General features: G+C 41.0%; 3 protein-coding genes across 3 annotated transcripts; 2 read left to right on the forward strand and 1 right to left on the reverse strand.

Moving 5' to 3' along the window:
* Window positions 1-34,635: 34,635 nt before the first annotated feature.
* Window positions 34,636-36,379, reverse strand: ASCL1 (achaete-scute family bHLH transcription factor 1). Its single transcript, XM_065741321.1, has 2 exons — window positions 35,702-36,379; window positions 34,636-35,586 (listed from the first exon to the last, which is right to left on the reverse strand). Exon 1 carries the CDS (start codon window positions 36,377-36,379, stop codon window positions 35,717-35,719), a length of 663 nt encoding a protein of 220 aa, XP_065597393.1. The 3' UTR covers window positions 34,636-35,586; window positions 35,702-35,716.
* Window positions 36,380-44,746: 8,367 nt separating this feature from the next.
* PAH (phenylalanine hydroxylase) lies at window positions 44,747-79,966 on the forward strand. Its single transcript, XM_065743125.1, has 13 exons — window positions 44,747-44,863; window positions 47,658-47,765; window positions 58,497-58,680; window positions 65,213-65,301; window positions 66,928-66,995; window positions 69,788-69,984; window positions 70,399-70,534; window positions 71,504-71,573; window positions 73,831-73,887; window positions 74,856-74,951; window positions 75,301-75,434; window positions 78,791-78,906; window positions 79,533-79,966. Exons 1-13 carry the CDS (start codon window positions 44,822-44,824, stop codon window positions 79,574-79,576), a joined length of 1,341 nt encoding a protein of 446 aa, XP_065599197.1. The 5' UTR covers window positions 44,747-44,821; the 3' UTR covers window positions 79,577-79,966.
* A 7,888-nt stretch (window positions 79,967-87,854) lies between these two features.
* LOC136051455 (tyrosine 3-monooxygenase-like) lies at window positions 87,855-115,129 on the forward strand. Its single transcript, XM_065740894.1, has 12 exons — window positions 87,855-87,992; window positions 88,885-89,059; window positions 91,242-91,330; window positions 95,039-95,106; window positions 96,341-96,391; window positions 98,753-98,898; window positions 104,330-104,465; window positions 105,165-105,234; window positions 106,844-106,900; window positions 109,016-109,111; window positions 113,287-113,420; window positions 114,970-115,129. The coding sequence occupies exons 1-12, from the start codon at window positions 87,855-87,857 to the stop codon at window positions 115,127-115,129; spliced, it is 1,320 nt and encodes a 439-aa protein (XP_065596966.1).
* Window positions 115,130-144,179: the final 29,050 nt, after the last annotated feature.

Genomic DNA, 144,179 nt, shown 5'->3' on the forward strand with positions numbered 1-144,179 from the left:
TGGCAGCCCTGCCCATGGAACGGGGTTGGAAGTGGGTGATCTTTGAGGTCCCTTCCAACCCAAGTAATTCTATGGTTACATTCTGTGATTCTATGAAAATGCAATTTGTTATCAAACTGAGATCATTCATAGTCTTCCCCATAGTATATATTTATATATATATATATATATAATTAGAAAAAGGAAAAACAAACCCAAACACATTATATCTCATTTTCTGTGAGCTAGATTGCCAGGCTACACAAATCAGTGGTTCTCCTTAGACAACCCAAATTTTCCACCAGTAATAAATCTGGCCTAGAGAACTTGCCAGTTTTGAGAGTTTGTATGTTCAGAGGACTGATTAAATAAAGCTAGAAGAGCAAAGACTATTTAGGTAAGTTTTTCAAAGATAAACCCACCACATTTATTGAGCACTCAATTTGTTTTTGAGGCTTGGACATGCTGATCACATAATGACCAGTTCAGAGCAAGGAGATTTACCCCTCAGTGAATTAAGATCACTTGTTCAAGTAAGCTGAGAGCTGCCCCTTAAAAGGCATGTAAAAATATCTGATAAATTAATCTTTATCAGTGCTCTATGACAGAAATAGGTATGATGTGCAGAGCACAGTGCTAATCATAATAGTAAAGTAGAAATCTGTCCTGTGAGGCATGTTCAGGGAATGTCCTGTGAGCCCATGGGGTTTGGATTTCAAACATCTGAGTAAAACAGTTTTCACTCTTCCATTCCAAGGGAGGAAGGTTACAAAGGACACAGCCTTGTTATAGCTTTGCTTTGATTTGCTGAGTATTTGCTTGTGGGTTGGTTATTTTTTCTTTCGTTTGTTTGTTTTTAACAATTATCTATGTCTTGAATTTTTTATTTTTTATTTTTTTACCTAGAATCATTGAAAAGAATTGTACAATTTGTTGCCACTGCATTTATTTTAAAAGAGATAAAATCTAGACAAACCTGTACTCTCAACGTGGTCCTCCTTCACCTCTTACATCTGGCTGGAGCTGAGATCTGCTTGATCTTTAGAGATCTGAAAGTTCAGAATCACCCTTCCCCTGGCCTAGTGAGATCTTTATGCCCTCACAGTCAGGGTATATTGGCTTTCCAATAAAAAGCTTTTTGAAATGGGTAAAAGCACTCCAGCATACCCCTGTTTATCACACATCTCCCTGTTCATTTATGGTTACAGAGTTTCAGCAGGAGAGACTTTGAAGCAAAAATGGTAAGCGAAACACAATTTTTTCTCTTTTTTATTCCTTTATTTTTTCTCTCATCTATCCCAAATAGTACTTCCTCCTCCAGTCCCATTAGTGAACCTCAGTCTTAATTTGGAGGGGAGAGGTCAGCTCAAGTACTCCTTAAGCTCATCCCCACTTAGCTATGAGATGTCATGCAATTTTTGAGCTTAATAGTCTCCTAAGTTTCAGACCCCTGCTGGCACACAAAACTGGAGATGGTAGGGAAGCAGAGGATGATACAGCGTGTACCCATGTGTTAGCTTACTCTCAAATCTTAGCTTCCTTGCTTGGTTTTGAATTGGTCATTCATCTTGGCGCAAAAGCTGGATGGTGAATATAGAAACATAACAGAAGGTGGGTTTTTTGAAGGTGATCTTAGAAAAGATGTTGTTAGCACATGATTTTGTCGGGTTATACAGAGGATCAGGAGAACATTAAGAAGACAGCCACTGGACCTTGAGCAAGTTCAGCCCTCTGAAATTGTTGGCCAAAAACCTGTGCTTATAAATTGAGTAGCTGGGATACAGGGCAAGTGGATTTTCTTGAACAAATGGTTTGCTCATTTGCAAAGGTAAAGTTTAGTTAAAACACACACACGTGCATGTGCTCTGCATATTTGCAGTGAGAATTAAGCAGCTGAAGTTTCTTGAACTCTGGCACCTCAGCAATACTTAAACCTTCTGCTAATAATATGTTGTCCAGACATAGTTACAATTCTATGGTGCAGAGAAGATACTCCCAAACTAGCTTCAGCCATGGGAGTATGTTTTAAAGAAAAGACCTTGCTCCTTAGCTGCCTTCTACTACTGCTCATCAGATCTCTAATACTTGTATATCCTCAGCAGGTATCTTTAAAGTTCGCTCTGTGTTAAGGACAATAGCAAAGTATGTGGCTAAGAATAAGCTGTCACGTTGTACATGATACATGTTAGAGAATGGAAGAAGATGCAGAACTGTAACTCAGAGACTGGAGGATGGGGACAAACTGGAGGGGCTCTGAGCACCCTGATTGAGCTGTAAGTTCATAGCAGGGAAGTTAGACCAGATGGCCTCCAGGAGTCTCTTCCAACTCAAACGGTTTCTATGATTCTTTGAACCCCCATGGACTTCTATGAGTGTGTTTTGTATGTAAGTGATATGCTTGCTTATCTATTTTTCAGCCTTGTTAGTATGCCCCTATCATCTTCCTGTGTTAACTGTGTGGATAAATGTCCTACTGAAAGCTCGGTAGCTATCTACCCATTATCTTTACCTCCTGTAGATGTCAGGACAGTCTATGGTCCCCAGAAGCATCTTCCTGTAACTTTTCCTTCTGCATATTTTGGTACTAGCCAAAATTGCTGCCTTCCTCCATGACACGCACTCCCCCTTATGTCCAGAGAAACAAAGTTATTCTTTTTATGTTACTTGAAATTTGAATGGTGAAAGGTGTTTGTTTCTATGCCTCTTTGGTGAAAGCAGGAAACTTAACCCTTACTGCAGCCTGATACAGAGTTTTCATCCTATCGCATCCTGCTGTGAACAGTTTGCTTCACCAAAGAAAAAATTACAACAGCCATGTGGCTTCTGTGCAGAGGGACCATCTCACCCTTGGCTGCCCGCAGCACTGAAGGGATCAAAGTGGCCCTACCATGCTCTAGCTTGCTGGGTGTGAGCTGTGACTTTCACCAGGACAGCCTCTCAAAAACTGACATGGTTAATGGAAATTGCAAACTCAGAAGTGGCTAAAGCTGAGCACAAACTGCTAAACAAGAATGAAATCCTCATTGACTTCCAGCAATTGTTTCTTTGAAATATTGATTCCTGGAGCAGTTTTGAGAATAGGGTGCAGGAGGGACAAGAGGAAGACAAGTGACAGCCACAAGAGACCAGAACCTCTTAAAGACTTCAGAGGTAAGACACTTTAAGATGCACTTATTTCATGGCATGCAGGTTGCAAGGACCCAAAGCTAATAGGCAGCTCTTGTTGTAGCGTCCTCTTGGGAGCACAACCATGAGAGGCTGGGATCTGGGATAACACTGACTCCATGTGAACATACATTCTGAGAGAAAAGTTGTCCCTAGAGGAAGGAGCTGTGCAGTGGTACTTTTGAAAAGATGCCCAGGCTTTAAATGTGCCAGGCATTGAACAGATACCAAATTAAAAAAAAAAAAAAAAGAGAGAGAGAGAGAGAGAGAGAGAATTTTTTATAATCCAGTGGAGATTTCTAAAAATGCTTTACAACCACAATTGTCCTTGGTCTTTCTATTCTATTTACACAACTTCACGGAAACATCCTAGGCTCCGGGGGAGAAAAAAAAATAAAAATGCATTATCTGCCATTATCATATATATTCAAACAAACAAACAAACAAACAGCTATTGCACAGGAGGACGATAATGCCAGGAACTGACATCTTCCTTCTTCTCCATTTATCTCAGTAATGCACTCTTAGTCTGGTGACTGTGATATTGAGCATTGTCAGGTTGGGTTTCCACTAATTAATGAAAAACAGGCTGAAAGCACAAAGGATTAATTTGTCCTATTCACTCTGATCACAAACATTTTGAGAATCTGTTTAGATTTTTTTTCTGAAGGGTGCAAAGTAAACTGAGATAAACAACATCTTCTTGCAGCTAGTCAGCCACAAAAGAAATGTGGATTTACCTAATAGAGTCAAAGCTAAGAAAAGCAAAGCATTGTTCCCAGGAGCCAAGCAAGGCTGTTATCTTATGGAGAAAGCTGATACAGGGGCTCTAACAACTTCAGAGCGACTAAATATCCCCATGGACTTTGGAAGAAAGCTTTGCTCTGCATTGGGAGGGAGTTTTGCATTATCAGTCTCAGGTGCATCTAATGATGCCTCCTGTGTTTCTGGCAGCCACAGGTCCTTTACAAGCCTTTTGCTTTCAGTTTAATATGAAGCATCTGAGTCAGGTTCTCAGCTGGTGAAATCAATGTACTCGGCCAATGAAGAGAGTGGCAATCCATATTCAGGTCCTGCATGTGTAGTATTGAGTGTCTTTGATTAAACTATAATCAGAAACCAGCAAAGAGATAATTGGCATATATATTACTGCAAAACATGTGTAAAACCCAGTTCTCCTAGGCAGAGGCTGTAAATATATAGCTAGGCTGGTGTGCTTGCTTGCTCTGAGGAAAGGTGCACACTGGCTTAATTACATGTTATCCTCATCAATAAAAAGTCAAAACAATTGAATCAATATTTTATGATGCTGTTGTAAACCGTATTTACAGCATATTAGATTATGAATGGCTGACAGATTTAAAAGCACATAACTGAATAAAAGTCTGAGTAACTGTTATGTGTGCAATTTAGAAACAGTTATACCTTCCAATTGAGAGGATTTGTTTCTAATTAATATAAAAGCTGTTTATTTGAATTCTAGGCAGGCAGTATTTAAATACAACAACAAGTCACCTGGGAGTTTCATCTAAAGCACTTTGTGGGAAGCTGTTATGCTTCTCTGCAATAAATCCCTCAAGAAGGAGCACTATTTGCTTCATTCTAAGAACAGAGCTATTCTCTGCATGCTCTTTTTCTTTTTTTTTTTTTTTTGTTATTTCTTCTTTTTCCTGAATATACTAAAATATTCTTGTCCTAATTCCTGATGAAGGAACAGTACAAGATACAGCACTGCTGCATCTATGTTTTAATGCCTGTGTATCTTCAACCATCCATTGGCAGCTCCCACTGGGGAGAGGTGTCATGTAAGCACCAAATGAAAAGGGAGCCATAGCATATATGCTCCATAAAAGGGAGCATGTTGTTCCAATAAGGCAGAGTGGTGCCCAGGGACAAGCAGTGTGCTGCTGAGCAACATTTTCAGACTTAATAGTTCCTGGTTCATAGAGTTTCTGGAATTTTTGAGACCATGGCTCTGTTTTTTCTAGGAACATTTGAAATGGATTTGTTGAGATCTTTCTAAATGTAATTGTGAGATTTGTTGTGGTTACAGAAGTTCTTAAAACCCTGTCCCTAGAATAGTCGTAGACCTGTTGAAGCACTGTACTGCTTAGGTAGAAAGGGATCTTAAACATCATCGAGTTCCAACTTTCTGCCTTGGGGTGTCACTGATTTTTTCTTTGCTTAATAGCATGGTGTGGGAAAAATAACATCCTGATGATTTTTTGTTGTTGTTGTTAAATTAAAAATATATTCAATATTTTTTGAATGATCTATAGTGAAAGGGTATGGAAAAACTTAATCTCACATGAATCCACCTTTTACCAGCAGCATATTCCTCAGATTATTTTCCATCAAACCTCATTTTTCTCCCTCCTCTTTTTTTTTCCCCAATTTCTTCTGATCTCCTTGTTCCCTGTCTGTATGCATTGTGGTGACAACCAGACATACAGCCCATCCTGGATCATTTCTTCAACCTAAGCTGAAGAAGAACCAGGCATGCTGGTGAGAGTTGGCACTGGTAATTCTCTCTCTGTTTGTAATTCCCTTGGTAGGTTGCAAATCTTCACTAAGTTTCCAATGAAACCAAAACAAAACAAGACATGAAAAACACAACTGCTCTTTGCCACCTGATGGTCTGAGCTTGATTTGTCATTGAGACTCAGGAAGGGTTTGTCTAATGAGTCTGAGTAAGGAGTCAGCAATTATCAGTTCCCATAACTCTCCTTTTTAGTGTGTAGTTGATAGACAAATTAGCTCCTTGCAAACTAAGGGAAGCCAATGCCTTTATTTCATTTTCCCCTGGCTTAGCTGTAAAGTTAGCCTCACATAAGTCTCCCTGCTTCCCAGCTGCATACTAATGAGGTGCTTACTGACTATTTCTTCCTTTCCTGAAGGAAGTGAAGGACCCAGAACTGCTCACAGCAGCTGGTACTTGTCCATTTCGCCTTTTCTTAGCCCAGGTACAGGGTCTAGCTGGAGGCTGCTGCATAGCCCATAGCAAAATCCCCAGAAATAGCATGAAGCAGAATGTGAAGTTGGGAGCTCTTTCTCCTTGGTGTGTTTTGTGGCACTTCCATCATGTTTCACATCGACCAAACCTGAGTCTAGAGAAGAATGGCTTTGTATCAGAACAAGGGAGCAAGGAATGTTATGGTCCTGGCTCATGGAAGTGTTTGCCATACAGCCTATTCCTATTTACAGGGAATAAATGAAGCAATTTAGATAACAGAAGAATGAGACCAAGCCTCATTTGATGGTTTTTTGTTTTTTTTTTTCTTACATAAGGGTAGTTCCACTGCCTCCTAATAAACTTATTTCTCTGTATTTTCCTGTTGTGCTTCTCAGCAGACATTTCACACTGTGCATTTTTAGATCTGTTGTTAAGCAAGGGGAAGACAGTTTCCCATAAAAACAATAAATCCCATGGTAAATTGAGGCCCACACTCTGGGTGAAAACCTTTTGGACTTTGACTACTGACTGAAATATATGCACAAAAGCTTGCCAGCTTTTAGGATGCCTGGGCTCTAATACATTGAGTAGGCAGTGGTGCTGGAGTTATTGACAAGTTATGTGCTGCCTTCAGCAGCACATGGAACAGGTCCTCCATAAGCCACAGTTGCACTAAATTGGGTGAGGCCATTTCAGGTTGAACTACATGCCTTGAGGTGAATCCAAAAGGAATCACTGTCAGTGATCAAACACTGATATATTGACATACCCCCTGATCTTGCTGTAATTTGAGTCATTTATGAGTCTTTACTTAGCAGAGACTTAGAACCCAGCTCACTTCAAGCCTGAATTATCTTTTTGCCTGAAGAGCAGGTGGCCAGTCAGTGCTCAGGTGGGGATTATTGCCGCTGACCGTGTTAGAAAGCTTGCTCTGCACCTGCCTCCTCCTCATAACAAGCACACAGATAAAGAGAATCCGGTTCCCTGGCACTGCCAACCAACCCCTCCAATCTTTCAAAAACAAATACTCAGCCTTGACTGTAAAATAAAACAGAAAATAAGAGTTACAACTACCTTCTATTGACTGTTGATTGACCTGAGCACTCTCCAACAGTGAACATAAAAGATTAGATATCACTTTCCGTACAGGTGTTTAAGCAAATGATTTTTCTTCTTACCAGGAGGCTGAATTGTTCAAATTCTGGAAAATGTCTGTGTGCAGCTTTACAAGTGTACTTAGCAACAGGGAGGTATTGCCTAATGCTTTCAAAGGTGGTGATTTACAGAGCCCTATGCAGTGTTTCCAAAATCAAGAGTTTTGTTAAAGCTTAGCAGTATGCACTAAAAGGACATTTTTGACATTGTGCATGTATTTACAGGTCAAATTCAGGAATGGGCTTTTTAGAAATGAATTACTCAAAGTGATCTCACATAGGAAAAAGACAGCACTTTCAATGGAAGAAAAGTCAGATACTTCTCCTTAAGGACTGGAACAAGTCAAGAGAAACTCCGACACATTTTTAAGTTCCATGTGGTAAAACAAGCCTGAGGAGATGAGTGAATACAGTTTCTGCTCGCAGCAAATGTACAGAATTTCTTCTTTATTAGAAGAAAACAGCATTTGCTCTCATGTGTGGTTTTGAAGCCCAAATTCAATAATGATCTTCGTTAAAAGCTATGAAAATAACAACTAAATAAATTATATGGAGAAGGAGTGTCTCTTTCTGGCAAGAGAAATTTCCTGAAACACCAAAATGGTTGAAGCTACTATAAAAAAATGTTAAAAGACCAATTTTCAACAAGCACTGGTCATTCCATTCAGTAAAGTCTGTTTTATATTCTTCATATCAAAGTCCAACAGCAATTTCTGGCTTCTTTCTTTAATGGCTTGCTGTTCTTCAAAATAAGCAGCATCTCAATTTTCCCTTCTGTGCTACTGAAAACAATTCTTGGCAAGATTTAGGGACAGAATTTATGTCCTGTAGTGATAGATCACCATTGAACAGATAGTACTGCAGGTGAATCACAATGCTAAACAAATATTCCTTGAACAAATAAGGATTTCTAAACTGGCACTTTAGAACTAAAGTGAGGGAAAAAAAGGAAAGGAAAGGAAAGGAAAGGAAAGGAAAGGAAAGGAAAAGGAAAAGGAAAAGGAAAAGGAAAAGGAAAAGGAAAAGGAAAAGGAAAAGGAAAAGGAAAAGGAAAAGGAAAAGGAAAAGGAAAAGGAAAAGGAAAAGGAAAAGGAAAAGGAAAAGGAAAAGGAAAAGGAAAAGGAAAAGGAAAAAAGGAAAAGGAAAAAAGGAAAAGGAAAAGATGGGCTCAGCTTCAGTTTTCAGCATCAAAGGGCATGAAGATGGTTTCATAATAAGTAGTAATCCTTCTATGAAAGACTCATCTTTGCTGGTATACATCAATAAAGAGGAAGAACAAATCTGTCCCTTTCCTTCTTGCTGCAAGAAAGTGTTATTTCAGAGGCTAACTGTCCTAATTTGAAAGCATTTGTTTATCAAATAGTTGAAAGAAATATGCTGTGTAGAGATTGCTACCTGGACAAAGACAGCATATTTTCCTAATTGAGACAGTCTGTCAGTAGGATGCTGCTGCTGTTATCTAGATCCTTGTGGCTACTTTACATCAATAAGAAAGTTACCCTTTACTTCACCATTGTGTTCCCATAGTGCCCATTGATACAAAGCAGCTAATGAGGAGACAATTGTGCTTTTGTTGTTTCAGGGCACAGCCTTGCAATGGTCAGCCTGCACTGGGAAGCTATTAAATGCATTGTGATGAACACAAGTGTAGGTCCATGCTGCCTGTTGATGTTCTCAACAAGGTTGTACTTGAGGCCTGCTGGGCCTGCATGAACAGATGTGGGATGGGCCTGGGCTAGGTGTGAGCTAGGAAGAGTTAGTCCCTGTGCTCCTGCTTGTGTGTAGCTCTGTGCAGTTTCCACGCATGCATGTGGGGTTGAGATTGAGTGGGCACACACACCACCATCATGGCTAGTATGACAAACAATATGCAGTATAAAGATAGCAGTGTTATCTGGTACTTTTTTCAGATTCATTTCAGACAGCTATATATAAAACTATATTGTTTCCTCTCCTTCATGCAGTCACCTTCTATCTTACTTTGGGGAAAAATTTTCCTAGTTCTTAATTAGAATTTTTCATAAAATGATTAACCTTTTTCTCAGTTATTTTGAAAATGCTTTTCTATGAATTTTCTTTCTGTCACCAGTTTCTAAGCTAATTGTTTGGTCTGGGAGATGATCATTTAAGTCTTCACACCTCTTGGTTTCAGTATTTCTTTTCTAGCAGGCTCTACAAATCACAACCACTCATCAACCCTAAAGAGGAAAAGATTAAAGTCTTCTCTGGAGTTTGCTGCAGGATGTGTATCCATACAACACAAAATGTTTTTATTATTATCTGTTTTATCAAAACAAACATTTTAATTATTACATGAGGACCAGATGTGGCCTTTGGCCCATGATAATGTGGTACTGACTTTTACTTTGTACATGACACCTGTACTGTAGGCCTCTGTTAGCACCAGTCTGTATTTTTGTGATTATGGTGTTTTAATTGCCAGTGATTTATCTAAGTAGGAATAGATTGGCTGGAATTGCTGTTGAAATTTTCCACGCTTCAGGCTGTAATATTCAGGATGATTGGTCCCATCCAGGATCACAAGTTTGAACCTGGAGAAGCAAGCTGTAACTCAATGCCCTATGTGTTGGGCAGATGGGACGTCTGTTCTTGTTTTTTGGACGTCACTCTCTGTACCACTAGCCAGATCTTCACTAGAGTGAGTTTGTTTGTGCACCTTCTTCCTTCCAATAAGGCAAAGTAGAGATCTGCCTCCTCAGTTTCTCATATTTCTGCCAACCATCATAACCTTAGGCTAGTCCAAGGTGGCTCTGCATCAGTGGACAGGGGCTGCAGGCTCAACTGCACTATACACCCATGTGCTGTGGTGGAGAGGAGATAAGCTACTTAAGGGATTGGGCTCCTGCAAACTTGCTTCCTCTCTGAGCTAAGGCCAGATTGGGTTTTCCAAGCTCACACTGCATCTCTTGCTGCCCAGCTCTGTGCTGCCTGCATTCAGACATGGTGGGATTGTCACAAATTAGACTCAAATGTTAGGTGATAGTCACACGCCTCAAAACAAAAATGTAGTTAAAAAGTTAGTGCCTCTCTGGTACTGTCTTTTTCATGTAGGACTATTGCAGAGAAATCCAAACAGCTTAAATCAGTGCTAAATGATAGGAAAAAATGAAGTGTCCTTTCCTGCTTCAAACTACCTCAAAAATCAAATGAAAAGCAAGAAGGGGAAAGAACAGTTGAGAGAGCCTTATAATCTGCATGTTTGGCTAAACTTCAGACAGGGTGAGAGAGATCATGGCTGTATTGTCAGGGAGTTCAGTGAAAAGACACCCTGTTGGCTCTGAACTTGCTGGTCCAACCCTATGTGTCTACTGACAGAGTTCTGAGCACAAGCAAATATGCCTGGCTGAGAGGAAAACCCTGTGTGTGTGTCAGACTGATAAAACTGCTGATCCTGCTGCAAGTGTGTCTGCACGGCAGCGTGCTCCACCATGCAGGTGGGTAGCCCCTCTGTCTGCATGACTGGCTGGGAGAATGGGCAGTGCGTCATACAGAACTTCTTTTCTCCCACCTTGTGTCTGTTTAAACTGCTATATCTGTTGCAGATGTAAAAAGGTTTTATCTGGCATTATCTATGCTTATTTCCCATAAGTATTACTAATTCAAGTGCTTCTTGAGGTGTTTGTGGATGGAAAAAAACACAGAACACCACAAAACATCGTATGCCTGTGGAAAAATCCATGCACTGCACAGTTCCCTCACAGAGGCCCCAAATACCATTTCTCTTTGACATCCTGCAAAATTCTCAGAGGAGTGACCAAACATAACATGTGAGAGCCACAGCATAACTCTACATTCAGGTCTGCATCCATTGTCCTACACAGCTCAGGTGCTGGCCAGGTGAGTACTGCAGCCTAGAATCCAAAATCTGTAGCTTCTGGTGCTAGGAAAGGTGCTGCTGAGATAGAAGAAAGCATCAGTATAGCTGATCAATAACTATATTGACTAAGAGAGCTTTTCGTGTGGGAGATATTAGATAAAATCTTGCATCTGAAATCTGTGAACCTTGCCCTACCTTTAGACCTGTGTAATGTTAGTCTAGCATACAGCCACTCTCTATGGATTGATGTCTTGCAGGTCTGCCTGACAGCTATGGAGCTAATATCTGCATGTGACCTGGTGTCATCCTCCCTACACTTAAGAATTTGTCTTTATAGCCATCACCAGAAGTTCTTCTCATTGACTCTTGCTACTGAAGCAGCCTCTTCCATAGCCAAGAATTGAGCACTGCAATTTGGTGAACTTCAGCTATCATGTCCAGACAACATGGAGTGCTTTTCCACCATTACCATTACCATCAAGAATTTCAACCACATTCATGTGACAGGTAGGAATACAGTATCATAACAGCCAGGCCATCACTTTTGCAATCCTCAGTGGCTAAGGAGGCAGCAATTCTGAGACTTCATGCTAGGGCACAATAAAACACTCTTTCTGTGGCTTGTTTGCCCTACTAAACTTGACAAACTGGACATAAGAAGGCATTATCATTATTGGGTGAATGCATATGTCTTTGCTGTCCATTGACACAGTGTGGAAATAAAGCTTCTCTTGACATGCTTAGGAATAAGCATGATTGCGAGGTAGGAAAGTGTTCTGAAGTTTTGAAGCCGGGTGATTTTTAAAACGCTCCCTTTCAAACAAAAGGACCTCGGCAGAGATTTTGGCTCATGCACTTGTGAGGCAAAGGGAAATATTTCAACGTGACGCAGCCTCTGGCTCCCGGGGAGGGTTCCACGCGTGGGAAACGCGGCTACGAGAGCATTGTCCAAAGCGCGGTGATGCGGGTGCTGTCCGTGGTGCTGCCCCTCCGGCCGTGCGGGGAGGGTGCGGGTGGGTGTGGGCTAGGGATGCCGGCGTGGGTTGTGCAGGGCTGTGTGTGTGTGGACTCACATCTGCAAAATAACATGCATGCTCACACAGAAAGGTGGAGAAGTTACAGATTTTTCCAATTAATAGACATTTTGAAGGCACTTAATTCCTTATCAGCAAATTAGTCACACTCAAAAGGATCTATCTCTGCGACAAAAAAGAGAGTAACTAAAATTGCAACCAGCACAAAAATGTCATCACATTTGTTTATAATAATAGGAACCTTTTGAAAAAGTGAAAACACTTAGTTCTATTATTCATGTTTAAAAGTTTTATCATTTTGATATCATCATAAATAAAAAGCAAAACTGTCACTGCAAATTTGAAGTTCCTTCCAGATCTGAAGTTTCTGAACCTAGCACAAGGCTGAGAAGCCAGTGTGAGCTGCAAGAAAAATTACAAGTTACAGTTGCCTTTATATGCACCTATTTCCCTGGTTAGAAATACTATACAGAACATAAATGTGAAAGACTATTTTGACGCAAATTGAAATATTTTAGAAATCTTCCAGCTATTCTGGTGAACACTTTTTTCCCTGCTTGATCCTGGTAGAAAACGAAACTTGCCCCATTAGTTAAGGTATTTCAGTCGTATACTAGAAATGCTTCTAGTTGTTAAACACCTTGTTGGGAAAAACAACAACTCCCACAAGCACAGATTTCATTATTTGCTGCCAAGTTTTATTCATTCCTGTGAGTGTCATTCACTTGTGTCATCGGCAGTCTAGGTACAGGACTGAATATTTAAAACTTCTGGGATTTCAAAGAAACCAGCCACCAAGAGGAGCTTGGCAAAGATGTTTAGCAAAACTTTTTGAGGTGAGTCTCGTTGCTGCACTCCAACTCTTGGTAGCACTACTTCTGTTGTTCACCATTTAGAATTTGGACTGGACAGATGTGGCCCTCTCCCTGATGTGTGCTGTTGGTGGCAGGCACTTTTTGACACCCCTGGTGCTGCTCTGTTGTAACCAGATAACCTGGGAATAAGCTTTATCATAGGAACCATTTCACTGACTGCAGAATAACCCCCCCCCCCCCCTTGTATGAATGTGCTCTCTTTGGTCTTGAATTCCATTGCTCCTTGAGGTGATGGGAGGGTTCTTCATGGAGAACTCATATTTCATGACATTCATTTGAAAGCTGCCCTACACCCTAGAATTACACAAATGCAATCATGGCTAAATCACAGTGTGGAGCCATAACCCTTCTGCTGTACCTCCCCTTGTATTTTTTGATGGTGTGCTATGAGACATCAAATCATTTCACAGTATCCCAATGCAGAGAACATGACAGGACTGTTTTGGTTTGCAGGATGTCAACAGCAGCTGTTCCAGCTCTGGGGCACCATGGAGGCATCTGTTGGTGGGCTTTGTGCTCACTGAAGACTTGGGGATGCTGTGCTCATTGGCTTGTTGTTCTCTTGGTTTGAACCCTTCAGTGTCTGTTTGCTGACCTCTGTGTACTTATCATCCTCTTACCTCAGTGAAAGGGACGAGTAGTTCTTGCTCCTTTGTTTCAGAAAGCACTTCACTTTCTACCAAGTTTTCTAACTCAAAATAGATAAGGAAATCATTTCATCATTATTTGTTAGTTTGGCTTGTTGTTAATAGGGACCTAGGGCAGCTGCAGACAGTTCTTAGATTCCTTAGAAAATCTTGGGCCTTAAATACTGAAGTATTGTCTCAGAGAGGGCAGAAATGAGGATGCATTTTTCTCTCTGTGACTGGTGAGATTAACAAGTGAATGCATAATGTGTTGCCTAATGACAAGAAAATCTATCCAATGATCAATTATCCTTCAGTTTCATCACTTTACTAATATGTCATGCTGGATTAATGGCACCATCAGACTGGGGATTTGATCTCTTAGGGAATGGGACCCATGCCTACACTCATGCTCTCAGGAGTGGAAGTGTTTGAGGAGATGTTTTAACTCCTTAGTAGATGCATGCTGCTAGACTGGAAATAAATATAAGGTATGAGGGGTATTATACACCACTAAAAAAATCTATTCTAATTTACAGGGTTTCTTTACCTTTTTTCAAGTTAGAAATAAGAAAAACAAAACAAAGCCCTTCTAAGAGTCATGAATGCAGGAAAGGTATTGATTTTAGCTACTAATCTGGCATATTGCCTAGAAACCTTCCAGTCTAATACTTTCTTCTCTGCCACCCCTAGGACGCAAAATGGGTGTTTATCCTCACTTTACTTTTTTATCCTTCCTTACAGGCGGAATCTGAAATACAAGGAGGCCAAATGGTGAGCCAACGTAGGGCCAAATGGTGAGCCAAGAACCCAGCCACTTGGCTTTTCCAGCTTTCCTGTCACTGTATTGCACCTCTGCACATGCAGGCAAGGTGCCCAGCTTTGCCTTTACCCAATCTAGAAGCAGCTCGCATCAAAGGTTGATGATCGGGATATGGGAGGTGAATAGCACTTTCCACAAAAGTATCTTTGTCGAGATAAATACCTCTCTGTGAATCAGACTGACAGCAGGAAAACAGCCGAAGATACGGTCTGAAGCCTCAGCCCTGCAGGACTGTTACGAATATTACTGTCCCGACCTAATGAGCTACCACTGATCCTAAACAATGTCTGGGACAAAAGACAGAGGGGGATTGGCTGCCCTCACCCTGCTGCTAGCAGACTTCTGACAACCCATTAAGGTTATAGCTATTCAGGCCTGTTCAGACAGCCCCTTATTTGTCTATTTTTTTTTCCTTCTTCCTAATAACTCCCAGTTAATGAGCAGACAGCTCTATTTTTATTTTGCACAAGGAATGTGAAGATAAATAGGAGTATGTGCAGGCTCTGGAATTGAAGTGAGGTGGCCGTGAAGCCCTCCTTGCAGAGAGATATGAGGTGCATCGTGCTGGCCGAGGGAGAGCAGTCCTGCCCTCTGCTTCCCCAGCTTTGCAGAAATGAGCAAGGGAGAGGAGATGAAGCCAAGACACAGCTTGGCATGTGCCTTGGGCTGCCGCTGTGCCTCGGCCACTGCCCTCGCCGTGTGCCTCCCTCCCGTCCCACCGCCAGCATCGCAGAAGGCGCCTGTCTCCAGCCCTGTGCCCCCCTTCACTCATGCTTTACTAAGTGATTGGAGTTGCCCTCTTCCTTTTGCACCTTCCCACCTCCTTCAAGCTCCCTCTTCAGCGACAAGCAGCATCACTAATTGCTTTTTAGGGTCTCTTTTCTGCTCTCTGTTCAAAATTCACGAGGCATCCCCTGGCCCCATTATGCTTCTTTCTGAACCTTTTCAGCCTCTTTTACAAACTTAGCACTTTCTGTGCTTCTCTTAGCCTTCGCAAAAACAAAAAACCACAAAACTTCGGTGGTTTTTTTTGGTTTTTTTTTTGGCAAGAAGACCTCCTCCCTCCCTCCACACCCCCCTCCCCACCAGAAAAGCACACGCACGGGCCCGCCTCCCATTGAATGGGGGGCTTTGTGCAGGGAATTTCCGGAACACAGCCCAGGGCTGGAGGCGCGGTGTGAGTGGAGGGGCTTTGGGCATGGAGCCTCCCTTAAGCCCACCCCATTACCACGGTCACTGTTTGCCCTGGGCTCTCTAAAAGGACTATTGTTGCCTGTTGCCAGGTATTCCCTAGCAACACTTAAGCCAAGCTGCCTCCTCTATTTATGGCAGAAACTTTTCAATGGTCTCCAAAACACGTGCTTGTCAACTCGGGAGAATACCTTCAAATAGACACAGAAGGGAAAAAATAATCCCAAGCGCTTGCTTTGATTGAAATATGTGTGTTGGGGGTGTTTTTTCGATTTCTTGTCATTTACCTTGGATCAGAAACCCAAGCAATTACAATTTGAAAAAAATAAAATAAAATAAAATAAATCCCTCTCCATCACCCCTCCCAGCCCCAGTCCCCCACACCCACCAGCCCTCCTACTGGCAGGTGGGTTGAGGGGCTGTTGTTGGACTGCTGAGCTTTTGCTACATTTGGAAACTTTTTGCACAAAAGGTTCCTTCACTGTTTTAAGACAGATTTTGGTTTCTTTGTGCGTACCACAGCCCTTACAAGAACTGCCTTGCTTGTTGTGTTGGCTGCCGGCAAATAGCCTTCTACCAATGGGGGTGTAGGGTCAGAGAGGGGGGCAGTTGTGTTGAGGTGATCACTTAAAGTGAATGTGGAGTTTGAAGATACATCCATGCATTCATTCCATAAATGACATAGTTTCATGCTTGCCTTTCTGCAGTCAGCTTGTCAGCTATAGACAGCAGCCCAGTCGAGTTCAAGGAAGAAAGCAGGTTGCTGCATCCCCATAGGATGCATACACATTTTGTTGACTGGGCATACTGATGTGACCAGAGAGCTCTTTAAGGCAGCTCTCTCTTGGCGTTGTTTTCTGGTGTTTCATCAGCTGGTGTTGTTTTCTGCTACATTTTATTACTTTCTTACATATCACACTCACCAGTAGGGAAAATCTTATCAGAGAACAGGAAAACTGAGAGTATGGGCAGGATTTGCAAAGGCAGCTAAAGCAGCGTGGTACCCAACTAGCAGTGAATTTCAACGATAGTGAGTGTCTCTGAGCTGCCCACCCACATATTCATGCTGGCAGTGGATGTAGTTCTGCTATCATGGAGATCAACACGCTGCTGCAGCATTAGCATCATGTTTGGAGTAATAATCTGAAGACTTTCCATCTGCAAATTTACACTAGTTTTTCTGTTATGTCCTTTAAAGCTTCAGTACCTCAGCATGACATCCTGGTTTTCAAAGCAATTGATTCTAAGTTACTATTACTTCATTTTTGATGGACTTCTGCTGTCCTCTGTGGCAAGTCCCCACCCTTCCTTTCCACCTATTAGATTTCTTTGACTCACTCCCTGCCTCCCTCTTCATCATCAGTCCCTCGTTCATTGAGTTTTGTTTTTGTTTCCGTCCCATCAATCTCTCCTCCCACCTGTTTTTCCCCTCTCTCACTTGACAATGTCTGACATCATTTCATCCCTAAGTAATTCGTCATTTATTTACCTTTGTACTTTTAAGCACTTAGCTTCTTTCCTTTTTGTCTGTTATTGGCTCTCCAGTCCATCAGAATTGCCATTTTGTTACTATGAGTCTCTTCTGTCTCCCATCGACCTCTTCATTCTTTTATCTTGTGAGCTTCATATATCCAAAGCTACCTTTCTGACTATGGCTCAAACCTAGTTTGGGGCATGTCTGCATCTGCTTTGTTGTCATATTTTTACTATTACCACCATAACCTAAGGAATTCACCATTTGTAGAGCAGAAGTTGTGTGATTTTGAAGAAGAACTGGGAGACTTGTTTTTCAGCTGTAGCCTCCAAGCTGTTGAGTCATTCTTTTTTATGACTTGTAATTGTGGAAGCTGCTCAATCAAGCAGTGTCATCTCATTCCAAAATGACAAGCAAAATGTGCATTTTGCAGTGGTAGTGTGTCTTTTCCTAGACGTGTATGTAGAAGGGATATATAATATACCCACCTATCTGCAGCCAGCTCTGGTGCTTGTGCGTCCCTGTCTGACATGGAGCAGCCTCTGCTCTCAGCTCAGCCTTCATAAGCCCAGTTTTGTTTCTGTTTTATAGAAGTACTGTAATTAGAAGATGCTGCATTTCCTGTGTTAACATATTCCCCTGCAGAGCTTGACATTAGAGTGAATGTAAATGGTTTCATGAAGTGCAAGATTAGGGCTGTTTAAATAATTGTTGTAATTGAAAATATGTGTATTATTATGTCTCAAGATGTTTTAGATTAAATTAATGAAGTTCACATCTGGAGGAGCAGACATTAACCCTTTATGTGATCTTGTTCCTTTAACTATGTAACAGTTAGAAATCTGAAGCTCAGATTTTCTGTTCAGCTCTCATAAGCCAAATTTTCTTAGCTTTGAAAACTATTTTGACTCACCCCATGATACGTTTTCTATTTTCGCACATGACCTAAGGCAAATGCAACAAAAAACTATCAGCTTGATATTTGGAAATCTGGCCAAATAGCTCCTATTAAAACCTATAGACTATATAAGACCTAATAGAGACCCATCTTGCCCTGATTTTAGTCAGCAAGCAGAATAACAAGCAATTAAAGGGAAAAAAATTAATTTCTGGAACATGCATGGTTGTATTTCTACATGCAGGGAGCATAAAAAGGTTGTTCCTATTCCTTGGAACATCTCTCACAAGTTCTTCTGTATTTTAGCCCCATGATCACATTTTACCTATCTGTGGCATATAAAACTTAATAAGAGACATGGAAAATAATGGATTCCCTCCAGAGAAACTGGCTAAGTGTTCAATACATATATAAAGGGGTTAACTTCTAGGTCCCATTTTTGCAATTGTCTGATAGGCATTGTAAATAACTTTCTGTAAACAGCACAAAAATGGTTATTCCCAAATGAGGAGAGATACAGCTCTAGACGAAAGGTTCTTCTGTGGACAGTTTTCTTCAGAAATAGCTGTGATCAGCCCTGTTTGCCTCAAATTGTCTACTCTTGAATTCCAAAGTAAACCATGGAAATGCTTTCTGCAACTATCAACCACAATTTGCCAAAACCCAGCATAATCGTTATACTCATTTCAAAGAAATAATCAACTATTTCAGCTATTCCATGTGTGGTAGTTTGGCATATTGCTGTCTTTCCATTTCAACATGCGTATATGTACTAGTGCTTGAAGTAAGGTGATTCTGGGACAGAATTTTCACTTCCAGGTGATTTTATATATATATATTTTTTTCTTTATTTATAAATGGTGAAATTTATACTTTTCTCACTGCACCGTGAAAAGTTATGCTATTGCTCATGTTCCTAAGGCTCTAGTACTTTTACCTAAAGTCACTTTTTCCCTCACCAAAGGAAAGAGCTGGCTTAAGTCACTCTCAAGAGTCCAAAACACATCAGCATGTGCCTTGCAGCCCTATTTAAAAGCTCTGAACTTCCTTTTTTTATTTGGTTGGTGGTTTTTTTTGGCATTCAGTTTGTGAGCATAAAGACAGGTAATAACCTTGCTGACTTACTTGCTCTGTGAGCAGTGCTAAGGTGCACAATGAAAGGTAAGCTGCATGATATGACCAGTTCCATTCTTGCCACTGACTTCTTTAAAACTTGAGTCCTGACATTCCAGGAGTGCTGAGCCATCACTCAAAACCAGCGTATTTCCTCCTGGGACACATGAAGTATTAAAATTGGCCAAGATCAAAGTTGGAGCAATTCCTATTCCTCCTTTGTTCATTTTTGGAAAGTAAACTCTGTCTACCAATTACATTTAATATGTATGCGAACTGATGGTGACCTCAGTATGACACGTCCCTACAGACACAGCCTCTTTCATACTACTGAGTCATGCAGTTTCAAAGAGAATGCCTACTTCTCAATGTATTTTATCTGTTTTCCATCCTTATGGGTGTTTCACACTGAGCAGTATGCAGACATGCATACTCAAGCACCACCTGAGTCGTAACAGTTTATAAAAAACATAGAAACATAGACTGACCTGGGTTAAATAGGACCTCAAAGATAATCTAGTTTGAAACCCTCTGCCATGGGCAGGGTTGCCAGACCTCATCCAGCCTTGTCTTGAACATCTCCAGGGATGGGGCATGCACAACCTCTTCGAGCAACCTGTTCTAGTGCTTCACCACCACCAAATATGCCTTGAGATAAGAACTTGAAGGAAGGAAAGCCTGCAGTTCCTGTCAATATTCAATGGGAACAGTTGAGCCACACCTCAGCTGTACATTTCCTAAAGGCTTATCTGGTTTATACAATTTTCCCTTCTCTGTCACATGATCCTGCTCCTTTTTGAGACAGAAAGGGAAATGCCAAAACTCTTCTAAGACATGGTTCTAGCAGGCTTCCAGTCTGATTAAATTCAAGATAGTGTGCTAAGAAATCTAATGGACAGCTGATTTTCTCATCCATACTCTGCTTCAATTTGTAGCGATGCATGGTTCTTGTCAAGTGTGAAGCTGACTTACTCAAATAGCTGAAAATAAGACTGAATTTGCAACATTTCTTTTGAAAAACTGACTAGTAATTACAAGTCTCTAGGGTGAGATATACTGAAAAAGTTTGTTTCACATAAATTGTTGAAAACCTCCTTCAAGAAACTAAAAGTCTTGAAATGTTCCTTCTCACATTTGGGCACAGAGGTCTTCACACTCTCTTATGACCTCTGAAAATCTCAGTCCAGCTCACCTTTAGGCATCAATTCAGGCTGAGTTCAATAAGCACAAGGAACTGAGAGCTGCTGATCAGTGTGAAATAAGGTTGACCTCCTCATGCTGTCTAGCAGGTGGTTGGCTGTTGCTCAGAAAACATATCCCACATTTCAAACAGATGCTTTGAGTAGAAAAACTGAGAAGTTAATTGTTGTAGAGACTGTGTCCTCCTCTGTGTTGAGCTTTTCACAGAGGGTGGTTGAGAACTGATGTCAGTGGGGATCCTCATCTTGCTGTCATCCTAATTACTGTTAGTGCGGCTGGAAAGGTACAGAGCAAGCTCCACTCACATAGCAAGTAACTAAGGATGTTTTAAATTAGTGTTTATTGTTTGTCAGCTTCCTCATCCTTTTCAGTATCACCCATTGGCTCTCAGACAAAATATTTCCTCTGAATTTTCCTTCTCCTTTTTCTGATGTGTGGGAAGTGCATACTTTTGCTGTGTCCTAACTTTCACTAAGCCAAAGAGGACTCCTGAGCAGATTTGGCGATGTGATCCATTCGAGAAGACACATACTGATCTTCAGAGGCCATGGCATCTAGAGAGTGAATCCCTGGAGGTTTAAGGACTCCCTACTGTTGCCCTTGCATCACTCCCTGAGTCATCAGGAGAGGTTGTTTTACACATAGCAGTTAGCTTTTGCCTCTTTAAAAGGCAGTATCTTTCAGCCCTTGATGAGTTCTTGCAGTCTTACGTAACCTCTGCTTCAGGGATGATAACCACAAGCTAGAATAGCACCATTTAAAGGCTGTTGACCCCATCGCTTGCCCTGAAGGCAGCATCAGCTATACAGCCATTCATAGACTAATAGACTTAAGTGCACAGCAGCACTATCGTTGCTGTACAGCAGTGTGCTTGCAGATAATATCATATTATCTATTTATGTATGTACCATGAGAAAAGATTAGTTAATACCTACAAAAGTAGGACCTTCATGGTGCATTGTTCCAGGTTGGCTCTTGGACTATGGGTGACCCCTTCGTTGCAGAGATGCAAGGGTAAATTCTGTATTGCTATAATGTGCCCATACCCAGAGGTTTTTGATTCCTTTCTCACCATCAGTAAGAAACAGTGATGGCTCTGAGAAAGCTAGAGCAGGAGATTTCTATTGCTTGGAGTGGGATCAGAAAACGGCTTTCTTCCTAAGCAGCTTGGAGACACCTTGATCTTAACTCTGGACTAAAACTAAATTGTCCTGTCTTTGCTTCAGCTTGGATACAGAGAATCTGTATCTGATACCATGACGGCATCTCAAAATCAGTGTCCTGGAGCATTATAGGAGTAAGAGGTGCCCTTCATTATGACAGTACAGTGTTGTTACGAGTGTTCAGCATTAGCATAGTGGAACTTCAGCCTTGATTAGAGCTTCCAGGCAGTTCCATAATAGCAGTGATTATGATGTTAACAATAACAATAATAATAATAATACAATGTTCAGGATGGGTCTGCTCTGTGCTCTTTCAATTCTCCTTTCCTCAAGTCCGACAAAAAGGAACCTCAGACTGAATGGATCATTAAATGTGATCACAGTGAAATAATACCAGAACTCTTTTGGTTGATTGATTTGTACAAGCTTCATCTAATAATTAATAATGGAAGCAGAAACATATTGAGATTATACTGTAACCTTTTTCATGAGATAAATGAAGCCCTTCTGAAAGCTCTGTCCTCACCTTCCCTGTTTACATTTGTCTTCATTGAAAACAACATAGCAAAAAGGAACTATGGATTTTCTGAAGGGATTCTCATCAGGATTCATGTTTTGAATGAAAAAAGTTTATAAAGTGGTTGTTCTCTGGATAGTTTTTAAGTGGTCGATGATCGAATTGAAATCTATAGAGAAATCCTCATAACCTATTCCTACATGAAAACTGGAATGAAGACAAAGCTTTTGCTTCAAAATCTGCTTAGATTTTCAGATTTCATTAATGCTGTGGATTTCCAAAGATTAACTTTTCTCTTTCAAACTGCATTAATAGCATTAGGCCTCAATTAATCAGATTCAAAATTTGGAAACAAAGGAAGTATTTTGTCTGTATAATCACTGAGAGGCCATATAGTGAGATCTTTTCTTACCAGCCTTTCTAATGATTATTTCAGTCCAGAATTTTTTTTAAGGGAACCACTGAAATCTAGGCTTTGAATTTTGTAAATGAGCCTGCTGCCCAACGCACTTCTCAGCAAGATAAGGGCAGAATGGCATTTGCAGAAATGCTTAGCTATCTCTCTAACAATCCTGCTTGGTTGTGGGCCCCTTGGTAACAGCTTGGCAAATCTGCAAAAGGAATGCGACTATATAGTTTGTGTGTGGATTGTTGAGTCATTATAGCCTCCAAATTGCACAGCAGATCATTAATCATAGGCCAAGATAGGCAATCACTGCAGAAACCTGATGAAAAGGCTCCAGAATAATGCCTGCTAAATCATGTTTAACATGCAGACCTTGCCTGTGCAGATATAGAAAGGGGGAGGTAAGGAAAAAAATCATTCCCCTTTTAGGAAAGAAAACTTCTACTTATCTTTGATTTGCATTCAGCCTTCCCTCAATAGTCCTTAAGCCTGTTATTTAATTCATTTTGGTGCCAGGTCCCATCACAAAGCAAAAACCCTAACCAGGACCTATGCAGTCTATGACCTCCAAACCCCCTGTCTTTTCTTGTCAGTTCTATGTCATTTGTGCAGTTGAACTCCACCAATTTGAAATGCTGACCTCTTCCATAGACAACCTTATTCTCCTTGAGTGAAAGAAAGGGCCAAGGCCTACAGACCACTCAAGCGAGAGATGGCAAGAAAAGAGAAAAGTGGTTGACTCGTAAATCAATTTCCACAGCCCACCCAAAACCCACATGGACAATAACAATGGTATTTTTAAAAAGTTGTGTTGTTGTGGTTTTCTTAATTGAGCTCATTCTCCTTAAAGAAGGTTTTGGGCTAAGTAAAATTATTTGTTTCAGGATGGAAAATTAGACCAGATCCCATTCACAACCCACTTAAAATCAGGGTGTAGTTTTATCAGACCTCTGTTCCCACTTGTCATCCCAGCAGAAAAGGAGAACAGCCTCACAAACAGATCTTTGTCCACACTGGGTGAGGTGTCAATATCTAAAGAAAAAGAAATAACAAAAATCTCATATTTTGCATCCTATGGGTCTCATTCTTCCCTTGTTACTTACTCAAGATGTCTTCCTGTTCCTCGAGTGGTCTCACTGGATTGAACGGCTGTGTCTTTACTGCTTTTAAAGAGCAGCTGTAGAAATAGGCTGGAGCGCATCATGACCACATACCCCCAACCCTACAGGTAGCTTTAAGTTTTTCAATTGTGGATCTGTCCATGCTGTTTCTCACTGTACTACCACATCTCTGGATTTAGGACGAGTACATCCTTAAATTACATTACCAACATTCACTACATTCCCAATAGGAAACGACACTCCTCCCAAACCTACTGGTGTCTCCATCCTGATCTCCAAGGATTACAGTGCTCCAGAGGACAGGATGACCTATCTCTATCAGTCTCTATTAGTGGTGGCAGGTCAAACACTTACATTAAATATAACAGATGAATCTTTTAAGGCTTCCCATTGGCCAGACTTATTTTAAGTGCACCCACAGCTTAATGCTGCATATAACAAGTCCATGGAAGAAGAAAATCTTCTGGGAGCTATTAAACTCAACCGCACTGTCTTTGGCTGTCATGATCCTGAAAAACTACCTGGAAAGTAGTATCACAGTATGGTCTTTCTCTTCTTTTTTCCCCTCAACCTTTGACTTTGGTTCTTTCTGGACTGCTTATACCCTTCATACCCTTTCCCCAGTTCTTTTACTTAAAACACAGTCATGCTACTATGTGATCTAGAAATTCTTGGTTCCTTACAAAGAATATAGAGTGTGATGTGTGGATAAAGAGCTAGGAAATTTACTCCATCTGAAGAGAAGTAACTACAATGGCAGATTAACTCCTTCAGTGAACCTGGCCTATTGCACTGTATTTGCTCTAAATTGTAAATGCTGATGGGATGCAGTTGAGGGGAGTGTTTCCTCATCTGGGAGAACAGATGCTTTGAAAGAATTATCCTGTAGAGCCTGCTCCACTGATGTGCCCCCATCAGTCTGCGCCTGTGTGCCCTGGGGCTTACCAGCTCCAAACCCTCAGACAGAAGAAAGATTTGGAGCTGTTTATACCACTTGACCCTCCATCCAGATGACTTTCCATCATCTGGGGCCAGCTGATGCTAAGCAGTAAATTACATTCAGAGGCATGCCGTCTCACTTCTCAATGGCCATGGCATGAGAGCCAGAATCCATAGAGCAGGGCTCATTACACACTGCTACAGCAGCTGAAGCTAAAGGGAGTGTCAAGCCCATTACCTTTGATTATATACCCACCAATGGAGCTAGGTGTGCTGGAGATGGATTTATTGGTGGCTGGCACTTTTGTCTGGGAATGAAGCACTGTGTTAATCTATCAGACAAAACTCCACGTTATGCAAAAGGAATAATTCAACAGGAAACAGATGCATGTGGATAAAAATAGTCAATGCTTTCACAACTTGCAGCTCTAAGTGCAGCAGCATCTGGAGCAGCTGAAGAAATAGTTCTTCCCAATCTCTTTTCTTCAGGGAACCAAGGCTGATAGAAAACAGTTTGTGAAGCTTCATGCCATGTCAGTGAAATCCTTAAGTGTTATTAAAATACTCTGTAGATATTGTTGGCTGTCTTAGTCTTGCTTACCCCCAATAAATTAAAGTTTATTTTAATGTATGAAATAATGCGCCAAAACCTGTATTGACTATGTTTATTCTAATAAATTAGTATATAATAAATAAATCATTACAGCAAATACTCCCATGCAAAGCTTACCTTGTAACACTACTTTATTTGGAGTGTGGTGCATCATGCTTCAATAGTCAGTGTGGTCTACTCGAGAAAAAGAACACTGCATGCCTGTAAGGGAGATGAAATGCAAAAACTAGGGGAGGGAACTTGCTCTGTCCAGGCTTTCTAGCTAGATAATGAGTATCTTGAATCTGCCCATTGATAGCTAGGTCTTTTGATAAAACAATCTCAAATGAGTAATGATCAAATAAGAAAAAGGGAGCCTGCAAGGAGTCTCCTGCTGACAGCTGCTCAAGTGAATACTGCACAGGTACACTGGCAAAGTCAAGAATTACTCATTTGCCATTGAAAATGATTCTCCTGGGCACTTTATCCTGGAGGACATGAAACTGTTTCTGAACTTCTGAGCTCATCGGTATTTATTGGCTTTGGACACCAGATTGGTGATGGTGTCCAATGTGATGGAGGATACAGAAGAGTTTGCAGAGCAGGGAGGAGGAGGAGAACCTAAGGGAATGCATTGGCACAGTAAATGTTTTCCTTCCTGTGTCCCTTGATTCACATTTTACACATTGCTATTAGAAGTAGGTGGAAACTTTATATCAGCACATCACTGAGGGAACCAACTTCAACTTCCCATTTTCTTCACTGTAGAGGTCATAAGGATAGGTGTGCATTGTCTCAATTGCAGCAGCAGCAGCTAGAAGGCATGTATTTAACAGTGGTGTTAATAAGGCACATCTTTCTAGTCATGTCTCACAGAAGGAGCTGTGCAGTCATGCGGCCCTTGCTTCTTTTCATGCTGTGGTGGCATCTGGCACAGCTAGATCCTTGTTTGGGTTATTTAATTGCTTCTTTGCCTGCCTTATGCAAACTACATTTGTAGCTGGATCTGCTGTGGCCTTTTGGGCACTCAGACCCACTACTGCAGCACATTCAATAAGCGCCCTGCTCCATCCTGTAGGCAGTTTTTCACACAGTCACCCAGTGACTTTCTTCAGTTCACTGGTCCCCAGTGTTACTGTCACCCAGCAGAATTTACCAATACAATTTTGCCAAACAAAATTAGTCATTGCAATGTAGGTGTATGGAAGCTGTCCCAATCTGGAAGGATTCATTAAAATTCCCATAATAGTCTCCTTGTCAGGACTCTTGCCTTCTGTCTGGGAAGTATTTCAACAAGTCTGTCCTACTGTTGTGTTAATTAAACATTGTTCTATTTATAAATGCTCTATTGGTCAGTAGCAGCTCCACATACAGAGAGCGAGAAGGAGCAGTGCTAACTAAAAGGGATGTGCCAAGAAGACAGAATTTGGCCATGCAGAGAGCCAAGGGACAAGTTCAACTGAGCAGAATGCCCCTCGTGGACCTGTCACTGTGCTCATCACCTGCCCCTGCAGCAACAGGGGCATTCTGACAAGGAATTTGAAGGAGGGAGGAGGGAAGGAGGTTTACTTACTGCTTCTGTCAGCAGCTATTTTTTGCCTGTTTGTTCATACATCATAATCCCTTCGTGGCAATTACCATGGGATGTTGTTGATGGCAAAAATATATCTAGGTTAGGAAAGGGACCAGGTAGGTGGCAGAAGGATAAAGGCATAAGTACATTTTAAAAACGGGCAAGTGCAGCCTCCAGCCCAGTTCTGGGCTGTAGGGAGCTGAAATTATCAGGGCCTTGGAGGTGTCTGCCTACTGATTCCAATTCACTGTGCTTCTGATTTACTCCTGAATAACCCTAATCTGTACTGATAACCTTTCCAGCAATGAGTGGCATGGTTGTTTGGTGGGAAGCCTCCCTCTCTTTCCTGACCACTGTGACTTTCTACTCCTGCTTCTCGTGTTGCATCCTGTGATACTTCATGTCCACTTCTTCCCCGTCTCCTATGTCAGAAGCAATCATCAGCATTTGTAACCATTTTATACAGGTTCACTGACCACAGAGACAGAAGATGTTGGCCATCGTTGTCCCCAATACCCTTATGAAAGATAGACCCCAAATCTTGGGGAAGTGTAGGGGCATTTGGGTTCTGAAAGTGAGGACTGAGCCTTTGCCTTAGTTTGCAGGTCTCCTCCCTTCTCCGCACACCATACCATCGAGGGTGGTGAAAGTGTCTCGATGAAGACTTGTACAATGGGGTACTTACCCTAGAAGCTGGTTCAAGGTGTAACTCTGAAGCTGCCATGGTCCCAGACAGAACAGAGGCCAAAAAGGTGGAGAAGAACAAAGCAAAAATTTGACAGTAGAAATCACAAAGCTCTGCTAGGCTCATCCGTGGGCATATGTGCCTGCAACTTTACCTGGATGCTCAATGCCAACTTCAAACTGTTGACCATGCAAAATCTGTGAGGACTACCTGAAACATATGAGTTCGTCTAAGTGGCAACACTGACAGTTGAGACAGAGACATGAGAGAGGCAGCTAGGATTTTTTTTTGTCAGTACTTAACAGTTCGACAAGATAGGAAATGCTCTAAGTGTCCTTGCTCTACAGGGCCCTCTGCTGAGCACAACTGCGTGGTGTGCATTACTGTGGCCTAAAAACAAAGGTGCCCCACTGCCTAATTTTGAGCCCCTTGGGTCAGCAGTTCCATACACAATTTGTGTGGCAAGGAGGAATGTGCACAGAAAGTGCTTTAGAAACTTCAAGAAAGTTTTTGAAGAACGCTATTTATCTGAAAGACTGAAGGTGTTATCAGTAACAAGTGACTTTTTGCTTGTAGACCAACAGTTTGAAAGTATTTCCTACATGTTCTGAAACCTATTGCCACTCAATGACTGAAGAGTAGTGGGTATGGCAAGGACTGTGAGCTCTGTGTCAATTCTTTGGTGGGACATCTTTGGAGATGCAAAAGAAAGGTGCTGAGGCATGTACTTAGGTCTTATGGACAGCTCTCTTTGCTCCACTAGCCTCGTGTAAGGCCTCAGCACAGCAGTGCAGACGCCTCGCCATGATCTCCTGGATATAACAGGGGACAACAGGACTTTGCTCTCCTGCACTGTCACTCGGGTGCCTTTCAGGAGCACTGCATTCACTTCTCAGAGTGCACACGTGAATTATTGTTTACTCAGTAACAAATCAAACAAATTCCATCTCCTATTCAAAGCAAACCATAGCAATAAAGAGAGCTGATTTCCAGTATTATTAACACTGATGAATGTCTTCCCTTTGCTTGGCTGTCTTTCTTTCACATACAGGTGGCTTTTCTTTTTTTTTTTTTTTTATCCATTTAGAAATGTCATCGCCACTTAATTAGCAATGCATTGTTACCTGAAAGTAAAAGCAAACCTATCTTAGGCCATATGGAAGGGGTTTAATCTGTCATGGTATAATCCTGCCAAGATGGCTTCCCTTTTCAGTCAAAACTGCATTTCACACTTTACCAATATAGGGCTTTTCCTTTCCTGTTCAACAGTAATGAAGCTCTGCTGTGAAGCAAGTGCAAATTGGAGCAGCTCGCAGCTTCGAATGACAGCAGGAGGTGAGACGGGGGAAAGCAGTGCAGCTGTGGGAAAGGGGAATGACCCCATCCCAAAAGGAGGCTGTGGGCTTTTGTGAAATTGGACCAAATGAGCTTGGGCTCTGCTTCAGGAGGCAGACATCCTCTCTATCGCTAAGGCCTAGCCCATACAAACAGGGCTGGCTATAGCAGTCTTTACAGTCTTTATCTTTCCTACCTCAGTGCCACTGGGAATCTCACATAGTGGACTCGTAGAATCATACAACCATTTGACTTGGAAGGGACCCTTAAAGGTCATCTAGTCCAACTTCCCAAGAGTTTGACTCCAACCTCCATCAAGAGATTATAAAAGCAGAAAGCAAGAAAGCAAGGTGTTGCTGCAAAATGAGTGACCAGAAGAAAACACAGGCAACTTGAATGTGGCAGTCATCTGCAGGGCCCAAGGGATGGCTGAAACACGTAGCCTGACGCATTTTTGAAGGAATCTGGTCTCAAGCATCTGCCAGATAATACAGAGGGCAACATAAAGATGTTTGCCTTGATGTTTTTGGGAAGTGATTGTCCCCTTTCACATGGGTTAGGTGAAGAGCACAAACATGACTGAAAGGTGCTCAGAATGGATCAAAAGGAAACATGAGTTGTCTGCCCTCCTGTATTGCTGGCCCACTGACATGCACTGGCTCTTCCCATAGCACCTTGCACAAGAGCACTCAGGGTTTCAGTGATCTCCTCACCCTTGTTGGCTTTTGAATAATCTCCCATTATTGCACATCTGTGGGCACCTGTGGGGAACTGCTGATGGTCTATCTCATATTTCTAGTTCTCAGGATAAAATAGACTGAGCCAGGACCAAATCATATCCAGCACCCAGGTAGCTTCAACCCAAAACGGATGTCTCATCACAAAAAGCAGCTTTCCCCTAGTCACCCTCTTCCTTGCATTTTTACCCATTTTCTCTCCCCGTGACTAATTAAATACCAAGTATCAGGGTACAGGGAGATCTCAGGGAACTTCCCCCTCTCCCACTGGCTGCTTGCATCAGCCCATGGAAGCACCAGTGCTCAGCGTGGTTCCTCCTCTTATTACATCCTACTAGGGCTACATCTGGCTGCAGAGCAGCTGAATGCTGAAGGCAGAAGCAAGCTCCATATCACCTGAGTGCATTGTGCTGTCCCAAGGTATGTGTGGGACAGATGCCTGGAGTTGCTGTCACTACAGCCAGAGCTCCTTTCCCGTGGAATAGAGAATCACAGAATCATTAAGGTTGGAAAAGACCAGTGAAATCACCTAGTCCAACCACCAGCCCATCCCCACCGTGCCCACTGACCATGTCCCTCAGTACCACAGCCACACAGTTCTTGTACATCTCCAGGGACGGTGACTCCACCACCTCCCTGGGCAGCCTGCGCCAGTACAGCACCACTGTTTCTGAGAATAAACGTTTCCTAATATCCAACCTGAACCTCCTCTGGCACAACTTGAGGCCATTACTTCTCATCCTACCTCTTGTAGTGCTGGAGACACTCCTTATTTTCAGGCACTTGATATTTTCCTGTAATGCTGTGTTTTGTTTTTTTTAAGCACACGTGACATAATGCCCACAGCACACAATAATACTCTCTCCCGCCCTCCAGCCTCTAGCCAAGGCTGCCTACAGAAGCTGTGGTCTACTGATCTGCTCCTTAGTACTGACATAGGCAGGTATGTGCAATGGGACAGCAAAGGCAACAAGAGCATAGAATAGATTCAAGTGATGGTCTGGGGTTTTGCTCACAGTAAGAATCATAGAGTCATTTGAGTTGGAAGAAACCTTACAGGCTGTCTAGTCCAACTCCTTTGAGATGAACAGGGACACTCACAGCTAGACCAGAGTGCTCAGAGCCCCTCCAGCCTGACCTTTAGTGTCTCCAGGGATGGGGCATCCACCATCTCCCTGGGCAACTTGGGCCAGTGCCACACCACCCCAATTGTAATAAACTTTTTCCTTATATAAGAAAAAACATATTAATAGTATATAAAAAAAAAAAAAGAAGAAGAAGAAGAAGAAGGTACAGAACTCTGTTGTAATGCGGATGCTTGGAAAAATTCCTATTTTGACCAGGAAAGTCCAAGCCTGGATGTCTACTTACAAACAGCGATAGGTTTCAATAGCTCAATGCACAACATCTCTAGGTGTCCTATTCCACTGCCTCACCACCCTTACTGTATGTTGTATATCTTGCTCTTTAGATTTTATAGGAAAACGTATTCAAAATGTACCCCAGACCTACCGATCATATGTTCAATTCCTTTTCCCTAGTGCAACACCTACAGCCAAGGGCACAGAGCTATTGAAAGCTATTGCTACCGGGCATCTACATGGCATGGAAACTTGGATGCAAGACTTTGGAGGGAGCGGAATGCAGAAGGTATAGGAGCAGCGCTGTGTGGCTGTTTCACCAAGCACCTCACTAGAGCATTGCAGGAGAGTGCAGGGTAGGGCTGAAGGCACCCAGAGACGGTGTGAATGTGCATTACAGGCCTGAGAGCAAATGTCACTTTGGGGCCTGAAACAGGGACAAATATGCAAAGGCAGCATCCAGCTGCAGGTTCTTTTCCTTTCTTTTTCCAGCCTCGGGATGAACGGCAGAGCTGCTTTGGCAGCCCAGCCTGTCCGCTTGTCTCTCCGCGGCTGCCCCCCTCCCTCCCTCTCCCCCCTGCAGCTCTGGAGGGTGGAGGTGCGATTCGCTATGCCACTTTTTTATTTCCAGCACGCTTGACAGGCTGGGCGAGGAAGGCGTTAATGTTTTCTGACAGGCCCCCTCTAATTGTTGGAGCTTTTCTTCTCTGCCTTTTCTGTGAAATTCTGACTTAGGCGAGCAGCATAACAAAATGCTCTGGCATTGAAATGTGCGCTTGCACTACACTGGGCCGGGGAAACAGCATTATTCATGAAGATTTTCAGCTGTTTTTGTCTTTTAACTAACCTTTGAGTTTGATCAGAGGCGAGCCGGGCTCCCTCTCTCAAAAGGCGGTCTTGGCAACCCGACAATGGAGCCAAACTGTTTTCCCTGTTCAAGAGATAACTATGCCGTTGAGTTGGTACATGGGGAAATTAATCTTCAGGCGCATACAAATGATAGATTTAACTCGGTCTGCAATCGCTCGCTTGGGATTATTAATAGGAGGGGGGTAAGGAGCAGGAAAAAAAAATCAGGCCGAGTTGGGGTGGGCAAACTGAAATTAAAAGAAAAAAATATATATATCCCAACCCCATCATCCCTTTTGATTGCATAAAGCCCCCGATTGATTCCTCACCACTTGCCTTTTGCAGCAGGAATTAGCCCCGCATTGTGCGGCCTGACACGCCAAAAGCGAGCCCGCTCGGGAGCAAGAAGTTGCGGCGCCCTGGGACCGACCAGGGGGTTGAGAAGGTGGGGAAGGCGGGGGGGTGGGACTGGAGGGGAGCAGGACCTTACGAAGCCTCCCTCGGCCGGAGCGATGCCGCCGGGCAGGTGCCCGCTCTCCTCGTGTGCCCCGGCCCGGGGGAACGCGGGGCTGCGCAGCGGTGCGGGGCGGGAGCGGGCGGCACCTGCGGCGAGCGCACGCCGACCCCGAGCCCCCTCCCTTTCCCCCCCCCTGCCGGGAGAAAGGCTGCGGCGTGACACGCGCGGGGGCAGCGCTGCCCGCTGCCTGCCCGCCCCGGCGGCCTCCCCCCACCGCCCCCCCCCCCAAGGAGAGAGCATTCAAAAGGCAGGAGCTGAGCGGCGGGGAGGGATGGCGGAGGGGGGGAGGGGGAAAGTGGGGGGGAGAAAAAGAGAAAAAGAGAAAAAAAAAAGAAAAAAAAAGAAAAAAGGAAGGGAGGGGGAGAAAAAGGAAAAAAAAAAAAAGGAAAATAAAGTTTTGAAAAAGGCTCGCAGTGCTATGGCAATGAGGTCGCTCCGGGATGCAGAGCCGTGGGGGGAGTGAGCTCCCCTCAACTCCTACCTGGACGTTTGGGGAGTGGGGCTGAGGGCGGGCGGCCCGATTTGGGGAGGGGGGAAGCGTTTGTTAACGGGCTGCTTTTCCAGCGTGACGATAAATACATCCAGAGGTCAATCAATGAATAACACGCGGCCCAGCGACCTCCATCTGCAGCCCACTCCTCGCTTTGCAGCTCCCCCCACCCCGGCCCCCCAGCCCCCCAGCTCCGAGCAGCTCCACAACTTCTCCTGCGCCCAAAGAAGTCCCTGATTTATGGAGTTTGCCGATGCTAAGTGAATACTGTCTGTCAGGCAGCGCTGAAAGGCACTCTGCACTAATACAAGAAAAGGGCTTTGTGTTGCTAAGCGATTAGAGCAGATGTAATGAGATTTACCCCAATCCTGCTTTGCCCTTTCCCTATCTTCAGTAAAATTGTGTGTGTGTGTGTTTTCTTTCTTTCTTTCTTTCTTTCTTTTGGGAGGGGGCCGAGGGGAGGAGGTGGGGAATTTCAGAGCCGGCCTTACGCATTGTAGTGAACAACGGCGTAACTTTGCCTTTAGTTTAATGAGTCTGGATATTTACTATTCAGAAGTGAGCGAAAAAGAACACCTGTCTACACAAGGAAGAGAAATTTCGCCTTTGTAACAGAATGAAACATTATCCTAATGTTATATTCATAGCTATAAATTACCCGCTCTGCTTTCTTTGCATACCTTATCTTCGTGCTGGCAAGAGTGGGTAAATAAAAAAGGAGATGCCGCGAAGGATGGAGGCGTATAGCGGTTATTATTTTCATAACTAAACATCGGCTCCTAAACAGGGAGTGCTGCACCGCAGCAATGAGGGGTGACCCTGGGCTCCCCCTGGGGAAATGGCATCGGTCACTTCAGGGCGTGCTGCTGCAGGGAATGCACTTGGAAGGCGATGTGGAGAGGTCACAGTACGTTGGACATCACCACGGGCTGCCCGGGAAAGTGGTGGAGTCACCGTTCCTGGAGGTGTTTATGGAAAGAGTAGACGTGGTACTTAGGGACATGGTTTAGTGGGCAGTGTTGGTGGGAGGTCAATGGTTGGACTAGATGATCTTAGAGGTCTTTACCAACCGTAATGATTCTATGCTTGAGATGCTCACATATATCTGCACATCTACACAAGTGAGTGCATGTATGTACACCCCACCACAGAACCTGGGGTGCTCCACCAGAGTTTTTCCCTCCTCTTTTTAAAGCAACGCATCCCCACACACTGAGGCTGGGCGGGTAATGCCGCGCGCACACACACACACACACACACACACACACACACACAGCGCGGCTCTCCCCGCTCTTTGTTGTTTTTCTTTTTCTTTTTTTTTTCTTTTTGGAAGATGCATTTTGCGCTTTGCTTTCCGCTTGGCTTGGTGCACGCCAACTGAATGTGCAATGCTGCCGGAGCCGGGCGCGGAGCGGGAGGCGGATTCTGGTCACGTCCGTGCTCACTGACAACAAGCGGGCCAGCCAAAAAAAAGGGGGAAAAAAAAGAAAAAAAAAAAAAAAGGAGGGAGGGGGTCCAATTTCTTTTTGAATCTTGGTAATTGGGTACTTTTACACGCAGATCACGCTGTTTGGGCAGAATAACAAGTGTAGAAAGCCTGGTGTCTCAGAGCTGCCACCCATTCCTACTACGGTATTTATTTATTTTCTCCCCTCGTACCCCGCCTTCCCCCCCACCTTCTCTGCCCTATGCAGCAGCACCGGGCTGGGCCAACATAGGGTGGGGCGCAGCACCCAATTTTGGGCCTCCATCCTTTGGGGGACGCATGGAGGTCGATGTGAGCATCAGAAGGGCAAGAAAGCAACGGTGATACCGCTCCATCATTGCATATTTATATAAAGATATATACGGTACATCCCTCAGATGCAAACACTTCATGGGCAGCTCAGCTCTGTCACAGGATCCTTCAGCATTTCGTTGTTGTCAGAGGCAAAACAGAAGTACATGCAGCAGGCAGCCGAGCGTTTCAATTAAAAAAAGTTTTATTATGAAACTAGTTTGTATAAAACAGGGTTATACAGGGCCTGGTGAGCTTGTCAGAGAGCAGTACGAAAAGGCAGTGCCAGCGGGGCCGCTTGTTTCCTTATCTGTAGTATTATCACTTTTTTTTTTTTTTTTTCCCAAAAGGCAGCATACAAAAACAGATGGCTGCCCTTCTGCGTTTGGACAATAGCTGCATAAACGTCGTTCCCTCGGAACACGGTTTAATTACGTTATTAATACATTAACAAAGTTTCTATAAAGTAAGACACGTCGGTGCTAAAGTACAGCTGGAGGGAGTCCAAGCCCTCGACAAAAGCACGGACCGAGATGGCAGCGGGAAAGTAACGCCGACCGCACGTCTACACACCGAGAGGTAAAAGCATCATGTATTAAAAAACGTATCAAGATATACACATTTTAAACCATTTGTACAAAACCTCTATAAATCTCTCTCTCTCTTATGTACAAAAATAGCTTAATATATCCCCAAACCGATCAGGGAGGATACAAATAGATTTTCTTATAATAAAAAAATTCACCAAAAATAATAATAATTAAAAAAAAAATTGGAAGCATTCTATGATGGAAAAAAAATTAAAAAAAAAGCTCAGAGGGAGGGCAACTCTGGGACGGGTCGGGAGAGGTGCGTGGGGGGGGGGGGGAAGTTCTTTGAGTACAGCATAGCTTCATTTCGGCATCTCCACAAACACCGGGAAACGTGGTCCAGAGAGAGCGGAGCGGCCGTACGGAGGGAACGGGCAGCAGGGGAAGGGCTCCTCGGGGCCACCGCGGGGGCACAGAACGGGGTTCGGGACTCCGGGCTGGGGGTGGCCGCCCCGCCCGCCCCGCGGGGACGCAGCCGCCCGCCGAGAGCCGTGCCCGCACCGCCCTCCGACGGCGGGGGAGAGGAACACGCAACAGTTGGCGGGCCTGCGGCGGGGTGCTCTGCGCGTGTGGCTGCGGGAGAAGCGCTTATCTCCCCTTTCGCAAGCGTCCTGAAACGACAAAAGTAAGAGGTCAGAGCCGCGCCGGGGAAAGAAACCGACGGCGAGAGAGAGCCGTCGGGGAGCGCCGGAACCCCCCCTCCGCGGCCGCCCCCCGCACACCCACCTGCCGGGGCCGGGCTCAGAACCAGCTGGTGAAGTCGAGCAGCTCCTGCTCCTCGGGGCTGAGCGGGTCGTAGGAGCCCTCGTCGGAGGAGTAGGAGGAGACGGGGGAGCCCGCCATGGAGTTCATGTCGTGGGAGTAACCGGGCGAGATAGTGGGCGACAGCACGCCGGCCTGGAAGGCGGCGCTGACGGCGTCGTGCTCGTCGAGGAGTTGCTGCAGGGCGCGGATGTACTCGACGGCGGAGCGCAGCGTCTCCACTTTGCTCATCTTCTTGTTGGCCGCGCCGTTGGGGACGTGCTCGCGGAGCGTGGCGAAGCCCAAGTTCACCAGCTTGACGCGGTTGCGCTCCCTCTCGTTGCGCCGCGCCACGGCGGCGGGCTGCTGCTGCGGGAGGCTGTAGCCGAAGCCGCTGAAGTTGAGCCGCCTCTTGCAGCGCATCAGCTCCGGCGAGGCCGAGCGCTGCCGCTTGGCGGCCCGCGCCGCGGACGGCTTCCCGCCGGGAGACGACCGCCCGCCCGCCGGGCTCAGCTGCGGGAGCGGCGGCGGCGGCGGCGCCCCCGGGGGCGGCCCCGGAGGAGCGGCGGCGGCGGCGGCGGCCACGGCGGCGGCGAAGAAGCAGGCGGGCTGCAGGAAGGGCGGCTGCCCGCTGGCCATCCCGGCGGGGCTGCCGCTGGCCATGGGCGCGGGGGCGTCGTGCGAGGCGGGGGCGCTCCCCGTTGCCCCCCGCCGGACGTGGAGAGAAGGGGGAGAGAGAGGAGCGGCGGCGCCCGCTCGTCACGCGCGGAAGACGGAGACGGGAGAGCGGCCGCGGCGGCCGGGCGGCCCGGAGCTGGGCGGCTCGGGCCCCCCCCCTCCCTTCACCCTCCGAGCGGCGGCGGCGGCGGGGAGGCTCGTGGCGCTCGCGTGTGAGCGCACCGCTTTGCAAAGCCCCTTTTGCAAAACGGCGGCCGGGGATTGTGTCTCTTATAAGGGGCGGACGGGGCTCGCCCCCCCTCTCCCCTCTCCTCTCTCCGGCACACACACGCCCGCGCTGCCCCCCGCCCTCCCCCCCGCACACACGCACGCTCTGCACCTTGCGCCTTCCACGCTCCCCGGCTCCGCGGCCGCGGGGCGCCGCCGCCCTTCAGCGCTTCGGACTGAGGGGGGAAATAGGGAGGGGAGCACGACACGTACCCCCCCCCCCCCCCCCATCCACACCCCCCTATAGATCGCCCCCCCCTCCCTCTCTACCCCCTCCCCGTCCCACCGCCCCCGCCGCACGCGCGCTGCCCGCCGCGCGGCCCCGCCTCCCCCCGCCCCCCCGGGGTCCGCTCCCCCCCCTCCCCCGCCCCTCCCGGGTTTGTTGTTGCAAGTGCGTGCGCCCGGCGCGTGCCGCGCTCCCGGCCCTGAGCAAACACCCGCGCCGGGGCGCCGGGCCGGGCGGCGGCGACGGCAGCGGCGGAGGAGAAGGGGGGAGCGGCCCGACGGGGCGGGACGCGGCGCGAGTGGGCAGTGAGGGTGGAGGACGTGAGTGAGGTGGGGATGGCTGCGACTTAGGGCACGCGTAGCCCCCCGGGATGTTCGGTCCGAGTTGTCACTCCTAAGTGCCCGGGGCCGCGGGGTGACGGCGCTCCGGACGGCTGCAGTACGGGGAGAGTGGGTGTGTTTTGTGGGGCGCCGTGAAGGCTGGGGGTGCTCAGCGGGGCTGAGCACGTGGATGTGCGCTGTGTGCCCGTGGCTGCTGAGTCCCGTGTCCCATTTCCCATTATTTGCCGTTATTTCCCTGGTCACTCCGTCCTCGCTACACGTTGCTGCCTTCTTGAGCAAGTGGTTGCATTATGGCAGCGTGGGCATCCTGGGTGACACAGGTGGGGGACCATGTGGACACGGCCAGGCTCAGCACTGGGCAGCAGCAGTCAGCCCCGCCGGGCACATCCTTCTCCCTCCCACCTTCCACAAATCCATGTATCCATGCAAGACTGGCACACAATATCGTAGCTTGCTCCCCACCTTTCCGTGTACTTCTCCACTCTGAAAATTCGGAAATGAATGCTACTTATTGCTCAAAACAGTAGGGCCGATGTCAAGTAGCATTACCACGGGTGGGATTACCATCCTAGGAAGTCCCCAGCAAGTGGCTGCCGTTCCCACTGCTCACAGCAGCCTTTAAGGCATGCTGGGAGGGGACGTGCTCAGCCCAATCTGCTCAGGTATCAGTGGAAAAGAGCAAGCAGCAGCCCTGCAGACATCACCCACAGCAGCCTGAAGCTGCAGAGAACCCCCTCCTCTGCCTGTGCAGCCCTGGTCTTTGCTAGGTACTTGGGTGTAAGCAGCAACGCAGAATGGCAAAACTGTACTGTGCACCCACTGGGTGGTCTCTGAGCAAATTATCGTGGCACTTTTTAGTGCATTATGATGAAAATGTGCCTATGGGCTCTAACCTCTGGCAAACCCTTTATTTCAAGGTTCTCTTCACTGATCACTGCGTTTCATTCTGATTTTTAGCTTACTGTCATATCAAACATAGAAAATTAATTGATCTTCTCTTACAGGACCACCACATGCAGACACGATACAGCACTTGTTTTCTGCATATTGAGCTCGCAATGGGAAGCCTGAGCTGCTGGGTTGCACCCCTGCCCACAGACGGATGTTGGAAATGAATGGGCTTTAAGATCCTTTCCAACCCATCCATTCTATTATGCTATGATTTTCGCAGGGACATCTCCTAACTGATGTCACTGCACTAGAAGCAGCAGGAGTAGCGCCAGATGCAGTGCATCATCTGCTCCACGGTGTGACGTCATAGGGGTGAGAGAATGGGAAAGCAGCAGTGCTGCTTTTCACCTCCCAGTACTCTGGGATGGAGCAACAGAGATCAGGAAATGAAATACCAGATGAATTGCATCCCCTTACATTGTATTCGTGCTTAGAGTAATTCTGAAGTTGTCCACCACATTAACTGGAAACACCACAACGTTCCTGTCCTTTTCTCCAGGTAGCAAAATGGGACAGGAGTTCTTGGGTCCAAAGTTCTTCAGTCTCAGGGAGCTCTGAACGAGAGCTATTAGAGAGGCAAAAGTTGCTAGCCCCCAAAGTCGGCTCGTGTAACTGTGCAACAACTCTTGTCTGTCATTCATGGCCCAGATCCTGCAGCCCCCCGTGCCCAGGCAGTGATGGAAGCAGAGCCCTTCCCTCCCTGTGCCATCCCCACTGCAGTGGAACAAGCCCATTCTTCATGTTGTCCCAGTAATGCCAATCTCAGCATCGCACCACTATGCTTGCTCCACGGAGCAAAGGGTCCGAGGCTGTCAGATTTATAGATAATAAATATTACTACACAGCCCCCACCTCCACCCACTTGTTGGGCATGGTCCTGCACCTGCACTTCGAAATTCCTAATTCTTACATGATGATAAATAGCCCTCACTCTTTTCATTGGGCTTCTTTTCAGACTTTTTTTCTCTTTTTCTTTTTCTTTTTCTTTTTCTTTTTCTTTTTCTTTTTCTTTTTCTTTTTCTTTTTCTTTTTCTTTTTCTTTTTCTTTTTCTTTTTCTTTTTCTTTTTCTTTTTCTTTTTCTTTTTCTTTCTTTTTCCTTTATCTGTTTTTTCCCTTCCCTTCCCTTCCCTTCCCTTCCCTTCCCTTCCCTTCCCTTCCCTTCCCTTCCCTTCCCTTCCCTTCCCTTCCCTTCCCTTCCCTTCCCTTCCCTTCCCTTCCCTTCCCTTCCCTTCCCTTCCCTTCCCTTCCCTTCCCTTCCCTTCCCTTCCCTTCCCTTCCCTTCCCTTCCCTTCCCTTCCCTTCCCTTCCCTTCCCTTTTCCTCTCATTTCCTCTCCTCTCCTTTCCTCTCCTTTTTCCTCTCCTTTCCTTTTCCTCTCCTTTCCTCTCCTCCCCTTTCCTCTCCTTTCCTTTCCCTTTCCTCTTTCCTTTTTTTTTTCTTTTTTTTTTTTTACATGGAACTTTCATTTTTTTATGCAGCTTTTCTGTGCCTGAATTGCAGCCCCACTCGAGCTCTTTTGAATTTCTTTATTATTATTATTTAAACTTTGGTAGGTTTCTCCCCCTCCCACCCCCCTTTTTTAAAGGCCATTTCTGTTATGATTAAATGCCGCCTTGGAAAAGCAGAACGAAAGTCGTTAATCTATATAGACCTTCAAAGAATCGATACATTGGGGACTTCTGTAGGATTTGTTACACTCCATTTTGTTACAGTAGGCAGCTCGTCTGGATTTGTGCACATGTGTTTCTCTCCCTCCCCTCGCCCCCCCTTCTTCCAGCTCCCCCCCCAAGAGTGAAAATAAAGTAAAAGGTCTTTCATGGTAAACAAAACCAGCTTATTCTCCACATAGAACACATGAATAGCTGGAAAAAAAACTTACAATAAATGGTGCATTTTTTTCTCTGCTGGGTATAGCATTCAAGATCAGTCCAGTATTCAAGAAGCAGTCCATTTTTTGCTCAGCAAGAGAGTTTAGAAAAGAAGCGTGGGGTCTATTCAAGGATCTTTTCCCCCTTCACAATTGCTGGGCTTTATGAAACCTATCTTCCATGCCTTGTCAGAGTATTTCTGGGGACCAATTAGTGCTTTGTTGCAAGGCTTCTTTGCTGAATCTTTGAGCAGCAAGAAAAAGCTCTCTTGAGTCTCCCCTTATTTTGACTATTTCAGTCATTACTCAGTGTAATAATTAATATGACAACTGGACGCTGAAGTTTGTATAGAAACACCTCGGCTGCAGGAGGGAGCGTGCAGTGGGTGGTAACAAGCTACGGATCAGCCTGAGGAGCCACACACACAAGGGGAAAAAAGGGGGAGAGAGAATAATGAATGAAAGGAAAGAGGGAAAGAATAAAGATAAATAAATAGTTGGTGCAACCCAAAGAAGTATAATGCAGACTTGGAAGGAAAAAAAGGCAATTAGGAGGCAGGGGGGAGGAGAGGTGGACGGACCCCATGGAGGTGAACTTATTTTGAAACAGTTTCTGCGTGAACATAATTTTCGGAACTTTTCTACTTTCAGTGGGAAGGAGAGGGACTGTTCCTTCGGAGATCTGCAAGGAGCATCTGCCTCCACTTCTGCACACTGAATGGAGTTACGTGTCCCTTCCTGAGCATCCCTTTAAAGAAAGAAGGACTCAGCATTAAACCGCGTTGGTGAGTAATTGCTGCCCGTCCGACAAGAAAGTTGGGAGAGTTACTCGTGTTGTGCCCTCTACGCGAGGAGGAATGAAGCCCGTGCTTCAGATGAAGAATTAAACCCGACGTTTGACCAGGGACAGCGCCGAATTCCTCTCGAAAGGCGTCTTGGGACAAAGACTCATCGCTTCGGAGACGTTTCTCGGGCTGCCAATTAGGCATAGTAAATAATTAGAGGTTTTAAGCATATTAGATACAGCTCATGCTAATGAGGTACATCAGGTCTTGTGCTAACCTGAAGTGACAGTTTGCATATAGGGCTGAGAAAATAAATAAATAAATAAATAAATAAATAAATAAATAAAAGGGACAGGGAAAAAAAAAGGAAGAAAGACAATAAAGGAAGAAAGCAGCAGCGGCCGTAGCCACCTCGGTCCCACTACCGCCCCCAGTTCCCCCCCGGCCGCTCCCGCGGGTCCCGCCAGGCTCTGCCGCCCCGGCCCCACTGCCCTTCGCCCGTCGGTGCCCCATTGTGCAGCCACGCGTCCCGCGTCCATCACGACCGCGGATAAATCACCCTCGCTGCCCCCGCCTCCCCGCTTTTTGGATAGCAGAGTTGGGGATGGAGGAAAGAAAGGGTGGGGGTTGTTATCCGGAGCCGCTCCTCCGAGGTGGCCGGAGAGTAGGGGGGGGGAAGGCGGCATCCTCCCCGGGGATGCGGGGCTTCAGCAGTATTCAGCGGCCCACGTATTCGGCGGCCGCTGCCATGGGGACACAGTGCCATCTCCCGGCCACGCACGAGAGGGGATGGGGTGGAGTCCGAAGGACTCAGCAGCCGACTGCAGGGTGGGGTGGTTGGCTTTGCAAGGTGACCATGGGGTGGCGGAAAATTCGGTCTCGTTGGTGTCTAAAGGAGAACCATAGCACCATGAGACCCTTGGTAAATGCGTGCACAACACCCGTGAATCATACACTCGTGGAATTATTAAGATTGAAAAAGACCTCTCAGATCAAGTCTAGCCATTGGCCAATCCCCACTATGCCTACTAACCATGTTCCTCAGTGCCACACCTCCACATTTCTTGAACACTTCCAGAGACAGTGACTCCATCACCTGCTGTGCCAGTGCATTGCTACTCTCTGAGATGAAATTGTTCCCGATATCCTACCTGAACTCCCCTGGCACAACTTGAGGCCATTACCAATTTTCCTATCACTGTTACATGGAAGAAGAGGCCAACCCTCACCTCACTACAACCTCTTCTCAGGTCATTGTAGAGAGCAATAAGGTCTTCCGAGCCTCCTCTTCTCCAGACTGAACAACCCCAGTTCCCTCAGCCACTCCCCATAAGACTTGTGCTCCAGACTCCTCACAGCTTTGTTGCCCTCCTCTGGACACGCTCCAGGACCTCCATGTCTTCCTTGTAGTGAGAGGCCCTCATTAAAGGACACCCCAAGCCTTAGTCACATGCATCCACGTAGGATTTGTTCAGGAGTTTGTAGGAAACCCTCTCTCTGTTGCTTGATGCTCCCTTGGATTGAGCAGGATCCTTGAACCAGGGATCCAGGTGTCTTCCTCACAGGAAGGGACATCCCTGCCCAAACTGCAGAACACACAACTCTGGGAATTCACTGCTCTCCAAACACTGGCTAGGAGCAGAGAGGGGAGAGAGCACTTTGAAAAGCAGCCAAAGTCCATGGTCCTTTGAACTTACTTTGTGCTGGCCAGTGGAAGCAGCCAACTTCCAGTGCAATGAGCTCTTTGGTTGTGGGTGAACAACATGGTCAGAAATAGTCATGTGTGTAGTGTGTTTATGCCAGGAGCAGGGGTATTTTGAAGGGATATATGGGGTGTTCAGGTGGAGCCAATAAAATAGCGAATCCTGGTTAGCCATATCACTGTGGGGACCTGTGCTTGGTACACTGAACCAGGGCTTCAAAGGCAGCTCAGGTAATTTCTGAATTCTGAAACTGTCCTGTTGCAATCTTGTGTTCATACTGCAATGGCATTGGTGTGACCTGTGGAGCAAATACCATGCACACATACACATGCACCTTTGCTCCAGAACAAGAGAATATGGGAATTCCTTCTGGCAAGAAGCTATGCACTGGTACTACTATGTACTTCTACCCATCACTCCCTACCCATGTGTGTAGCCAAAGAGTGTACAAACAAGGACGTCTTCTGAAAAAGAGATCTATTAATGCCCAAAGCAATGAGTTACTGCATATGCACATCATACAGCAGATATATAGCCTGGATATAAGGAAAAAGCATTTTATGATAAGGGTGGTGAGAGACTGGAATAGGTTGCCCAGAGAGGCGGTGGATGCCCTGTCCTTGGAGACACTGAAGGTCAGGCTGGAGGGGCTCTTAGCACCCTGGTCCGGCTGTGTATGTCTCTGTTTATTGCAGGGTCAAACTAGATGACCTTTAAGGTTCCCTTCCAACTCAAATGATTCTTTGATTTTTTTTATTTCAGTAGGCTGGTTTCTGAGTCTATGTTTATGGTGCTGAATGGAGGCTCAGTCTAAGATTCCTGCAAATATGTCCCTACTGTGATGCTGATCAGATTTGATTGTAACTGGTTTTCATATTTACAAATAATTCACAATAAGTCTTTTCTAATATCGCCATTCTGAATTCACTCTAGTGCATGCAGTAGTGATTCCTTCATGGCTAAAGCAGTCATGAAGAGATGATTCTTCTGATCTGTGAAACAGAGAAATGGAGCTCTGTTCTATGTTCATCACAAAAATGCAGCGATACTACCTGCCTTGACATACCTCGTCTCAGTGTGGACTCAATCTTTCCAAATAACAAATTAGACCTTGACCAGTCGTTCAGATTTATTTGTTTATTCATTCCACCTCTCATTTTGTATCAATCTATAATTTTCCATCATTCTCTCAAAGGGAAGAGCCTGGAACACAGGAAGCTCCAAACAAACACATGGAAGAACTTATTTCCTGTGAGGGTCACAGAGAGTTGGAACAAGCTGCCCAGAGAGGCTGTGGATTTTACGTCTCTGAAGATATTCAAGACCCATTTGGATATCTACCTGCTGTAGGGAACATGCTTTATCAGGGGGTTGAGCTCAATGATCTCCTGAGTCCCCTTCTAATCCCCACAACTCTTTGATTCTGTGATTCCTTTTGGTGACTCTTTCCAAATAAAGTTTAGCCTGGTTTATACCGACTCTTGGCTAAAATCTTTTTCAAATTCCTTCTTACCCTTGTGGCTCTCCATGTCTGACATTTTATGCCAGGGCACATACACATTCTGCAATTCTTCTGCATCTTTCATGCTCCTTTTCTTCCTTTATCTTCTTCACTTTTCCATGTCCAGACACATATTCCAGTATGATGTTCACATGACTGATTCCTGTCCCATGCTTCTTTTATGTTTGGCCTCTGTTATCTCTTTGTTTGGTGTAATGAGCTGTGCCTCCTGCTCTCTGACCTCTTGGATGCAGCTCAAAAGGCCCTGCTAAAAGACAAACACCCCAGCTGCTGTGCTGTGTCCCATGTCTGGCATGCAATGAGAGGCTGCTGGAGAACATCTGATCTCCGATCATGTGGAGTGATCCCTGGTGGGCAGCCCACCTGCTGCTGGACGCACACAGCCACAGAAAGGCCGAGCCAGTGACAAAGCACAGATGTGCAGGAATAAACGTGGTAGTTAGTCTTGATCAGGATGAGGGGGACTGCTAATTCGAAGCATGTTGCTCATCCCCAGTGGGCATAGATAAAAACAATACGCTGGAGTGCTGCTATGGGGACCCAGAGAGGCTGGCTAGTCCATATGCCAGGGCAGGGTGGGTGGGTAGGGGGTGTGGAATGAGAACGCCCCTTTGGCACAGCATCCAGGGGAGGGAGCTGGAGAAGGGAATGGGTTTGCCTTGCTTGCTCCACTTTAAATACCTTTGCATAGAGCTCTTGCCACTCTGGTAAGGTCAGAAGGTTTCACCTGCAGTCTCCCTGTGTGAGCATCAACTCCTCTGCACCATGGATGCACAGCACTGCAAGATGAATGGAGACTCCTTTCAGGTGAGCAGTGGGGCCTATCTCTAACTCTAAACCTAACTGTAACCCTAATCCTAATTCTAACCTTCATGCTTGCAAATCTTGTTCCCTGCTCTCCGGGATGCCCATGATGGGAGAAAACAAGGTGCATGCCTCATGCTTTGCAGTCCTTGGTTGTCACCACTGTCCCTTTCGGCAGCCAATGGTGATAGCTGTGCTTGCAGATGTGCAGTAGGAATGAAAATGTTACAAAAGGGGAAAGGAAGGAGCGGTGACAGAGAACATGCATCTCTGCATATATGGCAAATAGAAGAAGCAGCAGAAAAGACCAGCAGCTAATTAGAGGTCTCTTAAACCTGAGTAATGAAAGCAAGCTGTTAAATAAAGCAGCTGAAGTTATGTGCTCCTGTGGCAGAGCTATTTTTTTAACTTTTAGCACTCAACCCCTTTTTATGTTTGACTTTGAGCCCTTTGTTTTGGAAAATTCAGGAAAGTACTGAAATCCATGACTTTTGGTTATGGGCACTGTAGTTACTGCAGAAACAAGTGATGTTAAATTGAGGACAGCATAGTTAATTATTAGGACAATATTTTGTCCTTCACAACGCTTCTGATGCCACAGAAAAACTGCAAAAGATGTGCTAGAAGTGTTGTTAGGAACAGAGCAGCCAAGGAAGCTTAGTTTCCTACTGCTTTGTGTGCTCAGACTGAATTTCCCTCAAAATTTGCTAGTGTTTCACCATGTTACTTCTCCAGGTAGTATAATTGCTTACCCATGGTGACATGTATGGGAGCTGAGCTTCTAAATGCCCTAAGAAAGTGGCTTGGAAAGTAGTTCCATTTTCAGAAGTAACTTAGGAATCTTATTTTCTTTCTGGAAAATAAGCAGTTCTGGAATTCGCTCTGAAGTGTTCTACTCAGCCAGCTCAGAAATAGATCAGAAGGCCAGCAGGTCTGTGTTATTGTCCTCCAGTATAGCCATGTGTTTTAGAAGGGCAATGTCAATGCCTGTGTGAAACAGTTAATGAAAAACATAGATTTGTATTGCACTCAGGCAAACTGTCCTTGCATCTACACACTCACTGATGTAAGAGATAGTGATACTTACAGAAATGGATGTAACTATTTGTCAACTTGTTCTTATTTTACTTCCTGGAAAAAGAGACTTAGAGCTGACTTTTTTTTTCACACAGCATTTATAGTTCACATATGAATATCATATATATATTTCAGTGCCAATGAAACAATTTGCTCAATTCTTAATCATCATTGCAGAAGTAAAAGTGTAGAATTGACCCAAAGCTGCAATTCATTTCTGTATAATGTTGAATGAAATTAGAATTAAAACTGAGAAAGAATAAACTGTGATCAATAGTAAAAAATATGCATATGTAGTACAAAAAGTTTAGCAAGAGATTTGGGTCCCTGTGTTTATGTTGTGTTGGTTCCAGTGTTTACTGTCTCCATACACATATAGAAAAAATCTGGGTACCAGTTGGGAAGTCAATCATTTTAATCTTTCTTCATCTTGCACTGAAAACCTCTGCCTCTGTGGGAAGACTTAAACTTGCACTAGTTTTTGAACAAAGAACGCCCAGTGAACTACATTCAGATGCAGATGTGCAAGAAGTTGAATAAGTGTCATCATGTTTGCAGAATTAGTACTTGGTCTCTTCTGCAATGTGCAGAAATTTATTTACAGGAGTGGGAAAATGAGTGAAAACAGCCTAGAAGTGTCTTTTCTCAACAAATCCAGGCTAGTGACCAAAAAGAACATACCTGCATTGGCAAGAAGCCTTCTGAGACATTGAGGGCAATTTTATGATGTAAAACATGTAATACATACCAAAATTACTCTGGAAATGAAACCAGATAGAAAAATCTGTTGTGCCTCTTTGGCAGTGAATACTCACATCAGCAGCAGCTTAAAAGATGGCCTGAAGAACCAGCAGTTATATATTTTACAGAAGAAGGTAATTCATTATAACACTGCCTCAGGAAATGTCCCACCAAGAGCTTTACAGCTTCCAAGCAGCTGGTTTTCATTATTAATGTCTACTACAAATACCTCTTTTGCTATTTTTAAGGACAATATAGGGAACTGAAATCCTTTTTATTCCAAATTATATGTTAAATTTAGCAGTAGCTATAATGAGGACAGATTCTGACTGAAAATGTAGATCCTAATACTGCAAAATTTGAAGGAAAGATACCTTGAGTCAGGTCTTGACCAAGGGCTTGTTACGTCAGCACCACTCTGTGTTACAAATGTCTGGTGTGATCTTTGAAATGCCATCCAGAGGTCATGTGCCCAAGGCTATCAGGAGTTAAAAAAAACACAAATAAAATCTTACTCCAGAAGTCTGTGGTAGTTGTACTTCAAATTACGTTATATTAAAAATTATCAATTAAATTGATATTAGAAATGTTAAGTAACTCGATGTTACTCTCTTTTATCCTGAGCCCTAATGAAAGAAACTGGGAGATGTTTCACTGTAACCAGAGTAATATTTCCACTTTTCCCTGAGCTTGATACACTTAAGAAGTGAATCAGAAATGGAGTGAGGCTATTTTCATTTTTTACTACCTTTCTCACACATGGGACGTAATTTATGAGAATATATTGTGTGTCTCTAGCATCATAACTAAGAGCAGCCCCAAAGCTGTTCTCTTCCCCTGGAAGCAACAGTTGCTTAAATTCTATTCTAAACATCTTCATGTTCTCCTTACGTTGCTAATGCAGTGCAGAAGAGCAATGGAGAAAAGCAAAACTTACTCCTGGGGTGAACTTAAAGACTTTCTTTCTCATTTCTTTCAGGAATCCAAGTACATTGAAGAGTCCTCGAACAAAAATGGTGTGATTTCTTTGATCTTCTCTTTGAAAGAAGAAGTTGGGGCATTGGCTAAAGTTCTGCGCACGTTTGAGGTAAATATTTTTCTTCGTGAGACCCAACCACGTCTTCATCTTTTCCTCACTGCAGCAGTGTTTGCTCTGCATGTTCTCAATTCTATCTGATTGCCACTGTGGAATTCTTTTCTTCTGGAGTTGTAAACACTTGAAGTCCTGGAACAGGAGTTGCCTTTTTTAAGCTAAAAGCTTGATTTCAGGGTTTCACTTAAAATCTCCACCTTTAACTGATACAAGGATGAAAAAAAAATAGTTTGTCTACATTTAAGAAGAAAGTATCCCACTAGTAGCAGTTAAAATAATAGGCAGAAGTGAATTAGGCAATAACTAGAGATTGACATTTGAGTGTGTATATGTACAGTAAAGAAAGGCAAATATAACCTGAGCATGAGCCATGTGGCATGAAGATTTTCTGTGTGGAGGAGTACCTGTCCTCTAAGCTCCTGTTCACCTCAGTAAATCTGACACAAATGAATCGACTGCCTCCCACTACTGGTACTTCTACAGAGAGGTTGGAGTTGCCTCCAAAGCAGCATAAGAAAGGCACTGTTTTGTAGTTTGTTCACTCTCAAGGAGCGTAGGAACTTGTACTAACTTATTTGGAAAGCTCTTGGGGAAAAAATGGAGCCATTTATCTTCCAGGACATTGTGTGCCAGTTTATTCTTAAAGAAATATGTCCCAGATGCTATGGATGCTGTTTAATAAGCATGCAATTCGCAATTCAGGATGGTTGTGTTGCAACACATGGCTATGTGCTCTGTGCTCCCAAGCAAATACTCTGTGCTCCCAAGCAAATACAGTCTGTTACACTGGTTTTGCAACTTAAAGAAAAACAAATAACACATTATCATGGGTTTGTTGTGTCTGAAGGCAGTTCTTTCTGTAGAACACTGTAAGTTGTGGCGTGCATACTTTCCATTCATAAACTAATTGACAAATAAATGAAATATTTGTGTTCTACTAGAACAAACTAAAAATAATTATGAATTAAATTCCATATTTGACTCATTAAGGTGTATTAGAAATCATACTAATAACAACAGTTATTAGTTGTTATTGTCTGAGTCTGTGAACTGACTACGACAGTACAATCCTGCAAAAATTCCATATGTTGGCAGCGTATGTGTCTACTAATGAAATAAGAAAGTCTGATATTATTTCATTAAACGTATTACCATCTTCTAAGCAAATTATTATCAGTTTTAAAGGAAAACTCTGGTATGGGAGGGAGATAAGTAGCTGCCTCAAGGATGTAACTCTTCTAGCCCCAGAGCAGATACCTAAATGAGGCTAGCTAAATCATGGCTTTCAGTCATGACTCTGATGACAGCTAAAAAGACAGAAACCCAGGTAAAGATGACTGATATTACTTATTATTATTATTGGGATGGTGAACTGATGGTTGGAATAGATTATCTTAGTGATCTTTTCCAATCTTACTGATTCCATGATTTTATAATTCTGATTCTTATCCCAATTAAGACAATTATTTTTCTGAAAATTTACAGCCTCCCCCCATCACTAAGATTTACAGAACACCTGGCATAGGTGCTCTTATGCAAGCTTTGCACTCTGTTATCAACCCAGTAGAAAAAATGATGAATCTCCCCTTGTGTGAGAGTGAAGGGTGTATATGTCTGAGACAACTTGTTGTATTTCATCCCTGCTTGATAAAAGCAGCTATAAGACCCAACTTAGTGGTCAGGTTTGATCCAGAACCACTGTTGGTGGGCTCCTCTGTAGAGCAAGACCCCACACTTTGTCCCTAGAGTTGGTTCTGGCCTAAGGAAATATGTCAAATTGGTCTGAGAGGAGTGGTACAGAGAAGAAATGTGGGTGCGGCTCTTCTCTGTTGCTGCCATGTGTAGCCACATGAAGTAGAAAAAAAAAAGAAAACAAAACAAGACAAAAAAACAACACAAAATGTGATCAGACAGTCCCCTAGAGCAGCAGCAGAGCTGCAGCTGCCTTTCTGTGATTTAACCTGACAGGTAACCAATCATCACACAGTCATTCATTCGTACAGTCCCTCCAACCCACCTTCCCAGTGGGATGGAGAAGAGATTTGGGAAAAAAATGAAGTAGAACTCATGGGCTGAGATAAAACTATTTACTAAGATAGAGAAAAGTAAAAGGATAATAGTTATAATTGTGTGTGTGTATGTATATATAAAACTATTATCGTATATATATATATACATATATATTAAAAACTATTATCCTATATACATATATATGTCCATAAATACATATATAAGTTCATATATATATTATACATATATACATATACTTATACAACTGATGCACAAGCAATTGCTCACCACCCACTGACCAAAATTTAGCTAGGCCCTAGTGAGTGGAAGAATGCCAGATGAACTCCCACCCCTTCAAAACTCCTTCCGCATGATGTCATATGGTATAGAATATCTGTTTGGCCTGTTTCAGTCAGCTGCTCTAATTCTGTTCCCTCCCAGCCCCTTGGGCTGTTTGCTGCAAAAGGCCTTGGCTTTGTGCAGCACTATTTAGGAGCAACTATAAACTCAGTGTGTTACCAGCATTGTTTTTCTCCTAGAACCAAAGCATAGCATCATACCTGACACTCTGAAGAAATCAATTCTGCTAGCTAAACTAAGACACCCATGCAGAGAGATGAATCTCTATGGTCGCTTGCATCAAGGTTGGCTGTGAATGGTGAATTCAGAACCTCCTGGTCCTTAGCAAGGCTGCATCTGCCCAAGCTGTCAGGGTTTCTCTGGGAACCTGTGAAAACACAGGTGGAGAACAGCACTATCCCCTTTCCTCCTCCCAGCTGCCTCTTGGGATTACAAAAGAGGCTGTGCCTCTGGCTCTGATTTTAAGGATTTTGCCTCTTCTCTAGCCAACCTATAAATCTACATTGAGCCTGGAAGGAAGATGATACAGAATTAAAAAAAGCTGTAAATATGAGAGTATTGAAAAGAAATCATTTCTCAAAAGAGGGAGGAAAGCTCAGAAGCAAGGTCCAGATTGAGAAATGTGGGCATAAGAAGATGCCCAAAGAAAGGAGAGACCTATCGGTGCCTGCAGCAGCCAGGCTGCTTTTCTTTGAAGTAGGTCTCTGTGTGGACAAGGGGAGGTTTGTTCTCTCCTTGGTTTGAGCAGGAGCAAAAGTTCCTGTTATGTTGCAAGGGTTGGCAAGTAACTTTTGCACCCCTTCCTAGGATACCGGAGCACCTGCTCGTAGCCAAGCTCACATCCTACTTGTGCTCCATTTCCATGCTGGGCTGACACTTGACCAGGCGTTAGCTTCTATTCCAGCCTGGCCTCCAGTGAGGCAGGAGCCTGAGGGGAGCTGCTCTGTTCTCAAATGGGACCTGCCTGTGGGTAATAGGAGACCCAGAAACAATGGTGCAACAAGCACTGTGGCTGCTCCTCAGTCCAGACCTGGAGCAAAACTCCAAGAGAAAGAAGTGCCCAGAATAAAAATTCCAAGATCCAAAAGCAGCCCAGATGAATTAGGTAAACCTTCCCAGTGAGCCAGGGTGGACTGAAGGTATGGACACCTCCTGTGTAGGCAGGTGAAGGCACAAAACCTTCACTACAGAATGCTTGTGTCATAGAATTACACCCTGTAACTGTGACACCAAATTTAAGGGAATTTTAGTCTGTCTTGCAAAATCGTCTATTAATGTTTCTCCTACTCAAACATCCCTCGAAGTTGCTCATGGAGCTGACAGAGTGCCACTTGCTCTCACATCTACTTTGTGCTCAAAGACCCAAGTTCTTGTTTTTGTTGAGGTCTTAGTTGTACACGAGATGGTGACTGCAGTGATAACTTGCTTTTCATGTGTAGCTTAAGGTTTTACTAAGGAATCTTCTCTATGTGCTCAGCTTCTGTCTCAGCTTCTTAAACTCTGCTGGCTTTATGTGTAAAACCTTTATTTTTACTTTCCCTGATATTTTCTTGTTTCATATTCTCTTATGTATGTATGTATGTATGAGGTCAATGCACAACCTCCAGAAAGAGTAAGCAGATGCAATAGCACCTCAATCATGGCCCAGCAATAAGCAAATCATTAATCCACTTTCCTTCCATGCTAGCTGCTCTGTGTGTATATTGGCATGTGGTAAAGATTTACTTTTTGGTTAAACAATCAAACCCAATTATTTTCACTTGAAAAGCCTCTTTGTACATAGTCTTTAACCATCCCACTGTGGATGTAGCTTCCCTGTGGGCTCTGCTTGGAAAATCTTTGGTCTTCACTGTAGGCTTGAAGATAATATACAGATAGCACAAACTCATCAGCAGTCACTACACTCAATTTTAATAGGACCTTCAGTGTACTAAAGCACTACTTTGTGCAGCCATACCCTGTTTTTCTGGCTTATGGTGTTAGAAAAGATGATAGCTAGAAAGCCAAAACTGGTTTAAACATTGTAGTCTAAAATAGAACACCTCATATAAGCAAGATATGCTTAAAATCAGGAAAACAGAGTCATTGTGAAGTTCTGTTTCTTTTTTGATTCACTGGACAAGACAAAAATATACAGAGTGTAAATTCAAGTCAGAAACAGGCAAAAATCTTCCAGATTTCTTATCAATGTAAAAAAAGCAAAGCAGAGAATATACATGTTATGTGAATATTTATCTTCTATGTAGTAGTAAAAGCCTATTGAAATTGAGATCACTTTTTAAAACAAAAATGAGGTGCATTTTGAAATAAATAATAATAAAAAACCAACAACCTGGCATTTCCAAACTTGAACATATCAATAAAAGATATTGGAACTAAACTTTTCATTACATTAATAAAGGAATTTATATGAATTTATAAATACATCTATTCCTCTGAGGTTCTTTCTCCAATGGTATTACAAGTACTAGCAGACATTTCAGCAGTAAAATGTGTCAAACATGTTGCAGAATATTACATATTTTCTCAGACCACTCTTAGGTGGAAGCCTTGTGTCTTTTCTTCACTGAAATGACCATCTCAAAACTAGAGCAGGAGTTTAGTACAGGATCCAGCTTTCAGTGTTACTTCCAGTGAGTATGGGTCTAGCTCACAACTCCATTGATTTGCACCAAATGGTATTCCTGCTCTCAGAGTAAATTACTACTCATTGGAGGAATGTCTGGGAGAGACAGGTTGCACTAAACAAGACCCTGAGCTTTCAGAACCAGCAAAGATGACTGTTTGGTTTTTTTTTGTTTGTTTTTTGTCATTTTTGTAGCTTACTTTATTCAACAGAAAGTTTAAAGTGACTGTTTATCTCTTCATCCCTTGTGTAGATATTAGCTCCATCATGTTGTTTCTAAACCAGGAGAGGCAGGCAGTCATTTTGGCCAGAGTGTGAGTTGGAAATTCCTGCACTGATAGGTGAATTCACAGGCCCACCTCTAGACCTCAGCACATATCTGCACATCTACATCTTTTCCATGTGAGTGTCCTTGTTTCATGTTCTCAAGATGGTTTCACCTCTTTCTAGAGCCAGAGGAGCAGGGTTTCTTGATCAAGTGAAGCAACATGAGACATTTTATATAGAGGAATGCTCTTTTTCTAATTATGTGCAGTGCCATATGTTCTCATGTCTGCTTCTTTTTATTTTTATTTTATTTTATTTGTGTGTGTGTGAGTGTGTGTGTGTTTTTTGGCTATATTACATTGAAAACCTCATGCTAAACTTCAGTGCGGAAGTGGTGCTGAGTGATGTAAATGAAGGGATAAATGCTGATGGAGTGCCCTCTGTGGGTCCATTTGTGTCCCAAAGCTTATTCATGCAGTAGAGACAGATGTGAGGGAGGAAATATGAAATCTGTGTCTTTAGCTGAGAATCTAATCCTTGGACAGTAAAGTTGAACACTAGTTCCTTAGTCTTCACTTTAGGAAGTTGTGACTGATAGCATCTCTGCAACTTCCTGACTTCCTTGATCTATGAAAATTAGGGAGTGAATTTCTACTAGTGAGCACCCTGATCTAGCTCTCCTTCACTGAAGGGGAGTTGGACTAGATGACCTTTAAATGTTCCTTCCAACTCAAACCATTCTATGATTCTACAGTTCTTCTGAAAAAACTTTTCCTTCAGGAAGCCCTGAACTTGTATGTGGTAAGGACTAAAAGAACACATCACTTTTGTTGTTACTGTTCTTGTACAAGGCAATGCAAGTAAATCCTTATTATGGAAGATTTCATTCAAGTTCTTGCTGAGTGTTCATTAACAGTGATGCAGAACTGTTGCTGGCTTTCATCTAGTAACAGCTGGGATCTTCTGATGAAGCCAAAATTACTTAAATCAATACTCATGTAAACAAGCTTGAGATGTCATTTCACAATGCTACTTAGTTTTAGCAACCATGTGAACTAATACAGAAACTGAAGGAGATACAAATACTACTGGAAGCATTAGTCCATAGCATTTCCAGAAATTACCCATCTCTACTCAGTGTAACTATGGAAACACTTTTTTTTTTTTCTAACTATCAGGGCATTACACTTCTTGAGGAAGGGATCAACTTCTGTTGCCAGTGACCTCAAGGTTGCTGATATTGAGTAGCATCAAACTGGCTGTATCCCAACGTTGCAGAACTGTTCCATCATGGGAGACAATCTGTTAGGATGATACAGCTGGCATAATCTGGGAAAGAGGACAGAATTTCTCCATGGCCTCTAAGAGAGAGCCAAGGATGATTTCCACCTGTGTGGAAAGGTAGGCAGGGAGACAGGCTACATTTCTGTCTCCTCTACTGCTTCTGTGGTGAACTGACATCCATATTGATAGATCCTGTCATTCAAAAATAGTGACTACAACAAAACAGGTTTTGTTTCAACTTGATTTTTGAGTTCTCAGAACATCTCATTATTTTTATATTTAATGGGAAGTGTTATACAGTCAATTTGAATGCTCAGTTAATGAAAGCTGAGATCTGTTACCCCCAGGAGTGCTTTCAACTTTAGTTAAAAATTAAGAAATTTAGAGAGACTTATGATAACTTCAGGGAGTCTGACAACACCATACTCTTGTGATCTTGCTTAAATGTTACAATTAAATGCTTCCATTAGTCCTCAAGGCAGAATCTATTCTGCTATTCGCACTTGTACTGCTTTGAATTAAGTGCAAAGTGAGCGTCTACCCCTCCCCTACCAGCACAGAAACACTCCAGCAGGCATGCGTCTGTAGCATGGAACACAATGAAAGACTCAACCTTTATGCTGGCCATAAACCTGAGGAGAAGTAGGGAAACACCAACATGCTGCAAGTTCTTCACAGCTGTACTGGAAATAAAGGGTCAAATACAGCAAAGGAATTTCTAATCTCAAGCTTTGTGTTGAAGTGATTTACACCAGCTATAAAATAGTAAAGGCAGGAGAGACAAGTGTTAACAGTTTGGGCGTAAATCCAACCTGGAACATGTGACCTACCAGACCTTCCAAAACTCAGAGTTGGGTTCCAACAACAAAAATTAACTCAGAAATCTTGAAACTTCATCAAATAAATAGATGATTTTCTCTGTCCTTGGAGATGCTAAGGCCAGATTGAATGGAGCCCTGCAAAGCTGGATTTCATCTGTGGCAGCCATGCCCATGGCGTGGGTATGGATGTGGTTGGACTTCAAGGTCTCCTCCAACCTTAGTCATTCTCTGATTCTATGATCTGGAATTTGCATTGGTTGTTTTTTGAGGACATATTGTAAAGTTCTCAAGCTCTACTAAAAACACAGAGATTGAAAATTGCTCAAAATAAACAAACAAAAAATCCCTCATCACCTTTCTCAGGTAGCCATTTGACTTCAGAAGTTAGAGATTTAAACAAAGCATTGACTACTTGATGCCACTGCAAGATTCAACAATGAGTATACAATTTAGGAAGATGTGAAACTATGAACATTAAACACTAGATGGAGTACTTGGACTAGAATAAAATTGAGTGTTTTAAACTACAATGCTAATGGAGCCACTGTAAGTATTTTGAAACTGGAGAGTTATTATTAATCCACAGCATATGACAGCATGCTTCTATGAGAGAGACAGTTCAGGGATCTATGCTGCTAATTTCTGCTTTGAAAACAGTCACCAGAAGGGCTCTCCTTTCATCTGCTCTGTCACTGTATCCTGAAGCCTCCACACAAGGAATTAATGGGTTGGTTTTGCATGTCACTGAGCTGCACAGGCCCTTTGAATAACAGTCAAAATTATCTTCAAATCCTGCAGGAAAGCAGTTGTGCTCATCCTAGGTGTAAGGAAAGAGGTAACTCTCTCCATAAGATCCTTCTGTCCCATTGTTCTTCTTTTTTTTTTTTTTGCTGTTGGTTTTTTGTTTTTTTTTTTCTTTTTCCATGATATTCTGGGAGTCACTGATATCTCTGCTGCCTTGCACCCACTCCATGGCTTCTCTCTTCATTCCCAACCCCAGCACAGTTCACTCCATTTTGCAGGCACTGCTAGTTGTGCAGCTGCTTGCTGAGCCCAGTTGGAGAACTGGTATAGCTGACAAATCATCTGGTCAAAACTAAAATACATGGTTGGAGGTAATCTGTGGGATATCTCACACAACAATGCTACCCCTGGGAGAGGGATGCTGAGAGGAGAAGACAAGTAGGTGGTAACAGCCGCTGAAGAGAGACCCAGTTGTCACCACCTCTACAATAAGTTGGGTCAAGTTCTCTTCTGATACTATGCAGATACAGGGTATAATGCCCTGATGCACCAGTGCAAAGTGAATGTAAAGTGGTACCTTGTTGTGTTTGGCTCACCCTTTGCACAGAGATGTATTTTACACTTGTTCTGGGCCTCTATAAGTGGCCAAAGGTGGTGCCAGCCCTGAGTTACTGCACCGATCTCCATGGCGTGGTTGTGGTGAAAGAGTCCTATGCCTGCTCTCTGTCAAAAACTTTCCAGCTTGGAGTTATTTGAATTTCCATCTCCTAGCCAATCTGCCACCCAGTGCCTCATTGCGCAGAGGGACAATGTGCAGTCTGTTTGTGAAATGGGGCTTTGGAGGCCTAAAACAAATTGTCCTCAGGGCCCAGCACAGTGACAGCCATTCTCTGCCCGCAGACAGCCCCATGAGGACAGTATCTCTCTGGAGCAGCAGTTGGTGGTGAATGCGCTTTTGACCTTTTCAACTTATTGTATTGGTATCTAGCCAAACAATTTAAGTTCATCTGTAGCGTGTGACACTCAGAAAACAGAGGAATGACATGCATGCTGTTTCCTACAAAGTAATAAACTGCCTTTTGTGGTGGAGTGAATGAGGCCTTTGCTGCTGATGGCCAGATGCCCTCCTGCGCTGTGCAAGCACTGAGAGTAGCAAAGAAAACCTTAAAGTGATTGAGAAGCTCAAGCTAGAGGGAGGTAGAGAAAAAAAACTTCCCTTTTTCTTCCCTGTAGGTCACAAATAGATCCTTGCAGCATTTCTTCATGGATGAAATCCTGACCCCACTGCAGGGGATCGATACTGACACTAGTGGGGCCATCATTTCACCCCATGTAGTCTAGGATCTACTCAAGCCTGAAAGCAGCAAAACAGCAGTGTCACTGAGGCTGCTGAGGACTGTGTGTCAGCTCCTCTGGCTCCTCTGGGTTTACTCTTCAGGCCAAGATTTTCTTGCAGGGTTAAATCTTTTCCCTGCAAGAGACAGAAACTGTGACCCAGCCATGGTTTGGGCTGTGGGGGAGCCTGAAGGAGGGTCAGCACTGACTAAAATCTGTTACAAAGGTTCCTTAAAAGATTTTTCTCAAAAATACAATATTAGCTACTGATTGCTTTACTTTTATCATACTTTACTTGTCATGATGACAACTGAGGTCAGATGCCAACTAATCCCAGTTGTTACAGCTATGGCTGTGAATAATTTCTTCAGAGCTAGGAGGTGCTGCTGTTTGTAAGTGAAGGTCTTTGGTGAGACAGAATTTGACTTTCTGCGCTAAAGAAAAGATTTTGTTGTTGTGATAGTGATCAGACTATGGAGCAGTTTGCTTGGAGAGGTTTTTGCTTGAAAAGTTTCTATCTGTGGGGATACTCAAAATCTAACTGAACAAAGTCCTGAGCAACCAGCTTCTGTGAAGTCTACTTGAGCAAGTGCTTCAATTAGACGATTTCCAATGTTCCCATGCACCCCCATTGACTGCAATTCTTTGTTTTTGTGATTCTGTGATCTTACAGTATCTACGTTTTTATTTACACAACCCTGGGCTACCTTTCTGGTGCAGATCGATGTTTCCTATTGAGTCTCTGCCCAAAACCTGCTCACAGACATGGAAGATGCGCAGGTGACTCAGTTTCCTTGTCAGAAGGTTAGCTCAGAGGGCAACCCACTCCTTGCTTTTCTGACCTCCTTTAAAAATGTTCATAAATACAGTATTCACCTTCTGTTAGTAGTGAGAAACTCCTTTACTTCCCATGTTGATACTGGGGAAATGTTTTTGTCCACATAGATGAGATCCCAATATGTACTTGCAGTACTGGAGTTGCCATTTACAATACAAAGCCTATTTGCAATTTTCATCACTTTTTTCAAAGGTTTATGCAGTAATGGTTTTTATACTGCTGCTTTGCACAAGAGTGAATCCTACATCCTTCTCAGTGTCCCTTTAAATTTCCTTCCATTTTGAAAGTTTTCAATCCAATGGTCGTGCCAAGTCAAGTCTCTGCTTTTGAGTTATTTGTGCAATATGGTGTAGATAGTTGACTGACATGTATTTTAGCTAGTCTTTATGCCTTATTTCCTTCTTCAGACACTGTGTAACCAAAATCCTTCTTTCCCATAGGAAAAAGGCATAAATCTAACCCACATTGAATCTCGACCTTCTCGTCTCAATAAAGATGAATATGAATTCTTCATTAACTTGGAAGGCAAGAATGTCCCAGCATTGGACAAGATCATCAAGTCCTTAAGAAATGATATTGGAGTAACAGTGCACGAGCTTTCACGAACAAAAAAGAAGGACACTGGTAAGGATACACTGGTAAAGACAATATTGGCAAGGAATATTCATGTCACACACTTAAATTATCTCCTTTTCCACTAGTGTTAGCCTTGGACCTGTATGGTTGTGTCTCCCACCCTCTGTCTACTTTGTATTGTAAGCTTTTTCATACAGTTTTTTTTCAATATAGATTGTGGTCCTCCATTTTTTGGCCACATTTTTCTCCTGGGAACTCTTGTTACATTATTTTGTTGTCATCAGTTTGGTTGATGCCACATACAGTTTCTTAAAGACAGCCTTATTGCAGTACATTGATCACCAGTTTTTGCTCATCTGTTGACTGTTTATAAACTCTTTATTCAATGGATGCTTCCTACAAAGCCCAGCAGCCTTTCAGACATGTACTCCTTTTTCAGAGAGGATCAGCTGGTAAATGGCAGCATAACAAAACAGGAAGTGACAGCAAAGTGCAGACTTCCACCTTGCTTTCCCCCTTGCTGAATGTCTTTATGACCTCATGAATTACTGTGGCACAAACCTTGTGGTGTAGTAGAGGTGATAAGAGTCCAATCCTATGCAAAGCCTGGCATGAAATGGTAGCATACTCAGGTGGCTAGTACACTTCTTTAAACACTGAGTTTTGCTCGTCAACATCAGTTTCATGAGCACTGTTCACTGGTTTCTGATCCCCTTGCCTATATGGCCCTTGCACCTGTGGGCTGACATGAGAGGAGGGGAGGAAAAGTTCCCAACAGTGGCTGTCTCTCCTTCCTGTGCTCTCTTTAGCAAAGGTACATGCATGTCAAACACTGTTTGGCTCTCCATTATTTGTGCCTGGGGACCTCCCTCACTTCTGCTACTGAAATAAGGGAGGCTGTGCCACCCACTTCAGTGGGATCAGGAATAATTCCTGCCTTTTGAGGAAATAAGGAAAGATTTTCTGAGTTGCCACACTCCTAATTATTGCTGGAATTGAGACTGCCTTGTACAGTGGTGGCTGCCCAGCATCTGATCTGAGACATACATAAATGCCTCTTTAGATAACAGATGTGGTTTTAATAGGATTTCAGACTTTAAATACTTTAGGTCTGGATCTTCCTCTTCCTTTCTAGGAACAACATGAAAGGACATTAATACCTTCATGAGATCAGTGCTGGTAATCCCTTTACCACCTCCTTTGTGTCCTCCCCATGACATCACATTTGAAGATGAAAACGAAGCTGACAAATATTCTTTGAATTCAGTTCTTTCCATTCATGAGATGGAGGGACAAAGGATTGATTAGGTGATTTATGGTCATGCCAAATAAAAGATGTTCTCTCTTTAGGACTTTTTTTATTTCCAGAAGAGAGCTTCAGGACCCAGCAGATTTACCATTGCTTTTGTTTTTCTAATTGTTGTTACAAAGGTGTTAAAATTATGTATAAACTTAGGCCAGAGTCAGATAGAGATGCAGCTCTAAATATCAGCCAGGAAGTTTTTGTGACTGAAATTCTGACCTCACAGAAGTCAAAACATCAATGGTCTGCTGGTCAGCTGCGGGATTAGATTTCTCTGCATGTTAATGTGTTGATCAAAGCATTTTTTGAGCTAGATTATCCTTGTGTGTGTGTGCTGCAGAAAGGAAATTGACCCCCTTTCTTCTGAGAGGATAACTTATGCTTGTTTCTTAATTCTAATAAATGAGAAATAGTATGAAGTGGGAGCAACTTATTGTCGAAGAGAGAGAGGAAGACTGATGTTGTTCTTGTTCTTTCCCTTTTCCTTTTAGTTCAGTTTCAGCTTCTCTCATGAGTAGTAAAGATCCAGTCAAACTGAAATCCCCAAAGAGCCATATCTGAAAGGTCAAAGAAGCACTGCTTAGGGGTTGAACTGTGGGTGGCAAATTCTCTGCTAAGGCAGCTACAAGGGCAGACTGAAATGGAGCATACTGAGCTGTAGGAAGAGTGTAGGAAGAGTGGTCCTTTAGTTCTGATGGCATTAACAATTAATAGGCCTTGTGGTGCCTTTTAGGTCAGCCTGCCTTTTAAAAGTATGCATCCTCTTGTCAAATCTGGTCACAACCTACAGATGTGCCTTTGTGAAATTTTATTCCCAAAGCACAGAATGAGAGTGATACACCTCCAGGGAGCAAAGTTTCAGGCATACGGCTCATGGGGATATTGTCACACTCTTCTCAGTTCACAGGTAAAGCTGGGACTGTTTTCTCCCAGAGCCAATCCACAGTCCCTTGTGATCGATTCTTTCACCATTGCCTGAAGTTGCTCCTAGCCCTTCCTTGTTAAGGATTCACATTGCTCATGCTCATGATTTGAGAAGAAAACCCCTTTTACTCAGATTCCCACAGGAAGCACAATGTGCTGCTCTTAGGGCAGTGCTTTGTGGAGAGTCAGAAGTAATTACTGTCTTCTTCTCAATAGCTGGGACATGCATTAAACACATGCATCTGCTTTACTGGACAAAGTATAAATGAAAGATTCAATTATTTTTTTTTATTTTTATTTTTTTAAATCCAAACACTCTAAATGTTCTTAGGTTCTTTACTCTCATAAAGGCAAAATGCAATTTTGGTTTCCCTTTTACACACCAAAACGTAACAAATAGTGAGTTTCGATCAACAGCATAATGCCATCTGAGAGCAGACCAGCAAAATGCCATGAATGCAGTGATAGTCTTAAAGCTCTAGATGAGATGGGATAGCAGTCACTGGGCCAAATGGCCTTTGTAGAGATTTTTGAAGGATTTGTTGTGAAAACAGTGTTTCCCTTAATGGCGCTTTCTGGAAACAAGATGGGTATCTGCAGACCTCTCAGACCCTATGAATAAAAAGAATTAAATATTATTCTGTTGCTGCATTCGGGAAATGCAGACAATTTATTTCATTTCTGAGACAGTCTGGTGGCTGATGTTCTGTAAGAGCCTTGTTTGCTAAATCCTGAGGCTGGCCAAGGCATTTGGGGCTGTTTGAAAAAGGGCTAAACCTGGGCCTCAAACTGCTATAAATTGCATAGACCTGTCTTTGACCCTCTTCACAATGATCCAAATGGAGGAGTTCTGCAGAAGTCCTTGCTGCCCCTGCTTTGCTGCCCTTCATATAAATGGCTTATTAGCATTCTGCTAAGCATTTGACCCCATGGTAATTTGGTCACCACTTGGGTGTCCAGCACAATCCCATAAATGCCGCTGTTTCACTTTGAGACAAATCAATATTTATTACTGATCAGCCCACGTTTGCTACTCAGACCTTCACAGAGGCCCAGTGTTGCAACAACTTGCTCTGGCAATTCGTTAACAGTCGTGCAGACAGACAGCGAGTCTGGCAGTGGGGCAGGAGGAGGCTGTCGCAAACAAAATATGGGACAGATTCATCAGGGGATAATTTGATTTGGTAGTTGCTGGGGGGGTTGGTTACAGCATCCCAGCACACCACAGCCACACAAAGGCCCTTTTGCTGGTTGCTGGTTCTGTATGGATTTGGTGCTGTGGCAGCACCAGGGCTGTGCTCAGCACCTGTGATTATTTTTGCCACAAGTGCTTGAGAAGGTTCAGAACTTAACACCAGTTTACGCTGCTGTAAATAACCCAGAGCATCAACAGAATTCCACTTCTAGACCCTACTGCTTTCAACCAGTGCAGCTCTCCTTGAGCTACTGACAGTGTATGGGGGTGTGAGGGAGGGAAAGAGACCCACTGAAAATAGGCCTGGTACCTACAGTGGCTGTGCACCTAAAAGTTAGGATGTTGTGCCCGTATAGGGGAAAAGTAAGCTACCCATCTCCGTGTCAGAGACTGACACTGTGTCATCCTTGGCCATCAGTCTGTCCTACAATTTATCACAGTCTCTGCACCATGTACCGTGGGAAAGCTGTGAATAAAATGTGTTTAATGAAATCAGGTCATTATTATATGTTATATCAGTTCTTGGAGTTGGAGTGATTCAAACCATGCCCATCTTAACCCTTCTGAAGGCAGCAAATCCCTACAGATTTCCAATGCAGACCTCAGCCCCTCTGGTCTTTCCACACAGTCTGAACCTGTCTGTTCATGGTGTGTCCCTGACAATGGCAGTTCCTCAGATGTCAATTCAAACACTGACAAATCCTTTGCTGTAGCGCTGCCAAGCAGCTTTTTTTTTTTTTTTTTTTTTTTCAGTGCCTAATCCCAAAGCATTTGCCATATATAGTGATAGTGGGGTATCAGCTCCCCTAACAGTGAAGAGTCTGAAGCACAAAACAGTGTGGCAAAACCCCATCCACACTCTGCAGTGGCAGAGCTGGGAGAAAAATGCCATGCCCTGCTGCTTGTATAAGAAATAGGGGCAGTACCGACTCTTCTCTAGGATTCAGTATAACACTTTCTAATCAACTCCCCCGGCTGGTTTAACTTAAGGGGCATCAAACAGCAAGGTGATAGTATTTCTTGGGAAACAAACCAGCTAGTGCTAAACCCAGCGTATACACTTAGAGAAGACGCTCTGGGACTGCTGCTGCCATCTAGTGACTCTTTCACGTCTATCTGTTAGGGCAAAGAAGAAAGGTGTGCAGGTTGAAAGGAGAGAAAAAGTCTTTGGGGTCTCAGCAGAAGTGCTGCTTAGAGTCAGGCTGGACTGAGCCAGGAGCTGGAAGGACAGAGTGAAGATGATTATGGGACACCAGGTCAGAGGATGTGAGTGATCTGTATGTGGCCAAGCTATGGCCACCCAAAAAGTGGCTCATGTCACTCTGGCCACTCTGCGCAGGTGTCTTGCAGAAACACAGAGCCACAAAAGCAAGGCTGAATAGTCCTGGAGACAGCGTGATCCTCTTATCACTTCAGTGGTCCATCAGGAGCCACGATGAACCCTGACAGCAAGTCACTGCAGGAGCTCACGTAGCAGTGGCCAACAGAATTCTGAGAGGCTCTGTTCTTAGAAGGAGATGTTCTCCAGACTCTGTCTGAGCAAGTGACCCTGTTCATGAGAGTATGCAAGAATTAATTTATATCAAAAGAAATAAGTTTAAAGTAAAAGGGAGTGATTCTTCGTATCACATTTAATGAAATGATGGAGTTCAATGCTTCAGAGTGTATTGGAGACAAATCTATATGTGGATTAAAAGAACAATTGTATTTGTGAAGAAAATTTCCTCTGATGCTGTTAAATTCAAGTACAGTTGTGGTCTCCGACTCAGGAAGGCCTTCAGTGGCCCACTGCTGAATTTGGTGAATTGCTGGGGAAGTAGTTCTGTATATCATCCCTGCTCTGATACTGCTCCCCTTGAGCTGTACTTAATGGCTTTACTTCCCTGAGAATGGCAGAGGTGGAAGAGCTAACAAAGGATACTGGGAAAAAAAGTATAATTTCAGTGGAAAAGGAGAAGGAAGGAATGGGAAAAGCAGAAGATAGACAGCTAGGATAAAAATTCCAAAAACAGAAGAATGGAGCAGCAGAAGAGAACAGCAAGCAAATGGAAGCTGCAGCTACCACTGAGTAGCAGTACCTAGAGGAGTTACATAGGGATGCTGTGCCCAGTGTGCTGATGGGACAAGGGAAGGGAACAGGCCCACAGACCCTGCACTCTCTTCATCAAACTTCCTAGCTTAGCATTGCAGAGGAGTGACCAGTCCTAGAATTGACTAACAAGGCTGTGCACGTCTTGGTGTGCAGCTAACCACTCCTAGAAAAGGTGGGAAAGAGATCATAGCCTAGCACAGCCACTTTGCATATGTGCCAGGCCTCTTGCTGCTGAAAGGAGTGCCTGCGCTGCAAGGTAAACATAGCCATGGCTTCAGAGATCTGGTCTGCTCCACATAACTTGCAATGAACCCTTCCTTTTTCCAATTGCTATGAAGATATTTGCTTTCCACTTTCCCCTGTCTGAACACACCACATCTGGAAAGTCCCATTGTTCTTCCATGCCCTCCACGTTATGACCTTCTGTAAATGAAAGGCCACAGGGGCATTCCATGCCATGTAGTCAGTGTGGTCCCATTTCATATCCTGACTGCGCTGCAGGAAGCGTGTATAGAATGTGAGTTACAAGGCAATGAAGAATCAGGCCCAGAATGTTAATTAAATGAATACATTATTGTATAATGAGTGCAGTAATACAATGCTAGTTTGAGATATTAGAGTGTCATTTATCATTTTATGTTGGCATCCTAGCCAAAGTAAGGCCACCAAGTAAGTCTTAGAAAGAGATTTTCAGAGGGCATTCCTTTGAGACAGTTGATTTGAGCTACTGTGAAAGCAAGGGAAGCCTGGAAAAATTCCTATGTTTTGGTAAGCCAAGAAACCAGAATAATAAACAGAAAATCATAAACATCACAAAACAGCTCTCTGCCAAAGGCTGGACATTCCTGATGCTCTGTATTTTTCCCACGGTGCAGAACAGCCACCAATTCAATACAGCTTGCAGGATTTGCTGTTGCCTCCTACTACAGGGAAAGGAAGTCTGAAGACATTAGGCCCTTACATGTCTTTCTTTATATTTATGTTTAAGAGATGGATAGATGAGAAGGAGGCTCAAAACCAAACAACAAAGAAGCCTAACAGTCTCTGTTTCTATTCTGCTTTGCAGTGCCATGGTTCCCAAGAAGTATCCAGGAACTGGACAGATTTGCCAATCAGATCCTAAGCTATGGAGCAGAGCTAGATGCTGACCATCCTGTAAGAAACAGGACTTTTTTGTTTGTTTGTTTGTTTTTGTCTACATCTCAGGATGTAGAACAAGAGGGGTGCCACATTTCTAGAGCTAGGATCAGTTAATTCCCTGCTATTAAGTAGAGCAACTCCAAAGTTGCTTTAATTTAAGCAAATACCAGCAGACCTGAAGAGTCACAGATTTCATCAAAGGCCACCATGGGGTCAATTCTGAATTTTCCATATGTCTCTGATATGGTGACTTGAGACTCAGTTTATTATTCACTAGCAACAAAATCTTTAGAAGTAGAATATTAACAGCCTGGAGGTTTAGAAGAGTGTTTTTACATCTTTGATCACAAACACGCGATTAAACTTGAGTGCATTGTGATGTAGCTGTTAAACTTGTCATGATTTTTGTATGGTGAGACACGAAAAAAGAAATTGTTCCTTTTTCAAAAGGTCTGCGGTTTAAGTGGTTGGGTCGGACAGTTTTACTCACTGACTTAGCTGAACATATTTTCATATCTTCCAAATATATGAATACTTGCCGCTTCTACTTCTTCTCCAAGCAAGCAACAACTTGTTTTCATTTGTCAATATGCACCAAGTTCCATGCAGTGCAAAAGAAATTGCTGCTATTAGTTTAATTGAGATAGGATGATTATAAATAAATCACATGCAGTGCAACAAAAATTGCTGCTATTAGTTTAATTGAGATGAGGTGATTAGTCATTCACTACCTATTGCTTAATTTGAGAGGTGTTATGTATCGTATACAATGATTCATGATATTCAGCACAGCCATATGAAAGGCAGAATGAAAGGAGATACATCGAGCCAATGGCCCCCTCATGTGTCATGTGGGAATAGACCAAGACTGTATTCAAAGAAAGAAACAAAAACATAGATGTTGAAAGGAATGAACTGCTCTGCTTCAGTTCCTAAAATTATTTAGGGAACACTTTGTTCAGGTTGCCTTAAGAAAGAAGACAACTTCTGGGTATGTAGGCATGACAACATACAGAGTATAAAAAGAAAGAAATTAGAAAAGCCTTTGGAATTTTGGTTCTTAGGTATGAGATTTGACCACAAATATATCTATGCCATTCTAATCTGATACAGTGCATTTTTTAAGCCATTGCTGGCCTTTATTTGACTGGTGCTCTTCAATCTGTGCTCTACCTCAGCTATATATAATCTCCTGTGCCTGGTGGTTTTTTCACGGTCCCTCAGTCCTGTTGCACCATGCACCTCTGAGAGATACATCCATGAACTGCAGCAGTGCCCATGAAGTTACCACTATTCGCCTTGCAGATATTTCTTCTATCTGGGAAGAACATCACTTTAGATGGTGAAGACACTCCTATCCCTGAAGAACTTACATCCTAAATAAGTGTCACACTAGGATGGGAGCATGGTTATCCCAGTAGAAGACTTAGAAATTATATTTCTTAACTCTGATCAGACAGGTATTTAGTTGCAAAGGTCAAAACGCTAACCACAAGACCTAATACACATTCCCTATAGCAATAAAATCCCACATTTCTGGGACTCTCTGTCCAGCTTACTGCTCCTTGCACCAGCCATGCTCTCAGTCAGAGAAAGGCTCTTCAGCACCTGCGTTTACCCATCACTGCTGTCTCTCTTTAGGGGTTCAAAGATCCTGTGTATCGGGCCCGGAGGAAAGAGTTTGCAGACATCGCCTACAACTACAGACAGTGAGTGCTCAGTGTGTGGGTAGAAAGCAAGCCCATGTCTCTTGCCTTTTCTGGGGCTCTGTCCCTGCTGTGAGCCCTGTTTTTTGTCTCAAGAGTCTTCCTGCTGCTAGCTTTTCTTTTTGTATGTGTAAATCTTCCTGTTCATGTGTTTATCCTCAAATTGCAGAAATACAAAAGAAAAGTGTTGCAGGCACAGGTTCAGATGAGAACATTACCTATCCTCTTCCCCCACAGCACCCCTTTTCTCTGGCTTTGTTGTCTAATTGAACAGCAGACTCAGTTGCTACTACAAAGACCTGAGCATTGAATAAAGCTGTTTCTGGTATTCTTTTCATTTAACCAGGGCTTGAGAAGGAGAGCCTATTATTTACATTAAAGCAGGAGCTGCATAGACTATTAAAATAATGAATAACTTATGGTTCTGATGCTAATACAGTTCCTGATACTCTACTTTTATCTTGTTTGACCCAGCTGCAATCAGCGGTTTGGGCTCTAATTTCCCATGAAAAATAAATGAATAGAGATGATAAATTCATTTAGAACAGGCTTGCTTGATTACTGTCAGTGATCAAATCTGGAGGAGCTAGAATTCTGTTCCCAGAGCCACTCACACATTTACATCAGTACTACTTGGTCTGATTCTTGCTGAGACTGGTAAAAATCGTGATTGCAAACGATAAGGTAACACATGTTGTACATTTAGAGCTCCACTTCAGATAGAACTATGATGAAAAGATAATTCCTGAGCCAGAAAGCTTATAATGCAATCATAAAATGAGAGAAATAATTGGTCTAATTGATGTAAAGTGAAAAAAAGCCAGGTGAAAAGAAGTCAGAAGCCCCATTTATGTCTAGAAAAATTAAATAAGGCTTTGTGGCCAAATTTAGATGAATTTAGTTTTATTTATCAGTGTCCCATAGAAAATTTACCTTTCCCAATTAGCAGACAGCAAATTCTGGTCTCTAGTTTGCAGGCTTTCATCATATCCTACACAGAAATAAAATAAAACAAAAATGAGTTCGTTTTCCAGCCTCTGCCTACACTCCTATACTCAACCTGAAACCTGCTTAGGGGAAGGAAACAGTTATATACCAAGATATAACAAATTATTATTTAGTCTGTTATCCACATTCTCAGACACAATGGAGCCTCTACAGGCTAGAACCTATTTCCAAAAAGCACTTTTTATGTGAAATTCTTGGACTTTTCAGTAAGACCTTTCTGCTATGGAGCAATGAGCACTATGTGAAAACCCACATTTGGGCTACTGGGTCTTGTGGAAAGATGTGTGTGTTTTTTGTGGCTTTGGATGCTGAGTTATGAAGACTCAAGTACATAGTGCACTTGATCTGGGTGCTTCACCTGGCAAATAGAGGTCAAGGGAGTGTCCCCTGCATGGAGGTACAGGAGCACGAAAGAGCAGGCAGGAAGAGAGGAACAACCAAAGCTACAAGGAATTATGGAGTGTCTGAAAAGGCAAAGATGCTTAGCTTGTAAAGTCAGTTACAAAGGTGAAGTGAGTTTTTGGTCAGTTTTCTCATAGTCTTATTTCCCTTATCAATTTATTCTTCATATGTGCCCCCTCTTTGGTGATTATTTTGTTCTCTTTTGTCCTGCTGTTTGGTGCTCTTTGCTGCATTTGCTGCTTTCCACCCATGTTCTTTTGCCTTCTTTTTTGGTAATTTTACCATTCATTTTCCCTGACTTGCTACTTCTTTTCTTTTAGCCTGCCTTCTTCCTTCTGCCTTCCTTTGCTTCTGTCCTTGTTGACGCCTGCAATTTTTAAATTGAAATTTGAAAGGTTTTTAAGCCATGTCTTCCCCCTGTTGCCCAGGAAGGTGGCTGAGGATTACTTAGAAGTTCTATAGAAACAAAAATCCCCCTCCAATCCTCATAATCCAGCCTGATGTTTAAAGCTCCACGGATCAAGGAGGGCTGATACAGAGATGCAGAAAATGATGTTGCTCCAGTGCAGTTGCCCTGAGGCTCAAGGGAAAAAATGGGAGGGTGGGAGATGGTGGGGTATCATCGGGAGTTTAACAATGGGTCTCTGGGGCTTGGAAAGCTCCAGCATTATTCCAGCAGTGATGTTAACCCTATTAAGTTTCTTAAAACCCTTTGATTTTTTAAAGCTGTTGGATTCACCTATGGCCCTATCATTATTGCTAAGGAACTGACCATTCACAGGAGGGAGGCCAAAACACATTGTTTGTGATTGTCTTAATACCTGCTAGCTTCAACATGAGCTAAGTACATGGAGGCCTGAGGGTGGGATTTGACTCAAAATTACTTATTACAATAAAAAAGTCAAACTCACTGAAGTCTGCACCTGTTGTGGCATAAAGCCCATCCAATAATTTCTCTGACCCCCCCACAAAACATAATTTTCTGGAAATGATGGTTTCCCTATTTCAACAAAGACAATTAATGTAGTGTGCATGAGAGCAAGAAATTCAACAGCTGTTCAGTGCTGGTAATGGAAAAAAATTGAAACCATCAGCCAGTGAATATTTTTAGAAGAGCGTTTCGTTGAAACAAATACGCACTAACTTATTTGCATCACTGTAGTGCAAGGTGGACAAAAAGCCTGTTTCTCCTCTGAGCTCAGTGAGTTATTCCCAGCCAGTGCCTAGGAACAAGTGAAACGTACTTTGCACCTGCGTGTCAGAGCCAAGGTATCTTCCTTCCTGCAACTGCAGCTCCTGGTCAGCCTGTGGAAAGCTCTTGGGTGGGATGCTCATGGCACTGGACACACAGTTTCTCTTATGGAGTGTATCTATTTTCTTTTCAGTGGTCAGCCTATTCCTCGAGTCACCTATACGGAAGAAGAAAAGAAAACATGGGGCACCGTCTTCAGAGAGCTGAAGAATCTCTATCCAACTCATGCTTGTTATGAACACAACCATGTGTTCCCACTGCTGGAGAAATACTGTGGCTTCCGGGAGGATAACATTCCCCAGCTTGAAGATGTTTCAAAATTCTTGCAGAGTATGTTTGAATCATGAGAAAAAAAAAAAAAAAAAGAAAAAAACTCATAAAAAGAAAAAAAAAAAAGAAACAAAACAAAACAAACTTCCCAAGCCCTGAATGTCTGTGGAGGTGATGCTTTCACAGATAGACAAACAGTTTCTGCTTAATCGCAGATTTTCTGTGAGCACTTGGTCACATTACTTAGTCTATCTCATACTCCTCTCTAAAAGTTTCAGGAGTACAGTGGTACAGATGATCGGATGTTATGATGATGGTACAGATGAGCAGAAAATTCCCTGCTCTTTTGGAATTAAATTCCATTTAACATAGATAGAGCAAGGAAAACAATTAAAAATGTTCTTTTACTGCAAGTTGTCCAGATAAGGATAAATCCCTAGCTGCTTTTGACACACCATCTTTTTGTCCCTTCAGCCTGCACTGGGTTTCGCCTGCGTCCTGTTGCAGGTTTGCTCTCCTCTCGGGATTTCTTGGCTGGACTGGCATTCCGAGTTTTTCACTCTACACAATATATTCGCCATGCGTCCAAACCTATGTACACACCAGAACCGTAAGTATTTGGGCACAGAAAGTAAGTAAAATTGTAGGATCAGGCCAACTAATAATACAGCACGGCCAAACCAACTGATAATTATCATGCAGAACTCCAGAGCACTCATGGAAACAGATCTAATGGGGAGCAGCCAAGCGACTGCTTTTCTGAAAACATTTTTTGGAGGTTTCTAGTTGTTGTAGTAAGCTGTATCCACTTCTGAATGTCTTTCTGGGATTGATCAGTCAGTTTTGCTAACTAAAGACATGCTTGTCTGGTGTCTGGAAGGAGAGAGAGCAGCATACACAAACATTTAGTTTGCCTATTAACACCCAAAGCAGTGGTGTGAAATCTCATGTAGAAATGCTTCAGCATGGTGCAAGCAAGCTTCTGGTAGCAAGACAGATGAAACCCAGATCAGTGACTCCTTTTCTTTTTAAGTTTTATATTTTTTTCTCTCTGACCCTGTTCACTGTCCTTTTCCACTTGCTGTTTTCAAGTAAATTCTCTACTTCCTCTGCTTCATATCATTTCAGCTCTTCTGACCCTTCCTCACTGTTTCTTTGCTCTCTACTTCTTCCCACAAACTCCTTTTCCACTTCATTTTTCCATTCCTTGTTCTTCTAGTTTTCCTCCCTGCTTCTCCTCACCCTATTCCAATCCTGCACAAAGCCACATTGGAACATGTTTTGCTCTCATCTCCTCACAAAATGACCAGGCAAACTGGGGCTGAGGAAGTGGACAGTTGGAAGGATCATTTTCTTCCATGAAGAAAAACAGTTCATTGTTCCTTTGAGTGATGGATGATAAAACCACTGAAAAGTCTTAAGAGTGCAAATCTCCTCATCTCAGGAATAATTTTACAGCAAAAATTTACTCCAAGGTTCCTGAGCATTATTTTCTCATAGATCTGTATTCATGTGACTCGAGGCAATTCATCTGGCATTTCCTAAATTAAATTTACTCAGATGTCATATTTTCCCACAGTGATATTTGCCACGAGCTACTAGGACATGTGCCTCTTTTTGCTGATCCCAGTTTTGCTCAGTTTTCCCAGGTATGTTACTTAGTTGTTATACTGTTATTTAAACTGAACACACCACAAACTAGGTAATGTATAGGAAAACTCAAAAGTCATGGAGGATGGAATGTTATGGTATGGTATGGGATGGGATGGTATCGTGGGATGGGATGGGATGGGATGGGATGGGATGGGATGGGATGGGATGGGATGGGATGGGATGGGATGGGATGGGATGGGATGGGATGGGATGGTGTGGGATGGGATGGGATGGGATGGTGTGGGATGGCATGGCATGGCACAGGATGGGATGGAATGGGGTGGAATGGGGTGGGATGAGGGAGAATTCATATTCAAGGTTATTGTTTAAGTATAGGTAAGGTCAGTTGATTCTCCCTTTCAAAATAATGAGTGTTGTTTTCCTTGTTTTTTGGCCATCTGAATGTGAAGATTGAGTACATAATTTGTAGGTATTGAAATTACAAATATTCATGGATAGTAGCTTCAAAAGAGTTGTGAGGAATCAAACCAGAACACAAGAGAGATCATTGCCACTTTTCTGGATAAAACTGTATGAAAGTACAGCTGATTCCAGGAAGGCTTTGAACTATGACTTATTTATTGCTTGAAATCTAGATGCACGTTACAATCTAGATGCACATTCATATCCACACTCCAAATGTCTGTCTTGTGTGGGTTGCTTTTCACAGGCAAGCACTTTGTGAAAAATTAATCTAAAATCTTCTTTATATATCCTGATACTTCTGGGAAAAGTTGAATGGCTCATGAGTCAGATGGGTTGTGAACTCATTCTGTAGTCCAAACAGAAGGTAAAATGAAGATTTTTTTTCTATTGAAGCCATGAAAGAGGCTATAACAGAGATGTCAAATGAGGAATTGTCCTATTTATGAGTGTGGAAGAAAAGTTTTCTCTTTGGTAGTGTTAACATGTCTGGAAAAGAAGCCAGACCTCAGGGAATTAGTGAACTTTTGTCTGTACCTTACCATAAACAAGAAAAAACAGAAAGACATGAAAGAAAGAAAGACATGAAAGAAAGAAAGAAAGAAAGAAAGAAAGAAAGAAAGAAAGAAAGAAAGAAAGAAAGAAAGAAAGAAAGAAAGGAAGGAAGGAAGGAAGGAAGGAAGGAAGGAAGGAAGGAAGGAAGGAAGGAAGGAAGGAAGGAAGGAAGGAAGGAAGGAAGGAAGGAAGGAAGGAAGGAAGGAAGGAAGGAAGGAAGGAAGGAAGGAAGGAAGGAAGGAAGGAAGGAAGGAAGGAAGGAAGGAAGGAAGGAAGGAAGGAAGGAAGGAAGGAAGGAAGGAAGGAAGGAAGGAAGGAAGGAAGGAAGGAAGGAAGGAAGGAAGGAAGGAAGGAAGGAAGGAAGGAAGGAAGGAAGGAAGGAAGGAAGGAAGGAAGGAAGGAAGGAAGGAAGGAAGGAAGGAAGGAAGGAAGGAAGGAAGGAAGGAAGAAAAGAAAGAGAGAGAGAAAGAGAGAGAGAAAGAAAGAGAGAGAGAAAGAAAGAAGGAAAGAAAGAAAGAAAGAAAGAAAGAAAGAAAGAAAGAAAGAAAGAAAGAAAGAAAGAAAGAAAGAAAGAAAGAAAGAAAGAAAGAAAGAAAGAAAGAAAGAAAGAAAGAAAGAAAGAAAGAAAGAAAAGAAAGAAGAAAAAACAAATGTAGAAAAGGAAGACAAAGAGAAAGATAGGAAGAAAGAGAAAGAAGGATAGAGAATGGCAGGTCAGAAGATTGAGGGAAGGAGAGGATAACAACCTTGATGCAATATCTTGCACACAAAACAGAAGTTGACTCGATGTGGTGAAGAGTACTCAGTTTTGTTCTCAGGAAAGCCCTTTGCCAGACTTTCCTTCACGATAAGCCCTACTGCCCTTTGGCTTACTAAAATTTGACATGGCAATAGCTGTTCCATTGCTTTTGGTGTGGGGAGAGCTGAGAGGTGGGTGGTTCTTTAGTGTTCAGTTCACACTGGAGTAAACTGAGAAAGATACCTGGTTATTGTACAGCCTTGTGTGGCTTGATGAAAATGTTGTTTGACCTCAGTGGGTTTTATAGCAGACTTAAAGAATCATGCCTTGTAAATGACATTTAGACAGGACCCTTTTGTTCATTTCTGGAGAGATTTCTGGTTTAAAATTGATGCTGCATAATGTGAACATGTTCTGCAAACATTTGTGTGTGGTAGTATGAGATGCTAACATTTAAAAAGGGAGAAATTACATAAGACAAGGCAGGAAGAATGTTTGCAATAAATGGCTTGAAGAATAATGGTTTATTGTTGCAGGAAATTGGACTGGCATCTCTGGGAGCTCCAGATGATTTCATCGAGAAACTTGCTACGGTAATTTAATAAATGAGAGCTCAGTTCTCCAAGGCACCCTGTGTTGTTTTAATTCTGCTGCCACTGGGGTCACTGATAGAACTCCCATAGAGTTGAATGAGAACAGAGTGAAGTCCATGATTGGAAAACCCCACCCTGAAACAGTTGCACTAAAAGAAAATAGTTTTGGCACCTCTTATTCAAAGTGACAGTTGTGATTAAAAACAGAGGGCTGGACAAGATTTCCTCCAGCACAAACATTGGGCAAGAGGAGACTAAGTGTTACTACATGCCCCTGGGAAATTTTGGAAGACAGTTTCAGTAACTCTTCTACCTGCCAGGGTCCCTTTTCTCCTGCCCTGATAATGTCCCATGCAGTCAGTGACCCATCTGAATTCTTCACTAGGAGAACACATCAGGATATGCATATGAGATTAGTGTCACCAGTGCCAAATCACCTGGGCAGAGTGCTGCATTATCCTTGCTATTTCTGATAGATGAAGCAGGTTTTTGAGTGAGAGTGAGTGTCCCTGCAAACACATAGTGACAGGCCAAAAAGTTGAGCAAGGCCACACGCTAGGGTCTTCTATTGCTGTAACAGCTCATTTCTTCTGCACTGCTGTAGTCAGGCACCCTCCAAATAAAACAGAAGCACAGTTCTATCATCAAATGTTCAAACTTCAGCTGGGTTGGCCAGCCAAAATGAAATTTTATTGTTACATTTCCGTTGTCTCTGCTTTGCTGACAAATGTAAGCACAGTAAAGCACAACATTGTCAGAGAACTGAATTTGCAGCCACACTGAGTCTAGCATGGCCCCTTCTGACAAATTTCATTCTGTCAGAACATTTCCTGTATTTACAGTTTTGTTGTTTGTCATATGAGAACATTTTAAATAGAAATGCAGATTCTAAAGGCATTCAAATCAATGATGTGTACCTGTCCTTTATGATCAAGGAATCATGTCCTTCTGTATAATTTTCTTGCTAGGTTTATTGGTTTACTGTGGAGTTTGGACTGTGTAAGGAAGGTGATTCACTAAAAGCATATGGTGCTGGGCTGCTGTCTTCTTTTGGGGAGCTGCAGGTATGTTCTTTAAAACAACGTTTCAAACAAGTTTTACAGTTCACATCTGGGTTTTTATAATTACTCAAATGTATCTTCTGGATGTGTTTAGAGCCTTATTTTGCTTCCTACTATGTAGTATATAATGTTATATTTTGTTGAAGTCTTCTATCTAATAAATGCATCGGTGTATTTACATAGAAATATCTTAAAGCTGCTTCTTCCTTAGTAAGTTACCATATCATTGGTATTCTACAGCAGCAGGTCTTTCCTCTGTAAAAATGGGTGGTATTCAGGAGCTCTATCTTTCTTTCATAACAAATTTAAGAACTTTTTAACTGAAATAAATTTCTTGCCCTTTTGCTGGTAGTACTGTTTATCCAGTAAGCCTGAGATTCGGCCTCTTGACATCGAGAGCACTTCTGCACAGATGTACAATGTTACTGAGTTCCAGCCTATCTACTTTGTTGCTGAAAGTTTTAATGACGCCAAAGAAAAGCTAAGGTAAGTCAATAATTCCATATATAACCCAATTTGACAGTAACAGATACTGGTTTGGTAGAAACGTTTTGATAAACCTTAGAAAAAGTTGTTCAATATTCTAAGATTCTAAACAGCGGTTACACTCAAAACCATCTCATAATTAATAAGTCATCTTATATATGAAGCCAAGAACTTATGATTACTTTAATTAAGAGTTTCACCTGTATAACCAAAATATATTTAAAACAAACAAACAAACAAACAAAAACACTCAAAGAACAAAAAACAAGAACCCGACTTACTAAGCCAATTGCAATGATAATAACACTAGGAGTCAAAGGTAGCAAATTAAAGCAAAACAGGTCTATTTAGTAATATTGTTAAATTTTACTATTAAAAATAATTAATTGTATCTTCTCTTTCTTTTCAACTTCTGTTTACCCTTGCACTTTTTTGTGTGTGTATTAAAGTCAACAGTTTTAATCTGGGGGCAGGGGGTGGAGCTGTCAAATTGTCAGCATCTCTTGAGGTCTTCAGAGCAAGATTGTGATGCTAATAAATAGTGTTTCTTCCTCTTTCCTGAGGAGGAGAAAGATGTCTACATTTCCTTTCTTCCTTCTTAGCCCAGCATCTCTTCAGAGTCATTGTAATCTTTTCTAACATGTTTTACATTTGTTGTTGTTGTTGTTGTCCCCTTTTTTCCCCTCTGAAGTTGTATCTTAGGGAGTTTTGTTTATGTTTGTTTTCCTTCAGCTCCTAAGTTACTATGAACACCTGATCAGTTGGAGTAGAATCACACTGTCATCCTACCCTACCCTACCCTACCCTACCCTACCCTACCCTACCCTACCCTACCCTACCCTACCCTACCCTACCCTATCCTATCCTATCCTATCCTATCCTATCCTATCCTATCCTATCCTATCCTATCCTATCCTATCCTATCCTATCCTATCCTATCCTATCCTATCCTATCCTATCCTATCCTATCCTATCCTATCCTATCCTATCCTATCCTATCCTATCCTATCCTATCCTATCCTATCCTATCCTACCCTACCCTACCCTACCCTACCCTACCCTACCCTACCCTACCCTACCCTACCCTACCCTACCCTACCCTATCCTATCCTATCCTATCCTATCCTATCCTATCCTATCCTATCCTATCCTACCCTACCCTACCCTACCCTACCCTACCCTACCCTACCCTATCCTATCCTATCCCATCCCATCCCATCCCATCCCATCCCATCCCATCCCATCCCATCTCATCCCATCCCATCCTACCCAATCCCATCCTATCCTACCCAATCCCATCCTACCCTACCCTACCCTATTCTATCCTATCCTATCCTAACCTATTCTACTCTCATGCCTTTAAGGGATCTTTTATCAGCCCTTTAATAGTCCTTTATGTTACATCATACCTTAGGGTCAGACTTAATTCACCCTGTACAGCGTAACTACTTGATATTCCTGCCTATATAAAAATGATTAACACTAAGCATTATAAAACACGTTTTTTTAGAATTGAGCAAAACCGTGATAAATTAGGTAATAGCTACATGGTCATTAGACAACTGATATTACAGCTAAACAAAACTCCCAGCAAGCCTAGTAACCCCAATCCTGAGGCCTCTGTTGTTAACTTAATACAGAGCCTCCAGCTTATTACTAACAGTCTGTTTACAAGCCTACAGGGCTACTTAATCTTTCAGTCATCTGTGACTCAAATACAAATTCAGTTCCAGTATAACAAGACTTTGAAGCAATGGTCCAGTTTCACTTCTGGTTCTTGAAACAGGACTGGCTCGGACAGCACTTGAGGTTCAGCTTGGGTTCCACCTCACAGAAATATTTCTATTTTTCTTTAAAAACATCATCAACAACATTCCTTCTGGACATTAGCCAAGCATCTGGGGATTAATCTTGTTCACAGTCAATAAATCTTTCACAGCAGATGCTATACAGGGACTTGTCCCAGATCTGCCATCTCTTTAATTTTCTTTCTCCCTCCCACTTTCTCCTATTTGCAGATAAACACATAACAAGACTCAAGACATTCACCTGCCCCAGGCTCCCAGATGCATACAGTTTCTATCTTCACTGTGTACTTCTCTAGCTGAGGAGAAAGCCTTACTCTAAGGAGAAAAACATGTCTTACTCCAAAAAAGATTTTACAGCTTCTTTTACTTGTTTCAAAAATAGAATTGGAAAACTGATTAAATAGCGGTGAAGGTGGTGTTTCAGTGCCTGTGTTGGTGGGTTACATGTGGGTATGTCTCTGTGTGTGTGTGCATGTGTGTGTAATAGGACACTTCCCTGAAAAGTTCTTCTGAGGTTGGCCTGAAATATTTCACCTGGAGATTTTCATCTTCTAACTAGAGTCTTACTTTCAGCAGAGATTAAAGGCTGTCTTCTAAAGAGGACCTTCTTTAGAAAAGTTGAATTAGCAATACTACTATGTCATAGCCAACACAGTTGTTTTCTATTGTCACACCTTGTGGCATGCTCACACTGAACTTTATTAGAAACAATGGCCTTAGCTGATAATAATTAGGGCTAAACTGAAGGAGGTTTGTAGAAGTGGCATCCAGCATATTCTACTGTTCTGGGAATATGGGATTAACCATGCTGAGTCACAGCCTATACAGTGAGGGTTCAAAATCAACCCTTGTGTGCTTTCTTTCCTCCTTCAGCAAGAACTTCAGTAATCTGAAGCAGATATATAAACCACTGTCCTGCTGGGGTCTACAAAGAGCTTGGAACAATAGCTCTGACCATCTCTTCCCACTCAGTTCTCCTTTCTATAATACTGTGGTAGTACAAATTAATGTTATCCCAAGATAGTTAATTCTTAATATTTCTGACATGGAATTAACTATTTTGCAGCAGGGAAGGCTGAGAAAAGGGTAGCAGAACTGCACCTTCAATCCACCTACTATCTCTTAAATAAGCTCCAGTGACCTGGAAACCACTACCAACCATTCCAGAAGTTTGCCTGTTCCCTGATGTTGCATGATGGCATAGATATTTGACTTTTCTTTCCCAGAAACTGTAGGCATGGATTGGGATTTTGCATTACTGAAAGGAAAATGAGCTCTTATTTTTTGGCAAATACCGATAGCTATGTAGCTGTACTGTATCCAGAGAAGTGTAGAATAATTAGTTTTGCTTGGAAAAACTGAAGGTCGTAAGGACAAATGAAGATTCAAGCATATTACAAAACACTGTATCTCATCTCACTCAGCAGTAATTTCAGTTGCTTCCTCCCACAGACGTTTCCTTAATCAGCAAATGTACATCTAACTGGGAAGAGCTGCTGAGAAATGGAGCTTTTCATGTTTGCATTTGTTTTTGTATTTTTGCCTCAGGAAATTTGCTCAAACAATCCCTCGTCCTTTCTCTGTTCGGTACAATCCCTACACCCAGAGGATTGAAGTCTTGGACAACGCAAAGCAGCTGAAGAACTTAGCTGACACTATCAACAGTAAGGAACTATGAATCTGTTAGCCTGAATACCTCTAAGCTCAAATCAGAAATAGTAATCATAAAGCAGATTTCATCTGATTGCCTTTTCTGCACTGAGCTTGTGCACCATGATCAAGCATCAGATATCTCTTTTTTTGTTTCAAAAATTTCTTTCTATTTATAGCCAAGCTTCAAAATAGAATTTCCACTTGGCTATAGTTAGATAAGTCTGAAATATCCATTTAAACTGGAGGTGTTAGGAAAATTCAGAGGCCCTGTAATGGCTTCTGATCTGTGTCTCTAGCTGTTTTTAATAAAGAAGAGAAGTTTGGCTTATTTACATATTCCTTTTCTTGTTTCTAGTTTTTGCATGATATGTTTTTTCCCTAACATTTACTAGCCCACCAAGAATCAGCATTCCTGATCCTAGAAGCCAGCCTTGTATGACTGATGAAGGTGAAGGGCTGACTCTGAAAACCATATCCCAGTATGACCCTCATAAATGTGTCCAGTCCAGCACTTATTTGCTCTTTTTTTTTTTTTTTCTTTTTCAGGGAATGAATATAAATGTGAATATAAATATATATAGGAATGTTAAAAATGAGTTAGCTGTAGGACTGATTACTCTGGTTATTTCCTTTACAGGTGAGATGGGGATCCTTTGCAATGCCCTCCAGAAGATCAAATGAAGATTTTCTATATCTCTTGCTAATCACTGGCTACGTAGAAGATATGTTTGAAAATGACAATCTTCACCTAGCTTCAGTTTATTATCTTCCTGTGTACTGCATGAATGCTTAAGTAATATATCTTAATTATCAACAGATAGTAGAGAAAGAAACCTTTACTGCTTTTGGCTTTCAGACACTAATCCATTTTTTTCTCATTAAAGTGTAAAAATAATCTTAGTTCTGGGAATCTAGAGAAACCCTCCATATATATTGTATCAAAATTTATCAGGAGGAGGAGATCTCAACCCTGCAGACCTACGGTCTATTACAACCATGGGATTACATTACCACACTTGGCCCAGTGACAGAACAGTAACAGCTAACACAGTTCAGTCTATCTTCTTTTTTTTTCCACAGTCATTCTCCCAGCAGTTCCTCACATTTGTGCATGCTTTCCATTAAATGCTCAACTCTACATGCTTCAGAGGTTTGCATGCTGCCTGGCCCTATAAACCATGACTTCCCTTGTTGAAACTGTACCTCTTCTTTTACACATGAGCACCTCTGTCCTGAAACTTTCTTCAGAATTTCATGATGCCATTGATTAAAAGCACAGATAATAGTGGAAAAGACAGAAAGTATGCTGCAGCCTCGTTAATGCAAATTTATCACCATGCAAAAATATACTATATTTGCACAAGCACTGATCCTGAAATGGTTTATTCAAGCCAAGAATGTGGTATGCTGTGTTGCATCAATAGTGTGCAGAGTGGAGTTTGTCAGCAAGACACTGACATTGCCTATCTAGAACATGGAGTCCATGCCTCACCACTGCACCCACAAAAAAGCCTTTTCAGAGAAGAGTTACCTAAAAGCACATCTGTGGGTTTTCTTTTTCTTTTTTTTTTTTTATATTTGGATGTGAGCTCACAAAGCCATTACTATAGGCAAGACAAAATGTAAAGATTTTAGTGGTGCATCAGTACATTATTAGCTCAAATTCAGAGCTGTAACGACTGTTATAATATTATGGAACATTGTGGATTCAGAATTGAACCAGTGAGCTTACAAAAGAGGATGGTTCTTTCTATAGACTTACTTAGCTACTCTCTGTGGTAGGCTGAGGTATGATGTTTTATTCAGAACTGCTGCAAGATTTCTCCTAACTTTTTGGATTCATAATCCAGATGGATATCAGTTCTCATCCTCAATGTCAATACCTTCCTCCATCAGGAGAAGAAGTGATGTTTTCAAATACAGATGAAAATATTAGAGCCTTCTCGTATCTGTGGCTGGAATCCCAACCAAAGCAATCAGAGAATCACAGAGTTGTGTGCATTAGAAGGGACCTCTGGAGGTCATCTAGTCCAAACCCCTGCTAAAACACATTCCCTACAGTAGGTTCCACAGGAGAGTGTCCAGGCAGTATTTGAATGTCTCCAGAAAAGGATGCTTCACAACCTCTCTAGGCAGCTTATTCCAATACTTGTTACTCTCACAGTAGAGAAGTTCTTTATCATGTTAATATGGAACTTCTTATGTTCCAGTTTGTGCCCATTGCCCCCTGTTCAGTCACTGGGCACTGCTGAAAAGATCCTGGCCGCATTCACTTGATATTTATAAGTACTGGTAAGATCCCCCCTCAGTCTTCCCCATGCTGAACAAACCCAGGGCTCTCAGACTTTCCTCATAAGGAAGGTGCTCCTGGTCCCTCATCATCTCAGTGAACCTCCACTGGGCTCTCCTGAGAAGTTCCCTGTCTTTCTTGAACTGGGGAGCACAGAACTGGACACAGCATGCCAGATGAAGCTCAACAGGGCAGAGGATAGGGGGGAGGAGCACCTCCCTCAGTCTGCCATCTATGCTCTTTGTAACTGAACCCCAGATGCCACTAACCTCCTAGGCCACAAGAGCACAGTACTGAATTATGGCCAACCTGTTGTTCACCAAGACACCCAGGTCCTTCTCCACAAAGCTTCTTTCCAGGAGGTCAGCCCCTCATCTGTACCAATGTATGAGATTATTCCTTCTCAGGAGAAGAACTCTCACTTGACCTTGTTGAATCTCATCAGTCTTCTCTGCCCAACTCTCCAGCCTGTCCAGGACTTGCTCAATGGTAGTGCAACCTTCTGGTGTGTTGACCACTAAGGTTTGTCTAGTCAGCAAAATTGTTGAGGATGCATTTAATCCCTTCATTCAGGTCACTGATGAAGATGTTGAACAAGATAGTGCCCAGTAGCAATACCTAGAGAACGCTACTAGCTACAGGCCTCCAGCTAGACTCGATGACACAGATCTCAACCCTCTGTGCTCTGCCAGTCAGTCAGTTTTCAGTCCCACAGCTATCCGCTCATCTATTCTACACTTCCAAAGCTTATCCATGAGGATGTTATGGGAGACACTGTCAAAAGTCTTGCTGATGTCAAGGTAGACAACATCCACTGCTCTCCTCCTAATGTACCCAGCTGGTCATGGTGGCACAGAAAGCTACCAGATTGGTCAAGTGTGATTTCCCCTTGTTCAGCCCATGTTGACTGCTCCTAATAATATTATTCTATTTGCTTGGAGACGACATACAGAATAAACTGCTCCATCACCTCCTAGAGTGGGGAGGTGAGGCTGACAAGCCTGTAGTTTCCTGAGTCCACCTTCTCATTCTTTTTGAAGATTGGAGTTAATTTCTCTTTCCACCAGTTCTCAGGCACCTCTATGACCTTTCATGATAGAAAGAGGTTTGGCAATCACTTCTGTCAGCTCCCTCAGCACTAACTGATGCATCCCATAGGGGCCTATGGATCCAAGTGTGACAATTTTACCTAAAAGATCTCTGACCGGACCCTCCTCAACCACAGGGAAGTCTTCCACTTCCCAGACTCTCACTTTTATATTCAGGAGCTGGGATTCCTGAGGGGAAATCCTAGCAGTAAAGACCAAAGCAAAACAGATGTTCAGTACTACACCTTCTTAGTGCCCTCTGTTTCCAGAGTACCCACCTCACTCAGCAGCAGGCCAACATTTTCCCTAGTCTTCCTTTTGCTGTTGACATACTTAAAGAAACCTTTTTTGTTGCTCTTGACCTCCCACATCAGATTTAATTTGAAGTGAGTCTTAGCTTTCTTTGTGTCATCCCTGCATGTCCAGACAATTCCTGACAAGTGGCTAGATTCCTTTTCCAGATTCCATAAACTTTATTCTTCCATTTCATTTTTTTTCCATAAGCTCCTAGATAACCAATTTCTCCTGCCATCTTTGCATGATTTCTTACTCTTAAGGATGCACTGATTTTGAGCTATGGGAGACATAGGTTAGTTCTGTCCAAGTCTGAGTACTTTCAAACTCATATGTGTCATATTTCAAGACAGCTCCTAAATCATTATGCTTTTTAGGATTTCCTTCCTTTCCTCACTTAAGTTTTATTCTCCCTCATTTGTTATAGCACTTTTTGTTCTTCCTGGAGTATAGATTGACAAGCAGCAAATGGAAAAGAAGGTATTTCCATTAATACAATGGTTGAGTCACAGAGAGAGAAGAATTTTGCTATTCAGAAGGGTATTTCTGTACTTTATCCAGTTACTTTCACTTAAGGTGAATGCTCTCTTGGGCCAGCCTACATTGTATAATACCTTCTCCTAGCTCTCTGATTGAAAGAGTGAGATCAACATTTGTAAATTAGAACTGAGTAAAGCAAAGCAATCCAGAATAGTATTTTCAGTTTGAAAATATGTTGCATTATGATGCTAATATGATTAAAGAGTTATATTCTAGTTAGAAGTTCCAAACACGGAGGGGACTTTGAAAGTCTGTAAGTCCTGTACCTAATGTGCTACTCTTGTGTTTATAGTTTGAAAATCAGTGGAGCTTCTGTGTGAGCATCACACTCTAGGAAAACAGAAAATACAACTCTTTCCATTATATTTACAATGAATAATAACATGAATCTAAGGATAAAATCTGGAATGTTTCCTATAGAAATGTACTTATGCAAAATGGCATCACTTTGGTGCTTCAAAGTAAGATCTTTTATCTCTGCATCTTTTTTTTTCTTCTTCTTGTATTATTCTTTCTCATGAAAATATCTGTTTAGTTCTTTCAGTCCTGCTTGGTAAGTATTTTCAGTGTCAAAGTAACCCATGTTTTAAGCTCTTAATAAAATAGAATCCCTAATGTAACTCTATTTCATCAAAAGACAATTATTTCATCTGAGGGTTGAAATCTTTCAAACTAACCCTCAGGCAGCTTTCTAAACTTCTCTGCTTTTGATCTCTGTTATATGTGACAGCAGTTGTAAATCTACAGCGATACTGAGAATTCAGGAGTTCTGGTTATCTTTTATGTGCAGGTAGAATAGTTAAGGAACACTGATGCCACAATTATGATTTTGTGTCCCTTAATGTAAGTGCAAATGCACAATAGCTTCAGCCAAAGCTACTCAACAAGGCTCAGAGAAGAGAAAAAGATAAATGCTCAACATTTTAAAAGTAGTGAAATTATAATGAAAATAGATTATACATGCAGAAAAAATAATGGCTTTAATGTGATTTAAATAGTACAAATTTAATTTCAAATTGCATTTGAAAGAGTACTTCTTAATGAACCACTTTTTATTTCCATGCTAAAGATAATTAAAATTGTGTGCCAAAACCCTTTTTGTTTTATTTGGAAGTTGTAACTCCCCCACACATGTTGATCAGATTTAAATATCCAAGTAAGGAGGAAAGACCATTTGAGGCAAGCTCCAATTAAAAAAAAAAAAGGCTATCTTGAAGTGCTTGAGTTTCACTCATTCTGACAAGATTATGGATCTTTAAGGAAAACAGATTAAAAAATTCTCTTGGTGTGTGTAATTACCTTGGAATATACAACAACACATTGATTACTATACTTTTTCATACTGTCATGGTTTTATGATTGGTATTGGCATTCCACATCATAACACCATGTAGTGCATTGAGAATTAAAGAGTTAATGCTCCAACTCTGTGGATCATTGATAGTTATGGGTATACCTGTATCAGAAGGGACCAAGGGCTACATTCCCCAGATGACTTTGCTTTGTATTTTTATGTTTTTCCATTCAGAGGGAAAGATAAAACTGTATGTCACAAGATGCTCTCTTCCCTTTGGGGATTGACCCAGCAGCGGGTGCTCACTAGCCGTTTCACCCTCAGGCCTTCAGTTTATCAGACACTCTCTCTTGCTCATTTTATTTGATTTATTAGCTATAATTCCAATTATATTGTATTATATTGTGTTAATTTGCTTTCTGATATCTTATTTAGTAAATTAGCTTTCCTCCTCAGATCATTGCCACTGTTTTGTTTCTAGGCCCATCTCCATTTTTCCCTTTTCCTTTTCCCCCTTCTCCTTTCCCAGGGTGTGGGTCCATGGGTTTCCCACACCAATCGTCATAGAACCAGGCTGAACCAGCTTGTAAACCATTGACACATACTCCGTATATCTTTGTATGCTACCCTGATTAACCTATCCCTAGATCATCTTCTATGTAAGTGGCACTCTCTTCTATCCCACCATGCCCATCTTCAAGCTCTGTTTCAAGTGATCAAAGAAGCCCTCTCATGAGGTCCTTTTTCTTTCCAGTGACTTTAAACATGATCACTGATAGTGATAGAAGAAGGACTTATTAACACAAGTTACATGGGCATGTGGTCTCCTCTGGGCTTCTTCAGATTCTGGCTGACAGTATGCTTTCAATAGGAGTCTTTTATTCCTTAAAGGAAGTGGAAATTCTTGAAGAGTACACTGGAGTGCATTCTTTTAAAGCCCGTATCTTTACTCTTTCATACTATGCTGATAATTGGCAAATAAGAATTTTAATGTTAAAAATTTAACCACTTTAATCTAAATAAAACAAATATTGATGCTACATACCCTTCATATGGGCAGCACTGAATCCGTACATGGTGGAGAAATTCACAGTGGGAACAGATGAAAAATGGGCAGGTTATCTGTGGTGATCAGCCATGGCTTCTACCCAGGATCTGCGCAAGAGAGTGTTACCCTATTTCTCAAGTAAAAGACAAGCATCCTGTAAGAAGAAGCTGCCTGTTCCTATAAGAAGGGATAACACATTGTCCTTCTGTCCTCACATAGCCCTTTAAACTCTAGCATCCAGCCTAAAAGCCCTTCTCCTATACTCCTAGAGGTCCTACAAAGCGCTGAAAATAAAATTCTGGGAAAGGGATGTCTTGTCAAAGCTGACTTAAACTATGACATAATGTGTGGATCCTTTCATGACCTGCCCCAAACATGGATTCTAAGCAGCACTAAAGTGTCCACTAGCTGGGAAAGGACACATTACCATCTAGAGAGGTAAAGCACTCTGTACTGGATCTACCATGGGCTGCAAAGCGTCACTGCAAGCTTTGTATTGCTTTAATGGATAGCTCATGACTCCAGTCTGTCTCTATTGAGAAATATCAGTCACTATGTAACACCATTCTGCTTTGTGTTGTACAAGCACATAGGGATGGGAATCTGTCTGACACAAGAACGTAGAGTCAGACATAAGAGTCAGCTGCTTTTGCCCTCCTAGTACTTATGACTAGTGTCTTCAACATGCATTTCAGGTCCTCAGGGTCTCATCTACAGTGCAAGGATTCAGGTGTGGATAGGCTGGAGTAGGAAATCTCACATCATCTATTGTTTGTGCCATGCCTGCAACTTGGATATGGGGATATATGCCCCCATTCTACTTGGAGAAGCTCAGTATGGGGTCAGTCAGATTCATCTTGTCTTATTCACCTGGACACAGCCTTGCCCATCATTGCTATGGGAACATGAGAGTGGGGAGAACACTATTCCTCCTCAAAGCCTGCTCCCTGCCCCCACCTTCTCTTGCAATTCAGTTTACAGGCAGAGTTAAGCCTGGCGCTTGCTTGGTCGTTATACGGACCGCTTATGTCCCCTGAGATATGACTTAGGCCAGGGGTGGGGTGGCTCAATGCAGGGGGCCCTGTGCAGACCACAGAGAGAATGCCCGAGCCCTGAGCCAGGCCGGGTTCAGCACCTCGGATAGCGATTAGCCTGGCCCTGCCCGCGGGCTGGGCACTGCCGAAGGGTCAGAGCTTTGCAGGCTGCCGCTTACCCCAGTCTGCCGAGCCCGGATTGCACAAGGTCAGGATAGACCTATGTTCTTCAGGGTCAATGAGCCTTACCTTCTGGGAATGGTGATCCAAACATTCTCTTTGGGTCTGTACATCTTAACCAGGCAACAGCTGAAGGATTTGAGAACTTCCCAGCTCTCTGTTTTGGGTCAAGGAGAAATGCAGGGTGGATATGGTCTCTTGGGGTCAAAATCTAGTTGCAGCATGTTTATACATCCTATCCAGGGAGGAACCAAAGATCAATTTGTCACTAGGGTGTGAGACCCAGCCGGAGTCACCTAAGGAACACATGGCTCCATCTGCAAAGGACAGATAGAACAAAGGCCTTCCTTTTGGGGTTCCAAGATGACTTTCACAGGGGTTTTAGCATGTTGTAACTTAGAGTAGGAAGAAATAGGTGCTCAGATCCAGAAACATATTTACAAACTTCAAGGGATGTCATGCTATGTAGGAATAGAACTGTGCTTTCCTAACATCTGTGAGAAGGAAGTTACCCTGGGATTTTAAAGAGTTTATTTTACCGGGGCAAAATCCTGGCAGAAATAAGTTGTAACACAGAATCTTAACCTGGAGGCAGTGCTCAGTCTTTGCAGAGCTGGAGCAGAACAGGTCAGAGACAGTAAACAGGAAAAGCTCAAAGTTAGGCAATGAGCTTTGTCCAGCTCAGATCTCCCTGGCTACCCCACAACTGTGTCAGTGTCAAGGGGATATCACTTGGATTTGGATAGGAAGTGGGAGAAGAGACTGTTGATTCCCTGGAAGGATGATAGTCCAGACTGGGAGATGTAAGTGGTAGTCATGCTAATTGTCTGTCCACAAAGGAGCACTTCTCTAGGGGTGAATGGCTTGCAGACACCTTCAAACAGAGTGGGAGGGCCCCTCTTTGAAGTTACACAGTGGAGGGGGGTTATCTTGGGTTGTTGCGCATATCCTACGTAGGTGGTTTCCCTTGATGTGTCTGGCATGGTTGACATAAGTGACCCAATATCTAACCCACCTTCCACATAGGTCCACTGCATCTCTGTCACAGTCCCTGACCATTGCTCTGGGAGAAACACATCCTCAGGCAGCTTCCACGGGACATCTCACAGCTGCAATCCACTCCCCTGGCTACCAATGAAGACTTACTTTGGAGTGACTTCAGGCCAAATGCAAGAGGTCAGTAAGGGGAAGATGTGTAGCACAGAGTCCCTGAACAGGCAAGGTAGTCTTGACTACAGCAAGGAGGATGACAGAGACACTCTCATATTGACCTTCACCCTCTGCAATGTGAAGAAGACTGAGCTCTCTAAGACAGCTAGAGTCTTTGAGGTACAGACTCCATTTTTGACCTGTCATTCCCTGCCTCCAATGACCCACTTCTACTGTCCCTATTGCCTTCACCTCTCCCATACTGCATCTCCCTCTCTCACCTTTCTCTCTCTCACTGTCTGTGCTCTTGGTCTATTCTTTCACCTGTCTTACTCCTTCCTTCTTACTCCTGTTGTGCTACAGCTGCTCAGAGAGCTTGGCTGATCTCCCTAGATGGAGAAGGAAAATTTTCCGAATGGAGGAAGCAGCTATTCAGTTATTTAGAAGAATCATAATTTTATGCAAGTGCAGATACTGATTTGTTGCTTCTTTGTAGCAACTGTTATCAGCTATGGCTGAAAAACAGGGCAACAGTACTTACATGTGGGGATGTTAGGAGCCGAAGATTTTCTTCTGCATATTCAACAGGAAAAATAAAGAATACTAGAGCTGTAAACCACAGAGGCATTAGGTATTCTAAGAGCATGAAGTATCCCTACCAAGAGCTCACTCTTATCTGAGAAAATGAATAACTCAAAGCATTGTGTTTGTAACTTATTTTTAATTATTTGCAATTATTGACTGATTACAGTGCTATTACACATCAATAGATCTGCTTCCATTCTGCTAGGCTCTTGGGAGTTATACTCATTTGTTATTTCTGACAGATAAAATGCTGCAATCAACAGCATCTCATCTTTCATCTCTATTTCCTTCTACCTAGTTACACGGTGCTTAATCTAGCACTGTCTGTGTCTTCCTTATAAATAGGGCATTACAGGGCTTCATTGCTTAACATGTACTTCTTGCTAAGATTTTTTAATCACCTTTTCAAGACATTACAGAACTGCCTCTAGACTTGGCTTTTCAGTTTTTGGAAAAGCTACACCATATTAACATCTAGCTCTTGCAGACATTCGAAACTCAGATCCATCACTTTGAAACCAGGAAAATAAAAAAGCTCAAGAACTGTGCTGATGATCTTGACATTTTTGTTGAATGTGAAGTTCATAGTGCTGATGTTAGTCGCCTTATCACCTCCTTAAGAAGAGTAGCAGAGGATGTGAAAACTGGCAAAGAAGACAAAGGTAAGAACCATATGCGTATGCTAGTTCTGTTTTATTTCTATTTGGAGTAGGATTTTGTTGTTGGTGGTTCTTTTTCTATGTTTATTTTTTTAATTATCTTCAGCTGGAAAGCAGACTTTTTACCCCATGTGTGGCACTTTACTTGGGATCATTCCCACTGGTATGAGAAGGGAAGCATTTTGACATTGTCAATGGAACAGAGATGAGAAGAGTGTTCCAACAAGAGGGAAATGAAAAGAAAGAGCAACAAAAGAAGAAGCTTGGGAGAAACTCAAAACTCTTCAGTGGTAGCAAACCTGTGGACTGAGAGCTGAGAGAATGGCATAGATCTGGCTGCTAAGAGGCTCTACAGAGTAAACACAGACACTTGCTGGCAGTGCAATAATATGGCAGTCTGAGTGTTTTATTTGCTTACAGTATACGGTGTTAGTTTTGTTAAAAAAAAAAAAAAAAAGCTGTAGTTGTCTGTTTACAGTACCCTGGCAGCTGCCATTTACTCCAATTGGACTCTCAGGAATTAGATTGCTCCTCCACTTGAAAAGAACTAAATGCAACCAGCTGGAAAAAGCTTCCAGAGTGTAAGAGGGAGAGAGGATCAGTAGAAAGCCTTCAGGTAGTGTTCTGACTGGTAGAAGCAGGAGGTGAGCTTCTTGTAAAATGCTGCAAGTGACTACTCTGCTGTCAGCCAGCTTTATTTCCATAGGATGGAAAGTGAATTTGCCAGAGTTAGACTGCTCTTTGTCCTGTTTACAGGCAAGAAAGGGAGTAGATGGGTATAGGAAATTATTAGAGACTTCTCACATAATCCTGGGGAGGCCAGAGGTGTCCTTGGTAGATAATAGAACTGGATCAACTCATGTTTCTCTGAATATGAAATTGCCTTCAGGCTTCCTATAATTGCCAAAGCCAGGCAGCAACACTCAGGGACTTTTAGCTAATCCAGTCTTGTTTGGATACCTTTGGGTGTTTCTTGAAATTCACCTTCAGGCTAGTGATGAAAGGCAGTCCATGCAAAGCTGCCACTGGGGACTGCAGAAAAAACAGAAGAATATCACTGTTGTCAGGGCAAGTGGAGAGCAGAGTTGGCTTTGGAGATGGAGTATTTCTTTAGGATTTCCTTGGGAGTTTAGAAATTTGTGCTCAGAAGAAATTGTATGTTTCAGATGCACTGGAGCTAGGATCTATGTATAACATGGTCTGATAAAAGATTCAGAAAACAAAAAAAGGGAGTGATGTAAGACATCTGTTAGACTTGTATTTCTTTGTTCTTATTGCAACATTGGCTATAATTGGATGAAAGAACTGGAATTTCCCAAAATTGGTGTGCTTTTCTAGCCTTATACTTCAGTAAAAATGTTATTAGATGTAATTTCACAGGGCTAAGGCTAGATTTGCCATTCGGTACATAGATGCCTGGTTTCCTCTTGTCAAGAATTAGATTCAAGTGACTCCTGAAGGTCCTTCCCTAAGCTGTAATGACAGAGTCTGACTTCAGCATGTCTAATTTCCAAAAGCATCATTATCTTTGTCTTTCTTCTGTGGTTTTAAAATTAATTAATTATAAATGCTAGGATTTAAATTAAAATTAGTACTGTACAGATATTCTTCTAGTCAACAGAAAAGTTCCTCACATCAAGGGAAGGAAACTGTTGGAAACGGAGCAAGTGCTTGATTAATTTTCCTGGGGAATAAATGAATAAATACATAAATAAAAAGAGATAGAAAAAAGACAAGATTCTTGGCTTGTTTTGTTTCTAGAAAGTTCACATTTTCCTCTTGAATTGCTGTTTTCAATTTTAACAGTACAAAAGTTTAAGAATACTTTTTAGACAAGATCAAAATATTTTTTGAAATCGAAAATGTAGATCAAAATTTGTTGTACTGTTTCAAACAGAAATCTCATTTGTCTAAGATGAAATATTTTTGCCTTTAAAGCTTGTTTGTCCTAATTAAAACTGATGATTTATCCTTAAAGTTCATTTCAGTCCATTTTTCATCCAGTCTGGTAGCTTGGTCAGCTAACTGAAACTCGATTATTGACATATGGAGATAGATAGATATGAATATTTATATATTCAATGATGAAAATAAAATTTGTAATCATCCACAGAGCTTCTGCTTTCTATGCATCTTCTAAATTATTTGATCCTATTTCATTTAATTCTTACTACTTTCTCTACAGTGCCCTGGTTCCCCATGAAAATACAAGATCTAGACAAATGTCACCTTCTGATCACAACGTACGAACCCAGTTTTGACCATGGTCACCCTGTAAGTTTGAGGTCATGGTTGGTTGATTGGTTTGCTTTTTAAAAGGGAACCTTCTATAAGCTTTTTTTTTTTTTTAATATAATTTAATTTATTTTTATTTTATTTTATTTATTATTTTTTTAGGAGAACTTCAGGAACAATTGAATAATCTGGAAAAAACAGCAAAGAGAAGCCAGATAAAGGCTGATATTCAGTGAAGTTAGGGTCTGCAGAATGAATAAGTTAATGACAAAAGCTCGTAAGCCTTGATTCACAAAAGTAAACATGATTAAAATCAGACACATTATAAGGTCATTTCAATTTAATATAGTCTTTAGCTTATGTTTTCATTTCATTGATTAGTTAAAATAAAAATCTCTACTTTATTATTTCATCCCTAATTTCTTTGAAGTATACCCACTTCTTACTAGCTGGTCCATCTAGTCTTCAATTTTCTCAGCCTTCCACATTTTTTATTTCCTATGTTTTGACTTTTCAAATACTTTATGTCTGCATTTTTAAATTTGCATATGCCAGGAATCTCATTCAAGTGCAAATGTACAGTGGACAATAATGAGAACAAGCAGCAAAGAGCTAGTCACAAATAAATACCAGATCATCAGATTCCCACAGAGAGAAGTATGATACTTAAACTTGAATAAATTGCCTAGACAACAAATAAATCAGTTATATGGCAATGCAGATTAATGGACGTAATACTGGAACTAAGGCTTAAATATGACAGAAGAGTCTCAAAATGTCTATTGATTTCCACTGAAATATGCATCTAAAATTTAAATTTGAAGCAAGTTTCAAAAACTATAATTCTTATTTACATTTAACTTTTCCCAAGTTTTCTGACAGAATTATGGCAGTATCTTTCTGTCCACAAAATATTGTCAGAATGGTTGTGATGTGCTTTCCTTTGTATTCAGGCAGTAGATATTTGTTATGAGTGGACTACAAATAGGGCTTTACTAATAACAGTTTTGCATATGTACTCAGCCCTGTAATATCTGTGGGTGCCAGGCTCTGCTGCACTAGGCTCAGTGCTTGAGGTATGTGGGTCAAAAGTGAGAGCCGTGATGGCTGAAGGACAAGCAGATTCCAGCATTTCTTTTTTTTTTAACCCTGGTTTTCTGGTGGTTTATTTTTCTTCCCCCAATATAAGGAATCAGTAGGGCTTCTTGCTGTTTTACAACTTGATGAGTGTTTTTTGTATCTGTGATTTCCGTTTGGTTCTGGGGATTTTCTCACCATACCAGAATTTGTGGAGGGATGATGCAGGCTCTCAGCATGCCCCTTGGTAGCCTTGTCCAGCAAGTAGGTGAGATAACTGAAAACTGGGACAGATCCTGTGCTGATTTCTCATGTAAGAAACAAGAGAAGGAATTCTGCAGACATCTCCCTGCTGCTTGCAGTGTTACTGTGCCAAGTGAACAGGAGCTGGAGAGTATCAGAACTTCACTTAAAACACCTCTTTTGAAAAGGACAAAGGAAAACTTGGAAGTCAGACTCAATGACACTTATAGGTCCCTTCCAACTTGAAATATTCTATGATTTTATGATTCTAATATCTAGAAAATATAGAGTAGGAAGAGAGAAAATGCAACATAGAGTCTACTCCAGTGATGATAGTTTTAAGACAAAGTACTGGGAAAAAGCACAAATGGTTTTCCAGATTTAGCATAGTGAGGTATGAACTGTGTACAGACGGATAAGGGGGATCTGAAGGGCAACTCCCTGACTCCATCTCTGAGTGGAAAAAATATTTAAAAAAAATTAAAAATAATCAGGTCTATCTTCTATTTTTGATAGTGATTTATTAAACTAGATGTCTCTAGGAGATCTTCAGATCATCCTTAACAAGGACATCAGCATCAAATTGGATTCAAGATGATCCATGTGCATCCCATCCAACTCAGGATATTCTATGACTCTGTCTTTCATTCTTCCCTGCATCTTTCTGATAGAAACATTCCAAGTATTTTCATGCGTCTTTTCTTATCTGACTCTGAGGGGTTTTTTTTCCTCATGAGACTAATGAATGCATATTTGAATGGATTATTTGAATAAGATTAAGTTCCGCCCCTATTTTGCTAAATAGAAGGTGTGAGTAGTGAATAGAGTGAGTGAAAGCATAAGCAGTGTAGAATTACTGAAGTACTGAGTGGGGATAAATTGAAGCTGCAGAATGCCTAAACTTAAAGCAAGTTAGTTCAGGCACTGGAGACCATTTTTCTGTTGCAGGAAGGAGCACAAATCAGCCTTACTGTGCTGCTGAGCATGGCTCAATATGGGCAGGTTGGAGGAAAGTATCAAAACATGATAATAGTTGGCTCAGTAGACATTTTGCGTACCCATTTACTACTGAATAGATAGCTTAGGCTATCCATCTCAACAGATACACTTTGTCATTTACCGTCTTCTTAAGAGCTGAAAAAGGAAACACGTGACACAATGACATCAGTTGCTGGGGCACTCTTGACACTGATTATACACTGTTATGCTTCCTTGGGTAAATTTGTGCTACAGAGACAAAAATGAAAGGTCCTAACAACAAGAAGAGCCTGGTCCAATGGCTTTATGTGCGCTTTACATGGACATACTGCAGCTACTGACAAGCAATGGTGGCATCAGATAACAGAATGATAACAGAAATCCATAACACATGACAAAATATAAACTTGCTCTTGAGAACCAGTTCTTTAAATTCATGCCCAGAGTACTGATTAACTGTAGTATTACTGCTATTAGTGCTACACTGAAAATTATGTGAATAAACCTAAGGGAGAAAATTGGCTTGAAGAAGGCAAAATGGTTCCAGAAAGTTCTGATATTTGAGAATAATAAATATTTGTACAGTGATGCTGATCAACTCCACTTTATGAGTTATATTAGTAACATTGCACCAGATTTCAGATATTATTCCTGTTATGAATGATGTAAAATTCAAAGGAACTTGATTCCGCATGTTTATTCATATTTAATAGCTGGAGAACACTGCTTGAAGCTAGACTTCTAGTAAATACTGAGGAGGAAAAAGAAAATTTCCATATTTAATAAGTAAACTGTGCTTTTCAACAGACATCTCTGTATGTATCTTTATTATAACATGGCAATAAATGATCATGAGAAAATTCAGCTGAGTGCACATATTTTTCACTATTAAGTGGTCGTTCCAATGATTTCTAGACAGTGAAGACTCCTTCTTTTCCCACTGTTCAGATGTAGTGTACTTTATCTGGCAAGATGATACCAGGCTTAGTACCACTGTGTTCATCACTCTTCAGTGCTGAAGCTTTTGTGCTTAGCATAGGAATGCAATGACTTAGAGATTCAATTTCCTTCCAGTAGAAGAGACAAGACACATATAATTCAATTATATTTTCAGTGTGATTTTCATTTAAATTTGACTGTAAGTTTAATGGTCTGTGATGTAGTGAACAACTCCAAAACTTTTCCACCAAGCCACGTTAATTTCTTTTCTGGCATGAAGCCCAAAATTTTCATCAGAATGTCACGGATGTTACTGACTGCAGACTTTGGCTTGCCTTGTTTAAAAGGATCAGGATTCGTTGCCTCAGAGAAAACAACTTACATGTGGTTTAGTTATTTTGAATGCTCATGCCAGAGAATTCATTCATGCTCTGAAATATCTCTTAATGTAAAGCTTTTTTTATTTTATTTTATTTTATTTTATTTTTTCCAAATTATTTTCTAATCCAGGGATACACTGACCTGGAGTACAGGAAACGGAGGGCATACTTTGCTGACCTTGCCTATAATTACAGAGTGTAAGTATGAGACTGCTGAAGAAATGCCTATCTTTCACTGTGTACTTTCAGATATTGTAATGTGGAAGAAATACCAGAGACTTAATATTTTGTCAGTGTACCTATGAGGCCAACTGACAGAAAACAGAATCTAGAAACAGAACCTTTACCTTCAGCTAAAATAGACTTTTCTCACAATACAGCAAATATATCTTAAGATAAATTAATGAGGCTGAATATCCATCTCACTGACTCTTATCAGAGGTAATTCCTTCATATGAGTCTTTCTTTTCGACTTTGTGGCTTCTTTTAGCACAAGTTCCTAATCTGAAGTTGGTCCTTCTCAGGAAACCATGAGGAAAAATGTTTATGACATTCCTTGGCAAGTTTTTAGAATGTGTTTTTGACAAAGAAGAATTACTATTTTTATTATTTGTTTGTCAAAATGTCTATGCCCATGAAGATTAATATTCCCAACTAAATTTTTCCTAGTTGGAGTAATGCTATCAAGTCTACAGACAGAAAAGCCTAGAAAACTCTCATATCTCATGTGTATGAATGAAAATGTTCCTGAATGTCTGTCCTTCTCCCTAAAAAAATCATTAGAATCACACTGCTGTTTGGGGGAGATAACTAGATGCTTAAAACAGGTTGTGGATGATCAGTCTCACAGAGTCCAAGAAAAGGTAAAATCTCCCAAGTCAGAATATCCAGAGAGAATTCTGTTTGACAATAGTTTTCTCACTGCCACTACATGTTATGGATAGTCCATCATAAAACAGCAGAAGTACAGACTCAGCTGACTCAGAGCTATTGCAAAAGTGATAGTGAGGAAGAGAAGAGATCCACCAGAGAAACCAGTAGTTTGCACCTGGGCAACTCTGTGCTGATGTGTTTGATAATGATATTGTGCTGTTCATGTCCTTCAGAGATAGATCATCCAGACACACAATGTATGATGGTTGCTAGATTGAATTCAGCAGAGGTGATTAATTTTGAATGCCTCTCTTTTCTTCTGCCAGGCATAACCTGTCTTTCTTTCTTATCACATCTCTCTGTTTTCTTCCCAGATTTAACAGAGGTGAAAATATACACATTAGAATCTACCTAGACTAATAAGAGATTAATTATGAACTATTTGCCGTTTCTATATTCATTACAGCAAACGTTCATTGTACAGGTAAAGAAAGAAATTCTTGAAGTTTAATTTGAATCTTGCTTTAGAAACATGCATTACTTCCTCTCTTCTTTACAGTGGGGACCCTCTGCCTCATATTGAGTACACAGCGCAGGAGACTGCAACTTGGTGAGTTTGTCAATTATACTCTGACTCCTGGACCATTCCATTATAGTACCAGGAAGGATTGGCAATACGAAGTAGTTATTCTGAAACCATGTTTGTCCACCTCAAATTTTACTTCATAGTTAAGCATTTATTTTTGGTCATTTGTTTTACAGAAAGCCATTCTCAGAGCTGAAACTAACTATTCACTTTCTAGAGCAAAAAGCATTGTCCTGACCATCTCCCTGCAAGACCATTACATCAAAATATCAGCAGCCAAAATCACCTGGAGTCTATAGTAAAATATCTTCAACCTGGGAAAGATGCCACACGTACACATAACAGTCTTTTTTCAGTTTGCAATTTAAATGGAAAGATGGCCCAAAAGTGGGGATAAGGAAGAATGCTGGGGAACTAAAGAAGTGAGAGTATGTCATTTGTCCAAATTACATAGGAATTTTATTTCAGTGTCAGGTATTAAATACATATACTAGATGTCTCATTCCAGGACCTCAACCAAAGGACCATCCCATTTTTACAGTGATTATTTTATTTTAAATAAAATTTACCATGCTGCAGAAATCTAGATGGGCGTTGCCCATAATCACATAGAGAACTTGAATCTAACTCAGACAGGCAGTCATGTTTTTATTAAGCTCTAATAGATTTTTATAAAAATCTTTCAGTTGTCAAAGATTGATGGTCAGTGTCATGCTCATGATTGCTACTGCTAGCCAGCAATCTTGGCATGCCAACTTCTGTCATTCCAGTTTTTCTCCACCTGGAATTAGTTCTGCTGTGGTAACAGAACAGACCTTTACAGCAGCATCCGCCCATTTCCCCAAAAAGAAAGCCCCAGCAATCCAGGCTGCCTTGTCTTGTGAAACTGCTTCCAAAATTAGACCTCTCAATGGTTATCACAACTCCCCAGAGCTGTGACCTGAGGTCAGGTAACAATGGAACAACAGAATATAATTGAGAACGGTGCAATCAAATGGGAAATTTGTAGTACAGACTAAATTCCCTTGGTGTTCACTCTGAAGAGCTGTTGGATGCCTTCAGTTTGTAGCAACATGGTTATAAAAATGAAAACTAATCAAGTGCAGAAATATGACTTTCAGAAAACAGAGAGTTTCTGTTTTTAAGCAGCAGGCTGTGAAAGGCCCTGAAACTGAGTAATCATACAAGATTTCTTGTGGGCAAAAGATATGACAAGAAAAAGGGAAAATCTAGGGCAAAATTATGGGGATGTACCTGTCACATCTTTATAAGAAAATCTAAATAGTATTGCTGTTTATCTAAATCAATAAGGAAATTTATATAAATAATGGATATTGTCTTTCTCTTCCCATCTGTGGACTGGATGACCTTTAAGTAGCAGACTAATCATCCTTTGTGGAGACAGTCTATGCAGAAAACAATGTGATTATTTTAGAAATTGAAAGGACTGAGTATAGTAATTTATTAATTCTACTTCAGTTTTCTGAAAGATGATCCATGATCTAGGTTCCTTTACAAACAGACTAGCACCTCCAAGTGATGGGGCAGCACATCTTTATGAGACACTACATTAGGGTAAACTAAACTGCTCTCTGGAAGTGTCTGTTACTCTCTTTTAACTTTTGAGGGAAATTAGATGATTGCCTCAGTGGTACTTAGAACGGATGCTTGACTTAGGATAATTCACCTCCCTGAGACTCTGTTTCTGTGGTAGTCAATGTTTGGACAAACAGTAGAGTGATTATTAAAAGGGACCATATGTGTAAACAGTTCTGCCCTCTCTAAACTCCAGTCCAGAGTAGAACTGTGTACTAGTTCAGATGCTGTGCAATACTGCTGAAGTCAGTAGTAGTCTGGGGGGAATAAGCCAAGGCAACGTTTGAACTCTAGTTATCCTCATTTTTTCCTAATTCTTCCATGGCCCAGTCTCCTGCAGCTTTTGCAATAGTGACAGCAGCCACTGTTTCCCTCTGTTCTTTTGTTTTTATTCCTCCTAAGTTTTGTGATATATATTTTTTTCTCCTTCCCCCTTCATTCTGATTCATTACTCCCACATTGCATAAGACATCCCAACAAATGGACAGATACATTACAGGGACTGCCTATCACCTCCATATCATCAATAACATCAATAATAATAATGTTATTATTATTAATAATAATAATAACACAAAAAACAACAACAAATCCATAGCCATTATTTCCAAGAATGATCTCAATTTTCATAAAAATTTGAAACTATAACTGTTTCTGTTACTACTTGTTAGTTTTGTATTAGTTTTTTAGAGTGTCACGTATGCTTGGGGATTATGCATCTTTAGGTCTGTCAGTAGAGAAGAATTGCTTTACTGTGGTGAGAAACATTACACAGCTCCTGCTTTTCAGGAGAGAAGTCTACAGGAAGCTGAGCAGCCTCTACCCTACTCATGCCTGTATGCAATACCTGGATGCCTTCCAGCAGCTGGAGAAGTACTGTGGCTACCAAGAGGACAACATACCTCAACTTCAGGATGTGTCCAGATTTCTAAAAGGCTAGTCTCTTTGAATGATGACTTGTTCTTTGGTTTCCTGAATATTTGGTGATAGCAGGAAAGTTGCATGGAAAAGAAGGATCTGAGGTTGTTAGCTGACTGCCACCTGAACATGAACCAGCAGTGTGCCCAGGTAGCCAAGAAAGCCAGAGGCATTCTGGTTTGTGTCAGAAATACTGTATTCAATAGGATGAGTGAGATGATCATCCTTCTGTACTGAGTATTGGTGAGGACACACCTTAAGAACTTTGATCAGTTTTGGGTCCTTTGCTGCAAGACACTGAAGCCCTAGAGTATGTCCAGAGAAAGGCAAAGGAACTGTATAGAGTCTGGAGCACAAGCCTTATGAGAAGCAGCTGAGGCTGTTCAGCCTGGAGAAGAGAAGGCTCAGGGGGGACCTTGTCACTCTCTACAATGACCTGAAAGGAGGTCGTGGTGAGGTGGGAATCAGCCTCTTCTGCCATGTAACAATGATACGAAAGAGGGAATAGCTTTAAGTTGCACCAAAGGAGGTTCAGGTTGGATATTAGGATAAATTTCTTCTCAGATAGAGTGGTGCTGCACTGGCATAGGCTGCCCAGGGAGGTGGTGGAGTCACCATATTTGGAGGTTTCCAAGAATATTGTAAATGTGGCATTTTAGGGACACAGTTAGTAGGCATGGTGCTGATGCATTGGTGGTTGGACTTGATCTTAAAAAAAAGAATGCCTGTGGTACTATTATTAAGCCACAGGATTAATATGATCTCTTGATCAATCAGCTGTGTTAGTCAGCTGATTTACTTCTGCTATCAAAATTAACTAAAGAAAGGCTGTCTTTGAAACCTCCTTGTTTATCCTGAGTGACAAGCAGATGTGCCAGAGTAGAAGACAGCTGCTCACTATGCCAAAACAAGTAAATAAAAACTTCAGCTTAACTGTATATAAATTCAGTTTAAATCTAGTGTTCAAGAAATAAAGTGACCTGCTCCATGCTCCAACAGTAAGAGATTCTAGTAAACTTAATTCAGCTTTCTGTGCCTGAATATGTTTCCAAGACACTACCAATTTTAGTAAAGTTAGTCTATCTGATGATAAATATTTTATTACATCTTTAGTATAAGAGAGTGGGGGGTTGGCTTATGAATTGCATCTCTCATGTTCATGCCAGCACCATCACATCTAGTTGTAGGAATTTTCACATGTACTATGTATTTTCTTCCGTATATTCTCCTCTATATTATTCCCCTATTTATTATTCCTCTATTCTATATCTGTTTTTTTTTTCCTTGGGCTTATAAATATTTTTCTCATTAAGTAGTTTATCTCATTTTGTTTCATTTTCACAGCAGTTGACAGCAGAGAGCTCCAGAAATCATGTGATACTGATCTGATTGCGACAGATATTCAATACTCTGTAACAGAATCAGCTGACTACAAAGCAGGATAGTTTAGGACAACTTAAGAATGTCCTGTCATAGTACTATTTCTCTTGCTCACGTTGTTGACAGAATTTGATTGCATGGAGTCTGGATCTGTTCAGTTCTTTTGTAGGCTCTTGTTCTAAACTTTCTCCATGCTTTGCAAACTTTGCTAGCAATAAAAAAATAAAATACTGTAAAAATGGTCATTCTCACAATTCTTCTAGTAAAATTTGAGATAATATTCTCAGGGAGTTTAAGCTTAACTACTTCAAACAGATCATAACTTGTGTAAGCTAACTGTCCACATTATTTATCTAACTGGGAATGAGAATCAGGCATATCAGGCATTTTATTCCATACTGGCATGGCTGTCCAAGGAAAATGGAAAGAATGGCTCTCTGGAGTGCTGCTTCTACCCTCCTTAAACTGTAGATAAAATCTACTGATTAGCTTTGAGACTTTCTGATTTAAGCACAGACAGATCAGAGTTGGTACAGTGTATTATGTTTACATATAAAGACATTTAAGAGTCAGTACAATATTTTGGACCTATGGAGGCTTTGAAATGATATGCTCCTTAACTTTAATGATTCTCTCTATTATAATTGTTTCACTACACAGAATATTTTTAGGATAGCATTAAGATTGACATTATTGCAAGATTTCTTTGCAACAAATACTGTCTAAATCACAAGTATTTGTAGAAGCTATGTTAAAGGCAACCTTGTGTCAAACAGCCACTGAGTGAAGGGTATGATTTACAAGGAATTATTCTTATTTATTATTAATTTGGTTGGATTTACCATCATTTTTTGTCAATGCCAAAATTTTTGCTCCTGAAACTCATTATTCAACAGCTTAGGCTTTTTCCTGTGCTATGGATGTGCAGTGTCCCACCAACCAAACCTCATCTAACCTCTAGACCATTAGGTCTCCCAGAGGTCCTTTACATACAATAGAGGAATTTCACTCACTATAACCTGTGTGAAGATGCATGGTGTTGTTTGTCCTGCCACTGGTTAGCTCTGGTTGAGCTCTGAACAGCCTCACTCTTCCAGTTTGGACAAAAATCCCAGCACATACCGTTACTGGACAGTGCCTGTAATGGCTGGACTACTCTTCAGCATATGTGATGATAAGCCTTTGTGTAATAAACTGTGGAGATGCAGAGAGAGAGAGGAATATCCCGGGTGGAAAATTATCATGCTATAGCCAGCCTTGATAGCCAGATGAAATTTCATCTTGACTTTTACACAGCAGTGTCTCTGAACTCTGCCAAGCAATTCCTTTTCAGTTTAATACAAGTAGAAGATCTGTCTAGTGTTACCTAGTCTGGTAATGAGGTTGGTTAATACAGGAATGAACCCTACATCGTAAGTATGCCATAATTACTTAAAATTAATTTAAAGGATTATCCATGTGACAAATTAACATGACAAGAGGTTTATTTGTTTTGTTTTGTTTTGTTATGTTTTGTTTTGTTTTGTTTTTTTTCTAAAGGGTTAAGTAGATGAACCTAGGTACTTCTTTCTTTCTAGGAAAGACGTTTGGATTTCGAAATTCATTGTCCTCTGCAGCTGGAAAAAATTACAGCCAGTGAACTGGCTCAGGCAAACTCACACTACAACATTCAGTACTGTATGTACAAATTTTTCTAGGCCAAGACTTAAGCCTTATGGATCACTTTAGGTCAACTGCTCAAGATCTTATCTTCATCTTTTTTTGACTTCAGAGACCTTTGGACAGCAGATTCAATCAGTCAAACCTCCAATTCTCTACTGATTGCTGGTTTTATTGTGCAGTGATGAAATGAAAGTTCAGATTTTGCAGATAATACCTTCAGCAGATAACTTTTTCCTATGGCTCTAGGCAACTTGCCAAGCCTGTTCCATCAACAGACTGTCTGATTCACAGGCCTATATTTAAAAGAGCATCCCAGGGAACACAAACTTTAATTTTCATTTCCTTTCAGCTCCTCCAACATGGATTCTAAAATAATATAAATTTCCCCAGATCTTCTCATAGTCTTCCAAAACTGAGTTTCTTTAAATATTAGAACTGGTATGATATATTTTTCAGATGGTTCTGACACAGAATTTAGCCCCAAAATTACCAGATCTGAGCTTATCATGTTCTTCCTGATTGACTCAATATGGTATCAGCAATAAGGGAGTCCCCATATTGTTCCAGCTCCTGGCCAGTCCATATAGAGACATAGTTGATGATTTGTCTATTCCCCATAGCACCCTGCTTTCCCAATGGAGAAGGGAAGAGAACTGGAAGATTTTTTCAGCCACTTTCAGTTCCCACGTTAATTCTGATACCTTTGGTTTGTTAATAGATGTAATCTCAATAGTTCTGTTTGCTGTAGTTCAGCTTTTTTGATTTTTTTGTACCCATTAGTTTGAATTTGGACAAGCAATAGAAGATGAGTGTGGTGAATTCTAACTTTCCACTCATAACATCAGTTAGAAGAATTCTTTCTCTCCATTCTTTTTTTTTTGTCCTGAATAGTTTAAGACCCTTTGTTGCTTCTATTTCTTCTGGTAAGACTTTTCCCCTCCCCCCCCTCCCCTCCCCTTCCCTTCCCTATTTAAAGAGAAAAATACTAATAGGCAGACAGACAGGCAAGAAATGCTGGAAGAAATATTAAAAAAAACAACAAATCTTGTAAACAGTTTGGTTTCTGGGTGGGCTTATTTTGTTGGTTTGTTTACATTAAGTTATGTTCCAATCTTCATCATTATACACAATAGGGTACGGATAGGAAAGGGAGAAAAAAGAAGTTTATGATTTTTTAATGTAGTTTTATGCTTTAAAGCAGATGAAATGTTGTTTATGGAAGCTGAGAATGCAACAAAGATTTTGAATATAGAACTTCAAAAAGATTACCACTGGCTCTCTTTAAAAGCAGTCTTTTTTAGTTTTCTTAGCTTTCAGGACCACCAACGTTTCCCATGTTCCCATGCTCTGTTAACCATAGAACTGATTATTTTGCTAGTTGTTCTCACAGACCTTCTGTAGGAATACAAGGTGCCCAGGGATAACACTGGTAGCTCAAGGTAAAAACTAAGTGCAAGTGTTGCATTCTTCTAACCTTTTCTGTGGGCACATGCAAAGCAAAATGTCTATCACTAGAAGGGTATTTAGTTAGTTCTAGGCAGACATGATGGTGAAAAAATCAGAAGGAAAAATAGTTGAGAATAGCTAATTAAAACTCTGACATTAAATGGCTAAGGGCCAAATTTCAACACACTCATCTCTAACAAGGGCCTATTTGTTCTTGCTCCTGAGTGTTCACAGTCTAATGAAGTTCAGATTGAAAGCTAAAACTGACAGCAAGGTTTGCCTGTGCTGATCTAAATAATACATTTGAAACACTGACAAACTGATATGAAGTGTGGGTTGTTTTGAACTAGATGCCTATAGCAGGTCATGCTCACTCTTCACCTAGTTCTGTCTCCAACAGTGTGAAGTAGCAAAGATTTTAGAGTAGGGAATAAGAAATTCTGCAAGATACACTTACACAGCAACCAAGCCTTCCAGAAGAGCAAGGTGCTCTCAGGCCAGTGAGTGGCTGGGAGCTGTCTCTTAACAAACTCCTGTTCATCATCTTCTACACATGCAATAAAGCCATTGAGAGAGAATTCAGAGATGAGCAAACTAGCTAGGGACTGAAAATGCAGGACTGTAGGGACCATGTGTGACCTCAGACACATCATTGAGATATGGGTCACAGCAGATAAATATGTGCAAATGTGTTAGAAATTTAAGCTGGAATGAGCAGGATTTCTGTGCCTCATATCATTGTTCTGTGACTAAATATAGGGTGAGCAGTTAGGTAGTTTTGTGTTACAGTAGTTGGACCCAAAAAGTATAGGAAAACTTAGATATCAATAAGTTCCTACTGTCCTTATGTGAAGGAAGATACTGCAACTGAGTATCAAGGCCTGCTGAAACTGTTTACCTGGAGTGTGTGATACAGTTAACTGTGGGAAGTCCTAAATTCTGTCTCATTTTCATTTGCAGAAACAACAGGTTTCCAGCTGAGACCAGCAGCAGGACTGTTGTCTGCACGTGACTTTCTTGCCAGCCTGGCATTTCGTGTCTTCCAGTGCACACAGTATATAAGGCATTTCTCTTCACCTACGCATTCCCCAGAACCGTAAGTATGATAACCTGGCACAATCCCATCCATCTGAATAGAAAAGATTTTCTCAGGAATAATTCTGGAACTTTATCCAGTAGTCCACAGAATTAAATAGTTTGAGAAACTAGTAGCCAAAGATTTAGAAGGGGAAGTCAAGCATGCAAGGGTGTGGGTTTCTTTCTCTCTTGCAAAGTTGTCTGAAGAAGGAAAAGACTGGAGAATATCTGGTTTAATCTTTTCATGCTGCCTTCATTTACCATCTGCTGAGGTTTGATTCCCTGCTGTGAAACTCTCCCAGTAACTGCTGGCCAGACAACAGCAATTACATTTCATGAGAAATTACAAGTTCACACAGACGGTTTTGTTGTATGCTGGGACAAAACAGGGTCTTTTCAAAGATGTTGTGACATAGGAGACTATTGCCCATGCCATCCCAAGTGAGACAATAGCCAGTGTAGTGGGGGAGAGCTGGCTCTCCTTAGCAGAAGGGAATGCTTTGCCATGTTCTCTGCAAAGCCTGACCAGGTATGGAAGCATCTACCGTGGATTAACTAAAGCAATTACAACCCTCACACTAGCTCCCTATGGCAGTCTGTTGGCTAAAGTCTTCACAGGATGTTCACAAAGAGCAGGAAAACAACAACAACAACAACAACAAAACAACCAACCAACCAACCATCCCTTTATCAAATATGAAGGTCTCTTGTTTTCCAGAGACTGCTGCCATGAACTGCTGGGTCATGTTCCCATGTTAGCCAACAAGGAGTTTGCCCAGTTCTCACAGGTAAGAAGCTTGTTCTGCTGGCTGTTGAACCAAATGCTCTGGATAGCAGGCCAGACATGCCTTTAAGGCATGAAGCCCACCGTGCTTGAGATTCTGTTTAAAATTTGATTGTGTCTAACAGCCTTCAGCAGTAGTGGGCTAGCAGTGCTGCAGTGGTAGCACCACTGTGGACATCTTGTAAAAGGAGGGGCAAGCAACGCTGTGGGACTTCTCTGTGGGAGGGCCATTTCAGCCTACAGCAGGATGCTGTTTGAGCCCTTGTGTGGTGCCGCTTGTTCGAGTGCTCTATTTCCCTGGCTTCCTGTCTCACGCCAAATAAACCCAGCCACCAACAGCCATTGAGCCCCTAGGCTGACTCTGTCTTCAAATGTACATTTTTATCTCACATGATACTTTAATTTTGGCCACCACCACGTCATTCATTTGAGATGTTTTTCTTTTTACAACTCACCAGATTCTCACAGCATTGCTCATACTGGTGAGAAGGCTCCATAAAGCAAACAGAGCTTCTTTGTACAATAAGAATCTATTTAGTATGAGCAGCCAATGTGAACTCAATGACCTAGTATAATTAAAGACTTTGGAACTATGAATGAGCCTCAGAGCCATAGCAGGGGGAAGAAGATAATTCATATTCTAGGCTTATCTGTTAGTGGCCACTGTGAAAACTGGCAGTAAGTGGAGAAGGTTAATTGATGTAGTTCCCTGAATGAATGTCTGAAAAAGAAAGCCAGTTCACCTCACAGGTCATGGTCTGCAATTGTATCAGTGTGGATACATGCCAATTTCCATAAATATTGTTTATTTCCAGATTCAATGTAATGGTTCTTAAAATATCCTGATGGTCTGTAGTTCTTTCTGGAAGAACTCCTCAGTTCAGTGTTAGAACTGAAAACACCATAGAAATAAGAATATAGCAATTATAAAACTTCCAGCTACTCTTTCCCTGCCAGTAATATTGATTATGCAACATGAGATAACATTTACCAAATTTTCACTTTTCCATTTCAAATTTTCACCAAGTATCTTCACAGCTAGCATTCACCCCATGAATCTATTTATTTTTATTCCATTAAGTATGAAAAGATCAATAAAGGATAATAAACATTTTGGTTTGTTTGTATCTCAGGATAGCCAAAATAAGACACCTACAGATTTTTATTGCGGAAATAGTAATTAACAGGGAGCATAGTTGTGACTAAACATCATCATCCCTGCATGTATCTGACACATCCATAGAGGCATACAAAAAGATGAGACGCAGAATGGTAATGGCAGAGATTAAATTCACCTTGTGTTCTTTACTTCTCATGCCTCCCTATAAATCTGTGCCTGGGATAGTCCAGCATTAAGCTGAGACAGTTAACTTTACACAGAGAATTTGAGGATTAAACACTCATCTAATGTGGCTCCCAGTGGTATGTAGCTGGGGGCCAGGGAGAGGTAGGCATCCTGGAAGCCATGGAAGGTCATTTTGGGTGACAAAAACAATGGATAGTCCATGCTATTCATGCTTGAAATGATGTGGTCCTCCCCCTTCCCCTCTTTCTCTCCCTTGGGTTGAATAATCACACTAGTGTAACACTGCCTGCTTGCCTACTTGCTTTAGGATATTGGACTGGCTTCTCTTGGATCATCTGAAGCAGAGATTGAGAAACTGGCTACAGTAAGTACAGGCAGCAGTTTAATATCAGAGGCAAAACCAAGAGGCTCACTGCATATCCTTCACTGTTTAGGGAAGGTTCTTCTCTAATGTCACAGATCAGCCATGCAAAAATGGGAGCATCAGCATAATTGTCTTCTCCACAGGAGCAGTTTAGGGAGGTACTGGAGCAGGAGCTGGAGTCCCTCTGGGGGATCCCAGAAGCACGTGATTCCACTTTGGGGAAATATTTCCTGCTGCTGTAAATATGCTCCTGAATTTGAGTCTCCACAGGTCCAGTGACAGGAGGGTTTCAATTAAGATTCACCTTATAGACCGGATACTCAGTGTGATTCCTGCAATTTCTCCTACACAGAAAGGCTCAGGGCACCATAAGAATTCTGGGCACCCTGTATTCATTGTTCTCACAACATTTGTGAGCAATCGGAAAACAAATACTGTCACTTGGTTCTGAATTGGTAGTTTTCATATATCTGTGAAAAAAAAAAACTCATGCAACCCTTGGCTACCATCTTGATCTGAATGTGGGCCAGAGGACAGATGATTTTCTTCTGATAATGGCAGCCATTTCCCACTCTTGATTATATTTTCAGTTTTATCCTCACCCTCCAGGATCAGACTCATGCAGGAGATGGGGCGAATGGGAGCAGATTTTCACATCTGAAATTCCTCACTCCGTCCACAGGCCCACTTCTGTCAAAGTGGAACAAAGCACAGTTTGAACAAGATTATGGCTCACCTAAAATCTATTTGTATTCAGATGTGTATTACTCATTTCTCAGACTGGAAAGAATGTAATAAGATTAAGATTTGTGTTTTGATTAGTGCTAAGAGCGATATGTGACAGGAAGATATTTTGTGCTATTTCTCGGGTCTTGGTGAGATTGGGTGAAGGGCAATGCCTTGCACAGCACTCCTCTGCAAGTACCCCTCTTTGGCTCAAGACAGGATAAAATTTAGGTTAGCAGATAAGTCTTGATCTAAAATTTTCCAATATCATCTGGGGTTTTGAGAGGTAGAATGATAGGACCTTTTTGAAAGAGCTACCTACAGTTAAGGATCTGTGAGAATACTACATATTAACTTCCATTCAGGTATTCTGAATAGCCTCTCAACCTTCAGATTTTTTAAAAATTAGACATCTAGCCTTGGCTTATTGTTTAGATTTCTTTACCAGAAGATGAATATACAGAAGAAAGCTTAATGGATTTTCTATCCTGGCGCAAGTGTCTACGATAAACTCTTGTTTTGCTCTGAAAGTTCCTATCATATTCCATTGATTATAATAATGTAACTAGCCTAGGTGATACAACAGTATCTAAGCTTTCTAAAAGTTCATTAGAAGTCACAAAACTATACGTTTTGAGTGTCTTGTATTTCCACATTTTCTCAACACCAATCTAGCATCTCAGGGGTCAAGCTGTGTCCAGAATTATTTCTTTACAGTACATTTCCTTATACAGTATAAAAAGGGAAAGGCCAATAGGTTGGCAGAGACAAGAATAGTTTTTATAACTCCACGTCCAGCAGGTAAATATGTACCTTTATTTTCTATTTCAGCAACATAAATTTAGAATTGGTATTACCTTAAAGGGTTCATTGCTACTAAAGAATAAGTCATTCTTCTATTCTTTTTAATGCTATCATATGGATATAAGAGGAGGGAAACTATCGTGTCAAGAACTTCTCTAAGTGTTTTGAATCCTCTGTGGGTGCTTAGCCTTGCTTCTGGGAACTATCACAGTTTGTCAGTTCTCACTGACTATAATGCAACTGAAGGCTAATTTTTTGGAGGGTCATTTGTAATATTACAAAGCAAGAAGTGAACATGACAATGTTTTATTTATTAAAATCTATTTAATCATAGCTATTATTATCAGGCTTGGCTTTTTTGAGGAGTGAGACTAGAAAGGATGTCAAGTTCTGAAAAATACTTATAATTTCTGTGTTTTATACATTGGAGAGAAAAAAATTCTTAAAACCCATAGTTGTATAATTTGTAGAAACAAAAATGATGATGACTAAGGATAAAAGAAGTTAGAAAGAAGGAAAAAAGAAAATCTTAAAAATGAAATGCCTGTTGAGACTATGATTTTCAGAAATTGTTCTCATTTTCAGCTTTATTGGTTTACTGTGGAGTTTGGTCTCTGCAAGCAAAATGGATCCATCAAAGCTTACGGGGCAGGACTGCTTTCATCTTATGGGGAGCTTATGGTATGTGTCTTCTATACATTATCAAAGATTCCTACAATGCAGTTTTCTAAACTCACTGGTAAAAAAAGCAAGATATCTCCTCACATAAGACAATATTCTTTAAGACACTATTATTTTCTTTTTTTGAAGAAATTCATTCTTCCTCACAAAAAGCTGTTGAGTAGAGGACAAACTACTGTAGGATTGTACAAGTTTTCAACCTTGAGAGATTAAATGTGATGAAAGCAAGCAACCTATGAAGTATCAGATTTGTTTCTTATTATTTCTGTTCAGTAGTGATGCAATTGACTTTAATATAGCACTCATGTACTTTTCTAGACTATGCACTAGAGGGCAATATTATGCCTATTATGATCTCAGCTCACAGATGATCTTTGTGAGATTATAAATCTGAAAGTCATTGACTGATTTGACCAAATGAAGTGCCAAAAACCCTGTAAATATGATGTACAATAGCAAATAGAAAATGCTTTAGAAATGTTACATTCAAAAATGCATTTCAGAACTACTTTCACCTTAAATTTTACGCAGATGAAAATTTGTGTATTCAGGTTGGATATTGCTCTTGCTGGACCAAAGCACCCACGGAAAGAGAGATTGTTTACCTATACAGAAAGCTTATAATTTTCACCTCCTTCAGCTAAACAGTTGGTAGAGGAGATATTCTCTTCTCCTCAGTTTTGCTGTACGCTGAAGCTGATGATCTGTTTATAAGTGCAAAAATTCTGATGTCAGTATGTCTCAGCCATCTCAAGTTATGAAGATAGTGGATGCTTTTTGGCATTAGCAAGGACAAAAAGGGTTTTTAACAAAACTGAAATTTCGGGGTAGGGAGAGGGGGGATGACAAAATACTCTTTTAAGACACTTCGTATATTAGAAATCAAAGTTTTCATGAGAGATATATAAAAGCAGATTATAGACTTGTCTATGTACACATAGATGCATCAGTCTACCACACGGCTACATGATACATTTATATGAAAACATGATTTTGGATTACAACATTGGACTCCTGTGATGAATAATTTATACTTTTAAATCAAATACAATTATTCGTTAAACATGATAATAAATGCCTCCAATTCATATGTAGCATTTGTGGTGATATGCACCACAGAACCTATCTTCACAGTATTACCTTTCCGCTTTCTTCTGATGCAATTGAACATGTAAGACATGCCAGAAACACTTGTCTTTGGTGGCTGGAATTGCATGTAGCAGTCTTGTACTTTCCTTCCTCATCAGACACCAACCAAAGTACCCTTCTCTTCACCAGACACCAACCAACAAACTGTTCATTTTTGGGTTTAAGTAGTGAGCAAGAACTGCTTGTTTACAAAACTACTCCACACAACTCAAAAATATAATAGCATCCCTCATTCACTAACTGTTAAGGTTGACTATAGAAGTGATAATCACCCTTGGTTAACAGCTGATTGTTGTCATTACTTTGCTTATCAATATTTGAATGGTAATGTTGCTGGAAAAGCTTTTGGTATAACTGGGTACACTTGGGTCTTCAACTCATTTCTGAAATTACATATAGATGTGATGGCATTTATGCTTAATAGGTAATGAAGAAGTGTTTGCTTCCAACCCTTTGCATACTCACTATTCACATAATAATCAAAACTGTTAAGCAATTGATCAGCAATTATGCTATGTGTCATGTACTGACCCCATGTGAGCAGACAAGTTGTTTCTGTGCACTTTACCTTGAGCATTTGAAACTTCCGGTACACTATATCTATGGCCTTAAACACTGAAGTTTCCTTTTAGGGCAGACTGATTCACTTCATGGATTTTTTATTTGGAACAAAATTGAAATCCAGAAAGTTTCCATTTGATCATTCTAGTCTAGTTTAATTCTGGCTTCAGTATAGGATCAGTGGGAGTGTAAGGGAAGTTATAAGGTCCTATATTTAAGTGATTCCTATCTAGCAACTTGAAAGTACATGATATCTCATTCTTTTTCTCCTAAAGAGGAGAAATATTTGTAATGCAATGGCTATTTATTTTTTAAGAAATCCTTCTTATCAATGAAGGATCCTGGACCAGTTAAAGCAGGTGATTTGGCCTCTGAAAACACACTAAAGTCATGAGTTATTAAGGCCAATTTTTGGCTGCAAGAAGTTAAAAACTAACCAGCTGGAAAGGGTAAGTAGTGTTGCATCTAACTAATATGTGAGAAATTAGCATCAGCAAGGCTTCTATGAACATCCCTGATTTGCAGTCTGGATTGACTCTTGGTGTGAGCCTGACTATAACCCAGGGAATTCTTCAAAATGTTTTCCTTTTCTCCATAACACCCACCCTTACCAGTAGGAAGTCTATTTCAGGTAGTTATTTTCTATGTACGGAGCTGACATTGCCCAAAAAATAACTTGGAGAAATGCAGGTGATGAAAGGTAGAGGTGAAATGACCCCTATCTGGTACTTGCACTTATCTAACAAATTATTTAATGACAGCAGCTAGGTATCAGAAAGGACAGGATAACTATATCCAAGTCTAAACTGAGCAGTTGTAATGGGTCTGACTGCTGGCCAACCTTGCCTCTTCTGAACTGTAAGAATTCCTCCCCAATAGCTCTCAGCATTGGACTGTTTATTTCACTATACTTTGTCAGCTGTTCTGCATTATCCAAAATGCTTCTCCTGCTAACATTCAGCTGGACTCTGTCCTACATACTGTAAAATCATATGGCTCATACCACACTTCTGGCAGTGCTCAGTGCTACATATGCTTTTCTTGCAGCACAACAAGTACTTAACTTGTAGAGGCCTTTCAGGCCATCCGGTTTCAAGCAGAACTTCCACTAAAATCAATGGGATTTCAGCTCTGCTTCAATACTGACAACATAGTGGGACCCCTGTGAGGTTCTGAGTTTCTAAAATCCTTTCCCATTAGTCCCCTGAGTTTCTAAGATTATAAGAGCAGCCTTATGTTTGTGTATATCATCCATCTTAGGCTGTATGAGTGCTCTCCAAGGTTTACTCTTCAATTACAAACTGCAAATGAAGAACAGGAAAAATACAATCTTTTAGCATTTTATATTCTTGTTCTTATTTTTTAAAAAGTGTATGTGAATTTTTGCACAAGTTATGCAGCAAATTGGCCTACTGGTTGGGGCAGGCCTCCAATGGTGGAGAGTTCAGACTCAGTTCAGTGAAATATGCAAAAATGTGCTTAAGGGGACTGTCTGAATAAAGTCTTACAAAGCGTCACCCAGTCTTACCAGCTCTTTACAAGTACCATGGGATTTGGCATCTGCATTATGAAATAGTGAAAGGAGCCTTCTGAAGACTGGGGAAGTAGAGAGAAATACAAAAAAAGCGGCCAGAAAAATGGACTACTACAAAAAGACAGTAGGGAGCTCTCTGTCCAGGCTGAGGATGAAAAGAAAGGTCGTGCTTTGAACTAGGTAAGTTTACTTTTCTTGTCAGCATCAAGAACATTTCACTCGAGTGGACATAGCACTCCCCATTCTGGCTACTTGGAAATCAGCTTTTAGGCACATCTGCAGTGCAGTTCAAATGGTACTGGAACTGATCTAGTTTTAAGCTATCTGATTTGGGTTCAGAAGAACCTGTGCAGAACTTCTAGAGGAAACTCTACGTGGTCCAAAGGCACACATGGAGTACAGTGTGCATTTATGTTTTGAGTGTTGGGAAAACTTCAGAAGTGCTTAACTGGCACGGGAGCTGTGCTGAAAACGTCAAGAGCTTCCCATTTATTCTTCAGTGCAGAAGGAGATATGAACTTTGTAACATGGCCTAGGGAATTCAAAACAGTGCTGTGCAGTACCATGATTCTTCTGTGATATTGGTTGAAAACAGCAGCATGATACTGAGACAATGTTTTTGATAGAGACTCATATCCTAGGGCACAGCATAGACTTCCTCATTCCTGCCTGAGAATGATACCAAATCATACAACACCGCAATATGGGAAATCCTTCTCTCCCTCTCATTCTGTTCAAATGGTATAGAACAGAAAAAAGCAGAACATTTTTGGTTACTAACTGCTATTTATGAAGAACAGGTTTCACTGGTGAAAGAACAGGAATTGATACTACCTTTAACTATTGCACAATGAGTATTTCACAGCCCAGTAGGCTTAATTTTTGCTATGTATAATCACCTATTCTAACCTTTGTTATTCCTGTTACAAAGTATGCTTTATCAAATGAGCCAGAGTACGAGCCCTTTGATCCAGAAGTGACTGCAGTTCACCCCTATCAGGATCAAGCCTTTCAGCCTGTTTATTTCATAGCAGAAGATTTTGAAGATGCCAAGGCCAAACTCCAGTAAGTAATTTCACTGAAGGGAACACACTAGCTTGAATCTTAATCATAAATACAGCTACCACTACTGTAATAACTGTGCTAGGTTATCTTACTCATTTCTGCACAGTGGTTTTCTTAGGGTGAAGATATACATGATAATGTTTAACTGAGACAAGCTTCATAGGAAATCATAGCTATGTGTTCCTGTGCCCTTAATCATCCTTCATCTTTCAGTGTCTCATCTTAGCAGCTTCTGAAGGGTGACTCTGTGTCATTCCAGGCAAATGGGGAATCTTGAAGAATTGACTTACACAAGGCCACATGGAAATTATGTAGTAGGCTCAGGAATTAACATGGATCAGCATGGGGCTTAAAAACAAAATTGCCTTTCTTCTCTGATTATATCTACACAAGAATGCAGACTCAGCATTCACAGGCGATCTAATTTCTACCAAGTAGCTGACTGCAATCTAAATAATATTATTTCACATTAGCTTGAGGTGTTTCTAAATGTTTTTCTGTGACTGCATTATGTAATAAGGGCTTTTGTTTTTTGCCCTTTGTTGTTGTTTTTTGGGTTTTTTTTGAAGGAAACAGTTTTAAATTCTGGGCCTCCATCTCCACCAGTTAGAACAAGAAGACCAATTCTGGCTGGAGGCAGGAGGCTGGTTGAGGAGCTACTGGGAAGCATGCAGGAGTTGAAATGAGGAATTTATTAGGGGAGGAGATACTGGGCCAGACTTCTTCCCAGCTCCCCCCACCTCCTGCCCTGAAGCGTTGTCTGTTGGGGTTATAGCAATAGCAAATTAGGCTCCTCATCTTAAATCTGAGGGTTCAGATTTAGTTATTGTCTTGGCACTGTAAAAACAGCTGAGAACTCACTGGCAGAAGAGAGACTTTCAAGAGCTTTAGACTCAGACAGACCTGAAAAGAACCTAGAAGGACAAAGAATACACACCATAGTCAGACTTAAAGCTTTTTCATACATTTTTTCAAGATAGTTGCTCAGCCAAAGCTCAAAATAACCAAAGACTCAAGAATCTGTCAGAACGGAAAACATAAGGCAACATCAGTACAGGGGGTTCCTACCAGCATGTACTTAATGGAAACAGTCAAAAATGGCAAGCAATCGTGGGTGTTGGCTTTTTTTTTCTTTCTGTCAATGCAGATGGCAAAATAGCCCAGGATGCCTAGTATTTTTAAGATTTTAAGCAGAAAGAGCTACTTCAGGTTATTTCTTGGAAGTGAAGGCAGCAGACATGCTGTGTTTCTGCATTCCTCTAGTTTGTGGTTGTAATAACTCTGAGCTGTGTTAATGTAGAGCTGTGAGAGCTCAGACAGATCTGAGCCAGCCACACTGAAAAGCAGGCAATGCAGATCTTTTGGGCTGCAAAATACTTCAGCTGCAGGGAGGATATACTGCACCAGAAAACTTTGAGGAGTGACAGTAAGGGAGATGTCACAGCAGCCACAGTCAGCCTGAGAAATCTATGCCTACATACTGATAAACTAGGTCCTGAATGTAGTGAAATAGTTTTTGAGCTAGTAAATCTGTCTTCTTTCCTCACAGAAGCTACGCAATGAAGATTAAGAAGCCCTTTTCTCTTTGCTATGACCCATTCACCAGCAGCATAGAGGTTGTGGATACACTGCAGAAAGTAAAGAGGGAAGTCAGTCAACTGAAAGAGAACCTGAAAAACCTCTATCTGGTCCTTGAAAACCTCTCCTAAAACTACAGCCGTACTTCTCACCTGGCACTGATATGTATGTAGGCAGTTCCAGCACTTGAAAATTTAGTGAAGTTGTAGCTGCATGCTAAAATCTTCATCCCACAAACAGCTCTGCCAAGCAAATCTTTTCACTGTAATTTAGGCTGCTGACTTAACCACATTAATGAGTTCCTACTGAATATGCTTTGATGGCAAACAACACCAAATTACTCCAAGTTCTGGTAGGTGAGATGAGCTGCAGCTGTTTGGTGTGTATTCATCTCTTATTATAAATGCAAGATTTTTATTCACCTTTGAATGTTATCTGCCACCTTTTGAAGTTATCTGTCACAGTAACTCTTCAGTCACTACGTCTCTTCTTGCTTAAATGATGTCACAATCTTTTAGGATGGCTAACTGCCTACAGTCCTTGCAGTTAGCTTATTTCTGCTAGCAATTACAATCATCTATTGTGCTCATAAACTGTGAATGGTTACCTTATGATGTACAAGGTTTGCCTCTTATTTTTTCAGCAGTTCAAATGCAGCTAAAAAATTTTCTGTCATATTTAAGGTCACAGAATATTCGAGGACTCTGAGGACCATGATACTCTGGTACACTTGCTTGATTTGAAAAAGGAATTAAGATTTTGTGGAATAAAGTGATGGATATGTAGTTGTGGGGTAAATATCTCCCAAGGATGGTACTTCACAAAGAAATAGTATAGATAATGGCATATTTTGAGTGGTTCTATATAGATAGTATACAAACAATACAAAAGAGAAGATGGCTCACCTTCAGGATGTCAAGACTTGCAGGGGACTCCACACATGAGGGATCTCCAAGAAGAAAACCTTCCCTAGTGGTGGTCAGCCCTTAAATGGGGTTTGGGAGAGGTGGAGCCAGGCTCCACCCCTTCCAATCACACAGGTATATCACCTTCACCTGTGCCCCCATGGCTGACTCGGTGCTCATCTCAGGTGACCAATCAGTGGTTCAGACCGTGATTCAGCAGTTCCCATACAGTAGTGAAACTTTCAAAGAAGCCTACAAGAAATGAAATCTCACTGTTTTTTCATGGGATTCAGCAGTCCTGGATGCCTTTAAAAATCTTTGTTTTTTTTTTTTTTTTTTTGTCATTATGATGATTGCAGTAATAACTAAAATTACAAAGGTACTAAACACCAATAGATTCTAAGATCAAACACTAACAGCCATATAGCTTTGAAATGTATACAGTATCAGGTATGTGCTGCAACTCATCTTGCCACCCGCTCTAGTCTCTTTCTCAGATGTGTCTGAAATTTATTTACACTCTGATTCATGTTTCTCAGAAACAATCCTTACATTGTCTTTTCCATTTTCTTCTTCCACTGTTCAAAAAAGAGACTAATTTAGAAAAAGAAGAGGAGGCTCATGCCTGGGAGGATTCTCTATTTATTTATCCATAATGTCATATCAACACAGGTTATGGGTATGGCATAAACAGGAGCTATGCAGACTTCATGGCTGAAGCTGGGTGAAAATAATCCACAGATATCAACATAGATTTATCCCATACAGCTAAGAAACCTTGCTTGTATTTTAAAAAGTGTATTTAGGATAAGGTGGACAGCAAGCTCACAGTTTGTTCACTGATATCCACTGACAGCATATACGGCCTGAAGTGTAATACAAATGTGAGGTGGTTTGGCTCTTGGAAAAGGATTCATCAACTCTGCTTTAACTGGTCATCATGGAATAAGAGCATGTATGCAGAAAGTTACAGCAGAGCAATTCTCATGCTGTTATTTCATACAGAGCTTATTTGTCAATGTGCCAGGCTCTACAGAAACTCTCTTATTGCGATTGGGTTAATGGGATTTTGTCTCTTAAATCTTTGTGTCCTTCAGAAAATTCTCCCAGGGGTACTAATAGAGTATTCAAGATCTGTGAAGCCTCTGCAATGGCCACATTTCATTAAAATGTGGTGATATCTAGCAAATCTGGAAGTATCTTGGTCCCCTTCATCTAAACAGCAGGAACATTTCAAGCTCTTTTCCATTGAAGCCTAGTATTTTTCTATTCTGTTTCAGGAAAATCTTTTCTTATTGTAAAATCTATTTTGCTAGAAATTCAGACAGGGAATGTGCTGAAGTGAGTTCCTTTGTTTTTAGTATATTTCTGCTGTGATGTATGATGATTTCTCAGCAATCTTTTATGGATTTAATTCTACTTATCCCGCTTTTACACACTCTCAAATACCACTTTTCTTCAGAGTAATTTGTTTGGCTACATATTGTAATAATTCATCTGTGTATTTCCTGCCAAATGGTACATAGGCAAAAATGCTTGATAGCTCACAACAGATTGTTTTTAGAAATATTATTTTCATCGATCAGTTATGTTACATTTCAAAATGAAGCATGTGCACCATCTTTGAGTGCTTCTTTTTCTTTCTTTTTTTTAAGTGGAAGATAATGCCAGAGTGAAAGAGCTATCAAAATATTTTCTATAGATGGATTCTGTAGGCCATAGGGTCTTTTTCATGTATTCCCTCTGAAATGGTTGAATGTGGAGTTTATACTTTAGTTTGGCTATTGCTCAGAACAGACCTATATTTGGAAGAAATGAGAGACCTGACGGATTTGTTTTGCCCAAGGCCTCACACTTTCCTTGGAGGAACTCCAGGCCCGCCCACACACCCTTGTCTTTTCCAGTTCCTGTAGAAATGAGAGAAAAAGAACCATTTGGAGCCAGATTCTCCAATCATTACACATGCTGAGTAGTACCTGATCTCTCGAATAATCCCAACAACAGTACTGAGCCTATTAAAGTGCTGTATGCAGAAAGTCAGAGCAGGATTATCAGAACCTCTATGGATGCACTTGCTTTTTATTCTCTTAGTGATAGTCAGTCTGAATACGTGACTAGGGTAGGCTCCAGCACAGCTTAGCAAAGTTTCAAGAGTAATGAATTTCACTACTTTAACTATGAAGAAGCAAAAAAATTTTTACAAAGGAGGCATCTTTCTTTCCTTACTCAGGCAAACCTCACCCCTGGATAACCATACTTGATGCTTCTCTCTAATTAGGTTCAAATTCTTCTCTTCTTATTCAGTGTAATGACAAAACACAAGCCTTCAGGGTTACATCCTTAAGAGGTACACTGGTCAGGTTGCTCTTCCAACAACTGTTTTTTTGTTTCCTCACAGAAGCCAAGAGGTACCTCATACTCTACTCAGTCTAAGATAGGGGTGATGTGAGAGGCACTGATGGGGCCTCCCAATGAAAATAATGGCAGAGGAAAAAGCACCAACCAGTAAAAATATGTCTTTTTGTCAGTTTGCTTTTCAGCAGTTTCACATTAATCTTGCACAAGAAGGCTCCAAAGCCAAGTAAAACACATCCTGTGACTTGAAACTGAACTGATGAACTCCCCATGGGTCCTTTGCTTATCCCGATAAACTTATTTTTCCTAGATGGAGTGCATTTAGAACAAAATAGTATATGTTATTAAATCTGTATTGTGTTCTTAAGTTATACATGAGAGAGTTAGTAAATTCAGTTTGTGGGTTTGTTTTGTTTTTTTGGCTAACCAAGTCTGACCTCTACCAATTTTGGTCCACTCTCAAGCCTCCAGCTGTTTCCCTGCTTCCCTGCAGATTTTCTAGGGATGCCAAGGGTACCACTGCGTAAGGAGAATACAGTTATGCAATTTGGGGAATTTGGCAGGACAGGAAGAGAAAATTTAGGCAGGCCTCCCACCCACTCCCATGAGAAACAGTATTGTATTACAAGGCAAAACTGTCATCCTCCAAAAGACCTTCTCAATCATTTCCCTCTGGCTTCTTTAACATTTCAACTTTTCTACTACCTGACAAACATAAAACCTTACTTAACTAATTAAAGAAATCAAAGAATCAATCAAACATACAGAAGTCCTTCCCAAAAAAGGAACCACTGCATTTCACTCCTGCTGACTCATGAAGGAGGAAGAAAATAAACAAACAAATAATCAAAATAAAAGCAAAATTCCACAAAAATGATAGTGTAATCCTGAAGAAAATTAAAACATTATATTTTTCACTGTACAGCTACTCACTTGAAGGCTGTCTTAGAGCACTGAAATGCCTCAACTTACCCAGCAAATCATGGCCATCAGTTAATCACAGACAGAAGCGTTCCATGTCTGTTGGAGTCAGAAAATAAAACTTCTAAGGAAAACCTTCTTGTAGCTTTGCCTTACTGAAAAAACAGAAGGTTCTCTGGAGTCTGCTAGACAAGATATTCTACTGCATGGAAAAGATCCAACTGGCAAAGAAATAGAGGGGTATAGACATACATCTCTTGTAATGTCACCCCACCACTAAACAGAAGTTGATATGTGGGCTTTTAGATTTAGTTAGAGGACATTACTTTGCAGCATTCCCCAGCTGGTGCATGGTCAGAAGTTGGTAGAAAGAGTTACTATCTGTATCATATTATATATACATTAACTTTGGGTAACACTAGTGGCTAAGGCCCAAAGTGAAAGCAAATCTCTGGCAATCTTTCCCACCACAAGAATTCCTCAGGGGAAAGAAAGCCAAACTAGAAGATGAATGTGGCTGACAACTGCAAGAGCAAAAGAACAGTAACAAGGACTGATGGATAAACCCAAAACATGTTTATTTTGCATGTATTGTTTCATATATTTGAGAAAATAAAAAATCCATTTAAAAAGGAGCTTTAGCATAAGGGAATAAAGTTTGTATCTGCAAGAGTGTAGAGAAGTTAAGGTCACCTAAGCCTTTTCAATTGTTCTTGATGAGTGTTAGCCTTATCTTAGACATTTGCTTTCAAGGTGTTGTACAAAGGTTAAAAAATGGAAAAGGGGTCTTTGATTTTGGGGAAAGAGGTTTATTACATATTATTTGGGAAAGTAGAAACTTCCCAGGAATTATTGTCTTACAAGACTCAAGAATCCTATATTTTGAGTGAAGATTACCTTAGGAGGGGAAAGAACGTACCAAAGCAGTGACTCCTTTGCAGAAGACTCTGTATTTGCTATTGCTGTAGATTTATTCTAAATAATGCTTTCCACCCTGCTTAACTATTTTATCACGATTTTTCTCCCTTTGTTTAAAATGCTGATTGTTGATCTCTTTGACATGTTTTTGAAAATAGGGAAAATTATGTCATTGAACTCAATAACTTTACTATTACCTTCTTGAAGTTCTGGATAGGCCCTCTTAAACTTTGCCCTTGCTGAAGAGCGTTAACCTAGCAAAATGGTTACATATGGCTAAAAGTGGTGACAGCTGTCATACGAGGTATGCAAAACAGATTTCTACTTCTATCCACAATTAGTATTGTTCATCTTCAGGGCACATCTTTCACGAAATTATTCAGGGTAGATTTGAACATAAACTGCTAACCATAAAACACTGCACATAATGCATGTCAGATAAAGTGGATCAAAAAAAAACCTCTAGTCTGAAAGAGCAATACCAGAATTGGACAGTTTGAAACAATTTCCTAATAATTACAAGGCCTACTCCTGCTGTTACTGAAGCCCTGGATATGCTTTTGACTTTGGTAGAGCCAATTTGACTGATCCCAGTCATAAATTCTGGATCAATAGCAAAATTCCTATTGAACAGACTAATCACTGAAATGTGGAAATAAAAAATAAAGGATCAATTTACAGTCAAATTTCTGTGTTGCATTTATTACACTCATATTTACTGACAGAGGGAAAAAAAAGTAAGCAACTATCATTACTATTGAGATTTCCTTGAAGTGGTAGACTGGCACATATAAATATTCTGTCATAAACTGACAATTAAAATATGTCATAGAAGGAAAATATCTATTAATTTGTTAATTAACAAATACTGTATTTCAAAAATATCTCACAAGAAAACACAGATGATCATCATTAGTTTTTGTAAAAGTGTTAGAAACATTCTCAACAGAAATCATTAAAAATAAAAAAAAAGCCTGTTTTTAAGTATTTCCTGAATGAATCCCAAAACTGATGGGTTAGAAATGGAATGTGTGTTGGATGATGATATGAATTTTGTACAGTGTTTAAGTCTTGCACTTCAGACATTTCAGTTTTGTTCTTACACTTGTATTAGTTCATATTTCTTGGTTTAAATCTAAGTAAACAAAATGATTTCACTCAAATCTTGAGTCTCTAGTGTCCTACAAAGGCAGCCTTTGCAACCAAATCTGAATTTTAGCTCCATATATGGAATGTTGTGTTAGCTGTAGGGAGCTTGAGGAGGAAGAAGTTTCCTAAATGAAACTTGCCAGTTGTAATTTTTTTCCAGTTACCAGTCTTCATCCCTGGACAAGAAGCAAGTCAGCGTTACCAGCATGGGCTTGATTTTAGACATCTGTCATCCCATATGCCTACTAAGTTCATATACAGTTAAGTAACAATTTCACCCCATCACTGATGTAGTAATGGGTTTATGGTGATATAGCTTGCTCAGGATGTGGGCAAAACATCTGAGCACATTTTCTTGTTATGTCATTAGTTTCTGCAGTGCTATTTTGCTTGGCTTAATGGGAATTCAAGAAAAACTTAAAACAAACAAACAACAATACAATGAACTGAACAAAAAAAGAAGAAGCAGCAGAAGAAAACTGACTTCCTATTGCTTTGACATCTCTATTTGTACAGGAATCAGACTGAAAACATAACGCAGAGACAATTAAGTCATTATGCAGAGAACTTGACAGCTCGTCATTCTTTAGTACTTAAATCACAAAGGTGGACTATAAGAAAGTCTGTACTGACTTCTGCAAGTTGTTCTTCACATTCTATTAGTCTACTAAAGCCTCTAGGTGTTGGTTAAGAGATGAAGAAAATGAGTTATTAAAATGACTGTTGGGCTTAGTATGGTTTCCACTGATGGCTTAGTTCCAGGTCACAAGATAAAATAAAATGGTACTACTCCACTGGTTTCAGTAGAGCTATGTGAGGCTATGCCAAATGGAGGATCATAACCTGGTACATTGAGTGAGAATTCAGGAAAGAAAGTTCAGATTTAGAGCTTTCTAATATATTGGTTTTGAGATTAGGAATTATAACTATATTTGTCATCAAGACAGAGGAGGAGAAATTGTATAACTTAGGAAATAAAAAGCGAATACTTTATTATTATTATTATTATTATTATTATTATTATTATTATTATTATTATTATTATTATTATTATTATTATTATTATTATTATTATTATTATTATTAATGTAAGGAGCCCAATTTAGAATCATAGAGTCATTAAATTTGGAAAAGACCACTAAGTCTAACTATTGACTCATCACCACCACGCCCACTAAACCAGGTCCTATTCTTCCCTACTGGTAAAAGTGAGGAAGAATGTAGTCCCATAGGTAGGAGAACTAATAAAAAAACAACAAGAACTGTTTTTCTCTGAATTCTTCTTTCATCATCACAGAGTGTACTGCAACAAATTTATCTTCAGAAAAAAGGTTCAGCCTTTGTCACATTACCACAATTCCGTTAGTAAAGAAGTTTTTTTTCAATGTGCACAAATATCCTTCACTAATAATATCTCAGTTAATGAAATTAATATATATTTATGAGTAAATTCTTTGGTACATTACCAATTTATCCACAGCATCTGTGCTAAGTCACAGTGTTGGTCTGTGCTGTTGCACTTCAAGATGGCTTAGGTTACCAGTGGAAGAGAGGAGAAAAGGGACAACAAGTGAACAGAAACAGAAGAGAGTCCTGTATTTCTGATAGACCTGTGCAACAATTTTGGTGTACTTGAAGAAGATCAAGGGATGAGGGTTCTAGTCATGAAGCTGAACTGGAAGAACTCCTTTAGTGCATTTGCTGCCCACTACCCCAAAGCTTATCTTGTGTTTTTTGCCACAGCAAAAAAAAAAGATATATAATCTTTCTCATCTCTCCATACGAAAGATCTCCATCTCTGCATTTTGGCTAAATGTCAAGATGGAAAATTCATGGACTTAGAAAAAAAAGTCCACATAAACTATCCTATGAAAATGTAGAGGACGAGAGAGAAGAAACAAAGGGAAATCAAAGTACTGTAATTAATCCCAGTACACAGTGGTAAAACCACTGAGGATTTGGGACTGCAATGTGATACACTGCCATACGATTTGTTGTATGAGCTAGTGTGTAGAAGACAGTGAAGTTGCAGGCAGCTCTGATGGTTGCAGTTGAGAACAGGCAGAGGAGTTGCTATATAAAGATGTTGTATCAAGGAATCATGATTTCATTCCTACTTGCTTCTCCCTCTATCCTAGAGGAGATATAGACTGTCATATCACATTGAGGGGTATCCTCCACCTGCCATGACACTTCAGAGCACCAGCAGATTTCTGCAATCTGCCTGACTTTTGCTGGCTTTTGAAATCCTGAAATGACTCAGTTTGAAGCATTTAGCCTGTAATGTCCTAGCCACCTTAGGCAGTGCCGCGCTTCATAGGGCCAGAGGGTAGTGCTCTGTGTTATTTACCTTTTGTCCACAAGGTGGTAGCGCAGCATTAGCATTAGCGTAAAGATGGTGGCTCGCTCAACTTCGGACCAGGTCGGTAACTGACAGGCTCCCACTACTGGACAAATGGTGGCAATGTCCTTCCATTAACTTCTTAACAGCATGACGTATCAGGCCAAAGACATACATAGAGATATTTGTACAAATAAAACAGGAGTTACAGAGATCTATTCCATGCATGAAAGAGCTAAATGGAAAGAATGAGGGATAAAATCATGCAACATATCTTTGAGATTTTGCCTTGTTTCCATAATTGATCGGGCAAGCTATTATCAAATACTACTCAGGAGTGAAGAAGTCATTTAAGATGCAGTTGCTCCTAGCATCAAAGTCAAGCACCTCTGACAGAAGAACAATGTATGGTAGAACTTATCCTTTCAAGACCCAACAGAATCTATGTCTAGCAGCTTGTAAGACAATATATTGGCCACTTCTTTAGCAAAACTTTTAGGCTCTTTTCTAAATCTACATTACATTATAGTTTTGCCATGGTCACAACAGTACTGGCTTCCCACAATTGCATCTACAAATTCCCTGCACTTCCCACTGCATCATAACTACCATAACTTGCAGTGTAACTGTGAATGATCAAGCAACTACTTCAACATTCCTCTTCTTTCCCTCACCATAATATTTTTGGCTTTTTTGCAACAAATTTCAGAGGTCTGATTCGCAACACAATCTCATAGTCAGTTGTGCTGCCACAAACAAAAAGGTACAGTGTTTGCAGCAAAGCATCAGAAGTAGAAAGAAGCACACTTATGAGCACTTTGTATCATGGATCAGTGAGTATAGTTTCCCATGGTGAGTGAGCTCACTTGAAAGGATTTGTGTTTTACTTTTTAGTCTATCATGCAAATCAGGGCAAAATGTCCTCTAAAATACATAAGTCTGTTGTGAGTGATTCCTAGTAGTCATATTTTCATTTAATAATAAATCAGAACTTTCATGATTACTTTAGATGACTTCTTCTCCCCAGTGAATTGTCATCAATCTTGGGATATATAAATTAAAACAGTAGTGATTTTTAACCAGAGAGGAAAAGTGGGGTTAAATCTTTAATTCCTAATTATTGTGGTCTCTATCTTCATTTCACATCATGGTGTTGATTAACTGAAACACTCTACAGGCTCTTTAATTTGATATTGCCCTTAGTACACTACCGGAAATACTGTCTCTAACCTCAAACCCAGGCTGCTAGTCTTCTTATATAGGAAAGATTGAGTGTATTATTGTCAAAGGGATCAAAATAATATTTTCAAGTATTATTTGGTACCAGAATCTAGCACTGGGACAAAATTCTCTTGTTGGAATATTTTTACCATTAATTCTAGGTGGTCTCCCAGCAAAGTGGTGGAAAGTCCTTAGTGTCATAGGGATTACCCACAAACCTTACAACCAAGACAAAATGTTGCACAAAACTACGCAGGCTCTTAGTTCCCAAGGGCATTACTACATACCATGGTCTGACAATAATTCCTCATTTATTACTGTTAACTGTAGTAGGAGGCCTTTATTTAATCCTGTGGACCCTTATAGTCTGCTGATAAAGTATTATAAAGTAAACCAAGGAATGGACATAACTCTCTCTAATAAATTGAACTGTTGTTCAAGTCCAATGAAACTATTCAATTGAGTTAAAATACTTACAATGATGGAAACAGTTTTGCCAAAATGTCCATTCCACTGTCAGAGATCTCACAATTCTGACCGACACAGCCTGGCAGAATTTGGAGTGTAGATGGAACCAAATGGAACTAAATCAAATGAACAATTTGGAGTTAGAAATGTATAGCAATTATACTTTAAAAATGCTTTTATTTACAGAAAAATTCAACTGAAATAAAGGCTCTTAACAGGAGGTCTTGATTACTTTTCCATTTCCAAACCACACATCATAATGGGGATGGAATGTGGTTATCATAAATTGTTGGTTTACAAATCATCACTGACTTGTTAGCAACAGCTAGGATGTTAGAGTTAGAGCAACAGTTTGGATGCGATAAAATAGCAAGAGCCCATTTTTCATGGCATTGTTGGAATGAATATAAATGAATTCTTCCCAGAGATTCATTGTGGTGGTTGTGGTAAATAGCAAACTGCATATTTCCTGCTCATGTTTAAATCAATGGGAGTTTTATTATTGGCATTAGAAGAAGTAGGATTTGACCTTAATACAAAAGGGAAGAGGAAAAGAGAAAAAGAGGAATAAATAAAAGAATGAGCCTGAGAATTCTAAAATGACTAGTGATTCAGATGCCTGTCTGGATATACTTCAAAAGAGGAGTTTAAAATGCAGAAATTAACAACAACCTGAAACTGGGGCCTCTTTTCATTTGGATTTCCTTCCAAAATTTCCTTTGAATTCTCTGTGAATTTCAAAACTGAGAAATAACCAATCCTAATCACTGCTGAAAATGCAGATATTCAAATTCTCCTTTTTCTTGGAAATGTTTCTCCCTCTCTAATAGAACTGAAGAGTTCTCTTATTGGGTTTTGGGTGAAACCTATAAAAATCAGCAAAGGATTCTTTTAGGAAAGACAGCACAAGCTTTGTTCCATATTGAGTTTGAGTCATTACAGTTCACTGTCAGTGACTTAACCTAACTCCAGCAAAATACACATCTGTTAGTAGATGGAATTACCAGTCCTTGTTTCTGGCATATAGGTAAATCCTTGCAAAGGAACTTCTGGATTACAGATGGAGAAAACAAAAAACTCTAGCACAAAAGAGATCATTACATTTGCATAGCTACCAGACTACTCAAATTTATGGACTTCTCAAAATCCACAAGTACTCCATAAAAACAGACAAACCAAACAGAAGGACAATGTATGCGTTCTCACTACAGGGAAAAATATATCACAAGTAAATTTGTTTAATCAAGTAGTCTCAAAGCTTTTACCAAGGTGACAGTTTTGAAATAAAGTTGTTGAAATATTTATAAAATTGAGTTAAATTTGGCCCACTAAATTCAACAGCAAGACTTCCACGACTTACGCAGACCAGTCCAGACCAGACCCACTAGCTAAGTAAATTTAATATCATAGGAGGAGTAGGATGATCACTATTAGCTGAATATTAGGTGCATGTCTAGTACTTAAATTTTAACACAAGAATCATCTCCATTCCTTTCTTAAAAACAACTAATGGAGAAAGTAAATAAAACCAGAAAGACTAAATGCAAAGAAAAACTCTTCTGTCCAAAGGTTCTACTCTGTTTGAATAGTACTTTGTTTTTATCCTTCAGTGTCCACAAAGCAAATCTTCTGAAATAAAAGTCTATATCCAAGCACTCTGACTCTTAAGATTTACCAAATTACACTTTATAATCCTTCAGACTGGTACACACCTGCTGGAAATTACCATTCTGAACAACTGCTCCTGAGAGTTCAGGTCAGAATTTGGATCATTTGGATAAGAAATGCTTCAAACCAGATCCTGCAGCAATGCAAAGCAGGAAACTGAAATTGCAGTATAGGCTAAATGGACTCTAATGAAAGCAGAGAGAAATCAATATTTTTTTTAAATGTAAAAGGCTAATGCGTTCCATTCTTTCCTATCTGATACCAATTTTGTTGTTGTTGTTGTTGTTGCTGTTCTCTATACAAAGTTCTTTTTAGCTGCAAGACAGTTTTTTTAATAGCATGTTTTCCCATCTTGATGAGGAAGTTCTAAGAAGAGTTGTGTCTAATAAATGTCATTTTTCCTTAACAGAGTCAGACATTGTTGAGCTCTAACACGTAAGAGCAAATGATCCAACTGAGATTATCACAGGAAATCCAAGAGAAATTTAATCCAGTTCTTTGAACTTTCAATGAGATTTCTTAACTGTGAAGTATACAAGGAATCATATTGACTATGGTCATATTTGGCTATAGACTTCTTGTTGTACAAAAGTATTCTCTTCTCTAGATAATGATTCTTTCCCCTCAGAGGGGTGTTGTTTTCTGATGTTGCTTGAAAAAGACAGTAAACAAAGTTGCAGTTTATTTTTTTATTAAGGGATATATTTTGTGTTCTAGCAGGTCCTAGCCCATCATTCATAAAGGTAAAACATTGCTGGTGGTTCTCAAATGATAAACTTTGCTTTATCAACATTGTTTAACTTTTGCCCAGAAAGACTTATCCCAAAACTAATCACTGGTCTGCACAAGGTTCCTACTACAGAGGTACTAATTGCACACTTCATTAGTCTATTAAATTTGTTTCTCATACCTTCAGAGTGGAACACGGATATTAGGTCTGAAAATTACATGTGTTTCACAATAAAAAGGCTTATCTTCCTCATCAGTTCACTGCTCTGCAGGGGATTTCAGAAATAGCATTTCATATCCATAGAATCATATAATCATGGAACATCCTGAGTTGGAAGGGACACACAGATCTATCTAAAAATTAAGCCATAAGTCTGAGAGGGTTGTCCAAATGTGCCTTGAACTCCGTTGGCTTGGGGCTGTGCCCATTGCCCTCAGCAGCCTATTCCATGCCCTGTGGTGCAGACCCTGTCCCCAACCCCCAGCTGCCCCTCCCTGGCACAGCTCCATGCCGTGCCCTCGGGCCCTGTCGCTGTCACACAGAGCGGAGCTCAGCGCTGCCCTCCTCTCCCTGTGAGGAGCCACTCCATGCCCCTCAGTTCCTCTGCTCTGGGATATGCAAACCCAAGGCCCTCAGTCACTCCTCATACACCTTGCCCTCTAGACCCTTCTCCGTCTTCATAGCCCTTCTTTTGGACACTGTATAGTAGCTTTATGTCTTTATACTCTGGTGCCAAAACATGCACCTGGTTTTCAAGTTGAGACTGCACAGCAGAGAGCAAAGTGAGATAATTCTTCCTCTCACTCAGATGACAGTGCTGGGCCTGGTGTCACTTTTGGTTTCTAGGGCATACCACTCATTCATATTTCCAAGGTGCTGCTCTCCAGCCTCTCATCCCCTAGTCTAAATGTGTCCACTCCTCCTGGGTACAGAAGCAATTTCACTGCTTTTCCTATGACTGCTAGGATGTTCAAAATGAAAGTTTTTGAAGTAGTATCTTGAAGATGTGTTGATCTGCTTTCTGGGGAGTGTATTTTTTTTTTTTTTTTGGTGAGTTTGATCTCATTACTGTGAATATTTGAACTCTAGATCAGTCCGGATTATATAGTTTTACTGATTTACTGGTCTGGAATCTGATTTTATCATGGAATCATAGAACCATAGAATCCTTAGAGTTTGAAGGGACCTCTGAAGGCCATCTAGTCCAACTCCCTTACAAGTCATCTCACAGCCTTCTCTTCTCCAGATTGAACAGTCCCAACTCTTTCAGCCTGTCCTCACAGGAGAGGTATTCCATTCCATGGATCATTTTTGATGTATGCCCTCCTCTGAACATGCTCTAACAGGTCTACGTCTCTCCTGTACTGAGGACTCCACGTATGAATGCATCACTCCAGGTGAGATGTCACCAGAGTCGAGGGGCAGGATCACCCCCCATGCCCTGCTGCCCTCACTTCTTTCAGTGCACCCCAGGATACAGTTGGCATTCTGGACTGTGGGAGCACATCACTGGTTCATGTCCGGCTTCCCATCCACCAGTACTCCCAGGTCTTTTTCAGCTCAGGCCTTTCATCCCCCAGTTTGTATTGGTAACGGGGGTTACCTCGACCCAGGTACAAGACCTTGCATGTAGATTTGTTGAACTTCATGAGGTTCACCTGGGTTCAAGCCTGCCTAGGTCCCTCTGTAGCCCGCACCCCATAGCTTTATTAGGTCATACAGCATCCCAGCATCACTGTGAATAGAAGTACTGATATTGGAGGAATTTCAAAATGTTTCAGCATTTTTCTACATGACAGGAAGAATGGTTGTATAACCTAGACTCACCTTATCTAACCTTGCTTGAGCACCAGTAGCTGTCTCACTGTGCCAGCAAGGAGCTTAGTAGGAGCTAATTTGCCCAACTTGGGAAAGTTTTGCAGCCTCTGTTGCTTTTCCCACTGCCATAAGCCAGACTCCTTCTCACTGCTGGCACTCATTTGCAGCATGAGGCCAAGAGTGCTGCCTTGAAGTCAGCAGAATCAAAGCTCACTCTTCAGATGTTCCAATATGTGCCATAGTAATATCGGTTAATAAAGTACTCTCCTGACCTATGCAACTTCTGATTAAGAGCAGAACACCCCAATAATTAGACTTGGGTCTCTAGGAATTATGGACCGGGTTATTTAAAGGCTGTTCAGAGCTTACATCACAGGCCCATTTGCCTTTGAATGCACTAAGATTCAGGCAGAATAAAATCATTTTCTCTATCTATATGTTTAGGAGCTGTTTACATAATTTTGTACTTTCCGTTTGCATATTTGTCACTGACTGAGTTTAAATTATCAAATTCCTTCATGACTCTTTTTTTCTTCATAATATTTTCCACATCCCTGCTTGCTCTTTTAACTACTGCTTTTTCTTTGACCTTAATCCTTGATTAGGGAACTTTCATGTTTCAGCATTCTTGGGTATTAGAGAAATGCTTAAGTGTTTTTCTAATAACTATAGTTAATGTATATTCCATACTTACAAGCACGGGGTGAACTAGAAGTAGGGTTTATCAAGACCTCACTTTTGGGATATGCCCAGAGAAGCACTGAGCAGTTCTCACAGCCAGAACAATCCTGAGAATGGCCATGAAGCTGACAGACTCTATCGAAACTCCTGCAGAGATCAGTAGATTCTTCAAACTGAGTACATCTTAAATCCCACTTGGTGGATAGAATAGCAACTGTTCAGGCATCTGTTAGCCTTTGGGTATGTGCTTCCTAAAGAGTGTACAGTATTGCATATGCTTAAAGAACACAAAGACTGTTGGCATGTGGTTTATAAACAATGCATAAGCTAGAATGTGGTATTCAGAAAAATGCTGTGTTTCTAATCATTGTTGTTGCTAATATCTAAATTATGACCCCTCACACACCCCCACCTTCTCAAATGTGTCCAAGCTATCTACCCTTGCCAGGGATAACAAAGTAAACCAAATTTGGAGTTTCTTGGTCAAGACAGTTTTGAGTCATGATATTTATTTAAACAAAACATTAGGCAATTATCCAAAAAATGAAGTCACCCCACTTTTTAAAATATCTCCACATCTCACAAATACTTTTCCTAATATCAGACAAGTTTTCTTAAAAAAAAGAAAAAAAAGCAACCTGACATGCCTGTGTAACATTAGATGGATTAATTTCATGCTTGAAAAAATCAGGGTAGGATTCAAAATCAGGAGGATCTTTCAGTAAATGAAACCATGAAGAAAGAAGCACATCTCCATCTTGTATTTTCTCTCAGCCAGAGCTAACAATAACTTTGCCTTAGCTACTGAACAGCTGAGCCAAAAAAAAACAAAACAAAAAAGACAAAAGCCAAAGACAAACCAAAAAGACAAGAAGCAGAGACAGAAAAAAAAAGACAGAGAGAAAGAAGAAAATCTACCTCACTTACAAATATTGCTCTGAAAGCTCAAAGAACAACTGTAAATGTCAGTGTCAACACTGGGAGATGACAGAAGCAGCAGAGATAGCAAAGCACCTAACCTGACCTGCTGTCAAGAAAATCTAACCAAAACGAGATGGGAAAACAAGGGAAGTTTGTCACTTTAAAATAAAAAAAGGGCACTTTTAACATTGACAAAAAAATAAAATACTAAGATGTTGGATCAGGCCCATATCAAAGTAACTCAGCCCACAATTACATGAAAATCAAGAAATGTCAAAAAACAATAATAAAGATATTGTGGAGCTGGCCCATCCACACCACCAAATAAGGGAAAAAGTTAAATACGAGTTCAGCATGATGATTACAGGAAGTGAGCCATAATGGATGGGAATGGGCAGAAGTGGGAAGAGAATGAGAAAAGGGTCAGAAATTACCAACAGTGCATAGTGATTGGGAAAAAAAGTCAATAGTCTGTCCTGTGCTAGACAGATTCATGAGAAAGATCTGCAACAATCATGTTTTGCATAGATTTCCATATCTAGGTTTGCATAGAAAGATGATGTCTTTCTTGAGTCCATCTAATATCTCAGAGAAAAACAAGCATGCCTTCAGAAATAAGGATCAGCTTTCAAGTCTGAAACTGAAAGAAGAATTTTATATGCCCTGAAGATTATTTGTTTTTCCAGAAATAGAGTATGGAATAAAATCCCCATGATCTCTTCACACAAAACTAGTTTTGCTTGTATTCTTAGCCCATCAATTCTTAGCTACATCAATACTGCCATTAGGAATTCCCAGAAGAGAAGGTCAGAAATAAATTGATCCAGCTACACTCAGTGAAGTGAATGCATATCAGCTTTCAGTAGTTGATAAAACACTTGAGAATGTGGCCAGCAGAATGCTGTATCCTAATTACTTAACAGGGAACGCTCTCAAATGTACTCATCATTTATTTACCTTTGCCCCCGAAAGTGTAAGCTTTAGCCTTTCACTTTTGTGGAAGCAGGATGAAGTGAGACCTACATGCTTTGAAAATATTACTTATTTCATAGAAAAGTTATCTGACTTGTAAGTGTAGTTGTCCCATAGTTCAAGAATTGAACAATAGAGTCAGTATCTTATTTAACCCTTCTTTTCTTGCTGTTAAGCATAAACATTGATTATTTCTAACATTTCTTCATCATAATTTAGTCCATGTATCAAATGAAAAGAAATGGATAACAGGAAACCTAAGCAGAGTAAGAATATTGCTAGCTACCCAATGGGAAATCAAAAGGCAAGAGAACCCTAACAAGATGAACTATGTCTTCTGACTGTACAACTTTACAGAATGGATAGAAACCTTCTGTTCCCCAAAACCTAATCCTTTTTCCTCTTATAAACACTTCCTTTAATCTCAGAGCAAAAATAGTCCTGAACTGCCTGTATTTTGTCCTAGATCTAGTACTGTAGTCAATGGGAATTTTGAAAGTGCAAGCATTGCTGGGCTGGAATCTTGGTTTATAAGATCTAAATTCAAGCTTATGCTTTTTCTACGCCTGAAAAGTGGCCACAATTTTATGGGTAACCTATAAAAACAACTGAAGAAATTGTGGTTGTCTTACATTGTTTAGATTGTTTGCTTTTCACTCCCCAACCTCGTAATATGAACAGAGCTATTACAATGATCTATTATAGCTGGGGCCAGTCTTTCTATAGAAAACTGTGCAAGCTGAGAACCAAAATGTAGCCACAGCTCCAAACAGCTTGGGGATAAGATGAATTCCTTGTCTATCCTGTATCCTAAATGCATCCAAATTATTCTAGTATCCATACATCTATGTGGACCACTTAACTTCCTCTTGAACTCTCATTAGTGTTTTAAATCGCTTGTCAGCAACATATGAAAATCTCTACCTCATGTAAAATTTACATTCCAGAGCTTTCTATCACAGATTTCTCTCAGCAGAAAGGTGCCACTGGAAAGATCATAGATGGAATTGAGCTGCTTGTCTTATGCACAGATACTTTGAGTTGTGACTATGCAGAAGAAATGCAATCAGCCTTCAGCCAGAACTTCAGCAGTCCCTTACTTAGTGCATCAGCATGTGGGAGGGTTAGCTGAGATAAAGAGGTAACACGATTGCTGCTGCTGGCATGAGGATAGATGTCAACATTCCCTCTCCTTTTCACAGAAATATACCTGGCTTTATGAAGAATAGGTTAGCAAATATTTTAATACAAATAGTAACCTCAGCAGAGCTGCCAAGGCAGGCTCCAAAGAGGCTGACTTGTTTACAGTCTGGATCAGTGCCTTAAAACCTGACGTGCTTATTCAACAGAAAATTAACCCCAAAACGGGTATCATCATTACTCAGAGAGAAGCTCCAGAAAGATAATATCCTAACTCTCTCTCCAGCTGAACTCAGGACATTATCTGTTTTGTCACATCAAATGTCCTTGTAGTCCTTCAGAATAAACAAACAAAAAAAAAGAAGTGAGGAATATCGCATACGATAGCTTGGGTCAATAAGATTGCATAGATATTTGGATGTGGCTCAACCCCCTGCCTTCACTTGAATTACTACTGGAATCTAACTTCTTGTATTGTTTTAAGAGACTAAATTGTTCTCTCTATGTACTTTGGTCATCTCAACTCAGATGTTATCTTTTCCTTTCCCACTCCAGTTTTTGGCTACAAAAATTATACATGAAGAAGAATGCTGAGAAGAGCTTTTTTTTTCCACAGCTGCAGAATGTGTATGCGTATGACTATGGTACTGTTCTCCTCCAAGTGTCTTTGATAGAGATTATCATTTAGCAGATCATTTACTTAAGGATTTACCAGTGATTTTCATTAATCTAGATGTTGGTATAGATTTGATATTGGAAGCAACACTGGTAATATATTAATGTGGGTAAAAAGCAACAGAAGAAACTGTTTCCAAGGATACTGTGAACATTTGGTGACAGACAAAAACTTCCTAGGAAATGGTCACTGCTCTGGAAAAGTCACTGTAGAGGTGTCATAATTTTTAACCGTCACATTTCTTGGAAGATGGAGGGAAATGCTGGTCCCGGAATTGTTATGCAAAGGCCTGTAATATTGGATTTTCCAATGAAGACCTCAATCAGCTTCTATTGCACAATTCAGTTGATTCTGAGTAATCCCATGGGTGAACAAGAGAGAGCTGATGTGGATTAGGTAAGAGCTAGGGCTTGCCTACATGGTTTACTAGCAGAACCCTATGGGAAGCCATGCATTGCCTTGTATCCTTGACAGAAGTTAGAAACTTGTGTGGGATCTTCTTGGTCTAAACAAAATAAGGATAGTTATTTTCATGCCCGTTACATGGTACATCAAACTTCACTTCTTTGGAACAATCTGATCTCAGATGCCCTTATCAGTTAGATTCTAGAATAACTGGATTTGAATTTCATGAAAATACTCATGGATCATGAAACTTACTAAAACTTGAAAAAAGTTTGTCTGTCCAACTGATCATTGGAATCCCTTATTGAGGCACTCATGAAATGATATCAAGAATCTGAGGATGTGTCTTATAAAGGTGGTCAAACAAGATATTCAGAGGAATTGCAGCACGCTTGATGAGCCATCTGGAGGCATATGAACACACTGCTTTGCTCAATTATTCTATCAATGGACAGGTAGTCAGAAAAAAAGCTTCCCAGAGCCACAGCAATATATCATTTATTTTAATGATAGAGTCATTCTCAGTCAAAGTGTGAGCTATTGTTAAGAAAGCAAAAGTGAAGCAGTCTGTAGTTATCAACACACTGGAAGGCTGGGGACGAAGTACATAATCCAGTGAATTTTTGGCAAGACCTGAAAACACATACCTACTTCCACTGAAAATACTTGACAGTATTTCCACTACGGTGAAAGTTTCATAGAATGCAATGAAAACTGAAAGGTTTTCCACATTACCCTATAAAACTTTTAGAATAATTTGATCCCTTTTGTAGAATCCTATGACTGTTTAAAAACAAAAGAAGAAAAAAAGAGCACAACTTCCTCCTTGTCTGTATTTTTAGAGTAGTATCTGCAGAAACTTATTAGAGCCAACTCCACTAAATTCTTTACAACCATCTCACAAGGGTGGTTCTCAAAGTGAAAAAGAGAAAAATGTTGGCAGTTTATGTAATACCTTTTTCCCTTACACAGTCTGAGAGGCTGTCTAGGAAGTTTAGGCATGTACAAGTCTCTGGTGACAAGAATCAAGCTGGAGAGATTTCTCTACAAGCTCAGCCTTGTCTGTGTGTCCTCTTGTACACCCTTGTCCTATCTCTCACTCTGCTTTTGAGAAGGCAAAGGAAAACCACATTCCCTTGAAAGACAGCATTTAGCAAACTGAATACAGTATTTGTATGATTAAAAAAAAATAGCAACAAAACCAACTACTTTACAAGAGATCCTTTTGTGTCTGTTCTGGTGAAAGTAACATGACCTAGTAAACACATTTAGCTACTAAAAAGCCTGGTCACTTCCAAGGAGTACAGTAAAATGTTCCCTATCTAACTCTTACTCTATTCTTTGCCTTTCCTATAAGTAGTCCATGTCCCCGTAGCCTTCCCTGTCTAAACACATAAAGGGGCCTAGAGTGCCCTTGCTCTCCTTTGCATCGTACATGATCTGGAACTCCGTATCATCAAATGCCTAATCCATGCCCCTTCTTGCCACTCAGAACATTAAGGACTCTGTGGCCCCCATGCTATTTTTCCTCCTCACATGTCTGGTACAAAATGTTAAGCATCCTTGTGACCTTTAAACATTCTGCACAGCTCTCCATCTCCTCTATACATGACACAGACTCATCTCCACCTCCTATTAGAAAATCCTGTGCATGCACCTGCCTTGATTACATCAGCATATATGCACACAGCTGAGCTAACACATTTCAATGAAACTACTGCAGAAGCAAACGGAAATGAATACCTCTCCTTCTGCTGGCAATCCAACAGTTGCTCTGCTGTGGTGTCAATTTGGCATGTGATTAGATTTATATGTGAATCTAATTTCACTGTTACCTGAATTTCATAATTTGGGATCTAGAAAAGAATTATGCTGACATGACTCTAATGTATTCTTGAAACATCAGATCCTGTAGAAGCTAATGAAACAAAATATCTCCTTTTCTACTAGCTACATACTCTAGGAATAATATGTGAATAAAGCAAGCAGTGAATGAAAGATCCAAGGTAGATATCAGTCACTGTAATTTACTGGACAGTTTATTTAGATGCAGACAACACAACAATTAAATTTCACAAGTCTCAGAGAAGTCATTTTTTTAGTGGTGTGAAACTATGCACAGATATATGACAGTGATTTCTTTCACTTGGTAAATAAATATTCAGGAAACATTAGAAAGAGACCTAGCAACTTTATAAGTGTGCATGTGTGCCAGAGTATATTTGATCTGTCACTTTGGATTTGACTGTAGAACATATGAGGTACTTTTTTCTTCAAGGGTAGAGGGCTTCTGGGTAAGAGGAACATAGTACACAACTAACTACTGCTGAGCAAGCTAAATCAGTGAATAAAATGTAGATTCATCACAGGCACCAATTACTTGAAGAAGTGTAGTGGTGTAGGAAAACAAGTGCTATTAGGAATGAAAGGTCTGCTCCAGATTCTTGTTCTAAACTTGACACCAGAGTACCAGGAAAGTCTCTGTGGGAGAGTTTGGAAGACCTCATTTCATGTCTAGTGGAGCAAACAGCAGTTGTAAAATCTCAAGAGACAAGGGCCACCCAGAGTGTGTCAGTTTATCAGCTGGACAGCTGTGGTGTGTCTGCAGATGCCAAACCATAAGCACATTGGCAGCGAAAGCAGGAATTGTGGCCAGCACGCAGAGAAGTGGCTCCTGAGTTTCTGAATTGCCTGCCTCTCATAATACACTTACAGTCCAGGCCAGGCTGCCAGCTCCAGCAAGCTTACAATGCAGCGGGCCAGTGACATAAACACATCTCACACCTGGCTTCATAGCCTTTGGAAAAATTCCTTTAATACAGAGAATGGAAATTTGAGAATATAGTAGCATTTCAATTACCACTTTGCTTTAGGTAGGTAGCAAGATGACAACACTGTAACTGGGCAGACTTTTATATTCTTACTGCTCCTCATCTGGAGAAACAGCCCTTTGGGAGCTATAAGCAGGGTGACACGAGGAGCCTGAGGTGGCAAAAAAACTACTGCAGGACTTCAATAAATATTCTCTGGGTTCATGGGAGTCTGAGCATAGCACTAAAGCTACTTTGCACACACAGTGGTCTTACCACAAAACAAAGCCATGTGTCTTAAATAAAAAAGTGCAAGTTGTTGATGATGGCTGGATTTTCCACCCTTGGGAGGAAGGAAGATGGAAACCAAACCACATGAATCACAACAGGAAGGCAAAGAGTCATGGCTCAAAGAACTGGGGTTACAGTGACAAGATAACCAGAGTCAACAACAAATACTAAATGGAAGCAGAAAGGCAGTAGATAACTATTCACTTAAGAATTATCTGAAATATATGTGATGCTTTATGTTAACCATAGGTTTCTTTCAGTTACTGCTTAAGCTGGGATATTTAATATTACTAGTGTTTATAGCTGCATAAATATACCAATAAGATTTGAGAGGATAAACTCTGTTTTTGGCTAGATTTTAAGCCTCCAGCATTGAGGTGCAGAGGCAACATAGACCAACTTCATAGAATTATAGAATCACAGAATGGCTTGTGTTGAAAGGGGCTGTAAAGACAACCCCTTCCAAGAGGCAGGAACACCACTCAATTTAAATATTTTTCTCATAGATTAAACTTATCATCACATGACCCACATCTATGCAGTTCTGTAGGCATTCTGCAATTACAAATCTGAGTGATGGGATTGGGGCCCATTAGGGAGAAGATGGTGGTTTGGGCTAGGAAGGAAAGTCAAGGTGTAAGCTAAAGAGAGAATCCTCCACTGCATTTCTGCTTTTCTGTATTATCGTGCTTGTGAGTTTTTGTGCTTTCATTAAGATATGTGCTCTATTGCCCAAGCCACTTCAGTAAGTAACTGAAATAGGAAAGGGATACAGGGATGAACTGTCAGCATGTGTAACTATTTCCACACTTGCTAAGTGAAACTCTGGCACTGCCATTCTGTAGCTTGCTGGTGTCATCATGGTCACTGAGTCAAGTGGTTGTAAGGAAGATGTGGGTAACCTTAATCATCTGGTCCTGCTACTCAGCTGGTAACTCCCTTCTGCCCTTCAAATTCAGTGGAAGTGGGACCATCTGACATATGCTGACTTGACTCATCTTACTCCATATATCTGTTGGTGTTATCACAGGAAAGTATGAAAAAAGGGAAGGAAAACAAATACAAAACCAACTTACTTATTTGACTTTTACCCATAAACATCACACTATTGAAATCTTTTGGCTGATGAGGTCACAGTTTGCAAGAAAGTAAACAGAAGGAGTTTATCATTTGAAACTTTTATGGTAATATTCAAGCCTTGCAACAAAATCCTTATTAGTTACAGCTTACAGCTACAACTTTCATTAGGGCAGAAGAGGGAAAGGGTAGCTGATGAGTCATTAATGAAATGCAGCCACAAAGAAGATGACAGCTATGAATCTAGCATGTTTCACAAAAGACAGGGAAGCATTCATACAATTGCAAAAGGCTTTGGCAATCCTTCATTATGAAAACAATACAATTAAGACCACCCATCTACTACAAAGACATACTAAAATTAAGCAGGTAGAGAAAATGGTCACTTAGCTGATCAGAGCCTGCTTCATATGACAGCAGCTTTTTCAAGCTAACAGAACTTTAAAAAGGCTGTCAGATTGCCCAATGGCTGTGTACGTTCAGCAGATATAAGGGAAGATGTAAAATTAGACATAAAGTAGAAAATCAAAACACCAAAGACAAGAACCTTGTTAACAGTTTTAGGATGTCTTGGACTGAATTTAGGCTGGGAATTATGTTTGAAACTTTTGGAAGAGTTAGTGGAGCTTTGGAGCTACAAACTAACTATAGCTTGACAAAGCAAAACATTATTATTATATTTTTTTTTTCTAGTAAACCCTAAGACCAGAACCACTATGGAAACACAGAATGGATAAGTTTGGAAGGGACTTCTAAAAGATATCTAGTCCAGCCTCCTTGCTCAGGCAGAGACATCTAGAGCAGGATGCCCAGGACCACATTCACTTGGCTTTTGATGATCTTCAAGGAGGGAGACCTAATAGCTTCTCTTGCAGCCTGTGCCAGTGCTCTATCTCCTGAACAGTAAAGAGGTGCTTCCTGATGTACAGATGGAACCTCTTGTTCATGTTCATTGTCTACTGTCTTTGTGCTAATCAGCACTGAAAAGAGCCTGGCTTCATCTTCTTTGTATCCTCCATTCATGTATCTGCACACAGTGCTGAAATTCCCTTTGAGCCTCCTCTGCTCCAGGCTGAAGTCCTGGCTCTCTCAACCTATTCTCAGAAGTGAGGTGTTCCAGTCCCTTAAACACTTTTATGGTCCTATGCTGGACTCTTCAGGGTGTCTAGGTCATTCTTTTACTAGGAATCCCAATACTAGACATAGAGATCCAGGCACAGTATCACTGATGTTGAATAGAGCAGGAGCATCACCTCTCTTGATCTGCTGACAGTTCAACCAAGAATACTGTTAACCTTCTTAGCGACAGTGCAAAATTTCTGACTCATGTTCATCTTGGTGTCTACCAGGAAACTCAGAACATCTCCTGCAAAGCTTCTTTCCAGCTAGGTGGTCCCCAGCATATACTGATGCCTGAAGTTATTCCCCCCTAACTATAAGACTTTGCACTTCTTACAGAACTTAATGAGATTTTTGTCGGTCCACCTCTCCAGACCCTCTGGGATCCTTCATATGGCAATCCAGTCCTCTGGCGAGTCAGCCACTTCCTCCAGTTTGTCACCCATGAGTGGGATGTGCTCTACTCCACCATCCAGATCATTAATGAAGATTTTAAACAAGACTGTACTCAAATTCTGTATAAGCACTGAAGTCAGGCTAGATGCTTTAAGATTATGTGCAATTGAGTACAAAATATGTTTCTTACCAGCTGTCACATACAAAGCATTTATATACATAATTCATCCATTCGGTATACTGCTTTCATCTCTACCACATATCACAAAATGTAATACTGAAGATAAGCAACCATCAATAGCAGCTCCATTGCTTTCAATACATTTACTTTCTACTCCTCTATGAACCAACAACAATATCTGGATTAATCTTTAATTATTTGCAGTAGCAAATCCTTATCATTAGTCTGACTTCTAGCATAAACTCATATAAACAGAGACTAGCATAAGAATACTGAAATGAATTTTATTTATCTGCATGGAAACTGTCATATTTAGATATTTCTTCAGTACAGTCATAAATCTCTCGTAACTGAATGCCTGAATCTAGCCTTCCCTTTGAACTTTATCTTGCATTTATGGAAATGTATTGTCTAAGATTTTATTATTATTATTATATTAACTTAATTTGCTTGATTGTATTTTGGTCTAGCCTGTGTTAGAGATGTCTGGGTCTTTTTAGGTTTTCCTACACTGAAAACAAAGACACTATATCTACAAATATATGTAAATATGAAAATAAACACTGGAAATATTATTCACTCATTGTCCTGGTCCTAAATACAGAGAAGTCATAAGTACTTTTTACCCACACACTTTTTGAATTAAACTTCTTTAAATTAAACCTTCTAATTGCTGTTGGCCTGAGGCATCAAGTTCAGCCTGTGTAAAAGTTTAGTTTTGAAGGCTTCATTCAGCTCACACACTGCAAAGAATGATGCTGAAACCAAGGAAAATCTATACCAAATATACAAGATCTTAAGTAACACTACGTAATTATTACTTTTTATTCTAGATTGGGAGCTTCCAAAGAAAAAAATGAGAGCTTCACTGTTCTGAATAGATTAGGAGTATGAAATTGATAATCAAGCAATAGTTTTTACATTTGAAGAAAGGTAATGATTCTGTTCTGGGTTCAGGTTTTGACTTATTTCTGTGCAGGGAGGCAAAGGAAAAGCTATGTGGAATTGCATTTACAGTGTCTGGAGGCTTGTGTATAAGTATTAGTCTTAACAGAAACCCCCATAAACAGAACATATGCAAATGCTCTCTCTCAGGAGCATAGAATGACAAAAGTTGACTCTAACATCAATGAGAAGTCCACAAAAATAACATTTCTTTGTATTTATATAAATATATATATGTCTATATTATATTAGTCGCTCTTTAGATCTTAAATAGTGTAATCTGTGCTTCAAATAGATTTTAATGCACAAAGCCCTGATCCAGTGTATATGGTTAAGAAAGCAAAGAGATCCTGTGATTACCTGCGTCTTCTTCTAAACAAGAAAGGAAATATTAGAAAATTTCCTCCAAATTGATGAGAATTTGGAATGGGCACAGAGAAAATCTCTTATGGTAACACCCCTTAAGCCCAGAATACTTGAGCAGTGAATACTTGAGCAGATCTTTTAACAGACTCTCAAAGAAACAGGATTAGTTTAACTTCACCGTGCTCATTTATGTTTTAGCCTGAACCATTTGTTATTTGTCCTGTGAATCAAAGCCCATGAGCTTTTTCTGTTACTGTAAAAAGGGATCTAGTTTCTCAATAGAAGTGTATAAAATTCCATGGTTTAGTTCCTACTGACAACGTGCAATCACAATAATCTACTTTAATGGGAATATACTCAGCCTGTATAATACCACTGACAGCTTTGGACTTGTGGGAATGGTGCTCTAATGAAATGAACATGAAACTCTCAGTTTTGCCTTGTGCTATCACAGTCAGCAGGGAGGGAGCAGCTCAGACTCAGGGGAACCCCACACTTGAAAATGTCAACAGTCATAACCCGTTCTGCCCCAAGGCAGGGATTAGCAAACACAGCACTTTCAAAAATAAAGATTTCCTTTTTTCCTTTCTCCATCTATAGAGGTGAACTGTTCTAATAATTTTAACAAAAATGTTGTAATGTTTTCTGTAACTGTGGTGAAACGCTTGTTGCCTATAACCTGATGGTAAAGGAAGAAAAAAAAGTGTCTGGAGTCTACTGGGTGCTGAAAAAGCGAGTGTAGGAACTCAAGGATTTCACTCATGATACTGTGGTACTGTTCAAAAAAATAAGCAGAAGAGACATGTGGTGATATAATGCTATTTATTGTATATTGCACCAACGGCAAGGGCCTGGGAAGCTAGCCAGATATATGGGATAGTTCTCCTCTAATCTGTTGTATTCAATGTGTTTTCTCCCTTGAAATCTCTAAAATTTCTATGGGGAGGTTACATTTTCACTTTCTTCTGCTGTATAATAATCATGCTGTATCATAATAATGCTGTCATAATCAAATATCCTTGTTCCAGATATCATTGCTGGCCACAAAAGGATTGAAGAGCTTTCATAGAGTTTATAATGTAAATGGATACTATCAATAACAGACAAATAAGAAATGAGGGAAACAAAACAAACTCTATCAGTAAGACTGAAGAAACCAAATTTCAAATAGCCACAATTACTATAAACCTTATTTTACCTTAGATTCTAAAATTAATGCAAATTAGTGTTAGTCTGAGATAGTCTGCTCTACTATGCGAAGAAAAGCCTGCTGGGAAACTGGTATATATTCTGCTAATTTACTGAAACAAATGCCTGGTTATCCATCCTGACATAAAGGAGGTGGGAATCTAAAGGGGCGGTACAAAACAGTCTGAAAAATCTGGTGGAAGAAGCTTTACTAGTAGACAAGCCTAAGAAGGTGGTAGAATGCATGTAAAATTATTTTTAATGTCTGCATCAATAACAGAATCCCAAAGTATGTGGATTTTTCTGGTTTCTGCCCAGTATAAGTACCATTCTACATCTTCTGATCTCACACTACCCACCCAAGGTACTTTGAGGGCCAGTAATGTTCTCTTTCAACACACTTGAAGCACATCCAGCCATTGTTGTAATAAGTACCTTTTTGTAATTTGTGTAGCCTTAAAGTAATCAGGTGGGAAACAGCTGCTGTACAAAAAGGGAATGAGTTTCCACTGGAAAAAAAAAATATATATAGTGTTGTTATTGATAATAGTCATTACTTCAGCACTCAGCATGCTAACACGTTAAATACAGGAAGGTCCTTCTCTAGGATCTAGTGGTGTTAGACATGCCAACATATTTAGAGTCTTCACTGGACTCCGTCTTTGTTGCTCTCATTTCAGTTTGAAAATTAACTTGGGCTTTCCATGGAAGAAATAAGCAACCCCACATGTTTATTTTTGGAATATCTCTTAGTACACTTACTTCTGATAACAGAAAGATGAATACTACTGTGATCTGCAATAAATAAAATATGAAGATCAGAATAGCAGATTATTCTGATGGTGGCAATCATATTGTCTATGGAAGACAAGAACTCAGGAGAGCTTTCATAAATTAATCTGTGTGAGTAATCAGAAAAAAAATGTCATACTAAAAGGGCACACCTTGCAGGTTTTCTGGATTAGCTCAAAGGAATATTGTTCCTACACAATTACAAGTACTCTTTTCTGAGAAAGAGATGTTGTTTCCAGTCCTTTTTGATAGGGAGTACTTACCTCAAAATGTTATGGTTATTGTAAACTGCCATGAAGAGCAAGCCAAAAACTGTGAGAAGTGTTGAAAACAATTTTTCTTCAAGAGGCACTAGTGCAAGAGTAAGGAATACTTATGTTTTTTTTTTCATTCTTTTCTTTTGGGCATGTTATTTATGTCCTTTCCATGGTTATATGCTATCCTATTTCTAAGCAGAGAAATAAATAAGTCTTCAACACATGTAGAAGGATCACTGAATGCTGAAGAAGAGAAGAAAAACTTTTGAGATCAAAGCTTCAGATTAGAACTGGATTCCCTTCTAAAACATACCATGGCAATCAGAAAGAAGAAATACGTTAAAGGAATTCCAAGAGAATGTCTTATGGTGAGTGTTGCATAGGAAGACCTTGAAATAAAGGTGAATGATATGAATTCAGCATAATTCCATACAAGGGAGAGCCAAAATCAGTTGTCTCTCTGACGGAGA

Source organism: Cyrtonyx montezumae, unplaced genomic scaffold (assembly GCF_038088225.1).
Source record: "Cyrtonyx montezumae isolate F1298 unplaced genomic scaffold, pur_monq_1.0 scaffold_3, whole genome shotgun sequence".
Taxonomy (NCBI): domain Eukaryota; kingdom Metazoa; phylum Chordata; class Aves; order Galliformes; family Odontophoridae; genus Cyrtonyx; species Cyrtonyx montezumae.

Coding starts and splice junctions, on each gene's coding strand:
- ASCL1 (XM_065741321.1), bottom strand. CDS start 36,379: ATGGCCAGCGGCAGCCCCGCCGGGATGGCCAGCGGGCAGCCGCCCTTC.
- PAH (XM_065743125.1), top strand. CDS start 44,822: ATGGATGCACAGCACTGCAAGATGAATGGAGACTCCTTTCAG. Junction 73,888..74,855: donor TCATCGAGAAACTTGCTACG/GTAATTTAATAA, acceptor TTTTCTTGCTAG/GTTTATTGGTTTACTGTGGA. Junction 74,952..75,300: donor CTTCTTTTGGGGAGCTGCAG/GTATGTTCTTTA, acceptor TTTTGCTGGTAG/TACTGTTTATCCAGTAAGCC.
- LOC136051455 (XM_065740894.1), top strand. CDS start 87,855: ATGTGTAGCACAGAGTCCCTGAACAGGCAAGGTAGTCTTGACTACAGC. Junction 109,112..113,286: donor CATCTTATGGGGAGCTTATG/GTATGTGTCTTC, acceptor CCTGTTACAAAG/TATGCTTTATCAAATGAGCC. Junction 113,421..114,969: donor GATGCCAAGGCCAAACTCCA/GTAAGTAATTTC, acceptor CTTTCCTCACAG/AAGCTACGCAATGAAGATTA.